General features: G+C 49.8%; 5 protein-coding genes across 13 annotated transcripts; 3 read left to right on the top strand and 2 right to left on the bottom strand.

Annotated features, from left to right (window-relative positions):
• The first annotated feature begins 1,887 nt into the window (after positions 1-1,887).
• Positions 1,888-12,879, top strand: LOC131393424 (phytanoyl-CoA dioxygenase domain-containing protein 1-like). 3 transcript variants are annotated; one of them, XM_058524246.1, is made up of 11 exons: positions 1,888-1,977; positions 4,312-4,461; positions 6,980-7,055; positions 7,187-7,234; positions 8,268-8,323; positions 8,406-8,468; positions 9,174-9,195; positions 11,203-11,331; positions 11,427-11,543; positions 12,230-12,356; positions 12,458-12,879. In XM_058524246.1, exons 1-11 carry the CDS (start codon positions 1,945-1,947, stop codon positions 12,501-12,503), a joined length of 867 nt encoding a protein of 288 aa, XP_058380229.1. In that variant the 5' UTR covers positions 1,888-1,944; the 3' UTR covers positions 12,504-12,879. The 3 variants fall into 3 exon arrangements, with proteins under 3 accessions (XP_058380229.1, XP_058380231.1, XP_058380230.1); XM_058524248.1 differs by lacking the exon at positions 11,203-11,331 and having other exon boundaries at positions 1,900-1,977; XM_058524247.1 differs by lacking the exons at positions 1,888-1,977; positions 4,312-4,461 and adding an exon at positions 5,069-5,234.
• Positions 12,880-15,428: 2,549 nt separating this feature from the next.
• Positions 15,429-17,505, bottom strand: DOLK (dolichol kinase). The gene has a single exon (XM_058524234.1). The coding sequence runs from the start codon at positions 17,197-17,199 to the stop codon at positions 15,583-15,585; it is 1,617 nt and encodes a 538-aa protein (XP_058380217.1). The 5' UTR covers positions 17,200-17,505; the 3' UTR covers positions 15,429-15,582.
• Positions 17,506-17,604: 99 nt separating this feature from the next.
• On the top strand, positions 17,605-68,423 carry NUP188 (nucleoporin 188). 4 transcript variants are annotated; one of them, XM_058524223.1, is made up of 44 exons: positions 17,605-17,655; positions 25,367-25,421; positions 26,382-26,455; positions 29,480-29,564; positions 30,129-30,209; positions 30,690-30,734; positions 31,494-31,586; positions 31,734-31,853; positions 39,704-39,915; positions 40,658-40,772; positions 41,424-41,624; positions 42,533-42,622; positions 45,294-45,359; positions 46,353-46,472; positions 47,030-47,156; positions 49,319-49,471; positions 49,662-49,788; positions 50,006-50,093; positions 50,188-50,264; positions 51,013-51,127; positions 52,269-52,389; positions 52,516-52,582; positions 53,549-53,677; positions 54,005-54,144; positions 54,825-54,931; positions 56,182-56,388; positions 56,506-56,675; positions 57,652-57,721; positions 58,137-58,204; positions 58,635-58,830; positions 60,789-60,866; positions 61,534-61,619; positions 61,883-62,028; positions 62,335-62,516; positions 64,520-64,720; positions 64,892-64,984; positions 65,426-65,584; positions 65,928-66,065; positions 66,488-66,562; positions 66,650-66,895; positions 67,002-67,133; positions 67,389-67,462; positions 67,597-67,726; positions 67,832-68,423. In XM_058524223.1, exons 1-44 carry the CDS (start codon positions 17,624-17,626, stop codon positions 68,006-68,008), a joined length of 5,268 nt encoding a protein of 1,755 aa, XP_058380206.1. In that variant the 5' UTR covers positions 17,605-17,623; the 3' UTR covers positions 68,009-68,423. The 4 variants fall into 4 exon arrangements, with proteins under 4 accessions (XP_058380206.1, XP_058380208.1, XP_058380209.1 ...); XM_058524225.1 differs by having other exon boundaries at positions 66,758-66,895; XM_058524226.1 differs by having other exon boundaries at positions 66,761-66,895.
• Positions 68,424-69,433: 1,010 nt separating this feature from the next.
• Positions 69,434-87,670, bottom strand: SH3GLB2 (SH3 domain containing GRB2 like, endophilin B2). The gene is given in 12 exon segments (XM_058524251.1): positions 69,434-70,176; positions 70,520-70,760; positions 71,179-71,264; positions 71,266-71,280; positions 71,643-71,714; positions 71,716-71,776; positions 75,323-75,360; positions 76,283-76,363; positions 76,639-76,772; positions 82,178-82,306; positions 83,105-83,246; positions 87,556-87,670. Coding segments are annotated over 12 exon segments (1,170 nt in total). The 5' UTR covers positions 87,619-87,670; the 3' UTR covers positions 69,434-70,068.
• Positions 87,671-92,194: 4,524 nt separating this feature from the next.
• MIGA2 (mitoguardin 2) lies at positions 92,195-116,535 on the top strand. 4 transcript variants are annotated; one of them, XM_058524233.1, is made up of 16 exons: positions 92,195-92,256; positions 94,901-95,140; positions 96,337-96,547; positions 98,172-98,284; positions 99,192-99,309; positions 99,689-99,825; positions 104,769-104,886; positions 106,114-106,214; positions 106,790-106,905; positions 107,901-107,973; positions 108,152-108,238; positions 111,904-112,002; positions 112,339-112,473; positions 113,275-113,328; positions 114,134-114,250; positions 114,569-116,535. In XM_058524233.1, the coding sequence occupies exons 2-16, from the start codon at positions 95,045-95,047 to the stop codon at positions 114,773-114,775; spliced, it is 1,782 nt and encodes a 593-aa protein (XP_058380216.1). In that variant the 5' UTR covers positions 92,195-92,256; positions 94,901-95,044; the 3' UTR covers positions 114,776-116,535. The 4 variants fall into 4 exon arrangements, with proteins under 4 accessions (XP_058380216.1, XP_058380215.1, XP_058380213.1 ...); XM_058524232.1 differs by lacking the exon at positions 92,195-92,256 and having other exon boundaries at positions 94,921-95,140; positions 106,096-106,214; XM_058524230.1 differs by lacking the exon at positions 92,195-92,256 and having other exon boundaries at positions 94,921-95,140; positions 106,096-106,214; positions 114,134-116,535.
• Positions 116,536-123,914: the final 7,379 nt, after the last annotated feature.

Consider the following 123,914-nt stretch of genomic DNA (forward strand, 5'->3'; position numbering starts at 1 on the left):
TAACGTTTGGTGAACAGTGGGTAGGCGCTCACTAAGTGCCCAGCTCTGTGTGAAGGTCATTTTCAGCAGTGAAGCATTCATCTTCCTCCTTACAATATGTACTTTTGTTATCCCCAAATTACAGATGGGGAAGTAAGGCCCAGGTGTGGACTTGAAGCCAGTCTGCCTCCCTGAGCCTCCCCAACAGGACTTTGGCGGCGGTTCCCAGGGGAGTTCCTACGGCAGCACGCCGGGCCCCTTGCTGTGCTCCGGTCACATGGCTGGTGTCTCTGTGTGTTGGAGGACTGCATCAGAAGGGGCCAGGACATGGGCCGGCCCCATGGCTTAGCGGTTAAGTGCGCCGCTCCGCTGCTGGCGGCCCAGGTTTGGATCCCGGGCGCGCACCGACGTACGGCTTCTCCGGCCATGCTGGGGCTGCGTCCCACATACAGCAACTGGAAGGCTGTGCAACTATGACATACAACTATCTACTGGGGCTTTGGGGAGAAAATAAATAAATAAATAAAATTAAAAAGAAGAAGGGCCCAGGACAGCTGGGAACCCGCCCTGCCTCCAGTGAGCTGAGTCTCAGCTGCATATCCCATTGTTCTCCCTTCAGCTGGCCCTCCTCACCCAGCCTAACCCCTCAGAATCTCTACTCTCTCCAGCCTGGAGAGCCCAAGGGACTCACCTTGCCCCGGCCCTCTGGAAGCCAGGACCAAGCAGCTACTCCCAATGCGGTGGCCCAGAAGACACGACTTCACTCGGGGTGAAGGCCCCTGAGGCCTGAGCTGTGTCACCATGCTCACTCTCAAGACACTCTGTCCCTTCGCCATTCACAAAGCGTCATCGCAGGGAAGGCCAGTGGCTGATTTTCAGAAGCTGAAGCCAGAATGCCCCATCAGCTGCTGAGCAGGGCCAGCTGGAAGTGGGGTGAGCGTGTGCTGTTCCCATCACGGGCCTCCACTGTGTCAGCATGAGTTGGACACCAAACATCTTGGGGCAGGGGGTGGGGAACAGGAACCATGCTTCTCTCCCTCCTTCTGCAGCCCCCAGCCCCGGGTTCCCGAGCCCCTCCTTCTTTCTAAGATCCTCCTATCTTCTGCCCTCTGAGCTGCAGCCTAATCTGTACATTCCCTTCCATTATCCTCCCAGGACCTAGAGAGTTTCAGGGGATCAGAGCTGGGAGGGGCCCAGACAATTCTCTAGGACCTCTTGCAACTTTGGAATGCACAGCCGCTCAGCCCAGTCTGAGGTGCACGTCCCCCAGACCCACCCTGTATCCCACCCCACCCAGATGTTGATGCGGGTGGCCGGGGACATTCTAATGCTCACGTGGGGCCCAGAGAGGGACAGATGGTCAGAGGTCAGAGGTCACAGTAATGGCAGCTGGGCTCAGCTGTCCTGGCTCTCTGGCTTCTTGCCTGATGTTCCTAGAAGAAACCTTCTGGGCACCTGGTAAGCAGCCAGCCAGCTGGGAGTAGCTTCTGGAAAGAAACCAGGAGGGAGCAGTTACAAACCATGAAGGAGATCAGCAAGGGCTAATCCTGGATTAGCTGAGGGGATGAACCGGGGTGCAGGGCTGGGGCAGAGGCAAGGGCCCCTCCAGGGGCAGGAGTGATGTGGTGCAGCTGTGCTGGGCAGGGCTGGGCCTCAGCCTGGAGGGGCCCAGGCTGGTCTGTGTGTTTGGGGGAGGGGAGCTGGGGGCCGGGATGGACTTTCTCTCTTTTTTTTTTTTTTTTTTACTGTGAGGAAGATCAGCCCTGAGCTAGCGTCTGATGCCAATCCTCTTTTTGCCGAGGAAGATTGGCCCTGGGCTAGCATCCGTGCCAGGATTGGACTTGCTCTGAGCAGGGAAGGGTTAAGTCCTCAGGGGCCTCCAGGCTCCACCCACTTCCTCCTCTTGAACTTCCTCTCCAGCCTTGGTGGCAGCATCAGAGCCACCCTGCACCCTGTCTCGTCCTCATGGCCTGCCTGAGCTCCTCCCAGCTGCAGAAGGTAGGGCCCAGAGGGTCAGAAAGAGTGGGGAGTCCCTCCGGACCTCGAGTAGTTCCGGGGACTCAACCCCACCCCTTGCCATTTTTCAAGAAGAGGAAACTGAAGCCCAGAGTGGTCAGTTCCCAACCAGGACCCCTAACTTCTGCACACACAGTCGGGGGCGTCCAGGCTACAGGACCTGGCTGGGATGGGAGTGTGTGTGTGTGACCGAAACCGGAATAAAGCACGGGGGTCAGGCAGGACCCGCTTAGGCCTGGGCCCTGCAAGCGGAGGGGCGGGGACAGCTGAAGGGCCCCGGCCCTCTGGAGCCAGGCCTGGGGCAGAGCCAGGCACAGGGTGGCCGGATTCCCTGTGCATTCCAACAGGAAAGGCTAGCCCATGGGACTTAGAGCCAGAGACTCTATAAACAACCTGACCCTTGTTGTTTGTTCCTGATGGCAAGAGAAAAATGCAGAAAAATACAGAAAAGCTCAAAGAAGAAAATGAAAAACCACCCATAAATTCCTACCGTGAGACAATATTTTGGCATAGTCCTAGAATCCTTAAAAGGTCCACCTTAATAGCTGACACTTATTGAATGCCCGCCGTATGTTTTATAAAGTAGGCAGTACTCTCCTCCCCATTGGATGGTCTGAGGCTCAGAGGGGGGCAATGCTTGCCCAAGTTCTCCCTTTGGCTAAGATACTAATTTGCATTTAGCTTGTTTTTTTTTCATCTCACAGTATACCAGGAACATATTCCCAAGTCAGTAAATATTTTTCTGCCACATGATGTTTATCAGCTGTGTTGTGTGCCAGGTAGATAAACCACACTTTATTGAATGAATCCCCTTGTGCTGTGCATTTAGGTAGTTTCCCATTTATTGCTCATTAAACAACCTCCGTGAATACCCCTTACACATACGTCTTTGCTCCCCTACTTGCTAATCCTCCATCTTCTTATCTCAAGTCCTGGCAGTGTGTTTACTGGATCATAGGTGTGCGTGGTTTGCTGTGGATGACCCAGTTCTCAAGGAGGCAATCAATGTTCAGGTTGCTGCTGATATGGGGATTAAGTTTCTAACATGCAGAGCTGCCCAGAGACAGGAGGGCCCGTGGTGGGTGGTCATGAATGTTCCAACATCCCGTGTGGGGAAGCCAGAACTGGGCATCCATGGGAGAGGGAGGGAGGGAGGGAATGGGGGCAGTAACTGGAAATCACACACTTCACAGTGGGTTCGAGAGGTGACTTCCAATGCCCCCGTTAGGGTTAAGACTTTATAATTCTCTGCTAAGCGAACATGCGGATATTCTCTCTCTCCTTACTTCTCTCAATAGCCTCAGCATAACAGGACTGGAGGCGAAGCAGAATAAGCCATCTGTTTTAACTCCCCACTGGCTGCCCGCTGCACTCAGGATAGAGCCCCGCTTCTCGCCTGGCCCGGCCCCGCTGCCCTCCTGCCTCCCTTCCACCCTCGCTCTGCTCTGTCAGGTCCCAGCTCCTCCTGTGCCTCCCACGCTCTCTTGGTCTGGAATGCTCTTCCCTGTCTCTCTCATTATCCTGCTTGTCCCCTTTACGTGTCACTTCCTCAGAGCGGCTGCCCTGAGCCGCTCTCCCCCCATCTGGTTGACAGCAGACTCTTTGGCCTTAGCCCTCACGGCCCTCTCCCTCTTGCACTCAGCAGTGTCTGGTAGTGTGCTGCAGCGTGTGGTAGTGTGCTCCCCTGTGTGCTGGTGTGTTTGATGTCAGGCTCCTTCACGAGACGGTAAGTTCTGGGAGCACAGGCCTCCTGGCTGGCTTGCTCATTACTGAATCTCCAGCTCCTAAAACCATGTCTGGGGGCCGGCCCTGTGGTGTAGTGGTTAAGTGTGTGCACTCCGCTGCTGGCGGCCTGGGTTCGGATCCCAGGCGCACACCGACGCACTGCTTGTCCGGCCATGCTGAGGCGGCATCCCACATAAAGTGGAGGAAGATGGGCACAGATGTTAGCTCAGGGCCGATCTTCCTCACACACACACACACACAAAAACCCATATCTGGTGCACAGTAGATGTTCAATCAATTTTAGTTGAATAAATGAGTGAGGCTGTATTCCCATATGACCCAAGCCCATTGGAGGGGAAGAGCGGGGACACCTCCCCTTCCCCTTCCTCCTTTCTTCATTCTTCATTCAAGCAGCCAGCACTCATAGCTTCTCAGTGGGTGCCAGACACCCGGCCAGGCTGGGGACAGAGCAATGAACAGGACCCTTGGTCCTGCCTTCACATAGCTTCGGGTTTAGGGGAGGGGTCATGTCAGTCCTCAGAAAGAGCGTCTGAGGGCAGGGGGAAGCCTGAGTCTCCTTCCTGCCCGCAGTTCCAGGAGGATGGATTCCTGGTGCTGGAAGGATTCTTGTCTGCAGAGGAGTGTGCGGCCATGCAGCAGAGCATTGGCCAGATAGTGGCCAAGATGGATGTCCCTCTCCACTGCCGCACAGTATTTAAGGCGGAGCACCTGCGATCCCAGGTAGGTGCCTGGGCAGGTGAGGATGGGATCTGGTCTGTGATGGGGGGCTCAGTCCCCAGCCAGAGCAGCAGCCCTTAGGCTCGTTCTCATAACAATCAGGCCCGAGCCTTCCGTGTGCCAGGCTCCAGGCTAAGTGCCTTATATGCATATTTCCTTCACTTCGCACTATGAATTTATAAGGGCAGCATTAATGCCCCCATTTGACAGGTGGGGAAAATGAGGCTCGGCGCTCTTGCCCCAAACCACACGGTTAGGTAAGTAACTGACAGAGGGAGGATTTGAACCCAGATCTGTGGGATACCAAGTCTGTGCTGTTCCCTGCTCTGCTGCACTTCCTCAGTGGTTCTCCCACAAAGGTCCTCTTGGCGGCAAGCAACCCGGTATAAGCCAAGTGATTCTGTGGGCCACTTGAGTAAGTCCTATCCCGCAGTGAGACTAGGAACTGTTTCCCCCTGGTGACTTAATAGGTCTCAATACAGTCTGAGATGGGTAAATTGAGACTCGAGGGTTCTCCCACACGGTTCTCTTAACCTTTCAGAGTTTGAATTTACAAGCCTGTCCTCAGCTGGCCCCCAAGCCAAAGCTGCGGTCCAGGCCCATTGATGGGGCTCACTCACACTGAGGAGCTCCTGCCATCTCGTGGCCATAAGGGGAATTACAATGGCCAGAAGCCTCGCCACCCAGAGAACAGGGACTTGAGAAGGAAAAAGGGTGACAGAATGACAACTTCCTCCAAACCATCAGTTTCATTTGGCTGCATGGCAGCCTTCCAGGTGGGGAAAGCAGAGACAGGGGTCCTGTGTCCAGGGACAGGTCACACTCAGGGCTCCGAGGAGTGAGGGGGGCTGAATCTTGTGCCCTCCAAGCTGCCTTCCAAGAATGCTCCAGAGACCAGGAAGAGGGTGGGGGGAAGACGGGAGAAGAGTGTATATATCTTGGTTTATAATGCGTGCAAAGAGCTCGGCACAGTGCCTGGTACTCAGTAAGCCCTCAATATTCACTACTGATACCATCTTGAAAGACTTCAAAACGGGTATTCAAAGAAAAGATCCATGGGTGTCACATCTAGACCTCCCTTCCGGCTTACCTCCACTTTCATTGTCTTTGGATTATTTGACAACTCTGTGAGTTGTATAGAACTGATAATAATGTACGAGATACTTGTCCACAGGAATAGACATGAATGGGGTCCCGCAGAATGCAGTTACTGCTCTGTAGATAGATCAGTATCACATCCATTTGTAAATTGCTCTCAGCATTTCTTAATGCCTACGTGTGTGGTTCTTGGAATTCTCCTTTGACCCTCTTACTGGTTCGCAGGTAAATTAACGAGTTAAGTAAAATCTTTGACATGTTTAGCATCACTGTCTTTAATATTATTATTATTATTATCAATTATGCTTCCCTGACTTGTTTCCCTCACCCTGATCCTGGTGCAGAGGAGCTAAGAATGTTGAAAAAAACACTTTTAGTTTCCAGTGGGAAGGGCCTGGAAATGGCCCTGCAGGCCCATGTGAGAGCTGACATTCACACATGAGGAGGGGGCGGGGACTGTGCCACCTGGAGAACCCAGGTAGGGGGGCGGTGCCACTCAGCTCCTCTCATGTGGCCACACAGGAAGGTAGGGAGATGTATATGATGGTGGTCAAGGGTGGCTAAAGCCACAAGGAAGACATGGGGCGTCTTCCTGGAGCATCGTTTTCATATGATGTTAAGCAATTTAAAACATGATACTAAAATTAACAAGGAGAGGTTATTAAGAAAGCAGAAAAAGATCAGTCATATCTTCTATTTATCAAGCATTTAACCATACCCTTGCTGAGTATTTCCTATGTAGCAGCAGTAGTAATAATAATAAAAGCAAATACTCACATGGCACTTAGCACACTGCAAAGACTGTTCTAGTGCTTTCTATATACCTACTCATCATGCCTACAACACCCTATGAGAGAGGTACAATTAACAGCATCTGTATTTTATGAGGAAACTAAGCCCAGAGAGGTTCAGTAATGTGGCGTGGTCACACAGCCAGTCAGTGGCAGAGCTGGGATTTGACCCCAAGTAGCTCCAGGGTCTGTGCTCTCAACTGGTCTAAGATTCAGCCTCAACCTGAAGCCTCCAACAATCTGGGGGAGGTCAGTTCTATTATTATTCCCCTTTTACAGATGAGGAAACTGAGGCTTTGAGAGATAAAACAAGTGGCCCAAGGCTACCTGGGGACCAGGCCTGTTTGAGTCTAGTGCCCGTCTTCTGAATCACACCGCATCGCGTATAAGAGTCATGTGACTTACTGACAGGTTTCCAAGAAACTCCATGCTTGTAGCTTCTGGCTGCACTTCCAGTCATTGAGGTTAATCCCGTTCATTCACTGTCTGTGCCTCAGTGGACAAGTTTGAGAAGTGCCAGCAGGTTCTGCAGCCCTTGGTGTGGGAAGCATCCGAGTCCTCTTTCCACTTTGCCGGGCCCAGTTCTGACCCCGTGACGCTCTCTCAGTCCCTCTGACGCCCCCTCTCCACAGAGCACAGCAGAATATTTCTTGAGCAGCGGCGACAAGATTCGATTCTTCTTTGAGAAAGGCGTTTTTGACGAGGAAGGTTCGGAGCTGGGGCCCTAGAGGTGTGGGGAGGGGCTGGACCCGTGTATCTGCCCCCAGGGCTGGTGGGCGCTGAGACAGCTGCCCGGGGCAGGGTGGACTCCAGCTCTTCTGCCTGTACCTGCCCTACAGGAAACTTCCTGGTTCCCCCGGAGAAATCCATCAACAAAATTGGCCACGGTAAGTAGGTGCCTGGGGGAAAGGAAATGGGGAAACTGAGGCCTGCAGAGTTTCGGGGCCTTACCTAAAGCCCACGGTAGGTTAGTGGCCCATCAAATGGCATTTCTGGCTGCAGCTCCCACTCTGGCCCTTCTGCATCTTATGATGCTGATCACATCGCATGCCCTCAGAGCGCTGGGAAGAGGGTCCACTGATCCCCCCCATGCAGAGGGCACGTGCAGACCCCTCAGGTCTCTCCTTCCTGGCCTGGGGATGATCCAGGCCCCGGGCATGGGGGCTCCTGGGTCCCACTGCTTCCTGGAGCCTCCCTGAGGAGCATCAATCGTGTTGACATGGTCCCTGTTCTGACACCCCAAACCAAGCTAGGAAACTCTTTTTTTCTTTTTTTTCAGGAACATACACTATAATTTATTTTCTAGATCACTTATTTTTAAACTTGAAGTTATATCATGGTAGCTTTGTAAAAAAATTGTGGTCAAATACATATAACATAAACCATTGTAACCATCTTGAAGTATACAGTTCAGTGGCATTAAGTACCCTCAACTCGCACTTTTTGTAATAACAACAATAGGAAATAATGAGAAGAGCCGCTGTTCCATGCCAGGCTCGGCCGTGGTCGCATGTGCGTTGGCCTATCTGGTCCTATGGCAGCCTGGGAGGCAGGGCTGGTCTTCGAGTCCCATTGTACAGAGAGGAAACTGAGGCTTATAGGAGAGAAATGATGGCTCAAAGTCACATAGAGTAAGTCGTGGTACCGAGATTGCTGCCAATGTATGGGGCCCACGGCGTCAGAGCTGTGAGGTTCCCAGATGGCTGCAAGTTCAAGATTAAGGTCCTGGGTGGGGTGGGGCCTGGGGTGGAGTGAAGGCATCTGGGGGTCCCATTCCTCAGTTATAAACAGGAAGATAGCTTAATGCACACAAATAGGTGAAAATGTCAAAGTGAGGCCTGAGTCTAGGTGCCCAGGCCTAGACCCAGAAGGGATGCATCGGGGCGGGAGACGGGCCCGTCCACCACCTCTGTCCCGCAGCTCTGCACGCCCACGACCCTGTCTTCAAGTCTGTCACCCACTCCACCAAGATGCAGGTGAGCAGGGGTGGGGTGAGGGTAGGTGGGTGGGCCAGATGTGAGTGTGAGCAGGCCGGCAGTGACCTCTGCCTCCTTCCAGGCCCTGGCCAGAAATTTGGGCCTCCAGACGCCTGTGGTGGTGCAGAGCATGTACATCTTTAAGGTGAGCGTCCCGTGCTCCCCAGGCTCAGGTGAGCCTCTATAAAATAGGCAGAGTGCTCATACGAGGCCCCTCCTTACAATGGGCCAAAAGCTGCTTCCCTGAGTAATTATTCTTAAGTTGGGAGAAGACATCAAGTCAGTCTCCTCTGTCTCAGGGCCAAAAGCTGCTTCCCTGAGTAATTATTCTTCACTTGGGAGAAGACATCAAGTCAGTCTCCTCTGTCTCAGGCGCCTGGCACTTAGTTGGTGCTCAGTTAAAATTGGGTGGCAGGAAGGAAGGGGATCCCCAGGACTCCATCCTTCCTTTATTGGCTAGTGAAATGCTCTGCTCCCAGCTTCCAAGGCAAGGCTCAGTGCCACCTCCTCCAAGAAGCCTTCCAGCTCCCTTAGGAAGAGAGGGACCCATTTCTGACCCTGGCTTAACTGCAGGCCCAGGCCCCAGCCTCTCCTGCTGCCTCTCACTTCTGCCTCATATTCTCGTTAGGCGTGTGTGTGCTCAGACTGGGAGCACCTGTCGCGAGGGTGGTGGTTCTCTTTGCAGCCCTCCTGGGCGTGGCACACAGTAGGTCCTCGATAGCTGGTGCTGATGTGGAATCCTTGTAGGTAAACACCTGTGGCCGGGGAAGAGCATGCCCCAGACTCAGAGCAGGCCCCTGCTCCCCTCCGCTCTCCTCTGGCCTCACCTGGCCCTTCCTCTCTCTTGCAGCAACCTCATATTGGCGGTGAAGGTGAGCTGAGAACAGGCCGTGGGGCCCAGCAAAGACCACGGAGGGAGATCTGGGACATTAGTGGTTGTCAGGTCTTCAGAGGGAGGGAAGGTGCTTGCCGAGATGTCTGTAGGGCAAGAGCCTGGGCCAGGGAGGAGAAGCTACCTTCCGTCCTTCCTGGAACAGTGGATTGGGAGCGCATCCTGTAGTCCTGGGCGCTGTGGTTCTGGAACCTGGCAGCAACTCCTGGCTGGTTAAAAATACAGATTCCTGGGCCCCATCCCGTGAGATGGAGTCAGTAGGGCAGCATGGGCCTGGGAATCTGTATTTTAACAAGTTCCCTGGAGGACTGATTTAACATAGAAATTGCTGATCTAATTCCAAACCCCTCGGGATGCACAGATACCCTTTCTAGCCTCCCTCGTAGGCGATTATCCACTTCTGCTCCAACACCTCTGGTGACAGAGGCTCAGCTCCTCACAGGCAGCCCTTCCTTGCATGGGTCCAGTCGGCCCCTTGTGACCACCCTCCTCCCCAGCATTCAGCCTGAGGACAGTCTCCTGAAGGGATGCCCAGCCCCTCCCCGAGTCCAGCACCCCCACTTCCTTCAGCCATTCTGCCTTGCAATGCTTGGAGTGCCCACCATTAGGACCCCTTCCTCTGGACACTGTCAGATTGTCAAAGTCTCTCTTAAAATTTGGTGCTCAGAAAACACAGTTCCCAAGGCTAGCCTGGTGGTGCAGTCGTTAAGTGCACACGCTCTGCTTCGGCGGCCTGGGGTTCGCAAGTTCGGATCCCCAGCGCAGACCTGCACATCCCTTGTACAGCCATGCTGTGGCAGCGTCCCATATAAAGTAGAGGAAGATGGGCACAGATGTTAGCCCAGGGCCAATCTTCCTCAGCAAAAAGAGGAGGATTGACATCGGATGGTAGCTCAGGGGTGATCTTCCTCACACACAAAACAATAATAATTAAAAAATAATAATAATAATAGGGCCGGCCCCGTGGCTTAGCGGTTAAGTGCGCGCGCTCCGACGCTGGCAGCCCGGGTTCGGATCCCAGGATCGCACCGATGCACCACTTCTCCAGCCATGCTGAGGCTGCGTTCCACGTACAGCAACTGGAAGGATGTGCAGCTATGACAGACAACTATCTACGGGGGCTTTGGGGCAAAAATAAAATCTAAAAAAAAAAAAAATTACTATAAAAAAATAATAAAAATAAAAAAGGAAACACAGTTCCCTGTGGATGAAGGAGGGGAGACGAGCACCCCCTTTACTTTGTTATTCCAGATTCAGGTCCTTTGCTTGGTGGCCCGCCTTCGCAGCTGGGCCCCAGCAGCATGTGGGGGGTTAAAATGTGAAAGTTCGGTCAATTGCCCCCTCTTACCCCACTGGCTGGATCATCTGGTGGCTGGATGTGCTCGTCTCTGGTTAAGGGCGGTAGCTTCAGTTACCTGGCTGGAATTAAACAATAGCTGCTACTTTTTAGCAAGCAACCACAATGTCGGGCCCTGTACTAAGCACTCTTTTTGTGTGTGTGTGAGGAAGACTAGCCCTGAGCTAACATCCATGCCAATCCTCCTCTTTTTGCTGAGGAAGATTGGCTCTGGGCTAACATCCATGCCCGTCTTCCTCTATTTTATACGACACGCCGCTGCAGCATGGCTTGACAAGCGGTGCATCGGCGCGCGCCTGGGATCCCACCGGGGCTGCCAGCAGCAGAGCACATGCACTTAACTGCTACGCCACCGGTCTGGCCCCCTAAGCACTTTTCCTACATAGTATCATGGGATCCTCCAGCAGCCCTATGATGTAGGTTATTGTTGGGGCCACGTTATGATTTAGGACATTGAAGCTTTGAGAGGTGAAATCTCTTGCCCTGAGTCTCCAGGCCAGGAAGTAGGGAGATTCGAACTGATCAGGGGATGGGAAGTCTGGGCTGGACGGCTCTGAGAGGCCTGGGGAGTGGGAAGTGAGCTGGGATGAGGTGGGGCAGGCTCCTCATGCCCAGCCGGGCCTTCTGCAGTCCCCCCCCACCAGGAGGCCACCTACCTGTACACAGAGCCCCTGGGCCGAGTGCTGGGCCTGTGGATCGCATTGGAGGATGCCACACTGGAGAACGGCTGCCTCTGGTTCATCCCTGGCTCCCATACCAGTGAGGACACCTGTCTCTCCCTGCCCACTAGTACGCCCCCCGCCATGGGAGAGGGACCCTGAAAGAGAGGCTAAAGGATCCATCTTGGCCTGCAGGTGGAGTGTCGAGAAGGATGGTCCGGACCCCTGCGGGCTCAACGCCTGGGACCTTGATCCGGGGGTCTAACCCAGCCTGGGACAACAGTCTCTTTGTGCCCACGCCAGTGCGGAGAGGTAAGGGGGATGCAGAGGACAGGGAGGCAGGGCCCTGAGGCCATGCCTGTGAGCCTGTGCGCTGACGGCTCACCCGGCTCACCTGAGAGCTGTGAAGTCCCAGAATGAGGGAAGGTCAGGCTCTACTGGCCCAGGGAAGTCGGGAAGCAGTGGGGTTAACAAGGTCTCCCGCATCAGGCTGGAATCCAGACTCTGCTACCTCCCAGCTGTCTCTTTGGGCAAATGACTGAACCTCTCTGAGCCTCAGTTTCCCCAAATGTAAAGCCAGTCAGAGGATGTGTATGAGATGTTGACAGGGAACCCGTGTGGTGCACAGCAAGTGCTCGACACGCTGGCCGTTAGGACAGCCTCTTCCTCTCAGAAACGGGAGAACTGAGGACCACCTCGGCACTCGCTGACACAGTCCCAGCTGCCTGGACAGCACACACAGCTTCTGCCTGGTTCTGCAAACACCATGGAGGGGGATGCCCTTGCTAAGGCTTGCCAGGGGCACAGGCCACAGCAGAAGGGACTTAGCCCAGGGGAACCCACGTCCAACAGCACAGCCTCTGACACTGGGGCCTGCTGCAGACCTCTGAGCCTTCAGGGGTGGGAATGGGGATGGACAGGCCATAAAACCACTTAAGGGAGGAGGGCCCCATGTCCCTTCCTGCCGTGACTGTTCTGACTTGCTGTGTCCCCACCAGGGGACCTCATCCTATTCCACGGACAAGTGGTGCACAAGAGCGAGCAGAACTTCTCTGACGGCTCACGCCATGCCTATGCTTTCCACCTCATGGAGGCCTCTGGCACCGTCTGGAGCCCGGAGAACTGGTAGGTGGCAGGGTGTGCGTGTAGCCCAGTCTCCTGAAGAGGTCCTGGAGGCTGGGAGCAGTGAGGAGGCATCTCAAGGTCATCTCCTCTGTCCTCTGCAGGCTCCAGCCAACAGCTGAGCTGCCCTTTCCCCTCCTGTACACCTAAAGGCCCTCAGGGCTGGGACACTGCCCCTCCCGGGGAGGCTGTGGGCTGCAAACACCAGCATCTTGCCCGACCGCCAGGCTGCAACCAGGAAGCCGCATCTCTCCTCCTGGGCTCTCCTGCCAGTGTCTGCGGCCGACAGCCCTGCAGATGGGGCACGAGGTGGCCGCCGGGCAGCAGGAGCCCGGGCCGAGTGGCTTTCCCAAGACCTCTGTCTCTCTGCCTCCCTACGGCCCCAAGAGCCTCCCCCTAGAGGCAGCCTCTCAGCCTTGAAAGGGTTCTGGCTAATTTTCTGCCGGCTTCTTACTCTTTTCTCCCCTCAGACGAAACTCGGATTATTACAGTGCAAGATATTGAATAAAAATGACTTCCAAATGCAGCTTCTTGATCTTTCTTTCCCAAGCAGCTTTGCTCTCAAGATGAGAGCCCTGCTGAAAATCACCCCAGGTCCCCCAGCCCAGCCTGGGGAGGGTTGCCTGATTTTTATACCAGTAAGTAACATTTCGTGGGTGCTCACCATGCCGAGAGCTCCACGTGCCTCGTCTCACTGAGTCCTCACTCCTTCCAGGTCTGGGCTCTCACCATCCACATTTACAGGTGAAGAAGCTGAGGCACGGGGAGCCCCAGTCACACAGCTGTGCAGTTGTTCAGCAAGGGCAGCCGGATCCAGGGCCTGTGCTTCTAACCTCTCCACTCCTGGGCCTCCTTGCTTGCGGAGGAGAAAGACCGGGACTGGGAATCCAGAGTCCCATATCTGGTCCTGGCTCTGTGACCAACTTGCTTTCTGGCCTCAGGCCAGGCCCTTCCTCTCTCTGGGTCTGTTATGCAACTTGCACAATCGGGGCCAGACGAGGGCCTCTTGCTTGGGCATGCTTGGCAGGCACCCAGACCTTCTGCGGGAATGACCACCAAATTGAAAACCTGCTTAGCTGGAGCCTGGCCTGGAGGTTGCAAACTGGGCGCCACTGGCTGATTTCAGACCACAGATGTGTTTTGTCTGGGCCTCAACATTTTTATGAAAACTTTTTAAATTTGGGAGATGTCACATAACAATCCAGGTCTGTAAGCTTCCTTGACTGGGCAGGTCAACCACACTGGGCCTGTGGTCTAGCATGGTGACGACTGGCTGGAGGTGTCCCCTTAGTGGCACGCGTCCTCTCTGCTTCCCACTTCCCCTGTCCTCCTTTGTGGCATTACCTGCCTGGCCTCAGCAGCCATGTAAGTTTGTGACCTTGATTTCCAGCCCCCACCGTCTACGTGGACAAACCAAGGCCCAGAGGACAGAGGCCTTTCCCAGGGCTGCCCAGGGAGTCAGTGAGGCAAAACTGTGCCCTCCTCCAGCGTTTTGCTGCCTCCTAGGCAAGCCGTAGACGGCAGCCTGAGAGAGGGAAGGGTTTCTTAAGTCCCCTCTGAGCCCCAAAGGAATGTCCTCTCCAGGAAAGGGCTTGGCAGTCATCCCCCGGCAGAAGCAAGAGCTCCCGAAAGCTCCGCTCCTGGCTTCTGGCCTTGGCGGGCCAAAGTTCTCACCTCTTCCTGCTACGCCCCTCCCTGCCACGCTGGGTAAGAAGGGGGCATAACTTCGTCCAGCCTCAGGAAACCTGCTCTGCTATTTTCCCACTGATGGGAAAGGTTCATCCATTCAGGAAACGTCTACTGAGTTCCTGCTACATGCCAGGCTCTGCTGGCACCAGGGGATGCGGTGGTGAACCAGGCAGACCCAGACTCTGTCCTCACAGAGAGCAAGGCTAGAGCATGGCCCCCCAAGTAGAGCTATTCTGACCTCTCAGTAAACTCTGTCAGCTCCCTAAGCTCTAATTTCTTGACAAGAGAAGAGACAAACACAGGTTTGGACAAGACTGGAGTGTGAGAGGGTCTCAGGAGGGACCCCTTGACAAGGATCCTGTGCTGTCCAGCCGGTCTTTCATCAGCACCACTCAGCCAGGCAGCAGAGACACTGAGGCAGGGGTGGGGTTGACTGAAACAGGAAGTCAGCCCAGAGACTGATCCTCTTCCTTCAGCCCTTCCACACACGCAACAAGCTGATCCCACCTCTCCCCTTCAGCTCTTCCTAGTCCAAATGGGAGAAACCACATGCACTTGGCTCTTTTCCTCTTGGGTTCTCCTGCAAGTGAAGCCAGGGGAGTAAGGTTCCTCTGTCTCCGAGGACACCCCAGAAACTCTCTAGCTTGCCTGGCTTTTTGCTGAGATGAGGACTGGCCTTGAGTAATCATAACACTTTCCCTTACTGATTGCTCACGATGTGCAATCACTGGGCTGGACATGTCATACACCTCACCTCACTGGATCCTCACACCACCATGTGAGGTGCCGGCTCTTATTATTCTCATCTTGCAGACAGAACTAAGCCCCAGAGTGGTTAAGCAACTCACACAGTTGAAGAAGTGGTGCAGCCAAGGATTCTGACCAGATTACCTTGACAGCAGAACCTGCAGTGTTAACCATTACGCTCTCCTGCCTCCAGTGTCCACTCCGGCCTCCTCTGAAGACTGCAAGGCAGGGGACGGGGGGCTACAGCACACTCAAGTTCTTTGATTTGTTGCAATATTCTTTAATTAAGCCTTTTTGCTTTTTATTTTTAATTTTTTTGTGAGGAAGATCAGCCCTGAGCTAACATCCATGCCAATCCTCCTCTTTTTGCTGAGGAAGACCGGCTCTGAGCTAACATCTATTGCCAATCCTCCCCTTTTTCCCCTTTTTCTCCCCAAAGCCCCAGTAGATAGTTGTATGTCATAGTCGCACATCCTTCTAGTTGCTGTATGTGGGATGCCACCACAGCATGGCCGGACAAGCAGTGTGTTGGGACGCGCCCAGGATCTGAACCCAGGCCGCCAGTAGCGGAGCGCGCACACTTATCCGCTACGTCACGGGGCCGGCCCCATTGCTTTTTAAATATTAGCGAAACGAAAACCCGGTGATCTTGGATTTTTATTTTGAATCTGAATCAACTGAAAAATCAAATCTGCTTCTCACTCCTTGGCTCTTCATGCCCAACTGTCTGGCTGCTGTGGGGACCATTCATCCTCCCCTTGGCCCTGTTTCCTCCATCACTGCTGCACAGCAGCTAGGCCATCAGCAATATCAGGAGGTAGAGAGGCAAAAGGAGATTGTCTATCTGTGTAGTGTATGCTTCGAGGAGGGACACGATGCTGATGGACCCCAAAATCCAAGCATAACTGTAGTTCAGGTCTACTCCACTGTCAAAGATTAAGATCAGAGCTACAGAAATGATCTGGGCAAATATAGACGTCATGGTCCCCTCAAAGGTCTTTTTGGTTCCAGGCCAGCGGATCTCCCCCATAGCACTGCCGAAGATGGAGGCCACCGTGTCACCCACACCCACGGCCAGGACGCCTGCATAGGGGACTAGGGCCCTTGCTCCTCCTAGACTACCCTTCTGTGTGCAGGGTCTGGGGACTAGCCAAACGGGAAGAGACACGCCAAGGAGCAGGTAGATGTGTGTCAGGATGAGCGGTCCACTGTCTCGTTCATCCAGGAAGAGGGACAGGAGGCTCCGCAGAGTGTGGCCCAGGGGCTTGATGCGGAAGTAGCGTACATACTCCAGGAAGATGAAGACTGCCAGACATACGGTGGCGGCCACGTAGAGCAGCGTCCGGTCAAAGATGATACCTGGGACGTAGGTGGCCACTACAATGAAGTGGAAATACTTTCGGGCAATGGTGGGGGCCTGGTGCTTTTTGGACTCAGAAGATGAGCGCTTGGCATTCTGGTACAGCACCACCAGGCAGGCCAAGGTGGCCAGCAGAGTCCAGTAGGCTAAGAGGTAGATGCGGGTGTTTGTCTGGAGGAGGAATTGAAGAAGCCAGAGCAAGGGGTTCCTGCGGATGAGCCGGTGCAGCCAGGGCAGGACCACACCCAGACCCAGCACACAGGTCATGAGGTGGAAAAATATGGAGGAGGCCCAGGTACCTGAGTCCATGAAGACAAAGAGGGTGCTGAAGAAGATGCCCATGAGCACCATTCCCACTACCACCACTAGCAGGAAAAAGTCCACTGGGTCCCCCTGGCTTTCCACCACAGTCAGGGAGCGCTTGATGAGCTGGTTGAGCATGAAGCTGATGCCACCCAGTACCAGCAGTGCCTCCCCAGGGGTGAAGCAGCGGGGCAACAGGTACAGCAGGATCATGTTGAGATAGACGAAGATTAGCAGGACCTCCAAGACCTCGATCACCTCTCCCACACTCAGTGAGTGCTTCATGATATATATGATGACACCTCCAGCCAAGCCCGAGATGACACAAGTGTTGGTGGGCACCGGGCGAGTGATGCCCAGCGCCAACACTGATGAGAAGAGGGCCACTGCCATGCCAGTGGCTGCCACCACAATTCCAAAGCGTTCGAAGTATGGGTTCCCCGCAGACTGGCAGCGCTCCTTCATGACCAGTCCGAGCAAAGGCATGACCACTGAGGTGGGCAGTAGGCCACTGTTTGCGGACGTTCGGAACTGGAAGACAGCGCTCCCCTGCTGTAGCAGCCGGTCCCACTTGTACTGGACGTAGAAGGCCTGCACTGCGAGGGCTACGGCGCACCACGAGTATCGGTCCCACACGGCCGCGTGGATGCTCAGCACCACTGCGAACACCACTGCCGCCTCTGCCAGCACCGACCCGCTCAGCGGAGCCCCGGTTCCCGGGGCCGGGGGAGCGCAATCTCGGGTCATGTCTCTAGACCTGGGACCCCGGGGAAACCAGGGTGATTAGGGACTCCGTGGACTCTGGGCCCCTCAAGCCCCGCCAGGCAGAAAGCGGCAGCTTCACCCAGCCAGCACCTTCTCTCTCCGTTCTCCAGCTGCGAGGAGGAAAGCTCCACTGTAGGCCACTCTCTGCGGCCCGGGTGCTGGCGCCCGGTCACCCCTCACCGCCTCTCATCTACGTCGCAGACGTCGCCATTCGGCCGCCTTCCTCACAGCCTCGGCCGCCCTCGCCGCAGATTCCTCACCTCTCAGGGCAGCGCCATCTTGGCCCCGCCCCACCATGCCATCACGTGATGTAAGGCCCCGTCCACGCGCCAGCCGGGGGGGGGGGTGGGTAGGTCACGTGGGCGCGGCGTCTGGGGGCGGGGCTGGGGCGCGCGGGCGCGCGAAGATGGCGGCGGCCGCCGGCGGGCCGTGTGTGAGGTGCGGAGCGGGCCGAGTTGGCGGGGGTGGGTGTGAGGCGCCGAGTCCTAGCCGAGCGGAAGCGGGGCGGGAGTTGGGGCGAGATGTGGTGGCGGCGGCGGGCGAAGCCCGGCTAGGCGGACGGGCGCCGAGACGGGAGGCGGTTACGTCCAAACTGTCCCGGCGCGCGGGGATCTGAGGTGACTTCTCCGAGAGGCGGGCCGGTGCCTCACCCCTTCGCTCGGCGCCGGCCTCCTGTCTCCTCGCTCGGGCCCTTTCTCTCCTCCCCTGTCCCCGCCGGCGCGTCCCTCGGCGCCCCCCCGCGCTTCCTCGTCCGGTGTGACGCTCCCTCGAGGCGCCCCGGGGCACTTCGCGGTCGCGGGGAGCCCCCGCCCCGGCCCGCCGCCGCCTCCTGCGCTGCCCGGCGGCGCTCCCCGGGTCCCCATGTGCTCGTGCTCGGAGTCGCCGAGCCCCTCCGGGCAGTTCTGCTCTCCGTCCTCGCGCGGCCTTCCATTCATCCGTCTGTTCCTCTCCTCGTGCGTCGGTTCCGTCCGCCAACCTGCCCGCGTTCTCGGGGAGGCCCCGGCGCCGTCCTGGGCTTGGGGACAGGGGGTGAAGTAGAAGCAGAAAGAGACAGTTGTTACTTCCAGGGCGCTTCCGAGCGCCGGCCCCCGCGCATGTCCCTGGAACTCTCCCGACTCCGTGGGCACCTTGGGCTTCACCGATGGCTCGCGGGTCCGGCTCAGAACTGGCTGAGCGGTCAAGCGAGCGTCCAAGCCCGGGTCCGAGGCTTTAACCCGATCCCCGCACCTCCGTCTTCCAAGTTACGGCGTGAAGCGTCGCCCTTCTCCCTGCCGCCCTCCCTCCTGAAATGAGCTAAACGTTCCTGTCGCTTAGTGCTCCCTGGGCCCGCGGTGTTGCCCCGCTTCGTCTGTTTCGCCGCTGTATCCGCAGCCCCCAGAAGAGCGCGTAATAGGCTGCCAGAAAATATTTGTTATGAATGTTGCTCGTTTTATCTGATGGCACTTCCTTCACCTCTCAGCTCGAGGTTTTCTTCTCCGGAATTTCCATTGAACTGCTTCTGCACCTTGTGAGGACCAGTCTGCTTTTTCCGCCTCTGCTGTTTCATGTCAGCTCTCATGTTGGGCAGCATTGTGGTCACTGTGCCCTCCTTTTCTTAGGCTTAGTTCTTAGTCGTTGGGGAGTTTGGGTCAAGTTTAGCTCTTGCAGGGTAAGGCGCGTTCTTTGATGAAAGAGAACAAGGGAAGGAAGGCATTGGTTTGCCTGAAAGATGCTTTGATCATCCCGGGGAACCTACCAAACTCATGCCTGACTGCTTTGCTCCTAGCCCCTGTTAGGAGAATGCACTTTCTTTTTGTGCTGGAAGGCTCCTTACAACGACTGGGGTTATACTGAGCAGCAGCCTTCTGTTTGAAATGCTTGGAGGTCTGGACTAGGAGAAAACTGAAATTCTGTTCCTGCTGCCTGCTGATTTGCAGATGACCGCAGACAGGCCAGCTTACCGTTTGAGCCTGTTTCTCCAAGTATTTCAGAGTAACGGTGAGGTGGTTCTGAAGCATGTAGGGAAATCATTGTGAAAAATAGAGTAATATCCTTAAATCACTCAGGGTTTTGGGAAAGTCAGGGTTTTGCAGAAAGTCAGTTTGAATATTGACATTTTTGGATGTCTCTTAGTGTGTGTTCTTCAGTTAGTGTGTTTGTAGAAGTCTGAGTGGTGTACGTGTGTTAAAAAGACAACTGTGGTTTGAAAAGGTTACTGCTAAGCTTAAATCTCAATTCATGCAAGAGAGTCATACTTCATCCTTGGAGTCAGGGGATCCGTGGGCAGTGGGCACTTTTATTTATCATCTCCATGGGGAATATCACCATGTTTCTCACAAGAACTATCTCAGAGTAGGTTGGCTGTGTCTCAGCCTTCTTACCAAAACGACTCAGTTGTAGAGACTTATTCCTAACCTAGAAGCTTTCCCCCAAAGGTTTCCAACCCCATGGATCTCTCTAAGGAAGATAGCTTCCAGTTTCTGTTAACTCCAGCTCTTTTAGGAATGGAGTTCCATGTTGTCTGCTAGAGCATTGGACTGGAAGTCAGTAATTTTGTGTGTGTGTGTGTGTGTGTGTGTGTGTGAGGAAGATCAGCCCTGTGCTAACATCTGCCAATCCTCCTCTTTTTGCTGAGGAAGACCGGCCCTGGGCTAGCATCCGTCTCCATCTTCCTCCACTTTATATGGGACGCCGCCACAGCATGGCTTGACAAGCGGTGCGTCAATGCACGCCTGGAATCCAAACCCGCGCACCCTGGGCCGCTGCAGCGCAGCGCGCACACCCAACCGCTTGGGCCACTGGACCAGCCCCTCAATAAGTTTTTTAACTTTACTTTTGAGGCGAGTTATTTAGTTTCTGTGCCTTAGTTTCTCCTGGAAATACTTAGCTCAGATTTATTTATTGTGCAAATAAATGAGCGATACTGTAGCAGTTAGTTTGTTTCTTGAAAATACGTGTAGAAGATGTTACCCTGAGGCTTTGGATTGGAAAGCACAGTTCCATCTATGTCTGTTGTATCTTGAGAATCACCTGCTCAAACCTTCAGGTCCCAATTTGAGGTGAAGTTTTCATTGATCCCTGCATTGGTTCCCAGTGAGCTCTCTCTTCTCTGACTCTTTTCTGCCCCGTGTGGTTATATTCCTTTGTGGTGTGTAATTGTTAGGATCACGCCGTTTATTACTTTATACTTTTTTGCTGATTGTGTAATGTGTGTTTAACATCCTTTGTCATTCGCAACAGTAAGCTTATGAGCATTGTGATGGTCTTAGATTTGTTTGTATTCCTATTATTCCTAGACCATAAATGTGTAGGAATTGAGGAACAAGTAACACTCATTGCCACAAGGATTCCCTTCCTGGTAAACTACAATCTTCTCCTTCATTTTGCCTTCTCTTGAGACTTCTGCATATAATGATTTGTTTGTCTTAATTTTTCTGTTCCAATTAGGTTACAGGTCTAAAAGGGACTCATATTATTCTCCTTTAATGTATTTGTTCATCAGCATGTATTTTTTGAGCCTCTCTTGCTTGCCATCCACTGTGTGAAGGGTATGGTCTGCCACTGTAGAACCAAAAGCTTCACTTCAGTCTTTGCTTGCTTGCAGGATGAATTCTTGGGTGCAACTTGAGGCAGTGTCATGTCGTGATTAAACTCTGGAGTCGTGCAAACCTCAGTTCAAGCCCATTATATATTAGCTTTGTGATCTTAGGCAAGTTACTTAACCACTCTTTTTTTTTTTTTTTGGTGAGGAAGATCAGCCCTGAGCTAACATCCATGCTAATCCTCCTCTTTTTTTTTGCTGAGGAAGACCGGCTCTGAGCTAACATCTATTGCCAGTCCTCCTCCTTTTTTCCCCCAAAGCCCCAGTAGGTAGTTGTATGTCATAGTTGCACATCCTTCTAGTTGCTGTATGTGGTTCGGGATCTGAACCCGGGCCGCCAGTAGCGGAGTGCGCGCACTTAACCGCTAGGCCACGGGGCCGGCCCTTAACCGCTCTTTTTTTTGAGGAAGATTGACCCTGTGCTAACATCTGTTGCCAATCTTCCTCTTTTTTCTTTTTTCTCCCCAAAGCCAGAGTTGTGTATCATAGTTGTAGGCTTGTAGCTCTTCTATGTGGGACACCACCTCAGCATGGCCTGATGAGCAATGAGTAGGTCCGTGCCCAGGATCCGATCCAGTGAACCCTGGGCCACCGAACTGGAACATGCGAACTTAATTGCTACGCCACTGGGCCGGCCCCCTTAACCACTCTTAAACCTTAGTTTCCTGCTGAGATAATGGGGATAATAACAGTATCTGCCTCATAAAGTAAGTTGTCAATGTTCAGTAAGACAAAGTGTTAAATACTTACTTAGCACAGTACCTGACAGGTAACTGCTCAATAAATGTTGGCTGTTCTTATTATCAAAAACTCATTTTCAATAAACATTGTTTTCTTGTTGTTTTTGTGAGGAAGATTGGCCCTGAGCCAACATCTGCCAATCCTCCTCTTTTTGCTGAGGAAGACTGGCCCTGGGCTAACATCTGTGCCAATCTTCCTCCACTTTATATGGGACGCTGCCACAGCATGGCTTGACAAATGGTGCATCGGTACGCGCCCAGGATCTGAACTGGCGAACCCTGGGCTGCCGCAGCAGAGCATGTGCCTTTAACTGCTTGCGCCACCGGGCTGACCCCCTAAACGTTTTTGACACCTTATGACAAAAAGACCATAACATGACATAGTTTTGCCAATGAGAATTTTAGTTTCTAAAGGAATAGCTATATTTCTGAAGTGTAAAAGTTACTGCTTGGGGCCGACCCCGTGGCATAGTGGTTAAGTTCAGCGCTCTCTGCTTCGGTGGCCCAGGTTTGTGGGTTTGGATCCCAGGTGTGGACCTTCACCACTTGTCAGCCAAGCTGTGGTGGAGATGCACATATAAAGTGGAGGAACATTGGCATAGATGTTAGCTCAGGGCTAGTCTTCCTCAGCAAAAAAAAAATTACTGCTTTACTCTAGGGCAGTGATCTCCAATCTTGTTTAGGAGAAGAATCTCCCCCCATTCCCTTCCCTCGCTGAAAGCTAATATATCAAACATAAAAAGCAGAGAGCCTCTATACTGACCAGGTCTTTAAACCTGCTCCTCTGAGGCAAATTGATGCCCTAGAGTAGTGGTAATTTAGGAATTCATCTGGGTACTCATTTTAAAGTGTAGATTTCCCATGCCCAACCCCTGAGAAAGAGTAGCTGCAGGTAGTGACCAGGATTCTGAAGTGTTGCTGTGTTGTTCATACAGGTGATTTTGCTGTATGTGGTCTGGGGACCAAATACATTTTGAGAAACACTCTTTCAGGACATTGTATTTTTTTTCCCTCCCCAAAGCCCCAGTGCATGGTTGTATATCTTAGTTGTAAGTCCTAGTTCTTCTGTGTGGGCCGCCACCACAGCATGGCGACTGACAGATGAGTGGTGTGGTTCAGTGACCGGGAAAGGAACCTGGGCCTCAGAAGCGGTGAGAGCGCCAAACTTTAACCACTAGGCCATCAGGGCTGGCTTAGGACATTGTATTTTTTTTTTTTAAAAAAACTGTACAGATTTTGGTGTAAGAAAAACCCACAGCTTGAATTTGAGAAAACAAGGAATTCTGGATCTTGGCAGCTGGTCCTTGAGTATGAGTGTTGGTCTTCTCAGTCTCTTCTGGGAATCACTGCTGCCTCACTAGAGATCTAAGTTCTGAAAGCAAATGTGGATAAATTAAAGCTCACAGATGCCCAGGCTTTTTGAAATTGGAAGATGTGTGATCAAGAAAGAGTGATTTAGCTCAGGCATACAAAAGCCTTCAATTATAATCTTAAGTTTCTTTCCATTAATTTTGACGTGCCGTTAGCCGCGTTATTAGCTATGTGTTATATAATAGGTATCTAATCTGTTATGTGCAAACCAGAGGCTATCCTTGGTAAAGTATATGCCATTTTAAATAAAGCCCTCTCTTTATATTTTGCTAATTCAGATTTATCAAACAAATAAGTTAGGTGATAATTATTCTCTTTACAAAAGGCATTCTTTTAAAATTTACTATCAATTTCTTTAATCGGTGAGCTTGCCCCTATTTTTAATTACTTAGGGCTCAGTTTACTATCTTTTAATATATGTTATCAATATAAAGGGGCATGTTTGTTTCATTAAATGGATCTAATCTAATTTTTGATTAGTGAATGCTATTTTGTTATCAGAAAAATGATTAGTGATTCCACACTAATTTTCTTATTTTCTTAAAAGCATTAACCCTTAGGAAAGAGATTTATAATTTTTAGACGTGTTTAAACTCTTTTGATGGGAAGATGCTGAAAGACAATTTTTATATAGATAGAATTAGTACTTTGTGTTACAGTCGTAATGAAGAAAACATTTTCAGTTTATCCTCATAGTTAACACAGCTTGCATTCTTTTTGTTAAATGTTTAGTATGTTTTATGAGGATCTTTTCATCTTCTCTCTGCAGATAAGCTTTCTAAGCAGTGTTAATTATTTCAGGTTACTATTCTAGGGCTGATTTAGGTCCTCACAAAATATAATTCCTATGCTTTTTTTTTTTCTGGTGAGGAAAATCGGCCCTGAGCTAACATCTGTTGCCAGTCCTCCTCTTTTTGCTGAGGAAGATTGGCCCTGGACTAACATCCATGCCCATCTTCCTCTACTTTATATGTGGGACGCTGCTACATCGTGGCCTGATGACTGGTGTGTGGGTCCGTGCCCGGGATCCAAACCTGCAAACCCTGGGCCACTGAAGTGGAGCACACATGAACTTAACTGCTATGCCACCAGGCCTGCCCCCCTAATTCCTTGCTTTTTATAACTCTTTCTTGAGAGAATTTCTTAATTGTTACATTTTGAAATTTAATTCTAGACTTAAAAAAAAACCCCAGTGGAATTGGCCCCATGGTGTAGTTTTTAAGTCTGGCACACTCTCTTTTGGTGGCCCAGGTTTGTGGGTTCGGATTCCAGGCTTGGACCTACACCACTCGTGAAACCATGCTGTGGCGGCAACCCACATACAAAATAGAGGAATATTGGCACAGATGTTAGCTCAGGGCCAATCTTCCTCACAAAAAAAACCCCCAAAATATGTTTCCAGAAATTCCAAATGCATGTATTTGGGATGAGGGAAAGAATTGGGGTAAGCACATTGTAGGGAGGATATTTGAAGGACTCACTAGGGCCGGGGGCTATATCTAATGTGTGTTTTTTAATCCTATGTTTGTAGTGCTACATGTGGTACCTAGTAGGAATTCATTAATAAATGAACGAACATAGTATCATTCATAATGACTGTTAGACTTGACTTGGTTTAGGAAGTGAATTATATCATGCATTTAGAAAATTTTCTGGAGGTGATGGGAGTCTTGAAATATACATAGTCCTTTTCTAGATTCTTCTTCCTCATTGGTCACTACATTTTAATAAGGAAGAAGATAGAAATACTAAATTGAAGCATTTTCTTTTTTTTTTCCTGAGGAAGATTGTCCCTCAGCTAGCATCTGTTGCCAGTCTTCCTCTTTTTGCCAGAGGAAGATTGTCAGTGAGCTAACGTCTGTGCCAGTCTTCCTCTATTTTGTATATGGGATGCTGCCACAGCATGGCTTGATGAGCGGTGTGTAGGTATGTGCCCGGGATCTGAACCTGCGAACCCTGGGCCGCCAAAGTGGAGCGCACGAACTTAACTACTGTGCCACCAGGCTGGCCCCTGAAGCATTTTCTTAGCATAGAAGACATACCATAATTCATTAATTACTGTATTTCATTAATTCTAAAATATACATTTTTTTCACACTTTTAATACCTCTGAAATTGGAATATGTTTTGTTACTGATGACTTATAGAAAGTAAATAATCATGTGTCCTGCAATTAATGGCATCTTAAATGCATTGAAATAGGGTGGCCATCCTCGTGTTTTTAGTACAATACCTGCTTGGTTTAGGTTAAAATCTTATATTTTAGTTTCTTAATTTTTGTTTTGAACATCAGACTTTGAAGAACAATATAACAGGATTACTGTCCAAAATTTTAACAAATTGTTTTGTACCTTGAGTTTTTTGTTTTCAGAGAGTAGACAAAATAGCTGTGAGACAGCTTAGTCAAGTTTGTATAATCTAAAAGAGCAGAATTACCTCTGCTTTCTGTAATTTTCAGGAGCAGTAGAGAACTGTGGACAATTCTGCTTGGAAGGTCAGCTCTGAGGGAACTGGTAAGTGGTGGTGTTCTTGAGTGGATTCTGTCATTCTTTGTATAGCTTATATTACAAAAAAAAAACCCTGCCTTCTCTTTGAAGTAGGAACTAAATATTTTTTAATTCCTAAAACCTTATAAACATTATGCCTTCCCTACTTCTCTACTGAAATGTGGTGTGTCTTGTAGCCTGTCTGCTGAAGATTTCTAAATCTCCACCTTTCTTCTTACCTTAGTGATTCCTTTTCTGAAAATATCCCAGTGCTGCTTGATCTCAGTACTGAGGGTAGGGGTGCAAATACCACTCCACTACCTCAGGCTAAGAAAGATTCTCAGGCCTTTTCTCTGTCTCATACTTCACTTGCCTCTTCTTCCTTTTCCCTTTAGCTAGCTCCTTAAGTCACAGAGGCTATGGTTTCTAGGACATTTCCAAGTATATAATCAATAAACAACAGTTCATGTTGATCCTTGGGTGTTCTGACCCTGTGAGGGTGAAGTGTTAAGATGACATTAAGTTATTACTCTTGTTATTGTAATTAACGTAATGAATGTTACATCTTTTTTTAGAGCTTTAACATTTTTTGTTATGTCTTCATCTGCTATTTCCACCTGTAGGAATTTATCTTAGAAGAAAGAAATCCTCAAAAAAATTTTCTGCACAGAGCTCTGTACCATAGCGTTATTTATATTAATAAAGAATTACAGTCAGCTTAAGTGTATCTAACATTGGAGGGATGGTAAATAAATTATGATCTAGCTATCCTAGAAAAGATGTTTATCAAAGATTTTCATAATAAGGTTAAATCATTATGTTAAAATGTTAAACAAAGAAAAGGAGGCTACAGAATTCTATATTCAAAATGATTTCAACTGTGGGGGAAAACACATATTAAACAGACTGAAAAGAATATGTCATCCTCAGTGTGATCCTGGAATCTGATTAAAATTGCATTTGTATAATATCTGTGTTCTTTTCCAGAATCATATTGAGTCAGAACTGAATAAACATTGGCAGCGGCTGTTAGAGGGGCTTTCTTACTATAAACCTCCCAGGTATGGCTATTCCGTGCGTCTGGTTAGAGTAATTCCCCTGAGAAAGCTGGCATAGATGAAACCATCCTCATGTATGATTTTATGATATTGCTGAGAGAATACAATTTGGTTATCAGTGGAAAAGAGTAGGGCACATTTTTCTGTCTGTTGAAAGAAAGAGAAATACGGTATTGTTGAATCTAATTATATAACCTATTTATATATATATATAACCTAATTATATATACTTCTAGAAATACGGTATTGTTGAATCTAATTATATAACCCTAGTGTCTGGGCATGAGGATTTATTAAATATTCAGTTAGTATTCCTAATATTTATTTTGGTCCATCATGTTTGTGTGAGGCACTGTCAGCACCAAATTCTAGGAGATAGCAGTGAACGATGATAAAAGCAGCTGACATTTATATAGTGTTTACTGTATACCAAGTACTAGTCTAAGCATAGACATAAGTTATTTAGTCCTCACAATGGCCCTTTGAGATAGGTACTATTTTTATTCTTTGTTCGAATATATAGATTTTTTTACTGAGCAGTGGAACAATAATAAAATATAAAGTGGTTAAAAAAGAGAATACACCTTGTAGGACTAGACTCTTTTCTTAATTCCTAGTCCAGATCTCATTCTATTATGCATCATAGTTCCCAGGCCACCCTCATTTCCTTTCTACTTCTGAACATCTGTTGATTTTATTACATCTTCACCTTCCATCTTCATCTTTTTAGGTTAGTGAAGAACTTTCTTTTTTCGTTCTATTAACCCTTCCCCCATAATTATTTTGAAGTAACTCCTAGACATCATGTTATTTTATCTGTAAATACTTTACTGTGTATCTACAATATATGGACTTTTAATAGTTTTATTTATTTATTTATTTTTTCCCCCAAAGCCCCAGTAGATAGCTGTATGTCATAGTTGCACACTCTTCTAGTTGCTGTATGTGGGACGCGGCCTCAGCATGGCCAGAGAAGCGGTGAGTCGGTGCACGCCCAGGATCCGCACCCGGGCCGCCTGTAGCGGACTGCGCGCACTTAACCGCTAAGCCATGGCACCAGCCCAATATATGGACTTCTAAAAAAGATAATCACTATCTTATCACATTTAGGTATTTTTATTATTGTTGTTTCCATTTTACAGATGGGGATACTGAGGCACAGAGAGGTTAAGTAGCTTGCCCAAGGTCACACAGCTAGTAAGTGGTAGAACCAGGATTTGAACCTGGCAGTCTTACTCCAGTGTCTGTATTATTAATCATCATTCTGTGTTGCCTCTTTCAGAACTTATTGTTTAACCTTGTTGTGTTGTGGATTTTCTGTGAAATGTGAAAGTCTCTGTAAAAAAAAAATCGAACAACAACATGCTTTAATTCACAAAATGGACATTTGTGGCATTAGTTTCTTTTTTTCAAGACAAAAGTTCCCTTTGTAAAAGATAGCGTGGGATTTGAAGTCTGACGGACATGTTTTTTTTTTTTGTAACTGCAGACTTTATTTGAATTTAACCCTTTTTTTTTTCTTTCTTTAATGTTCTCTTTCTGTTCCAGGTTCCTGTCCAGGGTACCACATTGAGTTTAGTTGTCATGTCTCCTTAGCTCTAAGTGTGACAGTATCTCAGTCCTTCCTTGATTTTCACGACCTTGAACAGTTTTGAGGAGGACTGGTCAACTGTTTTGTAGAATACCCTCAATTTGGATTTGTCTGATGTTTTTCTTGTTATTAGATTGGAGTTGTGGGTTTTTGGGAAGAATACACAGAAGTAAAGTACCATTCTTATCACATCATAACAGAGGGTACATTTTATCCATGAAATCAGTGGTGATGTTAACCTTGCTCACTTGGGTAGGGTAGCATTGCTAAGCTTATTCTCTGTAAAGTCACTTTTTTCCCTTTCCCTACTTTATTTTTTGGAAGTGAGTCACTAAGTGTAGCCCACTCTCAGTGTGAAGGTGTAGCGGAACTAAACTTCACATCCTGAAAGGGGTAGCATCTATGTATATTATTTGGATTTCTTTAACGATTTTTCCCTTCTCCCCCATTCATTCATTCATTCATTCATTCATTATGTCATTATGGACTCATTTATATTTATACTTTGTACTTTGTTCCAGCTTTGGCCATTGGGAGTTCTTTTAGGTCAGCTTTTGTGTCCTTTTGTCCTGTCCCCCTCCTTTTGTTTTCTGAGTTTTTCCTTACTTTTTGACATTACAAGATGCTCCAGGCTCATCTAGTATTTTCCCCACCCCAGCTCTAGAATCAGCCATTTCTCCAAGGAATCCTGGTACCTTTTCTTAGAGAATGGTATTAGAAACCAAGATCTGGGTGCTGGGTGTGCTTGCTGCTACTGGGGTGTCACAGCTTCTAGCCTTTCTCAGTGGACAGAGCTAGATAACATATGCATGTATACTAACAGACCTGGTTTTAAATTTCACCTCAACTTTTTATTAGCTGTGGAATTTTTGGTAAGTTATTTATCTTTCTAAGTGTTGGTAATTCCATTTGTAAAATGAGGGTAGTAATACTTATCTTTCAGGATAGTTGTAAGGATCAAAAATAATTACTGTAGGGCCGGCCCCGTGGCTTAGCGGTTAAGTGCGCGCACTCTGCTGCTGGCGGCCCGGGTTCGGATCCCGGGCGCGCACCAACACACCGCTTGTCCAGCCGTGCTGAGGCTGCGTCCCACATACAGCAACTAGAAGGATGTGCAGCTATGACATACAACTATCTACTGGGGCTTTGGGGGAAAAAAATAAAAATAAAAATAAATAATAATTACTGTAACTTAATATATCTACAAATAATATTTTTATAACTATAGTTTGTAATAGACATATGCTATGTTTATTACTTGGGCATAAATAGTTCTGTGTTATAAAGTCTGTAAAGATGAACTTGTGTGTGTGTGTATTTTATAGGCGTCTAAAGGGCAGAAAAAGGTCTGTAGTAAAAATATCTTTAAGTGTTTTTATTCTAAACCCCTAGAGGGTCATTGAGAATGAGGAAATGATTCATTGTTTTTTTCATAGTCCAAATTCAGCTGAAAAAGTGAAAGCTAATAAAGATGTAGCTTCACCTCTGAAGGAACTGGGTTTAAGAATCAGCAAGTTTTTGGTGAGTACAAATTAGCACTGGCTCAGTTTATTACCTGCAGTGTGGATGTACATGGGTTCATTGTTAGTGATTGTTAGTGAAAATTCAGTTTATTTCAGTTTTGGAGATTAAATTAAGTATATTGTGTTTCAAAAATATATTCCAAGTTGCAACTCTTCTTGCTAAAAGCCACAAATTAAGTTGCCTGACCTGTTTACTACATTTCGTGGAGTTTTCTTCAGCATATATATGGTGGTCTTTAAATTGACTAGATTGTTTTTAAATATGTAGCCATTTAATTTTGGAAACCCAGATCCCGCCTGCTGCTACATGCCTGCTGCTACATTAATGTGCTTGGTGAATAAGCACAGTTGTTTCTGACATGTAAATTACATGTCAGTGGCTGCCTCCTTTTTTCTCCTATTTGGGTTAAAATTGTTATATTGTATGAAATCTTTTGAAAGGATTTTTGCTTATTCAAGTTCTGTGTCCATTCCAGAGGACACCTCTTGAGAATGCTTTGCATCCTATGTGTGATTTCTGAGCTGAGGTGGCTGTTCCTCACTTACAACCTCTGTATTTCAGGGTCTTGATGAAGAACAGAGTGTGCAGTTACTCCAGTGTTACCTTCAAGAGGATTACAGAGGTACTCGGGGCTCACTAAAGGTTTGTAGTTGTGTCCATCTCCCTTCTTCTGCTTTTTTCCTTTTCTTGTTGGTTTTAGATAATTTAGGGTTTTGGTACCAGTTCTTTGCAGCAGAGGTCTGTGATCAGATATAGCCATTCTCAGGAAAGACTTTCTAAAGGCTTAAAAAACATACTTAAACTGAGGTCTGTCCTCAGACTGGGAGGGATGGAGAGGTCAAAGATTGGTGTGTTAATTATAGAATCTCAGGATGTCAGAGCTGGAAAGGACCTGGGACAACATCTGGCCTGTTCAGGCCCTCATTTTACATATGAGGAAATTGAGACCAGAGGAGGGAGGCAGAGGTTTGAGCACAGACTTGGATACACTTAGGTAAAAAATGTTTCCAGAAACGAATGGGCAATTATAATCTTGAAGGGTGAGGTGAGGATGTTTACCTTTTTCTTTGTTAATTGAGTTTTGCTTGTAAGACGGCTTCTTGACTGTTCTTTTGCCTTCAGACGGTACTGCAAGATGAGAGGCAGAGCCAGGCCTTAATCCTGAAGGTCAGTAGTAGTCACCATTTCCATTCTTTGGTGTAAAATTGGGTAGTGGCTTCTTGACCTTGTTCTCCCAAGTATTAACTGGCTTTTGACTCTTGTTGTGTTAGCATTGACGCCTTAATGAAGAAGCTTATTAACTCATTTGTGAAATGAGGCTTTTATCTACTGGAGCCAGCTGAGACCTTTTTCCAAAGGAGGTTCTTCAGCCACTAGGGGTCTGAACTGGTTGATGGATATTTTACCTCTAGGTCTAAATGCAGCAGGATTAATTTGTATTTCTTTATTCCTTTATATACTCCCCTGCCAGCCTCCCAAAGCAACTTTTTCACTTAGAATCTCATTTTAAAATGGTATTTGACTGTGACTTCTGAAGTAGTTTCCTATTTGGTATTTAGTGAGAACTAAGTACATTAGTTATAAACAATTACATATACCAGTGGTATTTCTATATTTTCTTTCGTGTATGTGGCCTGTCAGTTTATAGCATTGTGTGTTACTTAAATGCTCTGAGAAATCATGCTAGAAAACTTGTTTATGTTATTAAATAATTCCTTTTATGTTGTATGACTTTACTTGTATCCTAGTTCATGAGGTCTTTTGCTTGCTTTTGGCCTAACGCTGTGCTTACATTTCAGTGATTGCTTATATAAATCAAACTTTTCAATTCATATCTTTGAGTGATCTCTTTATGAGTAAATTTAAAATTGAATATCTTGTTTGCAAAGATGAGTAACTCATTTTGAAGCTTTGGGTTCTTCCCAGATTGCAGATTATTACTATGAAGAAAGAACCTGTATTCTTCGTTGTGTCTTACACCTTCTCACTTATTTCCAAGATGAAAGACACCCCTATAGGGTAAGCCCATTTAGTCCTCTTGGTTCTCTTTACCCTGTAAAATTCAACCCTTTCTAATAATTTTATATTATTCATATTCATGTTCATTTGAATATTTACCTTTTACTCTAGGCATAAGTTGCTGTGTTTTGGATTTTTTTTTTTCAGGTTGAATATGCAGACTGTGTTGATAAATTGGAGAAGGAGCTAGTTACAAAATACAGGCAGCAGTTTGAAGAGCTTTATAAAACTGAAGCACCAACATGGGAGACACATGGAAACCTCATGGTATATGCTTAGTGGGCCCTCCTATAACTCTTAGGAGAATTGTATACTCTTGCTCATAGAACTCCAAGTAAATTATTTATACATTTAGTAACTTAAGACATTTATAGATTATCATTCTTCAGAAAAGTTTAAACATGTCATATGGATCAAAACATTGATGACTTCAACTAACGGTACTTAATTTTATACCTTTTCCCTTGTCTTTGTCTATCTAGTTAATTTACTTTCTATTCTTACCTAAAATATGCTCTTAGTGGTTAATGATTAACTCTAAACCCACAATTTCATCTTCTTTATTATCATTATCTGTTAAGTGTGTGACACTAGTCTGATTATTTTATCCTAAATCTTAAACCAATCTGCATTTATAGATTAGAACATAACCTTTTTAGTTTTGAAAATAATACGTGTTTATTAAAACAACTCAACCAAAACACAGGCAGTAGCTATTTAAAATATTTAATAGAAGGGCCCATTTACAGTATCAACAAAAGCATAAATTCTCAGGAATACACTTACAACAGTCAAAATCTAAATGAAGGGAACTTTAAAATACTATGGGGCCAGCCCTGTGGCTTAGAGGTTAAGTGCGCGCACTCCGCTGCTGGCGGCCCGGGTTCGGATCCCGGGCATGCACCGACGCACTGCTTCTCCGGCCGTGCTGAGGCCGCGTCCCATGTACGGCAACTAGAAGGATGTGAAACTATGATGTACAACTATCTACTGGCGCTTTGGGGGAAAAAAAAAATTATAAAATACTATGAAGGGTATATAAAAGAAGTCATAACTAAACAGAAAGACATGCTACATTCTTGAATATAAAGACTCAGCACTGTAAAAGTGTCAGTACTTATATTAACCTATAAGTTTAGTGCAGTCCCAGAAAAAATACTAACAAATGTTTGTTTTGCCTTTTATTTTGGAACTGAACAAGCTGATTCTAAAATTCATATGAAAAATAACTAAGAATAGCCAGGAAATTTTTGAAAAAGGAAAAAGCCTTATTAGATAATAAGACTGCAATAATTTAAAGTGTGGTATTGGCACATGAATAAATAGATTGAGAAAGACAGCATAATAGAAAGTCTTAGCTATGGACCCAAATACTCATAGAGAATTAGTATATGATAAAGGTGGCATTTCAGATCAGTGGGGAAATGTTGGATTATTCAATAAATTATGTTGGAATTATTGGGTAGCCGTCTGGAGAAAAATTGAACTGTATCTGTTTTGTACCTTCTACCGAAAGAAAATCAGATCGATGATTTAAATTTAAAAAAAAATTCAACTATAAAAGTACTAGAAGAAAACATGACAGGTGGTTTTGTTTTTATTTTTTGGAGTGTAGAAGACTTTTTTTTTTTTTTGAGGAAGATCAGCCCTGAGCTAACATCCATGCTATCACTGAGAAAGACAGGCCCTGAGCTAACATCTATTGCCAATCCTCCTCCTTTTTTATCTCCAAAGCCCCAGTAGATAGCTGCATGTCATAGTTGCACATCCTTCTAGTTGCCGTTTGTGGTACGCGGCATCAGCATGGCCGGAGAAGCGGTGCGTCGGTGCGCACCCAGGATCCGAACCCGGGCCGCCAGTAGCGAAGCGTGTGCACTTAACCGCTAAGCCACAGGTCCGGCCCAGAAGACTTTTTAAAAGTAAAAGTCAGAAGCCATAAAAGAAAGAAAATGATCAACTCAGTAACATCAAATCAAAAACTTTTGCAAGGCAAAAAAAAAGCACCATAAACAAAGTCAAAAGACTCACATCACAAAGGATTTTTAAAGTAGAAAGAATTCCTATAAATCAATAAGTAAAACCCAATAGAAAAATAGGCAAAAGCAATGAACATATTCACATGACAACACTCTTGTCCAAGGGATGGGATAATGGGTACTCATATTTTGCTGTATAAATTGGTATGTTTTTAATGGAAAACATTATGACAGGAGCTAAAAATTGAAGCACATATTTCTTGACCTAGCAGTTCCACTTTGAGAGTTTATGCTGTGAATACATTCACACTTATGTGAAATGACTTGTGTAAATGACAACTCTGTAGCACTTCCTCCTGCCAGCTTTATTCAGGTATAATTTCCATTCAATAAAATTTACTTATTTTAAGTGTACAGTTTGAGTTTGGGCAATTGTATATAATTACATGCAGTAACCACTTGCATGATCAATATATAGAACATTTCTGTCTCCCCAGAAAGTTTGCAATCCATCTGTGACCTCCGGCCCCAAGTAACCACTAATCTGCTTTCTGTCACTATAGTTTTTTTTATAATTTTATTTATTTATTTTTCCCCCAAAGCCCCACTAGATAGTTGTGTGTCATAGCTGCACATCCTTCTAGTTGCTGTATGTGGGACGCAGCCTCAGCATGGCCGGAGAAGCAGTGCGTTGGTGCACGCCCAGGATCCGAACCCGGGGCGCCAGCAGCGGAGCGCGTGCACTTAACCACTAAGCCACAGGGCCGGCCCTGTAGTTTTTTTTAATTATGATTTTTTTATTATGGTGAAATATACATAACTTGAAATTTTTCATTTTAACCATTTATAAATGTAACTGTCACTATAATTTTGCCTTTTCTAGAAATTCATATAAATAGAACCATACAATAGGTAGTCTTTTCTCTTTGGCTTTTCTCACTTAGCTTTATGTTTTTGAGATTCATCCACGTTGTATTATGTAACAGTACTTCATTCCTATTTATGGTTGAAGAATAGTCCATTATATGGATCTACACATTTTGTTTATCCATTCATTTGTTGGGGGACATTTGGGTGGTTTCTGTTTTTTGGCTGTTTTGAGTAATGTGCTAGGTCTTTGTCTGGACTTAGGTTTTCATTTCTCTTGGATAAATAAATACCTGGGAGTTGGATTATTAGGTCATATTATAAGTGTATATTTTTATCTTTATAAGGCACTGACAAAACTGTTTTCTATAGTGGCTGTGCCATTTTCCATTCCTACCAGCATGCATGAGAATTCTTTTTGCTCCCTATCCTCACCAATATTTAGTATGGTCACTGTTTTTAGAAATTCTAGTATGTGTGTAGTATATCTCATTGTGATTTTAATTTGTGTATCCCTGATGACTAGTGATGTTGAGCATCTTTTCACATGTTTATTTGCTTATATCTTCATTGGTGAAGTGTTTATTCAAATTTTGGTCCATTGTTTTTATTGGGATGTTTGTCTTATTATTTGGTTTTTAAGAATTCTCTGTGTATTTTAGAGACAGGCCATTTGACAGTGTTTTACAATTATTTTCTCCCACTTTATGGCTTGTTTTTTCTCACCTTAACTCTGTCTAAGAGCAAAAATTTTAAATTTTGATAAAATCTGTTTTATCAGTTTCTTCTATTATGATTCTTGCCTTTTGGCTCTTGTTTAAGAAATCTTTGCTGGGGCCGGCCTGGTGGCGTAGTGATTAAGTTCGCGCGCTCTGGTTCCGTGGCCTGGGGTTCACAGGTTCGGATCCTGGGCGTGGACCTGTGCACTGCTTATCATGCCATGCTGTGGTGGTGTCTCATATAAAGTAGAGGGAGATGGGCACGGATGTTAGCCCAGGGCCAGTCTTCCTCAGCAAAAAAAAGAGGAGGATTCACAACAGATGTTAGTAATCTTCCTCAAAAAAAAAAAAGAAAGAAATCTTTGCCTAACCTAATGTCACAAAGATTTAGTTTTCTTCTTTATAGTTTTAGCTCTTATATTTAAGTCAGTTATTATTTTTTATTTAATTTTTGTGCATGGTGTAAGGTAAGGGACAAGATTCATTTTTTTCCCCATATAGATATCTTCTTCCTGTACCATTTGTTGAAAAGACTGTCTTTTCCCATTGACTTATCTTGGCATCTTTGTAAAAAATCAATTGATCATGTAAGTGTGGGTCCATCTCTGGTCTGTTGAACTCTGTCTTTATGCCAATATCATACTGTCTTGAGTACTGTAGCTTTATAGTTTGAAATCAGGTAGTGTAAGTCTTTCAACCTTGTTTTCTTTTTCAAAATGTTTTGACTCTTCTAGGTTTTTTGCTTTTCCATATCAACTTCAGAATAAGCTTGTCTCTTTCTTCCAAAACAAAACCAGCTTGCTAGGATTTTGCTTAGAATTTTATTGAATCCATAGATCAATTTGGAGAGAATTGCCATCTTAATAATGTTAATGAGTCTTCCAATCCATAAACCTAGTATCCCCCTTCATTTATTTACTACTTCTTTAATTTCCCTAAATGGAGTTTTTGTGTTGTCAGTATTCAAGTATTATATTTGTTAAATTATTCTGAAATATCTATTTTCCTTCTTTTTTTGCTGAGGGATATTCACCCCCAGCTAACATCCATTGCCAATCTTCCTCTCTCTTTTTTGGCTTGAGGAAGATTAGCCCTGAGCTAACTTCTGTGCCAGTCTTCCTCTATTTTGTATGTGGGTCACCGCCACAGCGTGGCTGACAAGTGGTGTAGGTCCATGCGGGATCTGAACCTGTGAACCCCGGGCCGCCGAAGCAGAGCGCGCTGAACTTAACCACTATGCTATGGGGCCAGCCGCTTATTTTACTTTTTTTGATGCTATTGTAAATGTTTGTTTAAAAAATTCATTTCCAGTTGTGCATTGTTAGTATTTAGAAATACAGTTGAGGGGCCAGCCCTGTGGCATAGTGGTTAAGTGCTCGTGCTCTGCTGCTGGCAGCCTGAGTTCAGATCCTGGGCACGCATCAATGCACCGCTTGCCAGGCCATGCTGTGGCGGCATCCCATATAAAGTGGAGGAATATGGGCACAGATGTTAGCCACAGGGCCAGTCTTCTTCAGCAAAAAAGAGGAGGATTGGCATGGATGTTAGCTCAGGGCTGATCTTGCTCACACACACAAAAAAGGAAAGAAATACAGTTGATTTTTGTACATCACTCTTCTATGTTGTGACTTTGCTAAATTCACCTATTCTAGTCGTTTTTTTCTAATAGGATTTGCTAATATACATGATGATGTCATCTGTAAATAAGGACGATTTGACTTCTTTTCAAATCTGTGTGTTTTTTATTTTGTTTTCTTGCCTTATTATCTGATTAGGACCTCCAGTACAATGTTGAATAGAAGTGGTAAGAGAACCAACATTTTTACCTACCTTGTTTCTGATCTTAGGTAGAAAGCATTTAGTCTTTTACCATTGAGTATGTTGTTAGCTGTAAATTATTTTTGTAGCTGTCCTTTATCATAGGAAATTCCCTTCTATTCTTAGTTTGCTGAGAGTTCTTCGTTTTTGTTAGAAAGTGTGTTAAATTCTGTTCATTTTCTTTTGCATCTGTGAAATCATCTGATGGTTTTTCTCTTTTACTTTATATAGTGAATTACAGTCAGTTTTTAGATGTCAAACTAATCCGGAATTCCTGGCATAAACTCCACTTAGTCATGATGTATTTTGCTTTTTATATATTGTTGGATTTGACTTGCTAAAATTTTGTTAAGGAATTTTGTGGCTGTGTTCATGAGGGATATTGGTCTGTAGTTTTCTTATGATGTCTTTGTCTTGTTTTGGTGTTAGGGTAATATTGGCCTCGTAAAATAAGTTGGAAAATGTTTCTTCTTCCTCTGTTTTCTGAAAGAATTTGTGTAGTATTGGTATTATTTCTTCCTTAAGTGTGTGATAGAATTTACCAGTGAAGCCGCCTCAGCCTACAGTTTTCTTTGTGGGAAGTTTTTCATTCTGAATTTGCTTTTCTATAATTGATATAGAGCTATTCAAGTTTCTTGTTTCTTTCTTGTGTCAGTTTTTGTAATTTGTGTCTTTTGAGGAGTTTGTCCATTTTATCTAAGTAGTCAACTTTATTTGCATAAAGCTGTTAATAATACTTTCTTATTATCTTTTTGCTCTGTAGGCTCTGTAGTGATATCTCCTGATTCGTTTCTGATAATGGCAGTTTTCGTCTTTGGTTTTCTCTGTTGTTTGTCTCTTTTATTTTATTATTATTTTTTTTTGTGAGAAAGATTAGCCCTGAGCTAACATCCATTACCAATCTCCCTCTTTTTGCTGAGTAAGATTGGCCCTGGGATAACATCCATGCCCATCTTCCTCTACTTTATATGGGACACTGCCACAGCATGCCTTGACAAGCGGTGCCTTGGTGCGCGCCCGGGATCCGAACCTGCAGACCCCGGGCCGCTGCAGTGGAGCACGTGCACTTAACCACTATGCCACCAGGCTGGCCTCTGTTTGTCTAGTTTATATCTCACTGATTTCTGCTCTTCGATATTTCTTTCTATTTACTTAGTTTCGATTTAATTTGCTCTTTTTCTGATCTTTTATGGTAGAAACTTAGATAACAGATTTTAGTTCTTTTCTAATAAATAACTATAAATGTTGCTTTAAGCATTGCTCTTAGCTGTATCCCACAAATTTTGATATGTTGTATTTTCATTAGCATTCAGCTCAAAATAGTTTCTAGTTTCCCTTGTAATTTTCTATGACCCTTGTATTATTTAGAAGTGTGTTTAATTTCCAAACGTTGGATATTTTCTTAGATATCTTATTGTTATTGATTTTTTTTTTTTTTTTTGTGAGGAGATCAGCCCTGAGCTAACATCCGCCAATCCTCCTCTTTTTTTTTTCTGAGGAAGACGGCCCTGGGCTAACATCGGTGCCCATCTTCCTCCACTTTATATGGGACGCCGCCACAGCATGGCTTACCAAGCAGTGCGTCGGTGCGCGCCCGGGATCCGAACCAGCGAACCCCGGGCTGCCGCAGCGGAGCACGCGCACTTAACCGCTTGCACCACCGGGCCAGCCCGTGTTATTGATTTTTGATTTGATTCCATTATGATCAAAGAACACATTCTGTATCATTTTAGTCTTTTAACATTTATTGTCCCATAGTTTATGGTCCATCATATGATCTGTTTTGGTGAATGTAACATGTACACATGAAAAGAATGTGTATTTGGCAGTAGTTGGGTGTGGTGGTCTATAACTATCAGTCTAGTCAAGATTGGTTAGATCTTCTGTGTCTTTGCTAATGTTTTTATCTAGTTGTTCTGTCAGTTGTATAACATTGATTTTAATGGCAAAAGATTGGTAATAACCTAAATGCACATCCAGGTGGGCTGGTTGAAATAAATTGTGGCATTTCCATGCAGTGGAGTACTCTGCAACCTTAAAAATAATGAGGAGGGCCGGTCCTGTGGCTTAGCGGTTAAGTGCGCGTGCTCTGCTACTAGCGGCCTGGGTTCAGATCCCGGGCGCGCACCGACGCACCGCTTCTCCGGCCATGCTGAGGCCACGTCCCACATACAGCCACTAGAAGGATGTGCAACTGCGACATACAACTATCTACTGGGGCTTTGGGGAAAAAAAGGAGGAGGATTGGCAATAGATGTTAGCTCAGAGCCCGTCTTCCTCAGCAAGAAGAGGAGGATTAGCACGGATGTTAGCTCAGGGCTGATCTTCCTCACAAAAAAAAAAAAAAATAATAATGAGGGGGCTGGCTGAAGATTACTGTGCAGCTCTAAAAAGGAATGAAAAATAAGGAAATTCTTAATATACTATTAGAGGAAATAATCTTTAAGATACATTGTTAAGTAAGGTGCAGAATAGTTTGTGTAATATATTATTTGGTTTAGAGATGGATGGGTGGATGGATGGATAGATAGACAGACTATAGAATGAATGAATGAATGTGTATGGCATATTACTGCAAAGAGAAACAAAAACCTCTAACGATGGTTGCCTCTGGGGAAAGGTTTGGATGACTGGGCAATAGGAATTGTCGGGAGGGAGATGTTTTTTAACTTAAAAATTGTAAATATGGTTTTAAATCTGACTTATTTCCATTTATTTTTCTTCATTGGTTGTACAGACTGAGCGCCAAGTGTCTCGCTGGTTTGTTCAGTGCCTTCGGGAACAGTCCATGCTGCTAGAAATTATTTTCCTTTATTATGCATACTTTGAGATGGCACCTAATGACCTATTGGTATTAACCAAGATGTTTAAAGAGCAAGGATTTGGTAGTAGGCAGACCAACAGGCACTTGGTGGATGAGACCATGGATCCTTTTGTGGATAGGATTGGGTAAGTCTGAATGAATTGAGGCCATAGAACTGGTACAATGTTTAGAACATTTATATTATAGTGGTCCTGTGAGTGGGTGAGGAGAGGGAGTAAGGTGTACTTTTCACTTAATGGGTGGGTAAATAGATGGGTGTACCACCACATTCCAGATCATATGGGGGATAAAGACTGGGATTGAGAGGAACATATTCTCTCAAAATAAGTATTGCATTCTATTCTTTTACTTACTGTCTTCATCTAATAGATTCATCCATTCATTCAACAAAAAATTTGTTGAGCAACTGTTGTAGGCCAGGCACTGTGCAAATTCTGAGAAGATAGTGATACACAAGGCAGATGTGTTCCCTGCCCTCTTTGAGGTCATAGTCTGTGGACTTTGAATTTTATGGCAATGTGGATATATCCACATTTTGAGGCCTATTCTCTCTGTGAACAGAGATACACACTTGACAGTTTATCTGGGTCAGATGTCATTGGTGGCTGTAGCAACCTTTAGTACTAGATCTGTGCTTTGGAAGGCACAAGCCGCATATGACTATTGATCACTTAAAATGTGGCTGGTCAAATTGAGATATGCTGGAAGTGTAAAATACATACTGGATTTAGAAAACAGTATGAAAAAATAATGTAAAACAACTCATTAATAATTTTTTTTGGTATTGAAGTGTCTTACATTTCACTTTATTCTCCAGTGAGGTTCAGAGTAGCATTTATGACACCATGATGCCATATTTCTTTCCAGCTACTTCAGTGCCCTTATCTTGGTGGAGGGCATGGATATTGAATCCTTGCATAAGTGTGCTCTGGATGACAGGAGAGAGCTGCACCAGTTGGCCCAGGACGGGCTTATTTTGCAGGTGAACTTGGAACAGCCCCTTTTCTTTTTTCAGACAGTTTACAGTTTTAGTATATTTTTAACCACTCAACTATATTGCTGCATAAAATTTTCCTTTTTGGGGAACTTGAGGTTCTGTCTTGTTGAGAAGTTAATTGGACCTGGAAGAAATCTCAGATTTGTCAGTTATCTGCACAGAAGTGATAGTTGAATCTGTGAGAATGAGTGGAGTCACTCAGGGAGATGGTATAAGGACAAAAGAGGCCCAAGGACAGAACCTTGGGAGTTGTCTGCATTTATGAAGCCTGTGCAAGAAGAGGAAAGGGGAAGAACATTGAGATGGGATGGTTAGAAAGCTGGAAAATGAGGAGAGATCAAAGAAAATTCAAGAAAGATCAGGGGATATTTTCTAAAAAGTCTCCATTTGAACATGTAGTTTATAATCTTAGATTAAGAATACTTAAAATCAGAAGGAAAAATTGTGGGTAAAGGGAAGAATAATTGAGGGTTTATTAGTGAGGTGGCTGGGGTTTGGGAAGAGTAAAATATCAGAATGGGAGAGAGGGGCTACTATGGATGAATGGAAGACTTATTAAGCATGATGAAGGATCCTGTGGTGGGGTCTTGACTCTTTCTGTTTAGTGATGCAGACATTGTTTTCTCTTTTCTTTAGGATATGGACCATTTGATGTTGACCTTCGGGGACATTCCACATCATGCCCCAGTGCTTTTGGCCTGGGCTCTCCTCCGTCACACCCTGAATCCAGACGAGACAAGCAGCGTTGTCCGGAAGATAGGTGGCACAGCCATCCAGCTGAATGTATTTCAGTACTTGACCCGACTGCTCCGCTCGCTGGCCAGTGGAGGGAATGATGTGAGCCTCAGGCTGTTGGTGTTTGAGCGTGAGACTGGGCAAAGAGCAGGACAGAAGCTCATTAATGAATCATGATAATAGTAATAATAATTGTAGTAGTGATGTGGATAATGGTGATAATGTTGTAACTAACCTTTAAAGAGCATTTACTATGAGCAGACACTGTGCTCAGCACTTCTGTACATTATCTTATTTCATCCCTACAACACTTCTTTGCGCTAGGGATTATCATCCTGTTTTACACATTAGGAAATTGAGGGAGATGTAGTTTTCCCCACAGGAACAATAATCGCCAGTTAGTGGTGGATATAGTTTGCACCCTCTATGTTTGACTCTTTGCCAGTATAGTATACTGTGTCAGTGTAGTATATCTCCTAGAAGATAGCTTTGGCCATATTGACTGGGGAAATCTTTTTGGGGGGCTTACTCATTCAACTGTAACAGGATGAATTAGAAATCCCAAGTCTTGTGTTGGGGCTTAATTTGAGTGGCACAGTTTAGTCGGCTTGTTTGACATGCTGAAATGAAACCTCAGCTGACAGGCTGCACTTGTTGGCAGTGGTTGATTTATCTTGGTTACAGTTCAGGCAGCTGCATCATTCATATCAGGACAGAGACTCTTTATCTTTTCTCTAGGCTGGATGAGGTTTTCTTCCCCACAAAAACTTTGATCATTTTGAAAATGGTTCCCTTTTGATTTTATTCTTGACTATGTTGTAATATTTGTGGTTCCTGCTTTCTCTTTTTTCCTGTTTTCTTCCTGATCTTGGGACTAAATTAGGAAAATTATGAAGCCTCAGATTCCCTTCCTGTTTGTTTAGAGACTATATTAGTGTGATAGGATTGTGCTGAATCTGGGGAAGAGTTGTGTTATTCAGAATTATTCACTGACTCCTTTGCCTTTACAGTGTACCACCAGCACTGCATGCATGTGTGTCTATGGACTCCTTTCTTTCGTTCTGACCTCGCTGGAGCTGCACACACTGGGCAATCAGCAGGTCAGTATCTGGCTTTTATGAGGCTGTCTATACTGCCCAGCTTTGCAGTCATATCCCTAAGATACCCCTTTGGAGCTGATATAACACACACCCATATACCTCAAGTGTACTTTGTTTATTGCTGTTTGTTTTCATTTATTGTATTATACAAATGATACATATTAATGGTAGAAAAATCAGTTCTAACAAGAAAAAAGTGTAATCCCACCACACAGGATAACCTCTGTAACATTTTGATGTGTTTCCTTCCAAACATTTTATGCATATATGTATACATAAAAATATGATAATTCTTATCTAGAAGTGGAATCCCATGTATATACTGTTTTGTAACTTTTTTTTTTTTGCTGAGAAAGATTTGCCCTGATCTAATATCCATTGCCAATCTTCCTCTTTTTGCTTGAGGAAGATTTGCCCTGAGCTAACCTCTGTGGCCAATCCTCCTTTATTTTGTATGTGGGTCACCGCCACAGCATAACTGATTAGTGCTGTAGGTCTGCTCCTGGGATCCGAACCCACGAACTTGGGCTGCCAAAGCAGAGTGTGCCAAACTTAACTACTACGCCACCAGGCTGGCCCCTGTAACTTCATTTTTTTTACTCTGTAGTGCATCTATCCAAATGTCTGTGGATGCTAATAAACATTCTGCAATATTTTTTAAAAATGAAACATTTCAAACTTATACCAAAGTAGACAAAATTGTGTAATGAACCCTTATGATCCCATCACCAGCTTCCAAATTATCAACTTACAGCTGATCTTACTCATTTCTGCCCCTTCCCTCCTTGATTATTTTGAAGCAAACCCTAGGTGTCATTTAGTTACATCTATGAATATTTCAGTAAAACTTCACAACCATTATCACTTCTGAAAAAACATTATCTTCAAATATCAAGTCAAGGTTCAGTTTTCTAATTATCTTTATAAATGTCATAAGTTTGTCATAAGTTGGTTTGTTTGGATCGGGATCTAAATAAATAAGATCCACACATTATTGGTTGATTAAGTCTGTGGTGTCTTTTAGTCTATAACTATGCTGTCCACTACGGTAGCCACAAACCACATCATTGTCTGGATCCATTAGTTCCTTAGGGGTTACAAAATGCCACTATTCTACTTCTGTCTTTCCCCTTTTGTTTTTTGGTTGGAACATTGCTATAAACAAAATTTGTTTCACAATATATACAATTATCAAATCATTATATTGTATACCTGAAACTGATATGTTATGTATCAGTTATACCTCAATTAAAAAAAAAAAAGAAATTTGGTCTCATTAACTATTTGACACTCTGGTGGTAGAGTACTATACATGCTTCTTTTCCTATATTTACCAGTTTTCCCTAGCATCCTCCAAAGGTAGCTAATGAGATTTTTTATTTTCTACATGTCATTGTGAACTCATGGATTTAAACATACTAGCTGTGTTTTAATCCATTGCAATTATTGTTTTTATGCTCAGATTGCCCCATCTTTGGCCAGTAAGAGCGTTTTCAGATTAGCTTCTGAATCTGGTTGACACTACCCTTACTTAATTTGAATAGGTCTATTGCTTTCTAGAATGACAATCTGTTGCAGGATTATCTTATAAGATTCTTATCCCAGACCTGGAATCTGCCATTTCTCCAAGGAACCCTGGTTCCTTTTAGTGGGAAATGATATTTGAGGAGTTCTTTATAACTAAGTCATTGTATTCATTTTTAATGATTAGTGACTTGTTTTGGAAATTGAAGAAATTGATAAAGTTGATAAAAATGAAAATTTCATATCATTAGAAAGAGAAGAAATTGGTGTTAATTGAAAGACTCAATTTCCAAAGCCCTTGGGGCATAGAACTAGCTTTGTATCCTTTGCCAAAATTCTGGTCACATTTGGACCCTACTATACATGTGGAGGATTGGTATTCACGTATTGGGGTTGCAAGAGTCCTAGTGCTTGAATTTTTAAAAAACAGTCATTCCATAAGTCTTTATTAAATTCCCACTGTGTGCCAAGCTCTGTGCTAGGTGCTGAGGATAAAAACATTAAAAGGGCCTATTGCCCCCAGGAGAATAGTTTAGCTGAGCCTAGAAATACCTCACATTTACATGGCTTTTTAAAATTTACAGTCCAGGGGCTGGCCCTGTGGCATAGCAGTTAATAGTATGCGCGCTCTGCTGCTGGCGGCCCGGGTTCAGATCCCGGGCGCACACCCACGCACCGCTTGTCGGGCCATGCTGTGGCGGCGTCCCATATAAAGTGGAGGAAGATGGGCACAGATGTTAGCCCAGGGCCAGTCTTCCTCAGCCAAAAAAAAAAAAAAAAAGAGGAGGATTGGCATGGATGTTAGCTCAGGGCTGAGCTTCCTCACACACACACAAAAAAATTTACAGTCCATTTCCTCATACATTCTCTCATTTAATCCTTACGACAATACTGTGAAGCGGGTAATATCGTCACAGTTTTACAGATGAAGATTTTGAAGTTCAGAGAGGTTAATTTGCCTAACATCGTACAATAGATATAACATATACCCTGGACAGGGTGTAATCTTACTTTTTAAACCCAGAGTTTTTTTTGACATACTACATGAAGGTATCATTGGTGTTTTTATTTCAACAGAATACAGTAAAAAAAGATAGACTGGTTCAACTAGGGAAAATAAGCCATTTTCTTCCTCCTCCCACAACAGGATGTAATTGACACAGCGTGTGAAGTCCTGGCAGATCCTTCTCTTCCAGAACTATTCTGGGGAACAGTAAGTATGTCACAGGGAGTCATGCTATGGTATTCTCTGTAGCCAAAGAATTTATCAATCACTTACTTTGTGAAAGGTCTTAATACTAAGTTTTATGTCTATTTTCTCGTTTAATCTTTACAAAAATCTATGAAATAGATAGCATTATTATCATCATCATATTGCATATGAGAAAGGTGATGCTCAGAGATGTGAAGTGACTTGCTCAAGGTCATACAGCTAGACAGACAGCCAGGATCAGGATCCATTTCTCTTTGACTTGAGTCTGTAACCCACATTATTAACCAGCGTGTTCCAGCGTGTTATCTGTTCTACCCACCAAGTCTTTTTTCCCATTGGGAGTCTCAGGTACCAGTGTTGCTCTAACTCTTGAATGTACTACTGGGGGATTGTAACTGTGTCTCATGTCAGAGTACTGTAACTGGTTAGAGTAAGAATTTGGCTTTGGGGAGAACAGTTTCTCACCAGTACTTTGTCCTAGCATTAGCCGCCTCAAGCGTCAGAGTCCAGCTGATGAGTAAATCTGTTTTCCCTTGTACTGTGGCCTGACTGCTCTGCCTGTATATCTTATTCTCTTTTTTCTGAGAGGCTATCCAGTCTTACAGAATCAGTATTCCTGGGAGAAAGTGGTATGAAACGATGTTTAGATTGAGGATCTGTTGCTCGTGTGTTGTGGTAAATGCTGACATGTTGTTGAGTGCTTTTCACTAGTGGAAACGTGTCATGCAGAGGTGAACATTGTTGTTTTCCTCTAGAGAGAATGGTCAGGAAGAAGTCACTGGAGGCAGTAGTAGTCTCTTTTCAGGTTCTGACTAAATCAGTTGTTGATAGCCTTTTTCAGTGGAAATATGGAAGTCTTAAATTATTGGGGAGGAATGATGTCTGCCTAAAGGAAAGGATTCATTTTAGATTTTCTTAGGATTGCTAGGCAATCGGAGATGTGTTAATTCATGGGTAATGTGAAGGTCAATGATTTCTCCCCTTCCACCATAGGAGCCAACCTCTGGTCTTGGGATCATTCTGGACAGTGTGTGTGGAATGTTTCCTCATCTTCTCTCCCCACTCCTGCAATTGCTACGAGCCCTCGTATCAGGGAAGTCTACTGCCAAAAAGGTAAGCTGTTCAGTTAGATGCCTCAAGAGAGTGGGAGATATTTTAGGAATCCTTTTAGCTTTCCACATTGAAATTCCACTGCCATGGCAAGAGTTAGTCTTAAGTTGAATGAAAAATGCCAAAAAGATAGTGCCTCAATTCTATAAAGTTAAATAAAAATCTTTTTATTAAGTACCTATTGTAGATACTGTGGGAACCAGACAAAATATAAAGTTCCTTAGTATCTAATTGGAAGAGAATAATAGGTATAAGAAATAAGTAACTAATAAAGCCAGGTGGTATATAGTAAATGTCTTTTGAGTAGTGAAAGACCATTCTATTCAGGAGAGGCAACTGTCTGTGGAGTGAGGGGGGCCTTGAGTTGGGTTGTTAAAGAATGGTGAAGATTTGGCAAGGAGTGCAGAGGCTATTCTAAGAAGAGTCACAGGGGTGGGTTTGTAAGAATTTTGAGGGTCAGCACATACACAGTCTGGCTGAAAGAGCAGAATAGCAGATGTGGAACCCTTTACATGTCCCCTAGGTAAACGTGTGGCTGGGTTTTTTCTACATGTTGGCAGGTGTACAGTTTCTTGGATAAGATGTCTTTCTACAATGAACTTTATAAGCACAAGCCCAATGATGTGATCTCCCATGAAGATGGAACTCTGTGGCGGAGGCAAACACCCAAACTCCTTTACCCTCTTGGTAAGATAGAGATTCTGGTTCAGTAGCCGCTTTTCCACAGCCTCTATTTAGACCTCATCATTGCTGTTTTGATTATTTCATGCAAGATGCCTTTAAAGCAGTTCCTTCACCTCTCCACTGTGCTTGTTGATTTGTTGATAAATTATTAGTTTCTCACTGTTTTACATCATTAGATTGTTTTATTTCAAAAATAATGCATATTCATTGTAATGGGAAACAACACAGAGATATATTTTAAAAAGTTAAACTCTCTTCAGACCTGTCTCCATCAGATAATTAATGTTAAGAGTTTGGTGTGTGTCCTTTTATTTTTATTTATTTATTTTTTTGAAAATTTTTTTGTGAGGAAGATCAGCCCTGAGCTAACATCCATGCCAATCCTTCTCTTTTTGCTGAGGAAGACTGGCCCTGAGCTAACATCTGTTGCCAATGCTCCTCCTTTTTTTTCCCCTCTTTTTCTCCCCAAGCCCCAGTAGATAGTTGTGTATCATAGTTGCACATCCTTCTAGCTGCTGTACGTGGGATGCTGCCTCAGCATGGCTGGACAAGTGGTGTGTTGGTGCGCGCCCGGGATGCGAACCTGGGCCACCAGTAGCGGAGCACGCGCACTTAAGTGCTAAGCCACGGGGCTGGCCCCCGGTGTGTGTCCTTTTACACATTTCTATATACTCTCATAAATTCATTCTGCAAGTTGATCTTATTACAGATAGATGTGACTCATTCTTTTTAGTAACTACATAATTATTCTTGATGTTCCACAATTTTTTATCTTTCTCCTTCTAAAGGACATTTAGGTTGTGTTAGGTTTTTGCCACTACAAACAATGCTGCATTGGGAACATATACCCTTTTATTATTTAAATATTATTTAATATTATTAAATATTTTATTACTTAAATATTATAATTTGGGCCGGCCCCATGGCTTAGCGGTTAAGTGCGCGCACTCTGCTGCTGGCGGCCCAGGTTCGGATCCCCGGCGCGCACCAACACACTGCTTCTCCCGCCATGCTGAGGCCGCGTCCCACATACGGCAACTAGAAGGATGTGCAACTATGACATACAACTATCTACTGGGGCTTTGGGGGAAAAAATAAATAAATAAAATTAAAAAAATATATATTATAATTTATTTAAATATACTTTTATTTTTAGTACATAGAATCCCCAAAGTGGGATTGTTGAGAAAAGGATATACACAATAAAAATTTAAATTACGTGTTCACTGACAGCTGAAATGGATAAACAAAATGTGGTGTATATGTATATATATATACACACACACAGTGGAATGTTATTCAACCTTAAAAAGAAAGGGAATTCTGACACATGCTGTAACATGGGTGAACCTTGAAGACATTATGCTAAGTAAAATAAGATAGTCACAAAAGGACAAATACTGTATGATTCCACTCATGAGGCACTTAGAGTAGTCAAACTCGTAGAGACGGAAAGAAGAATGGTGGTTGACAGGGGCCAAGGGATGGGGAAATGGGGAGTTATTGGTCAATGGGGACAGAGTTTTAGTTTTGCAAGATGAAAAAAGTTCTTTGGATGGATGATGGTGATGGTTGCAACACAACAATGTACTTAATGCCACTGGATTGTGCACTTAAAAATGGTTAAAACGGTAAATTTTATGTTGTATATATGTTACCTCAATTTAAAAAAAATAAATAATTGAAAAGTTTGGAATAGAGAGTGTCAAATTAAGTTGTAGAAAAAAGTTGTAGCAATTTACTTTCCTACTGGCAGTCTGTAAGAGCGGCCCATTAGTACCTGTAAACCCGTGGGTATTCCAGGTGCTCCAAGAGTAAACCAGAGAAGGAACAGCCTTACTGTTCAAATCCTGCACCACCACCGACTTACCCAGTGCCCTGGGCACTGACAGTCCCATGAGCTGGTCTTTCTGTCGTCATCCTTTGAATGGAAAACCACTCTGCACTCAGCTGTTTTTCAAACACATGGAATGACTCCTTTCCCCAAATGACAAGAGAGGTTTTTTTGTTTTTTTTTTTTTAATGGAAAAAGCTATAGCAGTGTTAGATACTAGGGGAGAGTCTATATATCTCTGTGTGATTAAATATTGGTGTCTGGTATAGGAATTACGTCTTATTATTATGTCCTCAGATATTAGACTAATTTCTCTTCCTCCCTTCCTTAGGGGGTCAGACCAACCTTCGCATACCTCAAGGCACTGTGGGCCAAGTAATGCTGGATGACAGGGCTTACCTGGTGCGCTGGGAATACTCCTACAGCAGCTGGACCCTCTTTACTTGTGAGATCGAAATGCTGCTTCACGTTGTTTCCACTGCAGGTGAGGTCAGCTTTGGGAGACATCACTAAAGGGAAGAAAAATGGACATGCTTAGACGATTTGGAGGATAGACAGAGAATTTCATGATAAAATTCAGAACCATCCAGATTGTAATTAGTGTAACTTGTTTTTCTGGGTCTAAGAGACTATTCAGTGTTTTGCTTGAGGTCACAGGCTTTCTTTCTTCTCAGATGTGATTCAGCACTGCCAGCGGGTCAAACCCATCATTGATCTGGTCCATAAGGTCATCAGTACAGATCTGTCGATAGCAGACTGTCTCCTACCCATCACGTCCCGCATCTACATGCTGCTGCAGCGGTGAGTATCTGGTCACCACTGCCTGCCCTGGGGTTAAAGTCCACACACGTTTCTCTGTGGGAAGCCCTGGTATGATGTCTGTCCCCAACTGAGGGCTTTCCTGTTTTTACATCCCTGCTGAGGGGAGGGACCTGGGAAGAGAGAACTGGAAAATATTTGTGATGGAACAAATGGTATTATTCATTTTACTGTGTATAATGCACTGTTCTCCAACCAGGTTGACCACAGTGATCTCCCCCCCTGTGGATGTCATTGCTTCTTGTGTCAATTGCTTGACCGTTTTGGCTGCCCGGAACCCAGCAAAGGTAAGACACTAAGTCTTCCTAACAACCAGAAAATGTTGCACTTGGTGTATACCTGAAGACACGTGGACATTTGACCCTTCTTTTCCCTTCTCAGGTCTGGACTGATCTTCGTCACACAGGCTTTTTACCATTCGTGGCCCACCAGGTCTCCAACATGAGTCAGATGATTAGGTGAGCCAGGTCTTAGGGTGGGGAGAGTGTATGCCCTGGAAGTGCCATATACGTTTCAGGTCTAGGCTAGCTTCATTAGTTTTAAAGAAGCTTCTCTATGCCCGTTTACTCTGTCTGCTCCTTGCCTGTTCAGCCCTCTGACCCGAAATAGGAAGGATGAGTGAGGACAAGGCAAAGGAGACGATGGGACTTGGGGCACAGAGGCTGCTCTCCTCTTAGGCCAGCACTGATCGTTCACAGTCTTTAAAGCCTGAGAGAGAGAAAGAGAGGTATTTCTCATCCAGCAGCAACCACATTAGGTACGTGGGAGTTAACTTTCCAGCTGGAGAATCCAGAGGTGTCTGGATCCAGAGACTTGGCTTCCTTTTCTTAAGCCATAATCACTCTGTACTTTTCCTTATTTCATGGCTACTCAAGCTTACCTGATAGACCAGTTATTAATACACAGGCTCCATCTTACTACCTGAGCATTCTGTCCTTGCTCTCTCTTGCTTATAAGACAACGATGTTTTCCTGATGTTTATTTGATTTTTCACATTAAACCTCTTGATTTTGTATATCAATAAAACATGTTCTTAATGTTTACCCTGGGTATAAAATTGCCTAAATTTGATTAATTCCTTTGCAGAGCTTTCCTATTTTATGCCCAAGCCATCTAGACAATAATAAGAGTGCTCTGTGATTACAGTTTCCTGAAACTTTGAAATTGCAACATCATTTTTTTCCCTCTGCCTCTGTTTTTTCACAGTGCAGAGGGAATGAATGCTGGAGGGTATGGAAACCTCTTGATGAATAGTGAACAGCCCCAGGGCGAGTATGGGGTCACTATTGCCTTTCTGCGCTTGATCACCACTCTTGTCAAGGTAAAATCTGGTCAGATAGAATCATCTAAAGTAGTTTCCCTGCCCCCTGCTACTATAATCATCCTGTCTGCAGGCAGAATAGTTGTTGTGAAGTTATGGTGATAACAGTTTCTGTGTACCGACTATTTACTATGTTCCAGATTCTATAGTAGTGCTTTGTCTGTGTTATTTAATACTCAGAGGCAGTGTGCTGTAATGTAGTGACTGTCAAGCTAGTTTGACTGTAGCCAAGGGTAATACATACATATTATATCACATCCAAGTGTACACATGTGTATATGTATACTCCTAAAGCAAAGTTTCACAATACGACACTACTCTTACTATGCAAGACGTACTGTGATATTTTCTAATAAGCTGATCTCACAATCCATTAATGGATCACAGCTCAGTTTGAAAAATACTGGTGTAGCATGGATTTTGGAGTCAGACAGAATTAGGTTTATATTTCAGGTTGACCACTTACGAGCTGCATGACCTTGGGCAAGTATAGAATTTCTCTGAACCTCTGTAAAATAGGAATGATGAATGGTCTCTACCTCGTGGAGTTGTTGAGAGGGCCACATATGAAAAGGACTCAGCACACTTCCTGCCTGCAGGAATCATTCAATAAATGCTTAAAAAGATAGAAACAGTCCTATATAGAGATAGGGCTATAGATGTAGATGTTTATATATAAATAAACAATCTCGTTTTTCAGTTAAGGAAACTGATGTTAACAAGTAACATTAGGACAAAGAATTTTGAGTATCAGATCTTTCTGGTATTCTAGTGATGGGGTAGAGGTTAGGCAGATGGCTGGTGATCACGGCTGTAACTGGCCTTCTCCATCATCGACAGTCCTGTATCCTGCATGTTTAATGTGCCTCCCTTCTGCCCAGATTTAACCTTCATCCCTCTCCCTCATGTAGATGCCTTTGTGATATTGTCACATTGTCTTTTTAGTCCTTTTCTCTGTTCTAGAGAAACCCACCACTTGGACTCAATTGAACTAGAGTAGAGTGTTGTGATGTTTCTTTTTTTCACTGGTGCCAACGTCTGCCCAGATTGCCTTTGGACCTGTGGTTTTGGAGTTAAATCTCTAGGAATTAAATGACTTTTCCTTAAATGGCATAAGCCCTCACAGCATGGTTTCTTATAGGGGCAGCTTGGCAGTACCCAGAGCCAAGGGCTGGTGCCTTGTGTCATGTTTGTGCTGAAGGAGATGCTTCCTAGCTACCACAAGTGGCGCTACAACTCCCACGGTGTGAGAGAGCAGATTGGTAAGGAAAGCGTGGGCAGGGAAGATCTGAGGAATTTCTGGCTCCCTGGAGATCTTTCCCCCCCTTTCTTGGGATCAGGGTTATCACACAAGGCCACATCATTCCTGTGTCTTTTCTGGAGTCCAGGTTGCCTGATCCTGGAGCTGATTCATGCGATACTGAACCTGTGTCATGAGACAGACCTGCACAGCAGGTATGAGGGGCGTGATGACTACAGCTTGTTCTCTTGATGCTGCCGCTCATCAGGGGAAGACACGGGCTTCTGTGGGCAGAGCCATTTCATTCTTCCAGAAAACTCACCTTGGTTGAGCCCAGAGCTCAGTACTCTGGAGGTTCTGATTTGTTTTCCACTGAACTATTGATCCTTTCTCTTTGTGGAGAGAGAAAAGCACGTGAACTGTATATGAGATAGTTCCCAGTGAGGTTGTATACACACAGACACACACTAATCATTTTTTATGATCTTTACAAGTTATGCATGTTCATTGGAAAATAGTGCAAAGTGCCCTTCATAAACCTCTTTCCCAGAGATGACTCTTAACAAGTTAGTGTGGGGCCTGCCCGGTGGCACAGCGGTTAAGTGCGTGCGTTCTACTTCGGTGGCCCTGGGTTCGCAGGTTCGGATCCCAGGCGCGCACCAACGTACCGCTTGTCAAGCCATGCTGTGGCGGTGTCCCATATAAAGTAGAGGAAGACGGACACGGATGTTAGCCCAGGTCCAATCTTCCTCAGCAAAAAGAGGAGGATTAGCATCGAATGTTAGCTCAGGGCTGATCTTCCTCACACACACAAAAAAAATGTTAGTGTATATGCCTCTGGTTTTCTTCCTCTGCTCGTACTAACTGCTCTGTACCTTTATTTCCATACCACTACATATAGATATGTCTTGTTTTAATGGTTCCATACATTCTATTGTATGGATTAATCATGATTCATTTCAGTAAACATATCCACTAATTGATAGACATTTAGATAGTTTCTCAGAATAGTCTTTAAGATCAAGTCGATTTAATAAGGAAAGTGATCAGAGTGCCTTCATCTGGCAAAGAGAGCTGATCTGTATCACTGAGGCCCAGTTGGTTAGGTTTGGACAATGCCTTTTCCTTCCAGTAATAAACTCGGTGGCTCCCTAGTAACTCAGAATATATCTGTCTTCCAGTCACACCCCCAGCCTTCAGTCTCTCTGCATCTGCAGCCTGGCCTATACAGAAGCAGGACAGACAGTTATTAATATCATGGGCATCGGCGTGGACACCATCGACATGGTGATGGCTGCTCAGCCCCGCAGGTAGGGCTCCCTCTCCACCTTCCCCCATTTATCTTTATTGTGCCTGCGCATTGTAAGAGCTCCAGGTTAAGGTAACATGCGGTCGCTTTTTAAAGACAACCTTGTTCTTCCTACGATATAGCCTTTATATAACCTAGTGGCTGCTATATAGGTTGGCTCAGAGCAAAGGGAGTTGATTGCTCCTCCTCTCTCCTAGTTTGGACTGGGGCCTCTAACAGAAGCTGTTGAACTCTGGGATTATTGTTGGAATCTATTTCATGAGAGCACATATGTTGCGAATGAAGTCATGTTGTCTGAATCAACTTTGGTTTCCATTTGGCACCCTAGTGATGGGGCAGAGGGCCAGGGGCAAGGCCAGCTGTTGATCAAGACAGTGAAACTGGCATTCTCCGTCACCAACAATGTTATTCGGCTGAAACCTCCTTCTAATGTGGTATCCCCTCTGGAACAGGCTCTCACACAACATGGTATGTATTTTTCTTCCAATCAGCAACATTTCTGCCCATAAGTATGTACTATAGGCTGTGTTTTTAGAGGTCAACAGTATTTTCTGCTTAACTCCTTGAGGAAATTTGGGAATGATCCCCAGCTCTCATCCTGGACTTAGAAATAAGAGGACTGGATCATACTTCATTTCTGCCTCCTGTTGATGACAGTATAGTAGTAAAGAACCATATGTTCAAAGTCAGACTGCATTGGTTCAGATTTTGTCTCCAACCAGCTGTGTGACCTTGGACACATTATTAAACAATTCCTTTAATCTCTCTGGGACCCAGTTTCCTCATTTTCAAGTAGGTGTTTGCATAATGTCTAAGACCTATTGTAGCTGTATCATTTTGGGATTTTTATGATTTTTGCCAAGCTTCAGCACAATGCTTCACTGTGATGTCTTTTTGTAACCTATTTATTAAAAGACTACCTATTTTCTTTAAAATGTATCTTTTTGTGCTTTTAATGAATTGCATTGAGCTGTTCATCCCCAAATCCTGCCTATCCCTTTGGCTACTGAAAGAAAGAGAATGATATGGCCCTCCAAGTACTTGAGAGTAAATTCCCTCGCATATACGAGCTTTTTTGAGCAGCAGCCTCCTAAGAGCTTGAGTCAGGCACTGTTGGTGTCTAAGCACCGTTTCCTGTTCTTCTTCAGGTGCCCATGGGAACAACCTCATTGCTGTTCTTGCCAGATACATCTACCATAAACATGACCCTGCTTTGCCACGCCTTGCCATCCAGCTGCTGAAACGTCTGGCCACGGTAGGATCCCACTTAGCCAACCAAAGCCTCAGAAAACTGGCTTTGTGCTTAAGACCACTCTTGGTTTCTCCCAAGAGAAGCAGCTAACTTGAACTTTTAAAGTCACATGCACACACGCACACACACACACACCCCTTGTGTTTTATGAGGGTTTTTTTTTTCCTGATTACAAAAGATGTACATAACTCACTTAAAAATATTTATTTAAGGGGCCAGCCTGGTGGCGTAGTGGTTAAGGTCATGTGTTCCGCTTCGGCGGCCGGGGTTCGCTGATTTGGATCCTGGGCCTGGACCTATTCACTGCTCATCCAGCCATGCTGAGGCAGAGTCCCACAGGGAAGAGCTACAGCTCTACAACTGTGATGCACAACTACGTACTAGGGCTTTGGAGAAAGAAGACGAAGAGAAAAATTGGCAAGAGATTTTAGCATAGGGTCAGTCTTCCTCAAAAAAAAAATTAAATGTTACAGGTAAGTGTAACATAGAAAGTTAAGGTACCCTATGAGCTCCTCATTCTAAGAATCCCTATGAGCAGGTTGGTACACAGTGCTCCAGATTTCTTTTTATTTGTACTTATATAGTAAAGGGTATTTGGGTGTCCACTTTTGTTCTTTACAGAAGTGGAATTCCACTAGACACACTGTTTTGTGACTGGTTTTCTTCGCTTAACACCGTATCTTGCAGTCTTTCTCTGTGGGCACATCTGGAGCTACCTCATGCTCTTTATTTTTTGTGTGGCATGCCATAGGATGGATGCATCCTAATTTATTTGGGCTATTTTTTGTCTCTCACTATTGTAAACAGTGCTGCAGTGAACATTATAATCCATAAAACTCTGTGAACTTTTGTTTACAGTTCCTAAAACTTAGATACCAATGAATGTTTTAATTCTTATTAGATATTTCCAGTTGTCATCCAAAAAGGATTGTAACGGTTTATACTCCGAACACCATGTCTTATATCCTTGCCACAATGTAATAGGCAAATCCATATTGTCCTATTTTTGGTTTGCATTTATTTAACCGTGAGAGAGGTTGCGCATCTCTTTATGTTGATTACTGTTTCTCTTGTAAATTGTTGGGCATCTTATGCTGTAGTTTGGGGTGATGTCCCTTTTGACCCATAACTATGTGTCTGGATGTTTCCCTTTCTGCCCATTTTCTGCGAGTTCTCCAGCACCCTTCTGCAGGAGCCTGTTGAGGTTTTTCTGGAAGTAGAACTCTAAGCCTGTGTATCCCGGTCTGCACCAGGTGGCCCCAATGTCAGTGTATGCCTGTCTGGGCAATGATGCGGCTGCCATTCGAGATGCCTTCCTGATCCGACTACAGAGCAAGATTGAGGATATGCGCATCAAAGTCATGATTCTGGAATTCCTCACGGTTGCAGTAGAGACTCAGCCAGGCCTCATTGAACTGTTTCTGAATCTGGAGGTGAAGGATGGCAGTGATGGCTCCAAGGTGAACCTGCACCTGGGGTGAAGCTGGGAGACGGCTTCCTGGAACGGGGGTGCTGGGCTCTGCGGGTGGTTGTTGGCAGCCGCTGTGGGACTGAACTCTTGCCTGCCCCTCCTGCAGGAATTCAGCCTTGGGGTATGGAGCTGTCTCCATGCAGTGCTGGAGCTGATTGATTCCCAGCAACAGGATCGCTACTGGTGCCCACCCCTGCTGCATCGTGCAGCCATTGCCTTTCTGCATGCTCTGTGGCAGGACCGTCGGGACAGTGCCATGCTGGTGCTCAGAACCAAGTAAGTCTGACTCCAGGAGTTACTTAACCTCCAAGGCTCGTGCTTGTCTGTAAGATGTGGGAACAATAGTTCCTATCTTAGAGGTTTATTGTGGTAGCTCACTGAGCATATGCATAAAAAATGCTTAGTACCTGGGTCAATGTGTGGAAGTTTTACTCTTAGGTATTCTCTTTTTAATGCTGCCACCAGCAGGTGTCATTTTTACTCTGAGATAAAGATGTGTTTACCTTAGAGTTCCCACCCTTTGTGTTCCTACCTTCTGCCAACCCCCAAAACCCGTTGGTCTTGAGAAACAGTAGGTTCAGATGAGAGTGGCTTGCTCAAGCGATGAACTGAATGAAACACCTTATTCTCATGGACCCTGTTTGCACAAAGGGAAGGAATGTTACAAAGGCTAAATGTGGGAGTCTGCCGTCCTTGTTTCCCTCCTCACTGTCTTCATTGCCAGACTTTTGGAAATGTACAGTGGAATGAATCGTGAGAGGTGTCTTTTTTTTTTTAGGAAGATTGGCCCTGAGTTAACATCCGTTGCCCATTTTCTTCTTTTTTTCCTTTATTCTCCCCAAAGCCCCAGTAGACAGTTGTGTGTCATAGTTGTACATCCTCCTAGTTGCCCTATATGGGATGCCCCCTCAGCTGGGCTTGATGAGCGGTGTGTAGGTCCGCACCCAGGATCTGAATTGGCGAACCCTGGGCTGCTGAAGCAGAGCGCACGAACTTAACCACTTCGTCACCGGGCTGGCACCTGAATCATGAGAGTTTTTATTGGTCAACTCTGTGACATACAATTGTGTTTCTTAAGGGGAACACATAATTTTATCTATGGAACCCTTTACATTTATGTAGAAGCAAGTGACCTATGAGACACATGTTAGGATTGGGACTGGTAAAATATGAAGTAACCACCAAAGGGAGGTGGAGAGAGGAGGGACTGTGTGGGGGAAAGCGTGATCTCCAACTTGTCTTTTCTTTTTAGACCCAAGTTTTGGGAGAATTTAACCAGTCCACTGTTTGGAACCCTTTCTCCTCCCTCAGAAACATCTGAGGTAAGCTGTGGTGGAAGGGGGGGCTGTGACTGAAAGTCCCTAGGAGTAACGGCTGGGCTGTGAGACTGCGCTGTAGAAAATGATACCTCTCCTACTTACACACCCAGAACATTTTCTTCACTAGAAACTTCTTGCTTAGAGAAGTGCTTGTTTCCTCTCGCTTTGATGTCTTGCTTTGGGAAGGAAAATGGCATGCCCTGCTCTGTGTTGATGGTGGCATGGTCTTCTCCACTCACTTGGAGACACTGTGGACCTGACGCTTCTGCTCTTGCAAGTTACATGCCTGTTCTCATTCAATAGGGAATGTGCTTTCTTGTTTTCCAATTTTGGGTCCCTGCTCTGTTACCTTGTGGGAGGACACTAGGGAGAAGGTTCTTCTCATGATTGGTATCTGCTCTGCTCTCCCCCTCCATAGCCCAGCATCCTGGAAACCTGTGCCCTCATTATGAAGATAATTTGCTTGGAGATATACTATGTAGTTAAGTGAGTCCTTTTCCCTTCTGAGATTTTAATTCAAGGTTTTGGGGGAGGGACCATGGTGGCCTACCACTGGGTGCATGGCCGTATGAGCCAAGGCAGAGGAGAGAGCTGGTGTGGAGCCATTTATGGAGGGCCACTGAGCTATGTCCCTGGCCAATCCATTCATGGCATTTATGATTGTCAGAAAGAGTTATTGTGAAGCAAACTCCATGTGCTCGGGATTTTATGGAGGAGGAATCCTGGAAAAGGCCTCAGCCTAACCCATTATGTTGAGCAAGAAGTATGAGCCCCACACATTGGAGATGATCCGGAGCCGACTGCCTTTAAGCCCATGTGAGGTTGCTTTCTCTGCCTCAACAAGGGTCTATGCCCATCGCATCCCCATCTGCTTTCAAAACCTAACTGTAGGTTTTGTTTTCTCTTGACACCCTAGGGGCTCATTAGACCAGTCGTTAAAAGATACACTCAAGAAATTTTCCAGCGAGAAACGCTTTGCCTACTGGTCAGGGTATGTCAAGTCCTTGGCAGTTCACATGGCTGATACAGAGGGCAGCAGCTGCACTTCCTTGGTAGAGTATCAGATGCTGGTCTCCGCCTGGAGGATGCTTCTCATCATTGCCACCAGTCACGTAAGGACCTCCTGGGGCGAATTTTCACTTTGGTATCCTAGCAACGATGTGCTGGGATGCCTAGCAGATACAGCCTCTTGGGATAAAGAACGAATCAGGGTTTTTCCTTGAGGGTTAAACTGTAACAGGTTCTGTGCCAAAAGATGGGGGCTAAAATGGGGTATTTGAGGGTGTTGGGTCCAACACAAGATGCTAAGAAAAGTGCAGAGAAGTAATTTTAAATCCCTTCAGATATTCATAAAAGCCTCCTGTAGCTGCCTTCACAGCCTTGGATAGGTCTTGGGGACTCCCTTCCTTCCTCTACCTCTCATGCACATGTATAATTGCCTTCTCATGCGATGTGCTGTATGGACACTAGGTAAATATTTGTGACTAGTCAGCAGGTGGCTGTGACAGCTGCAGCAGCACCCTCTCCAGAGGGCAGTTTGTTTTCATTGGTTCTAGAAACTGCATTTCCTGGTCGTCTTAGAAAAAGAATAGAGGCCATTGTCTCTGCAATGTGTATCTACTGCGAGTTGGTTTTTAGAGAGAGTTAACATCTGGGAAGAGTTTGCATTTTTTTCTTGGTATTTTTTTGTGGTTTGACACCATCACGCTGTGTAGTACGGACTTGGTGTTGAACTGTTCTTCCCCGGGGAATCCAGATTAATATCTTGACTTCATGAATAACTTCAGCTTGATAGATGCCCCTTGTTCCAAGCATACTTTCACATCTTCTGCAGCTTGTTCCCTAGTGCCAGACTGCCCATGGCCTTGGAGCTTTGCTATGGCACAGTGGTTTGAAATATTGATTGATTGATTGATTTTGTGTGTGTGTGTCAGAGGACGATCAGCCCTGAGTTAACATCCTTGCCAATCCTCCTCTTTTTGCTGAGGAAGACTGGCCCTGAGCTAACATCCGTGCCCATCTTCCTCCACTTTATGTGGGATGCCGCCACAGCATGGCCTGACAAGCGGTGCGTCAGTGTGCGCCCGGGATCCGAACCTGGGCCGCCAGCAGCGGAGCATGTGCACTTAACCACTACGCCACGGGGCCAGCCCCCCAGTGGTTTTGGGCCCCTGAGACTTACAGACACTTCAGAAGGTTCAGCCATCTTCGGGGAATGGTTGATTCCCCAGGGAATAACTGTGTATCAGCTGCTTTTTAGGCTCTAGCTCGGCAGCAGTTCTTGAATTGTAGCTCTGAAAATCCTGCCATCCTCTTCCTTCTTAGGAAACCTGTCTGATTAAGTCCAGGATATTGATCGTTCATTCACTTATTTAATGGATATTAATGGAATGCTTACCTTATGCCAGGCACTGGGTATACAGCAGTGAATCAGGCAGATGAGGTCTTTGATCTCATGGAGAGTGGCCTGGGAGGGAGGCAAATTGTAAACAAACTCACAAAGAAAGATTGTTTCAGACTGTGATAATTCACTATGAAGGAAATAAAGAGAATGCTATGGTAGTGAATGCTGAGGCAGGATATGAGTAGTCAGGGAGGCCGTCTCTGAGGGGGTGATGTCCAAACCGAGACCTGAATATGCGAAGGAGCCTTCCAGGTGGAGAGCCTGTGGAACAGAGTAGTCTAGGCAGAGAGACTCACTAGTGCAAGGGTGCAGATGTGGAAAGAGTTTGGTCTGTTCGGGAGGAGGAAGGAGGTCAGTAGGGCTGGAATAGAGTGAGCATAGGCGGGTGTGAGACCAAAATCAGTTGGACCAGATCCTGTGGGTCCTTCCAGGTCTTGTATTTCCAGTTAAAGGATCTGAGCAGAGGAAGGATGTCGTAAGGAGGAGGAGGTGAACCAGGGCTTGATTCTGACCATATCTAAGGGTGGACAAAAAACCAGCAGGGCCCTTAAGCCCCGTCTTAATCAGTGAGACAGTGACTAATTGTCTGACAGAGGACCCCACATTTCTTGACTTCTCAAGTCTGGGAACTTTTCCCAACTGACTTTTTTTTCTGTTCCTTTGCAGGCGGAGATAATGCACCTGACCGACTCTGCAGTGCGTCGCCAGCTCTTTCTTGATGTGCTTGATGGGTCCAAAGCATTAGTAAGTGTGTCTGGGAGATTTCGCGTTCCTCCCAGGGAGAAGGTCTCCGAGGTCAAATAGCAGCTCACGAGTCTGCAGCTGTGCAAGTGGTCAGGTCAAAAGGCTCAGTTGGCCTGGGAGGTCTGAGGCTGCAGTGGGGAGGCAGAAGTCGGCTGTTGCTGTGCCAGCCCCTGGCCTATCCCACTGTGTCCCACCCCTGTGAGTTCACTGGTAGGAAAGAAAGGCATGAAGCTAAAAGGTGCTCTGTAGGGCCAGCCCCGTGGCTTAGCGGTTAAGTGCATGCGCTCCACTACTGGCAGCCCAGGTTCGGATCCCGGGCGCGCGCACCAGCGCACCGCTTATCTGGCCATGCTGAGGCTGCGTCCCACATACAGCAACTAGGATGTGCAACTATGACATACAACTCTCTACTGGGGCTTTGGGGAGAAAAAAAGGAGGAGGATTGGCAATAGATGTTAGCTCGGAGCCGGTCTTCCTCAGCAAAAAAAAAAAAAAAAAAAAAAAGGATTAGCACGGATGTTAGCTCAGGGCTGATCTTCCTCACAAAAATAAATAATAAATAAATAAATAAATAAATAAAAGATGTTCTGTGGATGGAGCTGGAATCTTCCTGCTGTGTCAGCTCACAGGAAGCCTGACTCCTAACCAGTCTGCTGTCTCCCCTCAGCTTCTAGTCCCAGCCTCAATGAACTGCCTCCGCCTCGGCTCCATGATGTGCACTCTGCTGCTTATCCTTCTCCGGCAGTGGAAGAGGTGAGCACTGTGCCAGGAGAGGTGGTCTGTGGCTGGAGCTGCCTCATCAGGGCCTGCTCGTCCCTCTTTGTTGACATCACCTTCCTGAGGGGGGAGAAAATGGGTGTGAAATGGGCTGGCTTTCTCTCATAGGGAGCGGGGCTGACAGCAAACCTAAGATGAGAGGCAGGGTGCCCCCTGGTTTCCTGAGATGGAGCAGGGCAGTTTGTGGCCTTTCTGTGAGATGTATTCTCCCCTCCCTCTCCACCCCATATTATTTCTAGAGAGTTAGGTTCTGTGGATGAAATCCTTGGACCCTTGACGGAGATCCTGGAGGGAGTGCTGCAGGCAGACCAGCAACTCATGGAGAAGACCAAGGCCAAGGTGTTCTCAGCATTCATCACAGTGTTGCAGATGAAGGAAATGAGAGGTGAGTGGCAGAGTGGAGTGAGGGGAGCGGTCTCCCCACCCCTGCTGGCAGCCAACCTGGGCAGGGCTTCTACCAGCTGAGAGCCAGACGTTTCTCCTGTGAGGTTTGAGTTTTCGGGTTGAGAAGTCTTGTCTTCAGGAAAACTCTTTCTTTTCTCAGTTGTTTCTCCTCCTCTCCAGTGGGACAGATACTCTCCCTCTCAGCACCATACTACATTCCCAGCCGCCTGCCGGGGAAGGAAAGCTTGGTGTGCAGTGAGAGTTGGCAGGGTGAGGTGCTAGTGTCCCCTCCCTGTCTGCTCTGCAGTGAGTGACATCCCTCAGTACTCCCAGCTGGTGCTGAACGTCTGTGAGACCCTCCAAGAAGAGGTGATTGCACTCTTCGACCAGACCCGCCACAGTCTGGCGTCGGGCAGCGCCACAGAGGACAAGGACAGTATGGAGACTGACGATTGCTCACGGCTCCGGCATAAGGACCAGCGTGATGGGGTGAGGGAGCTCCGCCTGGGGAAGCAGGCTATGCTTCCCACGCATATCCAACAAATATGAACGGTCTGCCTGATCTGTGGCAGGCCCTGGGAGTGATTAGTGAACAAGTAGTCACTGCACTTACGGAGTTCACAGCTTGGTGGAGAAAATTAATAAATCAGAGACTACGCAGAGAAGTGTCAGAATTCCACTGTGGCAAGTCCTGCATGGGAGAAATAACAGGGAGAACGTATATCATGGGGTTCTTACCTAATCTAGGGCCTCAGAGAGAAAGCGCCCTTTTAGCAGTAACTTAAAGCATTGGTAGAGTCAGGCAGGCAGAGGGGGCAGGGAAGATTTGGGCAGCAAAAACTGTGTGGTGAGCCATGGGTAAGAGTCACCTGGTGACCTGGAGAAAGGCTGGTGTGAGTGAAGATGAAGTGGGGCCTGGAGAGCTGGGGGCTAGATGACCAGCAGCCTTGTCAGGGTCTTTGATCTGGGTCCTAAGTGAAATAGGAAACGATTTATGGATTTTAAGCAAGGGAAAGAAATGATCCGATCTAAACTCTAGAAGATCATTTTGGATGGACTATAGAACAGTGTTTTTTATTTTGATTTTGTATTTCTTTTTTTATTGAGGTAACATTAGTTTATAACATTATATAAATTTCAGGGGTATATCATTATATTTAGTTTGCTGTGTAGATTACATCATGTTCACCACCCAAAGACTAAAAGAACAGTGTTTTTTAAACTACGGGTCATGACCCACATGGATCATGAAATGAGTGGGTCTTAAAATGAGCTCATTCGGTTATAACTAGCATTATTTTTTAATGAAGTTGAATAAAATGTAAAAGAAAATATCAGCCTGGGCCGGCCCCGTGCCTTAGCAGTTAAGTGCGCGCGCTCTGCTACTGGTGGCCCAGGTTCGGATCCCGGGCGCGCGCCGACGCACCGCTTCTCCGGCCATGCTGAGGCCGTGTCCCACGTACAGCAACTAGAAGGATGTGCAACTATGACATACAACTGTCTACTGGGGCTTTGGGTGGGGAAAAACAAAAGGAGGAGGATTGGCAATAGATGTTAGCTCAGAGCCGGTCCTCCTCAGCAAAAAGAGGAGGATTCGCACGGATGTTAGTTCAGGGCTGATCTCACAAAAAAAAAAAAAAAAAGAAAATATCAGCATGCTTTGCAGGCTGTAAGGGTAGGTACTGTTCAATGAAAATATGTAAATATGTGTGTACTGGGGCACGATGTAAAAAGTATTTATTGCTGTGGGTTGTGGTGAAAAATAAGTTTGGGGGCCCAGCCCCGTGGTGTAGTGGTAAAGTGTGCGCACTCCGCTGCTGGTGGCCTGGGTTTGGATCCCGGGTGCGCACCAAGGCACCGCTTGTCAAGCCGTGCTGTGGCAGCGTCCCATGTAAAGTGGAGGAAGATGGGCACAGATGTTAGCCTAGGGCCAGTCTTGCTCAGCAAAAAGAGGAGGATTAGCATGGATGTTAGCTCAGGGCTGATCTTCCTCACACACACACACAAAAAAGTAAGTTTGAAAAGCCACTGGTATGAAGTATTGATCAGAGAGGATGAAAGAGGACCATTTAGGAGGTGATTGCAATAGTGCAGCTTGAGGGGAGGTGACTGACTCCATGCAGTGGCAGAGTTGGGTGGGGTGACCAGATGTGAGACGGGAGGTAGCACTGACATGGCTTGATGGCAGTTGGGTGATGGGGAGGGAAGAGACAAAGGTAGTCCTCTCAGTGTGGGGTGGCTTGTTAGCGTGGATGGAGTTTCCGGTCCCTGAGGGGTGGACACGGAGCGGAGCAGGATTGGGAAAGATCACGAGTGCTGTTTCCATCAAGCTCACTTGGAGATGTGTGTGACCAAGTGAGGTCCTGGGCAGCCAGACGCAGTGAGGTCCAGGGCAGCCTGGGCTGGTTGTCCTCTTCCTTCTCCTCCTACTCTTCCCCTGCCCTGCCCCGCTTCCTTCCCTTTTTCTCATCTTTGCTTCTGGGCCCCAGCAGGTGTGTGTCCTGGGCCTGCACCTGGCCAAGGAGCTGTGTGAGGTAGATGAGGATGGTGACTCGTGGCTGCAGGTGACCCGCAGGCTCCCCATCCTGCCGACCCTCTTCACCACCCTGGAGGTGAGCCTTCGCATGAAGCAGAACCTGCACTTCACAGAGGCAGCGCTGCACCTGCTCCTCACTCTGGCTCGCACCCAGCAGGTAGGAGGCAAGCCCGAGGGCAGGAGGGAGCCTCTCTGCTTGTGCTGGGCGGGTTCTGACATGGCCTGTGATTCTCCTGGAAGCTCTGGTCCAGCCCCAGAGCTCTACCTGCCCCTGGATCGGGCGGCTGCAGGGACAGGTTCCCTTGCATTCGATGTCTTTCCCTCCTAGGGAGCCACAGCAGTGGCTGGAGCCGGCATCACCCAGAGCATTTGTTTGCCCCTCTTGAGTGTATACCAGCTCAGCACCAATGGGACGGTGCAGGTGAGTGCCGGTGGCCTGCCAGGAGGCCTGGACCGGCCAGACCGCAGTTCCAGCAGAAAAGTGCCTCCCTACCCTCTGTGCTTTCGCTCGCCCCAGAAGTTGTTCTCTTTAGTGGCTCATCTGATGCACCGATGGTACAGAACTCTCCCCGCCACAACACTGACTCTAGAAAGAGAAGCTCACACAGCTAGTTGGTGGCAGACCCGAGTGTAGAAACCAGGATTCTTGTATTTCTGCCTAGTGCTTTTTCCTTGTAACCCTTGGCCTCAGACCCTCTCTGGCCCTGCTGGTCGCAAGGCAGTGGCATTGCCCATTCCAGGACGTTTTCTCCTCCAAACAGCCAGGCTGCCTTAGCTGCTGTGCTGCAAGGAGGCCCTGCCGTACCTGTCAGCTGGGTTCCTTGGTGCCGTGTCCTGATCATGTCCGCTGTTTGTGTCTTAGACACCTAGCACTTCTCGGAAGTCTGTGGATGCCCCCTCTTGGCCGGGGGTCTACCGCCTGTCCATGTCTTTGATGGAGCGGCTCCTTAAAACTCTGCGCTACAACTTCCTGACTGAGGCCCTGGACTTCGTGGGTGTTCACCAGGAGCGGACCTTACAGGTAGGTAATGGGCTGCCAGCATCATAGGGGTGGGAGCTTGGGACTAAAGGGGGTCTGGGCCATTCAGGGTTTGAGGCTTGGCAGTTGAGGGGTGTCCATGCCCCCATTTCCACAGTGCTCTAAGGACTGCTGGCTGACTGGTCAATTACTGCAGCTGCTCTGCTGAGTGAGAGGAATGCTGGGATCAGCTCAGACAGAAACCTCTTAGTCATAATGCCAAGCCATCTGTTGTGCCGTCACCTCAGCGTTTGTGGGCCGAGGACCTAGCCTTCCCACAGGAGGGCAGGAGCAGGCGTGTCAGGTCCCTGAATCCCCCCATCCTTCCCTATCTCTCCCCTCCCAGTGCCTCAATGCGGTAAGGACAGTGCAGAGTCTGGCCTGCCTGGAGGAGGCGGACCACACCGTAGGCTTCATTCTGCAGCTCTCCAACTTCATGAAGGAATGGCACTTCCACCTGCCTCAGCTCATGCGGGATGTCCAGGTGGGGCCTCAGACGTGATTTCTTGGAGGGGTCAGGGGAAATGCTTGGGGACAGGGGTCAGTGGGCACTCTCTAGGGCACCTCCAGTGAATTTCAGGCCTGTTCCTGGAACATGGGCTTTTTGCATAGGGAGCGCAGGGTTTGCTTTCATGTTGCTTCCTCTGGAGCCAAATTGTTCCCTCCCACAGCAAAGGGCAGCCTTGTAGTTTAAGAGCCTGAGCTGTATTGGACAGACCTTGGTTCACATCCCTGAGGAACAGGCTATATTGTAAGCTAGAGACTGTAGAGAGGTGAGCATTAGGAGGTGCTCAGAGAGAGAGAGAAGCGCATTGGTGTCACATAGAGACCTGTTTGGTTCGTCTGGTCAGTTAGCCGAGGCTGCCGCTGAGAGAATCTCCCTCATCCTTCCTGTGTTTGCTCCAGGTCAATCTGGGCTACTTGTGCCAGGCCTGCACCTCCCTCTTGCACAGCCGCAAGATGCTGCAGCACTACTTGCAGGTAACAGCCCCTTCCTGCCCTGGCTGCCTGGAATGCCTCACCCCTGGCTTCTCTGTGCTCCACCTCCATTTCTTGCCTCTCCCCCAGAACAAAAATGGGGATGGTATCCCCTCGGCTGTCACCCCTCGAGTTCAGCGGCCACCCACAGCTGCCCCTCCTGCCCCCTCCTCCTCCTCCTCCGCCTCCTCCTCCAAGCAGCCCACTGCTGACACAGAGGCGTCGGAGCAGCGAGCCTTGCACACAGTCCAGTATGGCCTTCTCAAGATCCTCAGCAGAACTCTGGCGGCCCTGCGCCACTTCACCCCAGACGTCTGCCAGATCCTGCTGGATCAGGTACCAGCCTCCCAGCACTGAGCCATGAAGGCTTTGCTCTGCTCTGCACTTAAGAGCTGTCTGAGGTCCTAGCTGGGCCCTGGACCGCTCTCGTCTTGCCTTGCAGTCCCTGGACCTTGCTGAATACAACTTCCTGTTTGCCCTGAGCTTTACCACCCCCACCTTTGACTCTGAAGTGGCCCCCTCCTTCGGGACCCTGCTGGCCACAGTCAATGTGGCCCTGAATATGCTTGGAGAGGTGAGCTGGGTGCTGTCTGGCCACTCAACCCAAGTCTTCCTCCCAGTCTCCCACTTCCTAACCATGACCTGGGGCATGTTTATGTAGCCTTCCCGAGCCTGTTCTTCATAAAATTAGTATGAGAGCCTACCTGTGAGGATTAAATGAGGTAACTGATAAAAATTGCCTAGCACAGGCCCTACCAATAGGAAGCTCTCAGTGAGTCAGAGCTGTTACTGTTACCTTATTTTTTACCTCTTGTTTCTCTTCCTCCAGCTGGACAAGAAAAAGGAGCCCCTCACCCAGGCTGTGGGGCTCAGCACACAGGCAGAAGGGACCAGAACAGTGAAGTAAGAAAGCCCTCCTTCTGGAATTGGTCTAGGGTTGGTGGTCATGGGCCAGCTATTCTCTTGACTCAGTGGCCCACCTCGCGCCTCCTAGCTTGGCCCTCTACCACAGTGTCAAAAACCTGCTCTTCTCCCAGGTCCCTCCTGATGTTTACCATGGAAAACTGCTTCTACCTGCTCATCTCCCAGGCAATGCGCTACCTTAGGGACCCGGCTGTGCACCCCCGGGACAAACAGCGGATGAAGCAGGAGCTCAGCTCAGAGTTGGTACGCACTGGAGGGGGCAGGGCCCGTGGGGAAGAGCCTCTTGGGGTCCCACTCCTGAGGGTAGGGGGATGTGGGGACCTCATCAAGCTGCTTTTTCTCTCCTAGAGCACACTGCTTTCCAGCCTCTCTCGCTACTTTCGCCGAGGAGCCCCCAGCTCCCCTGCTGCTGGTGTCCTCCCCTCGCCTCAGGGCAAGTCCACCTCTCTATCCAAGGCCAGCCCCGAGAGTCAGGAGCCTCTGATCCAGCTGGTGCAGGCCTTTGTCAGACACGTGCAGAGATAGGGCAGTGGCATGCCACCCGCCTACCACTCTCCACCAGCCTGCACAGCAGCCCTGATGGGGCCCACCTGGGACTGAGACCAGCTCCTGTCACCCTCTCCCCAAAGCAGCCACGACTCCAACCACCCACCCACTGGCATTATTTTTGTAATAGATCAAGAGGTCAACAGCAGGGGCAGGGAGCCACAAGTCTGCCGTGCTCACACTCTCACGTTCAGAATGCCCCAAAGGGGTGTATTTCTTCCCTTTCTGCATTCCCCACAGCACTTGAGCCCGGCCCAGGGGAGGGGTGGGGGAGCCAGTGGCACGTGCAGCAAGGAGAAGCTGTACGCACAGGTCTATTTTCCATGCTCTGTTCTTGCAGTTTTTTGGTAATACTGTGGTCTATTTATACAAATATTAAAATACTGTTTATAGACAGCTGCGTGACGTGTGCCTTCAGAGCCCAGGAATGACCAACTCTCAGAGCATCAAACAAGTCTTCCTTGGCCAGGGCCGCGGGAGTGGAGCAGAGCTTTGGGGAAGGCAGGGTATTTACTGATGGCTGACTCACTCTCATCCCTCCCGTTAATGTTCTGGGGATCGGGGCGGGGGTGCTGGGTGGACACTGTCAAATTGTCCCTGCCTTGGCCTGCCCAGGTCTCGTCCCCCTGCCACACACTTCTGTCTACCAGCTGGCTGGGCTTACTGCTAGGTGTAGCCTTTCCTGAAACTGCTCCTTCTTATTTATAGCTCTGTGCCCCTGCCTCCCCTCCCACTTCTCCTCCTGTCAGAAGCCCCAGCCATGGGGCCTACCAGCCTTTGGTCTCAGGACTCAATGACAGAGTGCTGGGCTCAGCCCAAAGGCCTTAATCTAAAACCTGGCTTGTAGCCCAAAACCGCCACTGGGAGTTTCTAGAATCAGACTGACCTGGGCTAGGGTCCGTGTGTGGTCACTTGCCAGTTATGGAACCTTGAGGGAGTGACTGTCTTTCTGATCTCTTCCCTCATCTGTGAGGACGACATGAGGGTACATGTGAATGCAGCTGGCTCAATGCCAGGCCCACAGGACACACTGATGGCCGCCAACTACTTGAGCCTAGACCCCCATGCAGATTTTACAGTCAACTCCACTCTGCCCAGATTTAGGAAAGTTTTGCTTGGGAATAAGATGTCTATTGTGCAGCTTCATGTACAGGAACAGTACTAACTCTGTCGGAGCAGCTCGGGCTCTGTGGGAGAAAGGGAGGGCTGTGGAGAATGCACTGCCTGCTTCAGAGAACTTGCCGCTCCCTCTGCCCTCTGCCCCAGTGCTTGTGGGAGGGGGCCGGGGGCACTGCTCCCCCGCCCCAGGAGGAGGCATGGTGCAAGGTGAAGTCTTCTCTTCCCTCTGCCGCCCTCAGTGCCAGCCCTGTGAGGTCCGCGCCCCAGACAGGAGCCCAGGCCACATGCACACGAAGGATGGTTTATTCATCACTGGCTAGAGAGCAAGCAGACAGGCAGAGTAAAAAGATCAGTTAAAAAGTGAGTGTGGACAGGTGCAGGCGTGAGCGGTGGGGCGGGAGGGAAAGGGCAGTGCCGGGGAGATGCTGCTCCGTGGCCCAGCCCCGCCTCTCTGGCCAGGCTCCCCTACACTCCAGATCGTCCCGAGGGGACGGCACCTGGCCACACACCTGCCTGCCTTCCCCCCTTTGCTGCTTTTGGCAACTAAAAGGCAGGTGCTCTCTTGCCAAGGGCGCAGCCCGGGGCTTCCTCAGGCCATCGGCGCTGACCCCTACCCGGGCCAAGGCAAAAACAGCTGCTGCGGCCAGCCCCGCCCTCCTGCGCAGGAGCCGGGAGAACTGGGATGCTCAGGGGATGCAGGCAGGCTTGGGGCTCCAGAACCAGGTCAGAAGCAGGGCTGAGGGAGGGGCTGGGATCATTTAGCCTCTGAGGCCCCCTCCCAGCTGGATGACCAGGGGCAAGGACAGGATGGGGTTAGTCTCCCCACCCTGAGCAGCTGGGTCACCAACAGAAAAGTGGCAGGGCTGCACCCATCCTCTCTGCCCAGGCTAGAATGGGCAGGCGCCTGGGAGGGGGCCTGCTTAGCTGAGTAGTTCCAAGTAGGTGACAGGGACCTTGCCCTTTTTGTTGCCTCTCTCGCCAATGAGCCAGTCAGGGTCCATGCCAGGCAGGCTGTAGACAGTGATGAGCTGAAGAGGAGGGCAAAGAGGGGAGGTCACGCCCTGGCGAGGGCAGAACTGGCCCCAGGGCTAGGTGGGGACAGAGCTGCGATCTCCCCCTGATACAGGGGCACCTACACCTCCAGCGGCGGGCATTCACCTCCTCGTCTGCTCTATGGACACAGCACGCTAGAGGTCGCTTCCTTGGAGCTGCAGCTGCCTCCACTTACCCCCCTGGTCCTAGCTCTACCCTCAGGGCCCCTCAGAGACTCGAAGACAGTGGTGTAGGTCTGCAGGCCCAATGCTCCCAGTTCCAGTTCCGGGGTGCTCCTAAGCCAGCCCTTTCCCGCCATCCTGTGGCACCCAGGCCCACCTCATCAGCCAGCAGGGCCAGCTCACTGCTGTCAGCTGCCTCGTAGTCATAGAGTACCCGGGCCTTCCGGGTTCCACTGGCAGGTGGGGCCACCTCCTCCAGGCAGAGAGCGGCCTCCCCCGCAGGGGCCAGGCCAGCCACAGAGGGCCCCACAGGCATGGTGGCCGCGGTGGTGGTGGGCGAGGTGCTGCTGAGGGGCGGGGAGGCGGGCTCTGTGGTGCCCACGAAGGTGCCTGGAAATCTGGAGGGGGGGGGCACATCTCAGCAGCCAGGAGCCATATCCCCGTGGGAGTGCCAGGTGCCCCACAAAACACCAGCTGAGCCCACTGCCACAGAGGCAAAGAGACCCCCAGCTACTCACATGGCTCCCTGGGAGCTGGCAGCATGGAAGGCAGAGTGAAACAAAGGGAAAAGTGAGATCTCCTGCCCCGTCCGGCCCCTGCCATCCTCCCTGCCCACACACTCTCAAGAAACCACTCTCAGAGCTCCCCAAGGCCAGCCACCTCACTGTCATCCTGATGGGGTGCCCGGGCCCAGCTGGCAGCCCTCTGTCCCACCCCAGTGTGTCGTCGGGCTTTCTGAGCTCAGGGAGAAGGTTCTCGCCCAGGGGAGGTCGGGCTGCTCATTGGGTCTGGGAGCCAGGGGACCCCAGTGGGCACCTGCCCAGCTGTTTCTGTAAGTCCAGCATGTGGCGGTAGCACTGTGCATAGTAAGTTGTCTGAGACTCGACGAACTCATGGAGGCAGGCGGAGGTGGTTCACCTGTGGAGAAGAGGCCCCTTGCTGACAGGAATGTGAGGCGTCTCAGGGGACAAAATGTTCCATTCCCCACCCCGGCCTCTGCTAGACCGTGGCCCAGTGTTCCCATGTCGTCTGCTCCAAGCCTCTTGCTCCTTGGGGGAGGAGAGAGGCACCCACCCTTTGGACTTGCTCCATCAGGCTGAATTCCACCTTACTGACCACGGGCTCAAGCACTGCCCTTCCCTGCCTGCTTCCGAGATCCAGGTTCATTTTCGGGATCCAGGTTCATTCACTGCCTCATCAGGGACTTTAGTGGGGACATGGGGTGGGGAGGGTGGGCAGAAGACGGGATGACGGAAGGAGGAAGCGGGGGCAGGACTCACGTGAGTGCTACTGATTCCCTCCAGCAGGAGACGGGTCACTTCGGCCTGCCGGTCAAACTCTGTCTGGGCCACTCCGGAGCTCCTGCTCAGCCTGGAAGGGCAAGGTGTGAGAGTGTGAGAGCGAGACGCGCCCCCTGCCGCCCCTCCCGTCAGCCTTCTCCTGGGCCCCTCACTGCCCCTGGGGATGCAGAGACAGACAGCTGGGTGGGAGGCATGCACTTGCCACCCCTGACTTCAGGCCTGGAGCCCGGACCCCTGGAGGAGCTAGAGCCCCACTTGGACCCCCATGGGCCGGTTCTGTGACGAGCAGTCACAGAGACAGACCCTCGGGGACTGCCATGGGTCACTCATTCACCCATCTGACATCACCACCCATCAGGGGAATATCCAGCCAACAATCGCCTCCCGGGGGCCCACTGTGTGCCTCGAGGCATGTGGAGGGGAAGTGACACCCCCTACAATGACCAGGGGCGTGGGGCGGAGCCCAGAACCAGAACCACACTTGACCCTGCAGCAGCACGTGTGCTTGGATCCACCCCCAAGCCCCGACTCACCTTGTCCCACCTCATCGTTCCAGAGCTGTGGAGACCACAACAGGACCGGTCAGCAGGGCAGGGAGGGAGGGGGGTACTGGTCAGCAGGGGAGGGGCGGGACGGGGAGGGGGGATGGCTGAACCCCAGAGCCCATGCCCTGCCCCAGCTCGCCGAGACCCTAACCTCTTCCCACACACACCCTTCCGCACTGCCTCCCCGCAACCCACCCAGGAGCTGAGGCTGGGATGAGGCCTGGTGTGAGAAGGGGGTGCTGACTACCACAGTCCAGTCCAACATGCCACATGCAGGGAGGGGGACAGCCAGCTGGGAAGTCCTGCTTCGGTTTCTCCTATAGTGTAAGCCCCCAGGCTCTGACTGGGGTCTCAAGGGAGACCGAGCGTCCCCCACCCCACCCTGACACTTGGCTAAGGCTGGTGGGCTGGGAGGCAGGACCGTGTGGCCCTGGGCCAGGCACAACCCTTTCTGTCCTTCGGCAGAGAAAGGCAGCCTCGTGCCCGAGTCACACTGGGGTTCAATGGCAAAAGAAAAAAACAGGGCAGTCTCCACCCTCCAGGATATTTCTCCTTCCACTCGGCCCAGGAAGGGGGACAGGAAGTGTCATCCAGAGTCTAAAGAAGAAAGACCCCCCTCCCCCCGCCACGACTTAGGAGACCCATTTCTCCCGCCCACTGCAGGAAAGCTCCCTAAGACGGTAACTGACATACAGAAACCGGCCGGCCCTGCGGACAGAGATGTCTTGCCACGGTGCCTCCCAACACGGGAAGCGACCTCCACATGTACAGACATAGGGGACCCAGCAATGGGGGCCTGGTGACTAAGCTGAGGTTGGCACCCCCGAGGGACGATGGTCCAGCCATTGAATGACTGCACGAATACACTGGCAACATGCTTATGACAGAGGTGACAAGAGCCAGAAAAAGGCAGAGCAGTGGCTGTGATGGGCACGATGGGATTGACGTGATTTGCCTACTTCCCAAACTAAACAGTAAATACCAAATATCTCAACAGAACTGTAGAAAAAAAAGATACCAAGATATTCAAAGTCTTCACGAGCCAGCCCCTGCCCACCTCCTGTCCCCACAACTGCCCCGGCCCCCCGCCCCCACCCCCACATGCTCGGCTCCGGTCCCTCTCAGGACACCCCTGCTCTGGAACCTCTGGGCCTCAGCACAAGCTGCTGCTTCCACCCGCAATGCCCTGCCCCCCCGCCCACCCCCCCCCCCTCCCGCGCATTCTCAAGGCCTCCTGGTGCACCCACAACACCTCGCAGATGTGCCGTGAAGGCAGCTGGGTGAACAATGCCATCCTGGCCACCTGTCTTTAAGGGTCTGTGAACGCGTAGAAGGCCAGGCCCAGCCTCTCTCTGCTAGGGGCCACGAGGGCCTGGCGGTCACAATGGTGAGCGAGGCTGGGGAGGAGTATCTGTTTTGGGAGGGATCAGGGCTGTGGATGGGGCAGGCAGACGCTCAGGTCCCCTGGGGATGGGACAGCTGCCATCCTCAGTTCACCGTGTCATTCAGCACAGCTGGCCCGCCTCCACCTTCAGCATTTTGCAGGGAGAAGGGAGGCCAGCAACATGGTCACGGGGCACAGGGGACAGGCGGGTGGATAGAGGTGGGGCTCCTGCCTTCCCCCAGCCTCTCGGGACCTTCGCCCAGCCAGGTGGGCAATGCGCTGCCTTACCCTCTGGCTCCTGTTTGCTGTGGGAGGGGGTGGGGGGAGAGCCCAGGGATGGGGGGTGCGCTTACCGCGGAGCGCGCTGGCCGAGAGAATGTAATTACGAGGTCTAGTCTCCTGAAAGTCAGGCACCGTCTGGCGGGGAACAGAGTTCAAGGGGAGAGGCGGGTCACGCGGGGCTGAGGCCAGGGCTAGGAGGCTGCCCCCAGAGTCTCCCACAGGGAGATGCCAGGAGCCCCAGCCCCAGGGACAGGAGGCTACAGACAAATACAATACGGACCCCCTTCTCCCCGTGCCGACCACCTGGAGAGGAGGTGGGCTTAGGGACGCAGAGAGTCGAGACAAAGACCAAGTGGGTGGACACGCTGGGTAGGCCCGGAGAGCAGATGCGACGAGGAGACAGCCTGCAGCTGCTGTCACAGCACTTGCCTCTGGGCAAGCCACAGACGGGCCAGCGCCTGGCCCAGGGGTTATGGCCCATCCTCCCTGGACCCCAGTCTCACTCAGAATGCCCCACTTAGACCCACGGTCCTCCAAAAAAAGCACGCCCCACCCCCCCCACCGCTTTCTCCATCCCAGAATCTCTGCACACCACATCTCATCTCACTCCTGCAGCAAGGACCAGGCCCCTCCCCTACAACAAGGGTGGACAGATGGATGCATGGATGGACAGAGTGACAGGCTTTCAACATTTGCAAAAAGCTGACTCACAGGCTCCAATGCCTGGCGTCCCCCCAAACCAGAGGCTTCACATGGTGGAAGCTCTGGTGGGGAGACCAGCTGCTTGCAAAACGCCCAAGGACGTCCCCTGGGCCGGCCATGGCACTGCGGGCCCAAGGCCGCGATGGGCGAGCCCGAAGCAGCACAGCACGCGGACAGGTATACTCACATCTCCCTCACACTGAGCAAGTTACCCAAAGCAGAACGGGAAGGAACAAAAACAGAGAGTTAGTGAGTCCACAGCGCAGGCGGGAGCAGGCCCCCCAGGCCCCAGCAGGAGGGGACGCTAGGCGGTCGGGCGAAGGGACGCACACAGCCCCACCCTCTGGAAGGAGTCCTGATCTGTGTGTGCACAGCACATGAGTTTAGAGGGATGGGGATGAGGGAACCAATCGCTGGGCCTGAGTTCTCTGGGATGCTGTACCTGGGCTGCCCAGGTCCTAGCTTTGGAGAGGGTGTCCGGACCTAACCCAAGGGCTTGAGGTTGTCCAGGCCAACCAATTGGAGAAAAGGTTGTGCCATTCCAGTGACTAAGGAAAGGCTCCCCTGGCCTGGCTGATGGAGGAAGAGTTTGTTCTGGCTAAGTTACTCCAAAGAGGTTGTCCAGCCTGAGTAATAGGGAGATTGTCCTGTCCAGGTAACTTAGAGAGGTCATCCCAATAGCCATAGGTCATCCTACCCAACCCCAACAAGACTCCAGTGGCTGAGCCCCTGCCTCCAATCTGGACCCCACACACCTGGATGAGCTGAGATCCTGCCCACGGCTCTTGCCAGAGGCAGTGCAGGCCCAGGCTCCATGGCCCCAGGTGGCCACACTGTGGGAGGGGAATGCAAGGAGGGTTTGGGGCCGGAACTCTTATGGGCAGCTGGGAGCCTGGGCTGGGCCTGGCCTTCTCGGCCGAGAGCCTGGGCAGGCACAGGTGGCAGTTTCTCTGGCATGCCCTGGACCTGGTAATTCCCTTCTCAGGGTGTGAGGTGGCCTTTAGGCCCCTAGACCCCCAAGCAGCCTGGCATGTCAGTGTGCTCACCCTCAGGCCCAGCTCTCCCAATCCTGGCCTAGCCCTGGTCAAATTGTCCCATGCTGTGTCCCACTGGCCCAGCCAGGCCCAACAGGCCTCAGTGGGCTGAGGGTGAATGGGGAGCCGAGATCGCCCAGGCCTTATCCAGTCTGAAAGGGCCCCTCAGACACGCCCCTGAGCAGGCAGGCAGTCCAGCTCCGGCTTTTCCACACCATGGCGGGTGAGCCTGAGCACAAGGTGCCCTGGGACCAGCACGGGAGCAGCAGGTGGGGAGTTAGTAAGGGGGAGCAGTGCCCGGGCAGAGCCAGGAACAGAGCCAGCATCCAGGGAGGGCAGGGCAGGGGCATGCGAGAAACTCCCACTGGCTGCCTGTCTGGGGAGGCTGTGGGGTGCCCTGAGCCCAGATTGGGGCACTGCTGGTCGGCCCGCCCCACAAATGTTTGCCATGGGACCCAGAGCTCTGGGCCACCAGGGTTCCTTGGGGGTGGGGACAGAGAGGCGTGACCTGAAGTGGCCAGCCCAGACCAGCGCCCTGCAGCCAGGCCTCTCCAGGCAGGGACAGGGGAGAGCGCTCATGCCAAACACCAGGTCCCTTCACACCCACCCCCTGGCTCCAACCAGAGTTGGGAGGGGCGGGAGGCCAGCAGGGACACCTACCGTGGCTTTGGCTTCTGCGGCCTTGGCCTTCTTCAGCCGCGCTTTGCAGGCATCCAAGTCCAGACGCCGGTTTTGGAGGAGCCGCCTCTCCTTCTGTGGGGTGGGGAGCAGAAAGCAGTGAGACCCTGGGCAGCCCTGGGAGACCCTCGGCCGTGGAAGGACGGGCCCACAGGGCCATCTGGTCAAGACAGGGAAACTGAGGCCCAGGCAGGGGAAGTCATCCACTCCAGGTCCCTCAGTCCACAGAACCACGTCTGGGGGGGCCCCGCAATGCGGGGTTCCCAGCATGAGAGGAGAGCTTGTGCTCAGCAGCTCTAAGGAGAGGGCTGCCATGGTTACCAGGAAGCGGAATGTCCCACGTCCCTCACCGAAATCGTCTTCCAGTCCCCTTCCAGGAAGTTGCGCAGGGGCGTGAGGAAGTTGATGGAGGCTGTGTGGATGAAATCCCTCTCTGCGGCTCCCAGGCGCTTCTCGGCTTCTGCCACCCTGGTCAGCGTCTTCCCTGAGAACACAGAGGTGAAGGGTGAGGAAGAGGGTCAGGCTCAGGCTGCTCTGACCCCCAGGAAGTAGGGGAGAACTGGGAAAGAGACGTGCTGAGGAGGCAACAGGAAAGATGTTGAGTGCAGAATGGCTGGCCTGGAAAAATGTGGACGCAATCTACATATCCCTCAACTGGGGACTTAGAAATAATTAGTGGGACATCCAAAAAATGGAATACTACACAGCCACTGAAAAGACTAGGGGGTGGTGAGACTTCTGGAATGACAGTAAAAGGATCAACAAATCCTCTCCCCAGAAAGCAATAATAAAACTGGACACAGGGGCCGGCCCCGTGGCTTAGTGGTTAAGTGCGCGCGCTCCGCTACTGGCAGCCCGGGTTCGGATCCCGGGCGCGCACCCACGCACCGCTTCTCCGGCCATGCTGAGGCCAAGTTCCACATACAGCAACTAGAAGGATGTGCAACTATGACATACAACTATCTACTGGGGCTTTGGGGGGACAAAAAAGGAGGAGGATTGGCAATAGATGTTAGCTCAGAGCCAGTCTTCCTCAGCAAAAAGAGGAGGATTAGCATGCATGTTAGCTCAGGGCTGATCTTCCTCACCAAAAAAAAAAAAAAAAAAAAAAAACTGGACACAGGGGCCAGCCTGGTGGTGCAGCATTTAAGTGCACGTGCTCTGCTTTGGCAGCCTGGGGTTTGCAGGTTTGGATCCTGGGTGCGCAACGACACACTGCTTGTCAAGCCATGCTGTGGTGGCATCCCATATAAAGTAGAGGAAGATGGGCACAGATGTTAGCCCAGGTCCAATCTTCCTCGGCAAAAAGAGGAGGATTGGCATTGGATGTTAGCTCAGGGCTGGTCTTCCTCACACACACTAAAAAACAAAACAAAAAACTGGACACAGCTATCAAAAACAACCATTTCCAGACTCTGGAAATTGATCAAAAGCAAACAACAAATTGAGAAGCATTCATTCAAGAACTGCTGGACCTTGGTAAGAACAATGCCGTCTGTGGCTTTTCAGCCTTGAGGGTGTTCCCATCTCCCCAGGCTCTGTGGTGCTGTAGCTGTACCAGGGCGGGGCAAGCCCGAGGCTGGCAGCTCTGCTGCTGGAAGAGGCTGGCTTGATTTGGGCTGGAACACAGAAAAACCCACCCGCCCAGGTTTGGATCCCCGGCACGCACCGATGCGCCACTTGTCAGGCCGTGCTGTGGCAGCATCCCACATAAAGTGGAGGAAGATGGGCATGGATGTTAGCTCAGGGCCAGTCTTCCTCAGCAAAAAGAGGAGGATTGGCATGGATGTCAGCTCAGGGCTGAGCTTCCTCACAAACAAACAAACAAACAAACAAAAAGCTGGGCAGACTTGTAAGCTGCTGAAACTTTGAATGTGTTCCCCAGCCCACTCACAAATTTATAAGTCAAGTCTTAACGGTGCAAGGCATTAAGCACAACCTCTGACCAACTGCTGACTGATCACTAACATATGCTGACCTAGGAGCAACCTCCAGGAAGCTAGGCTTAAAAATAAAAAGAATAATTTAAAAAGAAAAAAAAAAAAACAGAAACACCAGTAGCTGCATACTGCGGGAGACAGAGACTCTAAACAATTAGCTCAGGAAGTCTCTAAACAAACAGACAGCAATAATAACTCCCAGGGGGATCAGAATCCAGAGCTGCTATAATATATCATCTAAAATGTCCAGATTTCAACAAAAATTATGAGACATGCAAAGAAATAAGAAAATATGGTTGCTACACAGGAAAAAGAAGCAATCAATAGACACGGTCTCTGAGCCAGCCCTGATGGTCTAGTAGTTAAAGTTCAGTGCTCTCACTACTTTGGTGGCCCAGGTTCATTTCCCGGTCACAGAACCACACCACCCGCCTGTCAGTTGCCATGCTGTGGCAGCAGCTCACACAGAAGAACTAGAAGGACTTATAACTAGGATATACAACCATGCACTGGGGCTTGGGGAGGAAAAAAAAATAGACACTGTCTCCAAGGAGGCCCAGATGTTAGACTTACCAGACAAGACTTCTGAGCAGCTACTACAAATATGTTTTAAAAAAAAAACTAATAGAGACTATGTTTAAAGATTTAAAGGAAAGTATGATGATGATGACTCATCAAATAAAGAATATTAATAAAGAGATAAAAATTATAAAAAAGAAATGAAAATTCTAGAGTTGAAAAGTATAATAATTGATATGAAAAATTCACTAGAAGGGCTCAAGAGCAGATTTGAGTTGGCAGAAGGAAAAATCAGCAATTTTGAAGATAAATCAATAGAGATTATCTGATTTGAAGATCAGAAAGAAAAACAAATGAATAAAAATGAACAGAGCCTCAGAGACCTAAGGGACACCATCAAACAAACCAACATATGAGTAATGGGAGTCCCAGAAGAAGAGGAGAGAAAGGGGCAGAAAAAATATTCGAACAAATAACAGCCAAAAATGTCCTGAATTGGATGAAAAACATTAATCTACATATCCAAGAAACTAAACAAACTCAGAATAAACACAAAGAGATCCACAGCCAGGACATCATAGTCAATCTGTTGAAAGACAAAGACAAAAAGTCTTGAAAATAGCAAGAGAAAAGCAACTTATCACATACAAGGGAGCCAAAATAAGATTAACAAATGACTTCTCATCAGAAACAATGGAGGCCAGACAGCAGTGAAATGATATATTCAAAGTGATGAAAGGAAAAAACTCTCATCCAAGAATTTTGTACACCTAAAACTGTCCTCCAAAAGTAAACACAAAATGAAGACATTCCTAGATAAGAAAGACTGAAAGAATTCATTGCTAGCAGACCTGCCATAGAAGAGAGACTTCAGGTTCAAAGGGAGTGACGTCAGATGGTAACATGCATCCACATAAAGAAAGAAAGAGCACCAGCAAAGGTAATTATAGAGGCAAATGTAACAGACAATATAAATTTTTTCTTTTCTTAACTGATCTAAAAGACAATTGTATAAAACAATAATTATGAAAACTATATTGTTGGGCTTATAAGATATAGAGATGCAGTATGCAGGACAATAACAACACAAAGGAAGTGGGAGAGAATGGAATTATAATGGAGCAAAGTTTCTATATTTTACTGGAATTAAGTTAGTATTACTCTGAAGTAGACTGTGATAAGCTAAAATGCATATTGTAATTCATATTGCAAAACCACTATGAGAATTTTTTTAAAGTAAAAAAAAAAGCGACAAAGAAATTAGAATGTTACACTAGGTAATACAGTATCTATTTAACACAAAAGAAGGCAGTAAAGGAGGAACAAACAAAAATGACCTGCAACATAGAAAACAATAACAAAATGGTATATATAAAGTCAACTACATCAATAATTAAATTAAATGTAAATGGATTAAACACACCAATCAAAAGGCAAATATTGTCGGACTGGATTTTTGAAAAAGATCCAAATATATGCTGTCTATAAGAGACAAACTTTAGATTTAAAGGCATAAATAAGTTTAAAATAAAAGGATAGAAAAAAGTATACCATACAAACAGTAACCATAAGAGAACATGAGCAGTTGTATTACCATTAGATAAAATAGACTTTAAGACAAAAAAAAAGTTACTAGAGACAAAAAGCAGTATTTTACAATGATAAAAGAGTCAATTTATCAGGAAGATAAACAATTGTAAACATACAGACCTAACAACAGAATCCCAAAATATATGAAGCAAACACTGCAGAATGAAGACAGAAATAGACTTCAACAGAAATAATTGGAGACTTCAGTTCGCTCAATAATGGATCAGACAACAACATGAAATCTGCAAGGATACAGAAGATTTGAACACCACTATCAACCAATTTGGCCTAACTAAGAACACTCTACCTACAACACAATATACAGTCTTCTCAAGTGAACATGGAACATTCTCCAGGAGAGACCACATACTTGGCCATAAACAAGTCTTAATAAATTTAAAAGAAAGAAAATCATACAGAGCATGTTCTCCAACCACAGTGAAATTAAATTAGAAATCAACAACAGAAGGAAACTTGGAAAATCCACAAATATCTGGAAATTAAACACCATCCTGCTGGTGGGAATGTAAAATCACAGAGCCACTTTGGAAAACAGTTTGGTAATTTCTTAAAACATTAAACATAAATTTACCATATGAGCCAGCCAATTCTGCTCCTAGGTATCTACTCAGGAGAAGTGAAAACACACGTCCACGCAAAGGTACGTATGCAAATGTCTATCTAATGATGAATGGATAAAGAAAATGTGGTCCATCCATACAATAGAATGCTATCCAGCAACAGAAAGGAAGGAAATCCTAAAACACGCTACAACATGGATGAACCTCAATGACATTATGCTAGGTGAAAGGAGCCAGATGCAAAAAACAATTATTGTATGATTCCATGCATATGAAATATTTAGAAAAAGCAAATTTATGGAGACAAAAGCACATGAGTGGTTGGCTGGGGGTGGGAGTGGGGACTGACTGTAAGTAGACACAAGGGACTTTTTACGGGTGATGGAAATGTTCTTTAAATTGGATTGGGGGGCCGGCCCCGTGGCTTAGTGGTTAAGTGCGCGCGCTCTGCTGCTGGCGGCCCGGGGTTTGGATCCCGGGCACGCACCGAGGCACCGCTTCTCCGGCCATGCTGAGGCTGCGTCCCACATACAGCAACTAGAAGGATGTGCAGCTATGACATACAACTATCTACTGGGGCTTTGGGGGAAAAAATAAATAAATAAATAAAATTATAAATTGGATTGGGGGGATGTTTGTACAACTCTAAATTTACTAAAAATCATTGAATCACACACTTAAAACAGGTGCGTTTTAAAGTAAAACTCAAAAAATAAAAAATAAAGATTGAGGTGGCTCTATTAGCGCTACTGGGAACAGATATGTGTAATGCAAGGCCAAGTTTAAAAATCAGGTTGCAGAATAGTACATACAGTATGATCCCATTAAAAAAGGCCCGCAAACCAAACTGGGGAAGAGAGGCTTCCATTTTTTACTTTATTTTCACCTCCACTGACTGAAGTTTTTACAAGTAGAATGAATTTGTGTAATTAAAAACAACAAAGAAGGCCGGCCCCGTGGCTTAGCGGTTAAGTGCACGTGCTCGGCTGCTGGCGGCCCGGGTTCGGGTTCGGATCCAGATCCTGGGCGCGCACTGACGCACCGCTTCTCTGGCCATGCTGAGGCCGTGTCCCACATAAAGCAACTAGAAGGATGTGCAACTATGACATACAACTATCTACTGGGGCTTTGGGGGAAAAAAATAAATAAATAAGAATTAAAAAAAAAACAACAACAAAGAAAGGAAGGAAGGGAGGGAGGGAGAAAAATTAGAGCGTGAGAGACCCTGACCCCGACCCCAGCTGTGGGGCCCGGCTCACCATAGGGAGTGGTGGGCCCCAGCTCACTCGCCGCCTCCGCCATGTACTGAGCCAGCAGCTCCCCATTGGTGACCCTCGAGGGCACCTTCCTGTCCAGCTTCTCGTACAGGAACTCCTCCACTCGGGCACCTGTGGGGAAACAGCAGCCAAAGCCACAGGGCTCTTTGGTATAAGCCCAAGGATGAAACCCAGGGCAACAGAAACAGACCCAGACCAGGGCCTGCCCTCAGGAGCACCCAGCCTGTTGACTTCAGAATATTTTCTCGCTGATGCCCACTTCAACCCTTGAGACTGGTACTCAACCCTGTGGAACCCCTCACTCTAGAGAGGAGGAAACCACGGCTCAGAGATATAACTGTGGTCACACAGCTGGGGGTGACGGGCCGAAGTCAAGGCCAGCCCACTTCTCCCTCATTACAATATGATTTAGAGAACATAACACACAGATGACAAGACCCTGGCTCTGGCCCCAGAAAGCTCTCAGCCACTCAGTTAGCTACACAGCAGACTTACAGGCAGACATGCATCTCGACCCCAAGTCACCCCTCTGTTCTCATAGGTTCTCTGGCAGTTCTGCGTCTCTGTGCTCACGGTGTGACTCTGGGCAAGCCCTCTTCCACCTCTGACCTCGCTGCTCCTCTCAAATGACCCGGCTTGTGTTCTTCCTGCCTCTCCTCCCAAGTGTTTTGGTTTCCAGGCATTTCTTCAACTCCTCTGTGCAAAACTTAGCATTCCCATTGCCCCAGAGAGCGCGTCTTGGAGCCCAACACGGAGTCTGCTGTTTTCTTTAACTGAGACCCCCCATGGCAGCCTTAGGCCCCAAGGGTCTGAACCTGCCTGCCGCCCAGCCCCACTGCCCCACCTGCCAGGCCTCGGCAGCCCAGGCCTCCCACCCCTCGCCCCAGGACCAGCCCCACATCCACTCACTGGGGTTGGGCTGCAGGAGCACCTCCGTCTGCCGCAGGATTTTCTCTGTCCAGTTCTTGGTGCTGTCTGCCCGGGCCAAAAGGTTTTCAAAGTTGGCATCAAGCTCGGTCTTCTCGGCCTGGCCGAATTTTTCCTCTGTGAACTGTGAGGGGAGGGCTCAGAAGGGGGAAGAGAGGACCCCCCACCGCCCCACTCACCTACCCCTCCGCCTCAGCTGGAACCCAGGCCCCAAGGTCAGCAAACGTGCTCTGTCCCCAACCTGCTTAAGTTACAACCTGCTCTGGGCCTCAGTTTACCCCTCTGTGAAATGACGTGGTTGGACCAGAGTTTGGGGATTGTGGCTTCTTTTGGAAATCCAATGAAAGCTATAGACTCCCTCCCCACAGAAACACACACTTATACAAAATCTGGCACAGGACTTAGAGGGGTAAGGAACTGTTGGGAGCCCACCGCTAAGGGTCCTCCGATCCTGACTCTGAAGGAAAGTGCTTGGTCGCAAGTGCTCAGGGAACAAACAGGCCACAGGTAAGGTCTGGGGTTATCAGGAGGCCCCAAGGGGGCTGGGGGCCACTGGGGAGGGGGTGCCAGGGGAGTGAGTGGAAGGAACCAGGTTCCAGAATCAGAGAGCCCTGATTCAAGTCAATGATGGGCTGGGTGACCTTGGGCAAGTGGCTTTGCCTCTCTGAGCATCAGTTTCCTGAGCTGAAAAATGGGGATAATAAGTAATAGCACCTCCCTCACAGGTTGTGAGGATGTAATAAGAAAGATGTGGGTAAGACATGAAGGCCAGGGCCTGGCAGGGAGTCAGTGTTCAATGTGAGATGCTGCTGCTGCTGTTAGGAGCTGATGGGCAGAGATGGCTGGGAAGGAAGGGGAATGTGCAGGGGGAGGGCGGCCACATGGCTGGCCTCTGGTGGCCTGGTGTGACGGGCAGGGAACACTGCCAGCCCATCAGATCCAACTCTGGGCACACCCAGGCCCCAGAAAGCTCTGCAGCCCCGCCCCAAGGCCAGGCAGAGGCCAGGATGTTACACGGGTCTCCCATCAGAGCTGGAAGAAGCCAGGTGGGCCACCTAGGAACAACTAGAAACCTGCCCAAGTCCTGGCCCCTCTGGTCTGGAAGGCCTTCTCCAGCCAGGGGAAGGAGCCTGCTCAAGGTCGCAGCCAAACAGAAAGTGAGAAGACCTGCCCGAGGAAGCGAGTAACAACAGATTCTGCTGACCGCACCCAGGGCGCCACCCTGTGCTATGCGCTCTACACCACCAACCCACCGACCCGCCAACAGCCCTCCAGGGCCGGTGGGTCAAGCTTCCCATTTCACAGACGATGCCACTGAGGCTGAGCAAGGGGCAGACTGTGCTGGAGTCACGGTCATCACGGGCTGGGGGTCTGGAGGCTCTTTCCAGACTACTTGGCAGTGATGAATCATCCAGAGGCCGAGGACAGGAGCAGGAGGCGGCCACCGATAGGCTGCTAGTCAGGCTGCTTCTGCTTGGCAGCCATCAATTATGCAACAGGGCTTGGGTTTCTCACGCAGGGCTGGGCGGATGGGGGTGGGCAGCTCCCGACCTGGGTACCAGCTGCTCCTGGCCTCCTCCGACCTCTCCCCACTTTCCCTGCCTCTGCCTCCTCTTCCTCCTCACATTCCCCAAATTAGAGCCTCCCAGAGCCTGGCCCTGAACAGGCTCACCTCACCCAGCCCTTTCAGGGGGTGGCATTAGCCCCATTTTCCAGATGAAGAAATCGAGGCTCAGAGAGGCGAAGTCACCTCTCTAGTCCTCAGTTTACCCCCTGGAGAACGGGGATAACAGGACCTATCTCACAGAAATTTGGAAGGTGCTTAACTCCATGGCCAGCACACAGCACAGGCCTGATAAATGTTAGCTAGTGTTATCATCACCGATACAAGGCCTCCCCCATGTCCCTCCTCAGCTCTCAGGAGCCACCTAGGGACCTCCTTACCCCAACGGTACCAGTCCAGGTCACCCTAAATGTACCCCCAGCCTCTCCCCTCCTTACCAAGGTTCACGGCAGCACTCCCCACAGAGCCACCTGGCTACCCGTCCCTCACACCCCACACCCACTGGGTTCAACGTCCTACCAGGCTCTCCCGCCCTCTCAGGCATCCATCCCACGTCCGCCGCTGCCTGCCTGGCTCGGATGATGACAATTCTGCCGCCTCCGTGGCTTTACTTTCATTACTTCTACCACCACTATTACTGTTATTGCAACTACTACGACCGGTTAGTACTCTCACTTCTGCCCACTCGCACGCCCACTGGCATCTTACCCACACATGCCTTGATTTTCCTGCCTCAGTGTCCTTAGGTGGGCTGTTCCCACCACATGGACCAACTTCACAAGCCCCTCCTGACTTTCAAGGCACAGTTCAGGGACGGAGAAGCCATCCCAGAATCACCCATGCAAAAGGGATCCTACCCCTGCCGGCTTCTTATCCCATGGCCAAGGTCTGGTTCCCTAGGGGATGGGGGCAGGGCGAGGCTCTTAAAGGTACCCCTGTTCTCAGAGGGGCTGAGTGCTTCCCCAGCATGTCCTGGGACGCAGCAAGGCAGCACCTACGGAGAGGAACTGCCCACACTTTGATAACAACCACTACCCCACATCCTTCCTGGCTGACTCCTATCACCTGGACAGACTTGCCTCAGGAGGGTCCTCTGAGTGTCCTCTCCTGCCCCTCTCTCTTCTGGCCTGCCACCCTCCCCCATCCCTGCCAAGGGGAAGGGCCTGGTGCTTCAGAGGCTGATGCCTGCAGAGTCCGAGGCTGCTCCCTGCAAGATGGCAGCAGCAGTGGGTGGGCGTGCAGAGCCAGAGAAAGCCTCTATTTATAAAGCTCCCAGCTCCCTCCTCCACTCTGGAGGCTGGGGCCTGGGCGCTGGCTCCCATTCCAGTATGGTGACCCAGTGAGCCTGCCCCCACCAGGCAAAGTGAGGCCAAAGGCCCCAAACCTCCCCACAGCCAGAGGCTCCGCAGGCCCTGGCCAGGTCAGGTGCCAGGGCCCCACAGGAACAGGAAACCAGCAGATCATGTTCTTCCCAGATGTGGGAGATAGAGCGGTTGCCATACCAACACCTTCCAGATTCCCCACCTTCCAGATGGACTGGGGCTGGCCAAGGGGCTCTGGGTTCCTGGCATCCCCAGCAGGGCTGGGGTCACCTGGGGGCTTGAAACACTGAGCAGCAAATCCTCACTGGGGCACTAAGGCCCAATGAGATACTGCGCTTTCTAGTAAACACGGCCACATGGGCTTCCAAGAGGCTGTGTGCGGCTGGGCTCCTCCCGAGATCAACAACAACGCAAGGGACAAACAACAAGACTTGTTCCCAGAGCACTGCGACGCCAAGCCCCAAGTCTGCAGCCACCCTTGGTTACACCTGATTGACAGAAGGGGACATGAAGGCTCCGAGAGAAGTGACTTGCCCAAGGTCACATGCCGCACAGGTGCAATATTAACCACATTAACGCCAGTCGGGTGAGCCTGCCTGTAGGGAGCATGTTCACGCAGAGCGCCACGGAACCCTCATTCCTGCTGGGAGGGGGCAACTGCTAATCCCATTTTTCAGATTGAAAAACTGAGGCCCAGACTGGTGAAGCCCCTTCCCCAAGGTCACAAGAGGGAGCATCCACGCCCACAGCTGACTCTAGGTCTTTACATTAAGCTGCCTCAGTTTCTCTCCTTGCCCCTAAATGGATAGGACTTGCTCCAATCCCAGCTTCATGGGCCTGGACAGCTTCCCAAGGAGGGCACCCAGCCAGACCCCAGCCCTCTCCCCACCCCCCAGGCCTGGAGAAATGAGAGGAAACAGGCCTCCCACAGAGCAGGAAGAAAACAACCACAGTCCTCTTGGCTCCGCTCCTGACTATCCAAGCGTGTAAAAGGGACCTGAGGGAATCATAGCAGCACACTGCACAGCCCATTGCACAGGTGCAGAGACTGAGGCTCAGAGGCGGGGTCGGGGCGGTGCATGAGTCCTTGGGCCTGGGACTCAGGCCTCCAAACCCCTGTCGGGAGGCAGAGTCACTGCTGGGCAAGGGCAGGGAGGCAGGAGCCGCCTGAGGCCCTTGCCCCTCCCCAGCAGAGCCCCCACCGGGGTCTGGGGCGGGCGCCAGGGCAGCGAGTAACTCAGCTGGTGGAAACGGTGGACACTGATACCTCCGCCCAGTGGACAGGGCCGAGGCCCGGCTCAGTTCCCGGCGGTGGGCCACGCTGAGGGCGCGGCCAGTGTGCCCGGCCGCCCCGGGCTCTCTCTCTCTCTTCGGGGCAGCGCAGGAGGGGATGCGGGGGGCTGGGGTGTTGCCGCAGCGGGGAAGGGGGCGCGGCCTCGAGGGGCTTCTCCTGCGCCCCCCCGGGCTCTGCGGCAGGGTGCTCCCGGCCCGCCCCACATCCGGGCCCCGGGAACCGGCCGCGCGGGGCCCAGGGCGCACGGCCTCACCTGCACGGCCCGGGTGAAGAAGATGCCCGCGTCCGACGCCAGCTTCTTCATGTTGAAGTCCATGGCGTGCCCACGGCCGGCCGCGCCCGGCCCGAGCGCAGCCCGGCAGCCCCCCGCCCGCCGCCGCCACCCCGCACCCCGCCCACCTGCTGCCGGTGCGCCCGCCCGGCCGCCTGCAGCCCCCGCCGCTGCCGCCGCCGCCGCCACCCAGCCGGCACGAGCGCGCAGGGCGGGGCGCGGCCGCGCGGGCGGAGCCTCGGGCGGGGCGGGGCCGGGCGGGGCCGAGAGGCGGCCCAGCTCGCTGCTGCCCCTTGCGCTCGCCGCCGGGCGGGCCTCTCTCGTTCCTCGTCCTGCGGCCCCTTGCCCCTTTGTGCCTCTCCATCTCCGTTTGTCGGTTCCCCCCTCACTTCTCTGCTAGGCCCTCTGTCTCCCTATTTCTCGGCCTCTTTTGCCCTGGGTCTTTCTGTGCCGCCCTCTACGACCACCTTGACCTCTCCAGCACCCCCTCCTCTTCTGCCCCGACCATGGTGACGCTAAGGACAACTGAGCCGGGGGACAAGCGTCTGGGGACTCGTCTTCCGCTGCTGGGGCACCGCTGTTTGCCCCTGGAAGCCCTCTGGTTCCCCAAAGTTGGAGGAGGGTGTGCGAGGGGTTACGGGGAGGGAGGGAGGAGAGGTTCTGCCCAGGTGGAGGAAGGGGCTACCGCCAGGGCATGGACTTGTGCTGACCTTGAACCCAGCTCCTCACGGCCCAAGACAGGCAAGGGGATGGCCTGCAAGTACATCCCCCTCCCATGGGGCTCGGAAGGGGGCTTATTACCTGTCTAGAGACCATCTTTCCCTGCTCTTGACCTCTAGGCTTCATCTAGAGCCAGTGGAGAGCTCTGTTCCTGCACTGGTACCCTCTCCTCCCTGGCTCTGTCCCCTGATACCTGGCTTTGTTTATCTCCCTACACTTACTCCAGTTCCCCATCGCCTGCCCTAGCCTGTCCAGGGAGGGTAAGCCTTGAGTTGACGTGGGGGTCAAAATCCAGACCCTGGTCCCACTCCCAACCCTGGTGCCCCTCCCAGCCCTTGTTCTCTCAGTGCAGGTGGGGCCCAGGCAGGTGGAGTTTCGAAAAGCTTCCAGGTGCTTTAAATGTAGCTGGGTTCAGAACCACTGGTCTGCATTATTGTCTCTATGGAGCTGTCATCAACTGTCATGTCACTCACACACCTGCAGTTCATCATCTCTGTGCGTTTCTATATGTTCACTATGTGTTTCTATTCATCTGTATTGATCATTGACTTATTTACCAATGTCTGTCTATAGCTGACTGTATCCTTCATTTAGCCAGCATCCAGTCATATCATCTTGCAATAGCCTCATCAATATAGTTATAGGTTCATTCGATAACTCATATTGGGCACTGTTAAAGAAAAAAGTATTCATGATCTTTATTAAAGACAGTGAAGAAGACTTCATTCAAGAGAGACTAGCGCAGTGGGTGTTTTGCAGTAGGGGTGAGAGATCGGGCTCAACTCCAAATACAGCAAGGAAAAGTGGAGATTTATAGCTAAGGAGCAGGATGGGAGTCAGTGGATGGAAAATGACCAAGAGGAAACATCAAGGCTAGCGGGATTTTTGCTGACAGCAGGCCAGGGTGATAAGATTGAGAATGGAGGATGAGGAATTTGATCAAATATGGAAGGTGATCAGATACCAAGGGTGGGGGATTTTTGCTAAACTGACTCAGCAGGATTCTTGCTACAATTGGACTCTACGAGGATGGAGATGGAAGCCCAAGGTCGAGCCCACTTGAGCAGAGGGCTCAGAGGAGCCTGACTCAGGTTTGGTCAAGGAGAAAGTCTTTGTAAGCACCTACTATGTGCCAGGCACTGTTTCAGGCACCAGGGATGCAGCAGGGGACAAAGCAAGGGCCCCTCCTCTCTTGGACAAACAAATATATGTCAGGTAACAAGTCCTGGGAAGAGAAACACAATGGGGTAAAGAGGAGAGAGAGCAAGACAGGAGGTGCTAGTTATTGCTGATCTTATAGCTGTCCTAGTCCCTATGTGTCATCTATTTATCTACTTTCCACTTGTTTTCTTTTTATTTATTTATTTATTTATTTATTTATTTATTTATTTATTTATTCCCCAAAAGCCCCAGTAGATAGTTGTATGTCATAGTTGCACATCCTTCTAGTTGCTGTATGTGGGACGCGGCCTCAGCATGGCCAGAGAAGAGGTGCGTCAGTGTGCGCCCTGGATCCGAACCTGGGCCGCCAGCAGTGGAGCGCCTGCATTTAACCGCTAAGCCACGGGGCCGGCCCTCCACTTGTTTTCTGATAGCAATGGCCAAAGTGTCCTGAGCCCATGCCAGGCTCAGCTCTGAGCACTTTTAAGTGAATAATCACCCAAGATTCTCATAAGAGCTCAGAAACCATCCTCCTCCTCATTTTAGGGGTGAGGAAGCTGAGGTTTAGAGAAGTTAAGTGATTTGCCCAGGGTCACAGGGGAGGATGTGGCGGATTTTGCCCAGAACCCAGGCAGTCCAGCAGTGGAGCCTCTCTCCTTTGCTCTGGCTCCCTCTTCCTCAGCTCATTGGCTGCCACTCTCCCCTCTCTCTGCCACCTTGAGTCAAAGGTGCCAGGTTCTCTCCTGCCTCTGAGTCACAGCCCATGCTGTTCCTGGAACACTCCTTCCTCTCTTCCACCCAGCTGATTCCTGCTCATCTTTCAGGTCTCCATTCGGACATGACAAGAGATTTCCACGTACTGAGGTACATGGGGTAACTATTCGGGTTCAAAACTGATTCGGGGGGCCAGCCTCGTGGCTTAGCGGTTAAGTGCTCGCGCTCCGATGCTGGCGGCCCGGGTTCGGATCCCGGGCGTGCACCGACGCACCGCTTCTCCCGCCATGCTGAGGTCGTGTCCCGCATACAGCAACTGGAAGGATGTGCAACTATGACGTACAACTATCTGCTGGGGCTTTGGGGGAAAAAAAAAAAAAAAAAATACTGATTCGGCTTGAACTAAAAAGCCTGACTTATGACCTATCAAACATACATTGTACATCTGCTTAACCATGAAAGTAAAAAATGCACTCTCTTGGGGACAGCCCGGTGGCATAGTGGTTAAGTTTGTGCGTTCAGCTTTCGTGGCCCAAGGTTCACAGGTTTGGATCCCAGGTGTGGACATACACTCTGCTTATTAAGCCGTGCTGTGGCAGCGTCCCACATATAAAGTAGAGGAGGATGGGCACGGATGTTAGGCCAGGGCCAATCTTCCTCAGCAAAAAGAGGAGGATTGCCAACAGATGTTAGCTCAGAGCTAATCTGCCTCACCAAAAAAACAAAAAGAATGCACTCTCTTAAGATAAGAATGTTTCCCCTCCTACACCCTATTGGTAACGCCCTATTGGTAAGGCCTGGATTAGTCCCTGTCCCGACATCAGGGTCACATACGTACTAATTTGCAACTAAATATCTCTTTGAAACTTTGATGAAAATGTATCCTGGGTGTGTTTAATGTATGTTCTTTGTTCTAAAAACATGGCTGTACTGAAAACATGCTTCTCTGGAACACTTTCAAAGGCCTTCCCAGGTTATAACCCTCACTCTGGCTCAAGTAAAACTCACCTTATTTCTCTTATCTATAGAATGTTTATTGGTTATTTTGAGTCAACAGATGTCCCTTTCTTTCTGGAGTCTCTCACCTCCGCATGCGAGCCCAGGGGTCCCCTCAGTATCCTCACATTCCTGGGTTTCCTCCATTAGAGCAATATCACACGATTGTAATTAAGTATCTTAATTACACATATCTGGTCCACCACTGTTCTCCCATGTCCAGCCAAATGGCTGGCATACATAAATATGAGTTGTTGAATGAAAGAATGTGACCTTACTGATACTTATATTTTAAAAACTTAGATGTGCCCAGCTCTTCGCAGTTATGAAAGGGCTGCCACACTCTTTTCCTCCAATTCCCACCAAAGCCCTGTGACTCGGGCAAGGCAAGCATTCCATTCCCATTTTACAGAGGGGTAAACTGTAAACTCCAGAGAGCTGAACTGGCAGAACTTGATTCCAACTCAGGTCCGCCTGATTCCAAACCCAGTGTTTAGTGCCAGGCACAGATCAGAAGTGAGTCACTCGACTCCAGCTCTCGGGGGACACACTATCTGGTAGGGGAGACGAGGCACTTTTGCAAAGAACTCCAGAAGAAGACGGAGAGTGGCAAGGGTGTAGGAGGATGCTGTGGGCATTTGAAAAAGGGCGCTTGAAGGGCGAGAAAGACTTGTCCACGTGGGGACGGGTAGGGATAGAGGAGTCAAATAAGAGAGCTCAGACCGCCGCCACCTCCTTCCACAAAGTCCCTTCCAACCTGATTGCTCCGCCTCAGTCCCTTCAAGAGCGGCCCCGCCTCACTCAGCCGCCCGTGTCAATCTAATCCCTATGGCCAATCATAGGAGAGAAAACAGGACTTCCGCGCCTCAACCGCACTTAGAGGGCGGGGCAAAGAGCTAGGAGAGGCGAGACCAGATTGGTCACGTGACCCACCCCATTGGGCTGAGACCGGAGCAGCGCGGAGCGGTTCGGCGACGCTCATTGGCCAAAAGAGGATTGGCCCCTCGTGAGGCCACGCCCCCGGGCCCGAGAGGTTGGTTGCGCGGGCGCCGGGGACGGAGACGCTGCCCTTCCGCAGCGATGGGATCCCGGGTGAGTGGCGGCCCGGGTCGAGCCCGGCGGGCGGGCGGGCGGCGCGGCAGGGTGCGGGAGTGAGGCTGGCAGCGGGTGGGAGCCGGGCCTACGCGAGGCACTGGGTGCAGGCGCAGGTGTCGGGGCTCAGCCGGACTAGGAGGGCCCAGGTTGGAATGAGCAGGTACCCGGGCCGTGGGCGGCGCGAAAGGTGGAAGGAGAAGGTACGCGATCGGTGAGGAGATGCCCGGGCCTGGAACGTTGCGAGGATCGGGGCAGGGGCGCAGGTACCTGACGCGGGCTGGGAAAGTACCCGGGATGGAAGGAGCAGGTGCGCCGCCGGCCGTGGGCGGCACTAGTGGGTATCTGGACGACCCTCAAGGATATTCCGGAGGTCGGGGCAAGAGAGGAGGATGCCTGACCCTGGGCCGCGAAAAGAGATGTCTGGGATGGAATGAGTAGATTCTGAAGACAAGGATATTGCTGAGGTCCAGTTCGGGAGTGCCCCGTACCTGGCCCCGTCGGACTGGTGAGGTGTCCAGGGTGGAAGGAACGGAGACTGGGCAGAAGGTGGCTCGAGGGAGTGCCTGGACCGGGGACATTGCTGGGATTAAAGCGGAAAAGGGGGCTGTTTAGGCCAGAGTCATTAATGGGATTGTCCAGGGCAAGGGAGGAGATGCCCTGGTGGAAGGTGTGGGTGTCCAGGCTAGAGATGTTGTAAGTGCCATGGTGGGGGTGGAATGAAGAGGTTCCTGCCCAAGGTTGTAGGGTGGGAGAGATGACTGCCCAGGTGGGGAAGGCATTAGAAGTGTCCACGGGCTGGGGGACATTGCCATGGGCTTGTCATCCTGGAGAAGTGCCAGGGGGATGGATAGGGCACGATTGGGCTGGATCTGGCTCCATCCCTGGCGTGAAGCCGGCTTGGGGGTGGGTGTTGTCACCTTGTACCTACCACTCTTCTTCTCACTTGGGACAACAGAGATCGCTCTTGTCTTTGCTGCAGACAGATGTCAGGCCTCCAGCTCTGTCTCACTCTTGGAGCGTGTGTTCAGGCTCATCTCCATAACTTCATGTGGTCTTCTCACTTGAGGGCCCGGAAGTCCTTCTGGTGTGGTATGGAGGGAGAGGTGGTGGTTGTAGCAGGCAGCTCAGGGGAAACACCACAGCCTTGGGGTCCCCCAGAGCTGAGATCACATCCCAGCTTGGCTATTTACTCAGTGACCTCGGTCAGGTGGCTTATCTCTCAGAGGCCCAGTTTCCCCATCCTAGACAGTGGTTGTTGCAAGGGTTCTGTAAGTGACTAGACTAAAAGCCCTCCTTGGAGAGCCTGTTCCTAGCCTGGCCTGTAGTGAGTGCTTGGGAAAGAGTAGCTGCTGATCCTCTGATGTGCTTGTCCCTCCTCGTTCTGAGGCGTAGGCCAGGTTGGGGGAGTGAGGGGGTGGCTTATGATATTAACCTGGGCCCTGACCGCTGGAGGTCACTTAGCTCCATTTGTAGGCTCCTGGCAGGATGTCTCCTACCCTTGACAACAGGACAGATTCCTCAGCCCTAGAACATTTCTCTGCCACCCCTCTCACCCACACACAGCTTAGCCCTAGAGCTACACTGATAGGATTGTCCATCCTTCCCACTCACTGGGGATAAGCCGTTTCTCCTGCTGGTCCAGTGACTTTGGCCCCCGTCCCAGGTACACAGGGTCTGTCCCAGGCTGCATATTCCTTCCGCTTGAGGTCCCACGAGACCTTGCAGGCATCCTTGGCCTTGGTGGTGGCGGTTGGGGAGCGCCCTGCAGGCTCTTGGGGACTGGGCTATGTGTGGTCAAGCCACTGGTCAGCGAAGGCCATTCGCTGGCCTTGGAATGGGGCAGTGGGGTACCCTGGGGCTCTCAGAAGGCCCCAGGGGGAAGTTGCCCTTGTAGTCTGTGGTTCTGCTGGGGGCTTGCCACTTCATGCTCCATATTAAATTTAGCAAAAGGGTAGTATTGAGCACAGATTCTAAAGTCCAGTAGACCTTGGTCCAAGTCTTGATTCCACCTCCTACTAGCTGTGTGACTTTGGACTCCTGACTTAGCCTCTCTAAGTCTCAGTTTCCTCATTGGAAATTGGTGGGATTAGGGGGTTGGGGAGGTAGATAGCAAGTACTTCACAGAATTGTAATGATTCAGTGAAATAACATATGTAAAGAACTTAGCATGAAATACACACATAACGTGTAGTAGCTTAGTATTTGAGGAAATGCCCTGCTGTTCTCGTAATACAGTCTACCGGAAGTAAAACATTCCTGGCTTTGGGGGAGGTGAAAAAGAGGTAATGATTCTCCTCAGGGTCCTGACCCTTTAGAGGCCTGAGATTTTTGTTTAGCAAATGGGCCATGGGTTTAAAAAGATTGAGAAAGTGTGGCAGAAAGCCCCAAGTTTGAGAGTGACCTTTTCATCTCCCAGCCCTGGGTCCAGTCTTGGGCCAGCGTACCAGAGACGCTGCCTTCTGCTCCCAGGACTCGGGTGGGCAGGTCTCTGGAGCATTCAGTGCCTCCCTGCTGGCGGGTACAGAAGGCTGCGGCCTGGCCGCAGGCTTCGCTCTCGTCTCATTTCCCAGGGCACTCTTGTGTGCGTTTCTCTATGCTCACGCGCGCGCGTGCTTGTGTCTGACTTGGTCGTCTCTCTCAGCTCTGTGGAGGGAACCTCTGGTATGTGTGTCCCTGTCCACTTGGGCCCTGGATGGTGCCCGAGACCCAGCCAGCAGCCAGTTGAAGACGTTCTCCTTGGAAGCTCTCAGCCCCGAGGGCTCCTGCCTGGGGTGCGGGTCCTGCCATGGCGTTCCAGAGGACTGAGGGCATGTCTGTGATCCAGGCCCTGGCCATGACAGTGGCCGAGATCCCTGTGTTCCTGTACACGACGTTTGGGCAGGTAAACATTGGGGTGGGTTGTGGTCTTCTCCTTCACTCCTCTGGTCCCTGAAACATTAGACCACTCATCCCAGGGTCCCTCAGCATCTGGGAAAGCTGCGCCCTCACTGCTGTTCTAGGCATCTGGTGTCTCTTTGATCAGAACAAGAAGGACTGGCTTAGGCCTCGAGCCTGGTCTTTACCCCAGGGCCATATGGACTCTTGACCTCAGTTTCTCCTTCTATAAAAGGGGTCAGTAATGCCCCTTCCTGCCAACCTCAAATGATTGAGGGCCTCTTGATGCTTCCTAAAGTGTCTGTCCTGTGGGATAGAGCTCCACCCCAGGGGCTCCCAGTCCAGAAGTCAGAGAGTGAGGGAGGAGCAGGGAAGCGTACAGAGGCAACTGTCGGGTGGAGTGAATGTCTCACCTTCGAGGTGTCATTAAGAAATGGGGTCGGCTGACCTGGGTTCAATTTCTTTCTTTTTTTTTTTGTGAGGAAGATCAGCCCTGAGCTAACATCCGTGCTAATCCTCCTCTTTTTGCTGAGGAAGACCGGCTCTGAGCTAACATCTATTGCCAATCCTCCTCCTTTTTCTTCCCCAAAGCCCCAGAGGATAGTTGTATGTCATAGTTGCACATCCTTCTAGTTGCTGTATGTGGGACGCGGCCTCAGCATGGCCGGAGAAGCGCTGCGTTGGTGCGCGCCCAGGATCCGAACCCGGGCCGCCAGCAGCGGAGCGCACGCACTTAACCGCTAAGCCGCGGGGCCTGGGTTCAATTTCTGTCTCTCTGTCCCCTTGAGCATGTGTCTTAACCCGTGTGAGCCTCAGATTTCTCACCTGGAAGATGCCAGGCATTCAGACAGGCAACGCAGGTAAAATCCTGGTGCAGTGCCTGGCGTGGCAGGCGCTCAGTCACTGGAGCTGTTAGGATCATGACTGATGGTTTAGGACACCTGCTGGACCCCAGATGCCATCTCCTTGGCATTGTCATTTTGTTCCCCCGAGTCCCCCTCTTTATGTCTCTGTGGTCCACATTTCAGAGGGTCTGGCCTGGTCCCCCCGCCGAGGTGGCTGCCTTTCCCTCATTCCTGGTCAGCAAATATCCCCCGGGTGCCCGATGCATTCCCTGCCCCTTTGGTGCTCCCCAGGGCAGCCCTACCTGCCTCGGGGCTCTCCTGGGGACACGTAACCCAGCTGCCTCCCTCTTTCCTGCAGACAGCGTTCTCGCAGCTGCGGTTGACACCAGGCCTGCGGAAGGTCCTCTTTGTCACAGCCCTGGGGACAGTGGCCTTGGCCCTGGCCGCCCACCAGCTGAAGAGGCGACGGCGGAGGAAGAAGCAGGTCGGCCCCGAGATGGGAGGCGAGCATCTGGGCACAGTGCCCCTCCCCATCCTCCTGGCCAGGAAGGTCCCCTCAGTGAAGAAAGGTAGGTGTGAGGTGGTGGGGAAGGGCCTGACCCGTGGTCAGGCCCCAGCTGGGCCCCTATTAACTGTGGGATCTTGGGCTAGGGACTTCCTGTCTCGAAGCCGAGTTCCCCCCGTCTGTGAGCTGGGGATGACAGTAGAACCTCCCTCTCTGAGCCGTTGTGAGGATTCAGTGGGTGAGGCGGCCAATGCATGTGTCCATCGGTAGCGGTTGTTCTTGTTATCTGAGGACCTTTGGGAGCACCCGGGTCCAGAGGGGGCTGGTAGGGCAGAGCTCCTCTGTCCAGGGAGGGAGATCCCCTGGCTTAGAAGCAGGAAGGGCCGTATGGTTCTGAGCCAGATGGTATTTTCCTCATCTCCCTCTTTTTTATTTTTATTTATTTATTTAATTATTTTTTGTGTGAGGAGGACCAGCCCTGAGCTAACATCCAGTGCCAATCCTCCCCTTTTTTCTTGAGGAAGAGTGGCCCTAAGCTAGCATCCATGCCCATCTTTCTCTATATGGGACGCCGCCACAGCATGGCTTCCCAAGCGGTGCGTCGGTGCGCACCTGGGATCCGAACCTGCGAACCCCAGGCTGCCGAAGCGAGCGCGCTCACTTAACCGCTTGCGCCACTGGGCCGGCCCCTCCCTCTTTTTTAAAATTAAGGTTTACTTTGCATACAGTAAAGTCACCCCTTTTGGCATATAATTCTATGAGTTTTGACAAACACATAGTCATATAATCACCACCACAGTCAAGAACTGTTCTATCACCCTTTAAATCCCCCGCTTTGTAGTCAGCCCCGCTCCCCTACCCCCAGCCCCTACAGCTGCTGACCTGTTCTGTGTCTGCTGGCGTGGCTTTAAAAACCTCTCTGGCGCCTGTTAATGTTGTAACCCAGCAATGCAGTGTTTGCCGTGTCTGAATGTCGTGTAGATCTCTTTCCGAGGCAAGGGGTTCGCCGAGGCTCTCATCTTGGGAGAAACCTGTTCTAAGAAGCAAAAGTCTCCCGGTGTGAAAATGGCTTTTAATTGTGAATTACCACTGCAAAAGGAAAGTTTTATCTTTATAATTAGGAAAAGAAGTTTTCGACTAGTTGAGAACAGGACCTGAGAAATGCGGGTGTAGCTGGGTTTCCGTTGTGCGTTGGCCCCTGGGAACCTGGAGCCGTTTCTGCACCAACCTCAGACCACCACCACCATCTCTGCTTTCACCTTATTTTCCCTTCCCTACGTTTCTCACTTAAAAAAAAAAATCTTTTGAGTATTTTAAAAAGTTGCTGCCTCAAATCATTTTTTGCAAGGAGGAGAATTCCAAATCAGTCACTGGGTCGGCAACACGGGGGAAGCCGGGTAAGAAGGAGGTGGGGAGTAGCTGGACCTTATTCCGGCAGATCTGGCTCCTCCTCCGGCCAGGCCCTATGCCTGGTGACTGACACTGTGGTGATGAGCAGGATGACAAGCAGGTGCCAGCACTTTTCGGCCAAGTGCACGCGCTTGGGGTGCTGTGCCGTCACCCTGACTTAGAAGGTCGGGACAGGCTCCCAGATGAGGAGGAAGGGGAGGGTGGTCCGGAATGGGGAACGGCCTGTGCAAAGGCTGGGTGGGACGCCTGCGTGACCCCTGCTCTCCTGCTCCTCACAGGCCACTCCAGCCGGCGGGGGCAGAGCCCCAGCAGCAAGAGCAACGACACCCTGAGCGGCATCTCCTCCATCGAGCCCAGCAAGCGCTCGGGGTCCTCCCACAGTCTGGCCTCGGTGAGGACCTGGGGGAGGGCGCAACCTGTCATGGCCTCGGGGCTCAGTCTCTGTCCTCAGGGGGCTGATGGACTGGTAGGAAGGTGGGAGAAGAGATTTCATTCATTCATTTGTTCACGCATTCATCCATCCACGCGTGCCTTCAGAGATTGCCCTTGATCGCTTACTGAGTGCCAGGCCTCGGTGAGAGAAAGGTGGAGAGTGCGAGGGAGAAGCTGGGGGTCTCTTGGGGAAGATACTGTCTATGAAAGTGCATTCATTCATTCATTCATCACACATTGAGCGATCACCTGCTCTGTGCCGGGGACTCTGCTGGGTGCTGAGGACATGGAGATAAATAAGACAAAGAGAAGTTTATTTTCTCATGGGGAATGACTTTGGCTTATTCACTCACGTAGTTATTAATTCCTTCAGCGAGCACTCAGCCCTATCTCTGAGCTGGGCACTGCCCTGGGGACCCAGGGGCGAGCAAGAGATGGCTCTTGTCCTGCAGGAGCCCACGGCTGGGCAGGGCGGGTGGCCGCTGATGTAGGTGAGAGCAGGTCCTGCTCCACCCCGGGCGTGGTGGGTGCTGCCTCAGTCTTCCCAGTCTGACTGATAGGGGGCCCAGAGCGGGGACTGGGCTGAGGGCGGGTTTTGTAGGGGGCTGCTGGTTTCAGGGCTGAACGTTGGCCTCGGTATTGCCTCCTGCTCCGGCAGTTTTTGTGAGGTGTCCTCGGGAGCTTGGAGTTGGTGGAACCAGGCCCTGCTGAGGGCCTGGCCGCTGTGGCCAAGGGCAGCTTCAGGACGGTATTTGGAGAGGGCGTGTGGCATGTGGTCAGGCTGTAGGGGAGACTCAGGGGTCCTACAAAGGGTCTGGGAAGACCTCACCCCTTGCCCTCGGGTCCTTGTGCTGCTTGGCGCCCAGGTGGTGGCGGTGAACTCATCCAGCCCCATGGCTGCGAGTTCGGGACCGTGGGAGACCAGAGGGATGGAGGAGTCTGTGACCACCAGCGACGGCAATGCCGAGAGCCTCTACATGCAAGGTACAGGCCAGGAGGCCGGCCTCGGGGCTCTCCTGGGGCAGGGTGGGGGCAGGAATGGCCTCCTCCCAGGAGCCCAGGCCGGGCTCAGGACACTTCTCCAGGTCTGCTCTGCAGACCCCGTTCCCCGCCCCAGAACCCTCATTCAGTGGTTTCCAGCTATTTCTGGATGGGGCAGTCTCCATCTGAATGAAGGCCTGTGAACTGACCAGCCCTGAAAGAGTGGTCAGGACCCGGCCCACACGGTCCTGCCCGCGTTTGTCTTTTGGGGCTCTTCTGCCTCCTCGCTCTCCTGGGCCCCTCCTGAGTGCCACTGTGTGGGGTCCGGCTGTTCCCCGGCTGCTGGGGCCCACCTCTGCCTCCTCTCCTCGCCTGTGTTCAGGCATGGAGCTGTTCGAGGAGGCTCTGCAGAAGTGGGAGCAGGCGCTGAGCGTGGGGCAGAGGGGGGACAGCGGCAGCACCCCCATGCCGAGGGACAACCTCCGGAACCCCGAGACTGCTTCGGAGGCACTGTCCGAGGTAGGTGATCCTCCCCTGTGTCTTTCCTATCCCCGCCCTGGAGAAGGTTGGTGGCGTGGCAGAGGGGCAGCCAGACTTCGGGGGGCTGACTAGCAGCCCCACCTCCTGCTAGCCAGTCGCTTGTCCCCTTGGGTGGGAGTTTTCCCCTTGATCAGGATGTTGATCCAACCAAGTGAAATATTCTCATAACGTGCTTATTATAAGCACATACCTGGCCCTGGGTCGTTACTCCATAAACCACAGTGATGATCACACCTGGTCCCAACTCTGAGGAATACGTGTGTTCAGGAAAGCCAGGAGGGAAATTGTTGTGCTCATAGTGGAGTGGCTCACACGGCCTTTGTCTTTACGTTTTTTGGCGTTGTCCGAGTTTTCTACAGTGAACATTATTTCTATATCAGGAAAGAGAAATAAAGTAAAAAGCTAAAGTAAAAAATTTTGATGAAGAGCACATCAAATATATGTGGTAGGGTGGATGTTCACTGAAGCATTGTTTTGTAATAGTTAAAAGACATGAAAAACTGGACACTATCTAAATGCCTATCAGTAGTGTCTGGAATACTACGCAGCCATTAAAAGGCTGAGGGAAAGCTGTGTGGGCTGATTGATACGTTGCTATCTCCATGATATATCATGAAGTGAGGAAGGCAAGATGTACGATGTGTACAGTATGGCCCATGTGTGTACATTTTTAAAAAGACACATCCGTGCAGATGTACGCCTGATGGTGACTGCTGGTGGTATGGACGCTTTTATTCTCCTCCGGACAGAGACATAGGATGTGTTAACAGTGATCTGTGGGGAGAGGGTCTGCAGGGAAAGGTGGACAAAGGCTTTTGTTTTACTCTTCTGTGCTTTTCAGTATCTTTCTTTACTGTTTCACTTTTGTAATTTCAGGCGCATGCTTTATAGGCAAGGTTTGTGTAGGTGGTGGTATTGTGGGCTGTTTCTGTTTTATTCTTTATACTTTTTTGTATGTAAAAAAAACCCCAAACCCCCTTGAGCTCCTGTCCTCTGCTGGAGCGAGGTCCGTGGGGGCACCTCTCTGGGGAGCAGTCTGACAGTATCTGGAGAGTCAGTTGGGGTCTAGCCAGGAAATGGGAACAACTTCAGATGTTGAAAAAGGAGAGAGTTTAATCCAGAGACTTGGTTGCACAAGTGGAGGAGTTGCTGAGAGGCCCAGGGCTAGAGGGGGCGTGCCCAGCTCGCAGGAGCTGGGCACCTCTTGTGGGAGCTGACACCACGGTGGGGGCTGGCCAGCAGGGGTTGTCCCCACTGGGGGAGTGGGGCAGGGGTGTGGTGTGAGGCAGGACCAGGAGAGGAGAGTTACTCTGCCGCCCCGCCTCCACTCCCAGCCTCCTTTCCTCCACCTCTGCCTCTGTTGGCCCGGAGCCAGTTGGCAGGGGACATGCCTGGCACAGCCAGGAACAAGTTGAAGGTACATGTGCCCTCCACCCCATCTGGGGGCATTAGCTCAGAAGCCCGTCACCCAGGCATGACCGCTGCGGTTGTGGGCTGTGAAGGAAGTGTCTGGGGCTCAACGATGCTTCAGGGCCGGTGGGTGCAGCTGCCTCAGGTCAACTCTGCGTGTGGGCAGACGATGGGCGCCTGCAGGAGTGCCTTAGAGATGAAGGGAGGTGGCTTCATTGCAGACGTTGTATCTGTTGCTGATACGAATATCTTAAAATTATAGACCTTTCATTGTTTTTCTTATTGTGAAAACAAGTAAATATTCTTCTTAGAATAGTGAAAACTACAGAAATAGAAAAGAGAGGGAGGCTCTGATCAGAGAGCTTGTGGTTGTGTGACATGGGCAGAGGCCCTCAACCTCCCTGAGCCCCGGTGTCCTCGGTGGGACAGAGTACCAGCCATGTGATCCTGGCCCGGAGTTGGCGCTCAGTGAATGATCTTTGTCATCAGTATTATTGATGCCTATAACTCTTCATCCAGACAGAACCTCTTTGTATCCTTCCAGGCATTTTTCTTTCTTTTTTTTTTTTTTTTAATTTTATTTATTTATTTTCTCCCCCAAAGCCCCAGTAGATAGTTGTATGTCATAGTTGCACATCCTTCTAGTTGCTGTATGTGGGACGCGGCCTCAGCATAGCCAGAGAAGCGGTGCATCGGTGCGCGCCCGGGATCCGAACCCAGGCCGCCAGCAGCGGAGCGCGCGCACTTAACTGCTAAGCCACGAGGCTGGCCCTTCCAGGCATTTTTCTATGCTAAAGGGTTTTTAACAGGTTTATTGAAATATAATTCACATGGAAGTATAATTCACATACCATAAAATTCACCAGTTGAAACTGTGCAGTTCAGTGACTTTTAGTATAGTCACAGGGTCGTGTGCATCTTCATCACCCCAAACAGAAATCTCATATTCTTAGCACTCACCCCTCCTCCATTCCTTCATCCCACCCAGCCCTAGGCAACCACTAATCTACTTTCTGTCTCTATAGATTTGCCTATTCTGGGCATTTCTATAAATGGAGTCGTATAATATGTGCCCCTTGTGACTGGCTCCTTTCACAGTTTAATGTTTCCGAGGTTCATCCTTGGAGCATGGATCACTGCTTCGTTTCTGTTTATTGCTGAATGATATTCAAGTCTATGGATAGTCTACATTTTATTTTCATTCATCAGTTAATGGACATTTGGGTTGTTTCCACTTTTTGGCTGCTAGGAACATTTGTGTACAAGTATTTGTGTGGACGTACGTCTTTAATTCCCTTGGGTATATACTCAGGAGTGGAATTGCTGGGTCATATGGTAACTCTATGTTTAACATTTTGAGGACCTGCTAGACTGTTTTTCCAAAGCGGCTGCACCATTTTACATTCCTACCAGCAGTGTACGAGGCTTCCGATTCTCCACGTTCTCACCAACACTTGTTATTATCTGACTTTTTGATTCTAGCCGTCTTAGTACGTGTGTCTAGCCATCTCATTGTGGGTTTTGATTTGCATTTCCCTGAAGGCTAATGATGCTGAGCATCTTTTCATGTGCTTATTGGCCGTTTATATATCTTATTTGGCGAACTGTCTATTCAGATTTCACTTTATTTTTAAATTGGTGATTTATCTTTTTATTATTGAGTTGTAAGGATTCTTTATATAGTCTAGATACAAGTCCTGTATCAGAGATAGGATATGCAGATCTTTTCTCCCATTCTGTGTGTTCTTTTCCCTTTCGTGATGGTGTCCTTTGAAACACAAAAGTTTTTAATTATGATGAAGTTCAATATGTCTATTTTTTCTTTTGTCATTTGTGCTTTTGGTGTCATATCTAAGAAACCATTCCCTAATCCAAGGTCACTTCACAGAGAAAGAGCTGGCAGATCTCTGCCCAAGTGACAAGGCTCTCCTGGTCACATGGAGCAGGTCTGGCCCTGTGAGAGAACTGAGCAAAGTGGCCATTGGGCCTGGGGTCCTTTTTTTTTTTTTTTTTTTTTTTGTGAGGAGATCAGCCATGTGCTAACATCTGCCAATCCTCCTCTTTTTTTTTGCTGAGGAAGACTGGCCCTGGGCTAACATCCATGCCCATCTTCCTCCACTTTATATGGGACGCTGCCACAGCATGGCTTGACAAGCAGTGCGTTGGTGTGCGCCTGGGATCCGAACCTACGAACCCCAGGCCGCCGCAGTGGGGGGTGCACTCTTAACTGCTTGCGCCACTGGGCAGGCCTGGGCCTGGGGTCCTTTGGGCCTGGGGTCCAATCCCAGCTCTACCAGGCTCTAGCTGGGTGGGCGGGGCCACTTAACCTCCTGGAGTTTTCTCTGTGAAATGGGGTCATAGTAATATCCTGCTTTGAGAGATACCATGAGGCTGACAGCGAGGTACCTGGTCGAGGACAAGCGCTCAGTGAAAGGCAGCCATTTCCATCGTTACCGTCCCCATCTGAGCTCTTCTGGCTCTTTCTCCCCAGTGGCCTCAGGCCCGAGTCAGCCCTTGTCTCCTCCCTGGGGTGTAGTTACAAGCAGGTGCAGGATCTGGCAGCCTCTGTGGAAAACAGAGTCGTTGGGGCTGCCCCTTTCTGGCCTCTCGCCCCGGAAGCTCCTGGGTTCAAAGGAGCGTTGCCCTCTTCTTCCCGTGCCCTGGCCTGGAGGCAGAGGGCAGCGAGGAGGTCACTGAGCCACAGGCTGCGTGCCTGGGTGCAGTGCCTTCCAAGCGTGCACAGTTAACAGCAACGGTACGGTTTGAACCCGGCTCTTCCTGGGTTCCTGACTGCTCTCTTATTATAGTAGCCGCAAGGACAAGAGTTACAATAATAGCTGGCATGCACCGAGTGTCACCCCGGGCCAGTCCTGTCTGAAGGGCTTTGCATACCTTATCTCCTTGTGTTTTCGCTAAAATCCTAGGGAGTAGGCCCTCTTATCTCAATTGACAGATAAGGAAACTGAGGCTCAGAAAGGGGAGGTTATTTGCTCGACGTCACACAGCTCAGAACTGGTAGTGCCAAGGTCGGACCTCGGTCTGCTTGGATCTAGAGCTGCACTGTTCAGTAGGAAGCCACATGTCTCATTGAAAAGTTTCTAGAAACCACGATAAAAAGCAAAAGGAAACGGTTGAAATTAATTTTAGTAATAGATTTTATGTAATCTAGTTATAACCAAAATGTTATCATTTCAACATGTAATCAACATGGAAAATCACTGAGTTATTGTGTTCTCTCTTTTTTTTTTTTTGGTACCAAGTGTTTGAAATTGGTGTGTACTTTTACTTACGGCACATCTCAGTTGGAACTGGCCACATGTGGGCTCACTGGCCGTGCGTGGCTGGTGGCTCCTGTATGCAGCGGCTCAGGTCTAGACCTGTGCTCTTGCTGCTGGGCCCCAGAGCCTTCTGCCCTTCCCCCGGGGCTGGGACCCCCCTCATTGGTGAGGGAAGGGGTGGTTAGCATCGGGAGCTTGGAAGGCCTGGGTTGACGGTCATCACTGTAACTGCAGCCAGAGTCACAGCGAAGGGAGTTTGCAGAGAAGCTGGAGGCCCTGCTGCACCGGGCCTACCACCTGCAGGAGGAGTTTGGGCCCACCTTCCCGTCCGACAGCGTGCTGCTGGATCTCGGTGAGCTGGGCCCCGGGCGCAGGCTGGGGGGGGGGGCGGGGGGCAGTGAGCAAACAGGCTGTGGCTCCCTCAGTGCCTCAGGCAAACCAGAATCCCCAGTGCCCTCAGACCTCGTCTGATCCAGTGCCTTATTGCACAGACAGGGAAACAGAGGCCCCTCGAGGGACAGAGGTGGCAAGTAGGAGCAGAGCTGGCGTGAGGCCCCAGTGTGCTTTGCCCCATCCCCTTGGAAGCAGGCCTGGGGACTTGGGTGGCAACATCTCTCCTGGCGGCTGTTCCAGCCTTTGGTTTGAGCCCTGTCCTGCGGGCACCGGGCGGGTGGAAGGGTTGGCTTGCATGGAGATTAGCCCACAGCAGGCTGGAGACGAAGAACACAAGTCCTGCTGTTGCCGCCCCCTCGAGTGGAAGGGGCATAGCCTTGCTGCCGGGGAATGAAGTTCCTCAGCCAAACAGCCAATGTCGTCCTAGTGCCTGCGGCTGGCGGGACCCTGTGCGCCGAATGTGACCCCCAGGGTCCTTCCCTAGGTGCTGTCAGCCCCAGGGGGCACCATTAGACCCTGAGTGTCCAGCTCCCCGGCTCTGCCAATGGGGACACAGGCTCAGCAAGGGCTGGCCAAGGTGACACATCCTCCCCTGGCCTTTCCCCGAGTGGCTTTGCCAGTCGGAAGAATCCTGCTTCTTATGGCTTCCCCACGTGGCAGAGAAGGCTACTGGGCATTCAGGGCTGTGGCCTCTGCTTATTTGTCCGGCAAACCTTTGCTAAGTGCCCTTGAAGCCCTGGACCCCCTCAGCCCTTGAGCGAGTGGGGATGGGAATGCTGAGTGAGTGGCCTGTGGACTCCCTCTAGCCCTTTGGTATCAGTGGCTAAGTTTCAGCTTGTTAGAGAAAGGAAGCAGCTTGCCCAGGGCCACACGGCACAGCAGTCTGCCCCTGCAGAGCTCCGGGGCCACCAGGTTTCAGGGTCCAGTGGCATGGCCGTGCTGCCCTCAGCAGCCTCATTTCCACACCTGACTGTGCCCACCTCCAAGGATGTGGTAGAATTGAAGGAGGTCACTCATTTGAGGCGACGAGCCCGGAGTCTTCACGCGCAAGTGTTCAGTAAATGGGAGCTTTGCGGTCATCAGCATAGTCCGCCACAGAATTGGGTGTCGGTGGGCTTCGCATCCGCACATTCCGCAAAGCTTGGTGATCTTGGCAATCTTGGCTCAGCCCTTCTGCCTTTGCCAGAGCGGACCCTCATGCTGCCCCTGACTGAGGGCTCGCTGCGTCTTCGGGCGGACGATGAGGACAGCCTGACCTCGGAGGATTCCTTCTTCTCCGCTACCGAGGTGACTAGGGGCGGGGGGATGGGTGCAGAGGGATGGGGTGGAGTGAAGGCCAGCCCCCTGTGCGACCCTCGGGGTGAGCACCGGGTCGTGGCAACGTGAAGGCATTTCCTCCGGTGGGAGCAGAATGTGGCAGTCATCAAGTGCTGTTCCCCGGGGACTCCATGCAGTTGCTGGGGACAGAGGCCTGAGAAGCCAGGGGCCATAGGTCCTGTGGGGGATGCAGGGGTCCCCTCCTCTACTGGCTTCAGCCCACACTGACCTCTCCTCCTGCAGACGTGCCCGTTGCTTGGCATTAGTCTCCTGCCATGGCCACATGTGTCAGCCCGGCTGTCCCAGCCCGGGGTGGGAGGATGTGGCCAAGTGTCCAGTACATGGCCCCTTCGGAAAGGGGCCCTGGAGATGGGGACGCTGAGGGCCAGAACTGAACTTGAACCCGGGCCTCCTGCCTGTTGTGCCAGCATTCCCTCTGAGAGGTCGGCCCCCAGGGTGTCCACTGGGCAGACGCCCTCACCCCCCAGGATGCTGCTGACACAGGCTTTGACATGACCTTTCTCTTCCCCTGTGCCCTCCCCCAGCTCTTTGAGTCCCTGCAGGTCGGAGAGTACCCCATCCCACTCTCCAGGCCCGCTGCTGCCTACGAGGAGGCCCTGCAGCTGGTGAAGGAGGGAAAGGTGCTCTGCCGGACCCTCAGGTGAGCGTGTGGGGAAGGAGGCAGATGGGGTGGGCCCGTCTCCCTTGGAGGAGGCCGGAGAAGCCAGCAGTGCTGGTGAGGACACAGCTGGGCTGGGCCGGCTGAGGGCCGTGGTGGGCTGGCCATGGCTCCTGCCTCAGTCGCGGGGGGCCTAGGATGGCCCCAAGTACCAAGACAGGCGGGTCTGGAATTAACAATGACAAATTAAGGTAATTAACTAATAAAATAACAACAGTTGGTACTTGTTCTGAGTTCTCAGAGCAGTCCAACCACAGAAACACGGCGGGCACTGTTCCTAAGCCCTGTGTCCTGATACACCCCCTTTCAGCAGCGGCCTGGAAGCCAGGCTCTAGGGACACACAGACCCGGATTCTCTCCAGCTTCTGCCACTTAGTAGCATGTGGCCCTGGACAAGTCACCTGACTTCTCCTAGCCTGTTTTCTTGTCTGTGGTAGATTCAGGTTTCTTATTCATCTTAATGTATGGTGTGAAATTCAGAATTTGGCTTTTGGTCATGACTCCAAATTTAAGTCCATGTGTTTGGAGGCCCCGACTGAAGATGGTTGACAGCTCCAGCCGAGGCCTCGGTGATTTGGATAAAGGGGAGCCAGACCAGGGAGCCTCCCGCTGTCCAGAAAGCCCAGCCCAGAGTGGGCGGCAGCCCCTGCCCTGGCCTTCTGCCAGCTGGGAACAGTTGGGCCATTTTGGTCCTTTACCAGTGAGGGTTGGGGCCTAAAGGAGGCCAAGGTCAGCCCGACCCCCCATGACCAGACCTGCCAGCTGCGCCCAGTGCCATTGAGGCCGACACGTCCTCAGAGAGCATCCAGTCAGCCTCTAACTTTGGTTTGGGGGAGACCGAGGCCTAGAGAGGGGCAGGCACCTATCTGAGGTCACACTGCCAGGCCGAGGCAGGGCCACCCACGGCTCCACCCTGGCCCCTGTGGGGCATCACTGGGCAGGGCCCCAGTGGTGTGACTGTCTGTGCTTCCCCCCAGGACAGAGCTGCTGGGCTGCTACAGTGACCAGGACTTTCTGGCCAAGCTCCACTGTGTGCGGCAGGCCTTCAAGGTGCGTGCGGTCCGGGGCACCTGGGGAGGATGAGCCAGGAATGGGGGCCGTCAGGGCCTGCCGCCACACCTGCTCCTCTGTGCAGACGGGCCACCTACCCAGCCCATTATGCTGCCCTCTCTGCCGGCTCTGGGGACCTGCGGCCCGGCAGCTCATCCCCTCCCTGCCTCCCCCTTAGGGCCTCCTGGAAGACGAGAGCAACCAGCTTTTCTTTGGGGAGGTCGGCCGGCAGATGGTGACAGGCCTGATGACCAAGGCTGAGAAGGTAGCTGGGCTGGGGGCTCTTCCTTCAGGTTTTCTTCCCTCCTCGCCTTTTTTAATTTTTACTTTTTTAACTTTTGTTTGGTTCTATAAAAAAAAAAAAAAAGCCCCATCTGAAATCAAGCTGAGGAGCTTTGACTTCATCCTGTAGGCGGTGGGGGAGCTGGGAAAGGACTGGGGTTTTTTCCTGTGCTAATTTTGAAAAACACGGAACTGTATTGCTTTTTATTTCGGATTACAATGTAAAGTAGTTTTACAAAATTCACTGACCATGAAATGCAAACCACAGAAGGTCTCCCTGTACCCCACCTGCTGAGGGAACCACTGCCTGCCGTTTGATACATGTTCCTCCTGCTCAGTTTCATAGACTGTAATCCTTGAACATTGTTATTTAATTTCCAGAGCTCGGTTTGTGTCCTATAGTGCTCTATAGCTATATTTTGTCATGTTGGATTATATCCCGTCCATCTTTCTGGGTCAGTAGCAGCGGGTACTTTTACTGACTGCGTAGTATTCCAGTCTGTGGTTTATCTGCTTCTCCTGTGGATGGGCATTTGGGCTGTGTTTATCACAGACACCACTATGACAGTCAGTCTCTTTCAGTACCTGTGAGGTTTTCTGGGTGCATTCTAAGATGTGGCACTACTGGGTCCTGGGCTCAGATATGTAGAAGGCTGCCAGATTTTAAATGCCTTGACAACTTACGTCCCCGCCAGCAGGATAAGAGTGTGTCCCCTTACAGCTTGGCTGATGCTGAGTATTAGTAATCTTTTAAATTTTTAGTTTATCCATTGCATTATGTTTCTTTGATTATTAATGAGGTCGCATGAATTTTCATGTTTATCAGCCACTTGTGTTTCTTTTCTTTGATGCGTTTGAGTAAAGCTCTTGAACACACCTCTCCCTTCTGAGTCCTTTCTCCTCACATGCCAGAGTGATAGTTCTAAAATGCACGCCTGACCTCGTCACCCAGCCACTTAAAATCCTCATTGGCAGCTCCCAGTGCCCTTGGTGTGAAGACCAAGCTTCGTGCCGTGGCCTGCTGCTCTGTGCACTTGGCCCTGCCTAGATGGAGGGCCCAGAGTTTCTAGTGCACATCGGACCTTCTCCCTGATCTGGGCCTTTGCGTGTGCTGGTTCCTCTGTGCCTGGAACTTTGTTCTTCAGTTCTTCTCTGTTCCTGTTTACAACTTTATTGTAAAATATACATATAAGAGTGTAAAAGTGTATCTGTAGGATTTAATGAATGAAAAGATGAACCCCTGTGTACCTGGCACCCAGGTCAGGAAGAGGAACATATACCAGTATCTGGAAGCTCCCTGGTTCCCCTCCCTGCCCCTCTTCCTTGGTCACCCGTCTTCTGCGTCCCCACCAGCCATCTCTTTCCCCAGGAGGATTTCACCTGACTCGTCCCCTGGGGCCCAGGAGCCCTTGGGCTCACCCCACCCAACCTGGCCCCATAACCCCGTGTCCTGCTTGCGGGTTGGCCTGTCCTTCTCCTCATTACTCCAAGAGCTCCACAAGGGCCTGGACCACAGCGCTCCTGGCACAGGCCTGTGCCCAGCCCGGGGCCTGGCACGGGGCAGTGCTCCATAAACATTAATGGTTCTCCTCCCCACAGCTGCTCTTCACCAAGCAAGGAGCTCAGTGCTTTACTCACGTTTCTTTCCCGGTAGCTCACTCGAGCCTGCCCCCAGTCTCCACGTGGTGGATAAGGAAGCCGAACCTGGGGAGGTAAAGGGCCCTGCTCTTGAGGGGAAGGGGTGTGGCCTCGAGTCACTGAGCAAGGGAAGGGTAGAGCCGGGACCTGAACCCAGCTCGGCCTGGCGCCAGCCGTGCTCTTAGCCTGTTCCCTGTGGGCTCCCCAGGAGGGTGAGTGAAGAACAAGTGAGGGACAGGAAAGTGAGGCTGTAGTGGATGCCAGGAGCTTAGCAGACCGCCCGCTCCACGGTGGCTCCCAGAGGGGTCTGGAGGCGTGACTTTCCCCTCTCCAGCCTCCGCCCAGTGCAGGACTTAGGCTTCATTCTTATTAAGAAATCAAGGGGGCCAGCCCGGTGGCGCAAGTGGTTAAGTGCGCGTGCTCTGCTGCGGCAGCCCGGGGTTCGCCAGTTCGGATCCCGGGCGCGCACCGACACACCGCTTGTCAGGCCATGCTGTGGCAGGCGTCCCATATAAAGTGGAGGAAGATGGGCATGGATGTTAGCCCAGGGCCGGTCTTCCTCAGCAAAAAGAGGAGGATTGGCAGATGTTAGCTCAGGGCCTATCTTCCTCACCAAAAAAAAAAAAAAAAAGGTAATAAAAAAAAAAAAGAAATCAAGAAGAGGCTTAAATGGCTTGAGCAGCTCCTGAGCGCCGAGCCCTGGGAAGAGCCGTCACAGACACAGCCCTGGCGGGTCTTTCCACGCAGGCGGGGCCGGGGCAGGCCTGGTCTGAGAGGATGCTGGCTCTGCGGGCAGTGCCCCCGCGCTGGAGTTGTAGTATCGGGCCACTTCCTTGCCGCGTGTCCCCGGGCCAGATGGGAATCCTTTCCAAGTCTCGGTCTCCTCATGTGTAGATGGGCGTGTCCCGGGGACGCTGTGAGATGAAGTCAAACATGCTGAGCAGCCCTCAAAGTGTCAGCAAGGGCCAACTCTTATCTTCTCCGTCATCCTCATTTACATTTGAGGAAACTGAGGCTCAGCCCAGGGTCATCCTAGCAAATTCTCTTTAAAACTGAATGAAAATAGTTTTTTTTTAATGATTACAAAAAGGATTCAGGCTCATTGTAGAAAAAACTATGACAAGACGAGAGTGAAAATGTCCCCAACCCCACCTTGTTCACATTTTGGTGAACATGTATTCAGTGCCTCCTCCGCCCGTGGCTCCTGATGAACCGCCTGTGCCGTTCTGTCAGCTCTACCCTTCCTGGCTCTGGGGCATACCACTGACCTCCCGAAGCCTCACTATTCCCATCTGTAAAGTGGGTGTAATCTGGAACGCCCCTCAGAGGACCGTATGCATTAAATGAGTTGATCCGTATTAGAACAGTCCCTGCACGTACTAGCTTTCCATGTCCATAAGTGCACGTCCACGCCTGCAAATCGTGTCGTAAGCCCCAGCCGAACCTCACGGGCCCAGAGAGTGAGGAATTTGCCCCATGTGCTGCAGTCTTAGCACCCTGCAGCAGCTGTCTGTTACACTATTCATTGCTTCGGTCGAGGCGCTGGGCTGATTGTGTTACATCGTGAGCTCGTCGACTCCCGCAGAACAGCCATACGAGTGTGGGGCTGTCACTTCTCCCGTTTCACCAGTGAGGCCCAAGGTCATGGAGGTTTGATTCTTTGGCTGCCTGGCTCAGCCTCATGTCCTCACGCATCTTTCCAAAGTGAGCTCACGCTGTAGCGTGTGCGCGTCTCCTGGAAGGCGGTCGGCACTCAGTAACGAGCTGGTCTGAGACAGCTGCGCCCTAGTGTCGGGTCTCTCCCGGACATCCCCTGGTCTCTGCACAGGCACATCGAGGTGGGCAGGGGACACTTCTTGCCTCGTGTTCTCCATGGCTGCTGCTCAGGGATGGGCCCTGGTCCTGCCATGGTGTGTCCCCCACCCGTGGGCCAACCTGTCCCTGTGGATCTAGTCCAGCAGGGTCTGGGACCTCTCCCGTGACCAGCACAGGCTGTGCTTCTCCCCACAGAGCCCCAAAGGCTTCCTGGAGAGCTACGAGGAGATGCTGAGCTACGCCCTGCGGCCGGAGACCTGGGCCACCACGCGGCTGGAGCTGGAGGGCCGTGGGGTGGGTTGGTTTGTGCTGCGCCCCAGCATCCTGGGGACCCTCGTACCTGAGATCCTGGAGCAGAGAGGGGGTGCCTGTGCTGAGCTCTGCCTTGATTCTGGGGTCTGAGATGGCACCATCATGCTACAAGCCCCCAGTTCCTGCCCTGCCCTGGCTCAGGCTGAGAGGGAGATGGCCCCAGTTGCCCCCATTGCAGATGGAGATGTGTCTGCTCACCCATGTGTTCCCACCCAGGGCCCCCGACACCCTTGCCCGCTCTGGCCTCAGTCTCCCCATCTGCCAGCGGCCCTGCAGCTCGGGCGCCACAGGCCTCAGAGCGCCCCTGCCCTCTTGCAGGTGGTCTGCATGAGCTTCTTCGACATTGTGCTGGACTTCATCCTCATGGACGCCTTCGAGGACCTGGAGAAGCCCCCGTCCTCCGTGCTCGCCGTCCTCAGGAACCGCTGGCTGTCAGACAGCTTCAAGGAGACGGTGGGTGCTACCCCCACACCCAAGTGCACGCACACTCAGGTGACCCCATGCGTTCACGTCGACCCCACTGCCCTCCATCCCTGGCTTTGGTACCACGGCTGGGCTCCCCACCCTTCAGGCAGCAGTCACCCGCGGGGCAGGCTCCTGCCCGCTGCGATCTGGGGCTGCCAGGCCTGGCAGACTAGGCATCTGCCCTGGAGAAGCTTCCCAGGGGATCCCACTGCTCTGCTGTGCACCAGTTTAGAACCAGTGTGCTGTGCATTTTCCGTCTGTACTATGGTTTCACTGAGTAGTTAATTTGACTCATTCTGTGCTGGCATGAATTCTCTTCAATGTTAATGCATCCTAGTAAATTAAGTTAAAATATAAGGAAGAAAAGAGGACCAGCAGGAGAGCAGCCAGCACAGGGACCCCACAGGGCAGCTGTGCTGTGTGGCCTGGCGGGGTCTGGAGGGGGGTGGGGCTGGTCTTTTACAGGCAGTAACCATGGATCCCCACACTGAATGACGTGGGGGTGCCAGGTCATGGCCATTTTACAGAAGAGGAAACTGAGGCCCAGAGAAGTTCAGTGGCTAGTCCAGGGACCCACAGCAGTAAGAGTTGGAGTCAAGATTCAGATTTCAGTATGTCTGATTCCTGATCGAGGGGCGGGAAACAGCAGAGCTCAGGCACCAAGCCCCGTCTTCCTGCTGGGGTGGGGTGAGCTGGGGTTGAGGGCTTGGTCCAGGGTCGGGAGATAGGTAGGGGCTGCGGGCCCAGCCTGTTATTCTGACACCTGGTGGGGTCCCGTCTTTGATTTAGGCCCTGGCCACTGCTTGCTGGTCAGTTCTGAAAGCCAAGAGGAGGCTGCTGATGGTGAGTGACCCACAGGGTGCCTGGGGAGGCCGTGCTGGGCCCTGGGTGTGGTGCCCAGCTCAGCTGACCCTCCGTTCGGCATGTGCTGGCCCCCGGTCTGGGGGTAAGACAGGACAGGGTGGGGAGGAATGGGGCTGGTGCAGGGAGGCCTTGCTGAGCCCCCAGGCCCTGCTGCACGTTTTGGCCTCTGTCACAGCACTGGCACCCATCCTGCCATGAGTCCCCCTTGACCAGGAGGCCTCAGAGGCACCTGTGGATCCACTTCATCTCCTCCACCAGGGCCTTGCACAGAGTAGGCCATCAGGAACTGGCGAAGGGATCAGAAGAGGGGAAGGGTGTCCTCAGGGGGGCAGGGCACATGCAAAGGAGTGGCAGCTGGCTTGGCAGAGGTGGCTGGGTGGGGGCAGGATGCCCCCGGAGCAGGCAGAGCAGCCTTCCTCCCGCCCACTGGGCTGCTGTTATCTACACTCGCAGGCGGCGGCTGGCCGCGCTCTCTGGGCTACAGTCCATGTTCCCTCTGCTAGCCAGGCTCTGCTGCTTGGCTGATACCAGCTGCCACCGCCACGTGCACCGGCCACTTCCTGTGCCGAGCCCGCCTCGGGCCCCTCCACGTGCGGTCCTCACAGCAGCCCCGTGGTTCCCTGTCCAGCAGAGGTGAAAACTGGAAGTACAGTCACTTGCCCAGGGTCACCCGGCAAGCACGTGAGGGAGCCGGGCCTCCCTCTGAAGCCAGCTCTTAACACGACCCCAGGGCCTGGCCGCTTCACCCTGCCCGTCCCAGCCTCAGCCTTGCCGCCCCCCACAGGTGCCCGACGGCTTCATCTCCCATTTCTACTCCGTATCGGAGCATGTTAGCCCCGTCCTGGCCTTCGGCTTCCTCGGGCCCAAGCCCCAGCTCTCTGAAGTCTGTGCTTTCTTCAAGGTAAACAGGGAGCACAGGGCTGCTGCTGCCCACCCAGGCTCTGCCCGGCCCCTGGGAGAGGAGCCCCCGGGGGTGCAGGAGTGCAGCGAGGGCCTGGGCCTGCTCCCCGAGACAGGGCCGGGCGGGGGATCCTGGAGAGAGCTGGCTGCTCCTCCCACGGGGGGCCTGGCCCAGGTGGGTCCAGAGGAAGCACTGGGGGCCAGGAGCCTGAGGACAGACGAGGCTGAGTTGGGACTCCAGTGGTCAGGAGGGGGCCCTGGATGGAGTGGAGGGCCCTGGTGGCGGGGAGCGGGGCCCCATGCCAGCCCTGTGCCCCAGCACCAGATCGTGCAGTACCTGAGGGACATGTTCGACCTGGACAATGTGCGCTACACGGCAGTGCCGGCACTCGCGGACGACATCCTGCAGCTGTCCCGGCGCCGCAGTGAGATCCTGCTCGGCTACCTGGGGGTGCCGGCGGCCAGCAGCGTGGGCCTGAACGGCGTGCTGCCCCGTGAGAATGGGCCCGTGGACGAGCTGCACTAGTGACGACGCGGGCTTTGGGGGGCAGAGGAGGCTGCCTCCTCCCCATCTTTGGGTTGGCATCGAAGGGCTGGGGTGTGGCCATCAGCAAAGGCAGAGCCCAGGCCGTGGTGGCCAAGGGCAGTTGCCCCTGACCTTGTCCCCCATCACCTGGGAGTCCCCAAGGCCCAGGGGGCAAACTTTCTTGGAGAGGGATGGAGCCCCTAGGGGCCTGCCTGAGTGCCCTCACCTGTCCCTGGGGGAGGCAGAGGCTGGACCAGTGGCCACGGGGGCCCGAGGGAGAGGAAGGTAGCGAGAGAGAGAAGGTGTTGTGAGGAGAATTGGGACAGGCAGAGCTGGGTGCCCTGGGTGTGGGACCCTAAAACCTCCCCAGGGCTGCTGACACGTGGGGCTGGGAGGGTGGCGGTGAAAGGTGGGGGTGGCAGGGCTCTGTGGTGCAGGTCACGGATGTTCTGAGCTAGAAGGAACCTGGGCTGGACGGTCTCAGAATCTAATCTAATCTGGCCAGTCCTGATGGCCCCCCATCCCTGCCACCACCCTAGAGAGTTTGCAACTCCAGAGAGTGAAGCTGGGGGGCACCTTGGTGGGTGGCAGGCCTGGACCACCCAGAGTGGGACAGAGGTGGACCCGCTTTCCTTGTGCTCACGTCTGGGCAGGGACCAGGAGGCTGTCCTCTGACATTCCCTTGCCCTGCCAAAGATTCTCATTTCTCTTCCCACCTCTGCCACCACCAAAGATGGAGGAGGTGGGGCTGGGCCTCCCGTCCCCAACCCCTCCCTCTCTGAACGGGGAACTCCCTGGGTGGTGCTCGGCGCTGAGCTGGGGGCTCTGACCAGGGGTCATCCCGGGCCCGTCACCTCTGCTACCATTGGCAGTTGCCCCAGGAGTGGGGGGGTCCAGGGACCACGTGAGGGGAGATCAGAGGATGTAAGTGGCTGGACCAGCTCCCCAGCCCTCATTGGGACAGGAAACTTGCCCGGCACTTTTGCCTTCAACTCGACGCACAGATGCTCTCGGGCACAGACGCTCTGGGCCGCGCAGCAGTGTGGGCCCGCCTCCCTGCTGCAGGCAGGCTGTGGCGTTTGTCCCCACGCTGAGGGTTTCTGTCAGCCCTGCAGGCGCACTTCTCACAGTGTTTTCACCCGCACTGGGGTGTTTTATTTATTGCCTTAACACTTTATTTTGAGGGTCTGCCCTCCCAGGTTGAGAGGCCTGCGAGAGACATAGATTCCTCCTGGCTCCTTGTACTCTGGAGGTGGAGGACTGGCCCGCAGGCTCCCCTGAATGGCAAAGGGGCCCCAGGGGCGGCAAGCTTGCCCATATGGAGGAGGGGGAGAGGGAGATGGGAGGGGGGATGTGGGGCGGGGCCCATCCTCTCTGAGCCCACCCCCCTCCCCACATCCTCCCTCCTGCTCCCCAGGCTGGAGGACCGCTGTGCACTAACCCTGGTTCTGGCTCCACATCCACCTCCCCGAGGTCGATGCCCAGGAGGGAGCAGCCTCCTGGGCAGGAGGGAGCTGGGGTGGCCCTCCTCCATCCCGACATTCCATTCATTTGCACTTACCCTGCGCTGTGAATGTAATCTTGGGCCTGTGCCCGGCCTGTGCTGATTTGCTCCCACATCACACAGAAGTGGCATTTTCATTTCATCTTTGTTTACACGTCCATGCACTGCCTCTGGCACGCGATTTGTTGCAGCTTCCAACATTTGTATGGTAGAGCATGTGTGCGTCAACTTTGAGTCAAATAAATGGTTTAAACAATTTCCTTCCATGTTGCTGTGCTGCTGGGTACGCGTGGGGCCATTTGCTTCCTGGGCCAGAGCTGGGGACCCGCTCTTGGGTGCGGCTCGTGGAGGTTCCAGGACAAAGGTTGAGGGCGGCCTGCTGGGGGCTGTGAGTCCACTTTGTGCCACTTGGCAGCCTGGCAGGATCCACGTGTCCCTCAGCAGGGAGGGCCCTTGCGGATGGGGGTGAAGGGAGAGAGGGGCCAGTGCAATACTTAAGGACACAGGTGTGGGGGGCAGCCTGCGTGTGGATCCAGCTCAGGCAGCATCCAGGCAAGGCCGCTCCTCTCGGCCTCCGTGTCCACATCTCTAAGATGCAGGGGCTGCACCAGGCGGGAGTGTAGACTCGGGCTCAGTCACTGTGAACGCCTGAGCTGGTGAGGGGCTGGGACAGGTGGGAACGGAGCAGATCTGAGCCTGCCAGATCTCAAGTGTTTTCACGGGTAGTCGGACATCGCAAGTTTTATTTGAAAGGTACTTTTAAAAAAAACTTCACTTTGAAAATTTTAAATGTACAGAACAGCTAAAAAGAAAACTATATAAAGAACACCCATAAAACCAACACCTCGAGTCAGTAATTAATATCTTGCCATATTTATTTCATGTATATGTTTCTTTCCTAAAAGGTTTTAGAGTAAGTTTCAAATATGTACTTGTGGGGGAAGAGGGAGAATCCCCCTCTGCTCCTTCCCTTAAGGTTCTTATGGCTGGCCAAATAATTAACAAGACAAGTTAGCAGGAGAAAATAATACCAAGTTTAATAACGTATACATGGGAGAAACCAGGGACACTGCGTTTCTCAACACAATAGCAGAAATTCTTAAATACCATGTTCAGCCAATGACAAAGGAGGATGTTTGGGGTGGGGGGAGTCAGCTACAGGAGATTACCACTAAAGCACAGTAAACAAGAGTAAGGTTATTATGCAGATTTAAGGCCTCACCTTCCACACTGATAAGTCTCTAGAAATGAGGCCATCCCCCCTCTTCCCAATACAGAGAGGAGGATACCTTTACAAATGGAGATTTCCCTTATAAATGTAAATGTTTGTCTGGCAACTCCTCGCAGGGCCATCCAGAGAATGTGGCCAGAGAGACATAAGATGGGCTTGTTGGTGCCTCTTCTATTGTAACATCTATTTTACATTATATTCCAGCCATCAGATAGAAGGTCTGTTCCAGGAAGGAGTTACTGTGTCAAATTCCTTAGGCAGGTAGTGGGGGAGGTCAGATGTCCGTCAGAGAAAACAATCAAGGTAAAGAGATATATTTCAGGGTGGCCAAATCTTGATCTCCCACATACTTTACCCCTAAACACTTGAACAAGCAGATCTTAAAAACAAGATAGTTCTCTGGCATAACCACAATACCACACTCACACCTAAAAAATGGATCAATAATTCTCCAATACCTGCTGGGATTCTGAAAGGAAGAGCTTTTCCTGATGACCTGGAGATGGACTCCAGTTCCACCTGAAAAGGATAAATGCTTGACTCTTTCCCTTTACCAATTTTAGAGCCACAAGCTGATATAGTCACCTCCAGTACTGGCAAATAAGTGTTTGGTTTAAACAGCTTTGGCAAGGTTTAATTTGTTTGCCATGAAGCACACTAACTTTAATATTTTTTTTGAGTAAATTTACAAAGGTGTGCACCTGTCGGGGGAGAGAGAGAATCTCCCTCTGCCCTTTCCCTTAAGGTTCTTCTGGCTGGCCAAATAATCAACAAGACAGGTTAGCAGGAGAAAATAATACCAAGTTTAATAACATGTATACATGGGAGAAAGCAGGGACACTGCTTTTCTCAACACAATAGCAGAAATTCTCGTCTTAAATATCATTTTCAGCCAATGACAAAGGAGGATTTTGGGGGTGGGGGAGTCAATTACAGGAGATTACCACTAAAGCACAGTAAACAAGAGTAAGGTTTATTATACAGCCCCAAGGCCTCATCTTCCACATTGATAAGTCACTAGAAATGAGCTCATCCCCCTCTCTTCTCCAAACAGAGAGGGAGATACCTTTACAAATGGAGATTTCCCCTATAAATGTAAATGTCTGTCTGGCAACTCCTTGCAGGGCCATCCAAAGAATGTGGCCAGAGACAGAACTTCTGATAAGAAGGGCTTGTTGGTGCTTTTTCTATTCTAACATCTATTTTACATTATATTACAGCCATCAGATGGAAGATCTGTTCCAGGAAGGAGCCACCATGTCAAATTCTTTAGGCAGTTAGTGGGGGAGGTCAAATGTCCTTCAGAGAAAACAATCAAGGTAAAGAGATATATGTCAGGGTGGCCAAATTTTGATCTCCCACACACCTATTACCACAATACAGTTTTAGAACATTTCCATCACCCCAAAAAGACTCCTCATGTCCATTTGCAGTGAATCCCCCAGGCCACCACCACTCTACTTTCTCTCGACTTGCCTTTTCTGGACATTTCCCGTAAGTGGAATCATACAATATGTGGTCTTTTGTGCCTGGCTTCTTCAAATAGAATAATGCTTTTGAGATTTGTCCATTTTATGGCATGTATCAGTATTTTATTTCTCTGTTGCTGAATAGAATTCTGCAGTGAGTTTTCCCCTTATTTTTTGAACACCACGATGGACTCACAGGTTTTTATTTATTCGCTATTTAGAGTTAGTTACAGTCATTCTTCTGATGCTCAAATGGTCACAGATCTGGCCAGTGGGAGCCCCTCTGAGCTGGCTCCTGGGTCCTTTTGACACCGCCCCAATGAGTCTTGAGCACTTCCTTTCAAGCATAACGAGATATTCCAGGGAGCTCAGAGTCTCCTAGACCAGAGCTGGGAAGGCCCTGAGGGGAACCCTGCCCCATTTCTGTGGCAGACAGTGGACTGTTAGAATCATGGCCCCCACTGATCATGCCTCTTGGAATCCACGATCTTGGATAGTCCTCTCCCGTATCGGCTTGGGGCTTGGCCCTGTGACTTGCTTCAGCCAGTGAGACAGAGTGACGAGATGCGAGCAGAGGCTTGAAGAGCCCTGGGGCGCTGGGACCTGCCCTCTTGGGAAGCACTGCTGCCATGAAAGGAACCTGGCTCCTCTGCTATGGAAGCCACGTGGAGGAGAACACGGCCACCCTGGCCAGCAGCCTCAGCTAAACCCAGACGGCGGGGGCCCCTCTCGGACCACACATGCCCAGCCGAGGCCCCCGCTGCATGAGGGACCCCAGCAGACCTGCCCAGCTGAGTCCAGAATTGCAGATCTTGAGCAGTAAAACGGTGACGGCTTTAAGGCAGTCGGTTTTGGGCTGGCTTGTTACACAGCAGTAAATGACAGACTCCAGCCCCCTTGTTGATGAAAGGGGAAATCGAAAAGTGGGGGGGGGGACCACCCCGGTGCATTCAGCGAGTCCACAGCAGGCACAGGATGGACGCCCAGGTCTCCTGGACCCAGCCCAGTGCTCTGTCCACACCCCGTGTCCTTCACCTTGGAGTGGTTGTATCTCACTGGGTCATGAGCAGCCCTGGGGCGTCCGTTGCATCCCCCACGAGACCCATTCTCGCCAGCGTGAGGGGGCCGTGGAAGGTAGATGTTGTAGTGCCGTCTTTGGCCCGCGAGGGGGCTCACACACCAAGTGCTCAATAAACAGTGGACTGAATTACCATATAAATGGTTTCCAGGACGGACGCATAAATGTGACAGGACAGTTGGAGAAAGCTTATGCATCTGTTCACCAAGTATCTATTGTGCACTTACTGTGTACCAGGCACTGCCCAGGTCCGCACAGGCGGTGGTGGAGTGCTCTGGGGCTGGCTTGAGAGAGCTGACCACGCATCTCTCCCCATCTCCCTGTCACTCACATCATGGTGGTACTTGAAAGAGGCCCCAGGAGACAGTATTCACACCATAGATCAGCAAACGCCATACACCAGGGGAGCTTGCAGTCCCGGGAATGAGCCTGACAATTTGTCTTGAGGACTTGGCCCCATGGTGTTTGGAACCCCAGGCCCTGCCTTCCAGAAGCTTCTATCCTAGGAGACAATGAATGGCTCCTCACAGAGGTTTTGACAACCCAATCTATCACTTCTAGTGTGAGACCATTTGTCTTTCTCACCGGCATCTTCAGGATCCGGGAGTTCCACAACCGCTGCAGGAACGAGTTTCTGGAAGGCAGTGCCCCGCTGCTCCTGTTCTCTCTTCATCCCACATATGGAGGCATATAGGGTAGCTATTCTGGCTTAAACCTCATTCAGCCTGAACTAAAGAAGCCTGACTTATGGGCTGTCAAACACACATTGTACGTCTGCTTTAACTATTAAAGATGGGATGCATTAAACATTATCTCAGAGTAAAAGAATGCACTCTTTGCAGATCAGGATGCAGACTTCCTTTCCTATGATGCCAGTATCAGTATTCTCGAAGACGTTTCCTTTCCCGGACAGCAGGGTCGTGTTGACCTGCTAATCTGTAACTAAATATCTCTTTGAATATGTATCCTGGACACGTTTGATGTATGTTCTTCATTCTTTTTTTGTTTGTTTTTTAAAAATTATTTTATTGAGGTCATATTGGTTTATAACACTGTGTAATTTCAGGTATACATTATTATGTGTTAGTTTCTGTATAGATTACATCGTGCTCACCACCAATAGTCTAGTTTTTATCCATACATATATGCCTCTTTACCCCTTCCCCCCACAACCCCCTTCCCCTCTGGTAACCACTAATCTGTTCTCTTTATCCGTGTGCTAGTTTATATTCCACATATGAGTGAAATCATACAGTGTTTGTCTTTCTCTGTCTGGCTTATCTTGCTTAACATAATACTCTCAAGATCCATCCATGTTGTTGCAAATGGGATGATTTTGTCTTTATTTTTATGTCTGAGTAGTATTCCATTGTCTATATATACCACATCTTCTTTCTCCATTCATCTGTTGATGGGCATTTGGGTTGCTTCCACACCTTGGCTATTGTGAATAATGCTGCAATGAACATAGAAGTGCATAAATCTTTTTGTATTGTTGATTTCATGTTCTTTGGATAAATACCCAGTAGTGGGATAGCTGGATCAAATGGTACTGCTAGGGCTGGCCCCGTGGCTTAGCGGTTAAGTGCGCGCGCTCCACTGCTGGCGGCCCGGGTTCAGATCCCGGGCGTACACCGACGCACCGCTTCTCCGGCCATGCTGAGGCTGCGTCCCACATACAGCAACTAGAAGGATGTGCAGCTATGACATACAACTATCCACTGGGGCTTTGGGGGGAAAATAAATAAATAAATAAAATTATAAGAAAAAACAAATGGTATTTCTATTTTTAATTTTTTGAGAAATGTCCACACTGTTTTCCATAGTGGCTGCACCAGTTTGCATTCCCACCAGCAGTGTATGAGGGTTCCTTTTTCTCCACATCCTCTCCAACACTCATTATTTCTCATCTTGTTAATTATAGCCATTCTGATGGGTGTGAGGTGATATCTCATTGTAATTTTGATTTGCATTTCCCTAATAATTAGTGATGTTGAACATCTTTTCACGTGACTGTTGGCCATCTGTATATCTTCTTTGGAAAAATGTCTGTTCATATCCTCTGCCCATTTTTTGATTGGGTTGTTTTTTTCCTTTGTTTTTTTGTTGTTGAGTTGTATGAGTTCTTTATATACTTTGGAAATTAACCCCTTGTCGGATATATGATATGCAAATATTTTCTCCCAATGGATGAGTTGTCTTTTCATTTTGTTCATGGTTTCCTTTGCCTTGCAGAAGCTTTTTAGTCTGGTGTAGTCCCATTTGTTTATTTTTTCTTTCGTTTCCCTTGCCTGAGTAGACATGGTATTTGAAAAGATGCTGCTAAGACCGATGTCAAAGAGCATATTGCCTCTATTATCTTCCAGGAGTTTTACGGTTTCAAGTCTTACATACAAGTGTTTTTTTTTTTTTGTGAGGAAGAGTGGCCCTGAGCTAACATCTGCCAATCCTCCTCTTTTTGCTGAGGAAGACTGGCCATGGGCTAACATCCACGCCCATCTTCCTCCATTTTATATGGGATGCCACCACAGCATGGCCTGACAAGCGGTGCGTCAGTGCACACCTGGGATCCAAACGGGTGAACCCTGGGCCGCTGCAGCAGAGCGCGTGCACTTAACTGCTTGTGCCATGGGGCTGGCCCCTTACATACAAGTCTTGAATCCATTTTGAGTTAATTTTTGTGTATGGTGTAAAATAATGGTCTACTTTCATCCTTTTGCATGTGGCTGTCCAGTTTTCCCAACATCATTTATTGAAGAGAATTTCTTTTCTCCATTGTATGTTCTTGCCTCCTTTGTCGAAGATTAGCTGTCTGTATATGTTTGATTTTATTTCTGGGCTTTCAATTCTGTTCTATTGATCTGTGTGTCTATTTTTGTACCAGTACCATGCTGTTTTGATTACTATAGTTTTGTAGTATATTTTGAAGTCAAGAATTGTGATGCCTTTGTTCTTTTTTCTCAGGACTGCTTTGGCTATTCAGGGTCTTTTGTTGTTCCATACAAATTTTAGGATTCTTTGTTCTATTTCCATGAAGAATGTCATTGGGATTGGGATTGCACTGAATCTATAGATTGCTTTAGGTAATATGGACATTTTAACTATGTCTGTTCTTCCAATCCATGAGCATGGAATATCTTTCCATTTCTTTACGTCTTCTTCAATTTCTTTCAATAATGTCTTATAGTTTTCAGTGTATACGTCTTTTACTTCCTTGGCTTATTCTTAGATATTTGATTCTTTTTGTTGCGATTGTAAATGGGATTGCATTCTTGACTTCTCTTTCTGCTAGTTCGTTATTAGTGCATAGAAATGCAACTGATTTTTGTAAGTTGATTTTGTACCCTGCAACTTGGCTGTAGTTGTTGATTATTTCTAGTAGTTTTCTGATGGATTCTTTAGGATTTTCTATATACAGAATCATGTTGCAGCAAACAGCAAGAGTTTTACTTCTTCCTTTCCAATTTGGATAGCTTTTATTTCTTTTTCTTGCTTGATTGCCCTGGTCAAAACCTCCAATACTATGTTGAATAAGAGTGGTGAGAGTGGGCACCCCTGTCTTATTCCTGTTCTCAGAGGGATGGCTTTCAGTTTTTCACTGTTAACTATGATGTTGGCTGTGGGTTTGTCATATATGGCCTTTATTATGTTGAGGTACTTTCCTTCTATACCTATTTTATTGAGAGTTTTTATCATAAATAGATGTTGGATTTTGTCAAATGCTTTCTCTGCATCTACTGAGATGATCATGTGATTTTTATTCCTCATTTTTTTTGTTTGTTTTTTAAAATAATTTTATTTATTTATTTATTTCCCCCCCAAAGCCCCAGTAGATAATTGCATGTCATAGCTGCACA

Source organism: Diceros bicornis, chromosome 28 (genome assembly GCF_020826845.1).
Source record: "Diceros bicornis minor isolate mBicDic1 chromosome 28, mDicBic1.mat.cur, whole genome shotgun sequence".
NCBI classification, from domain to species: domain Eukaryota; kingdom Metazoa; phylum Chordata; class Mammalia; order Perissodactyla; family Rhinocerotidae; genus Diceros; species Diceros bicornis.

Excerpts from the sequence above, each read along its gene's own strand:
- LOC131393424 (XM_058524246.1), top strand. The coding sequence starts at position 1,945 with ATGGCCTGCCTGAGCTCCTCCCAGCTGCAGAAG. Across the intron at positions 11,544-12,229 it reads GCCCACGCCAGTGCGGAGAG|GGGACCTCATCCTATTCCAC; the intron begins GTAAGGGGGATG and ends TGTCCCCACCAG. Across the intron at positions 12,357-12,457 it reads GTCTGGAGCCCGGAGAACTG|GCTCCAGCCAACAGCTGAGC; the intron begins GTAGGTGGCAGG and ends TGTCCTCTGCAG.
- DOLK (XM_058524234.1), bottom strand. The coding sequence starts at position 17,199 with ATGACCCGAGATTGCGCTCCCCCGGCCCCGGGAACCGGGGCTCCGCTG.
- NUP188 (XM_058524223.1), top strand. The coding sequence starts at position 17,624 with ATGGCGGCGGCCGCCGGCGGGCCGTGTGTGAG. Across the intron at positions 31,854-39,703 it reads AGACACATGGAAACCTCATG|ACTGAGCGCCAAGTGTCTCG; the intron begins GTATATGCTTAG and ends TTGGTTGTACAG. Across the intron at positions 46,473-47,029 it reads GGAAGTCTACTGCCAAAAAG|GTGTACAGTTTCTTGGATAA; the intron begins GTAAGCTGTTCA and ends ACATGTTGGCAG.
- MIGA2 (XM_058524230.1), top strand. The coding sequence starts at position 95,045 with ATGGCGTTCCAGAGGACTGAGGGCATGTCTGTGATCCAGGCCCTGGCC. Across the intron at positions 95,141-96,336 it reads TGTACACGACGTTTGGGCAG|ACAGCGTTCTCGCAGCTGCG; the intron begins GTAAACATTGGG and ends TCTTTCCTGCAG. Across the intron at positions 98,285-99,191 it reads CCTCCCACAGTCTGGCCTCG|GTGGTGGCGGTGAACTCATC; the intron begins GTGAGGACCTGG and ends CTTGGCGCCCAG.